Genomic DNA, 121,896 nt, shown 5'->3' with positions numbered 1-121,896 from the left:
TTCTGGACTTTTTTTTTATCTGGGTTTTGTGTGGTTTTTAGACAAAAGATCGGTACATCTACATAAGGACACGCTTGTATTTTTTTTTTCTCTTATATTTATATATAATCCGCTATGGTTCACTTTCACAGTTTGTGCTACAACATCACACAGGAGAAGGGTGGGGTGTTGATGGGCGGGGTGGAGAAAAGAGACTCTTATAAGGTCGAGTAGCTGAACGACACCGGCATCCTGAGATGTTGGCGGACACCAGGTAAAAGGTGAGAGGGCCCTGCTCCAGAGAAGAAAGCAGCTGGAACACAGGAAATAGAGAACATTTCAACATAAGAGTCATGTGGTTCTTGTAGGTCTTGACTTAAGTAAAGTGCAAGGTCTCAGCACAAAGCTCACAGTGATTTAATTCTTGTCTTGCTTACACCACAGGATGACATGTTGACTACAAAGTGGTGATTCTGGTAAAGAACTAGTTCCACCACTCCATGAACACTCAAAATGGCCCCTTAAACAGCAGTGATGAGCTGCTAATGACCCACTACATCCTCAATAACTCTGAGACTATTCAATTAAATGCTAAGTGGGCAAGAAAGTGCCTTCTACTTAATTTTTGTCTAGTTGAAAAGTAGCCAGATGGGAACAACTGAACCTCTATGTAGATCTTATTTAAGAAAAGGACATCCAGGAGTAGGAAGCTCATACTCATACTGTTATTTGAACATTTCACAACTGTCAAAAGAGAAAAAGTTGGAAACACAGGTCACCAGCTCCATCTGCAGGGACTATACTTGGTGGCAGAGAAGCACTTTTGCAAAGGCTATTTAATTTCAAGTCTCCAAACAAATCATTAGGATCTGTAAATTCAACATAAATAAATAAAAACAAAAAAATGAAATAGTCTGATTCCAAAATCAAATCAAATCTCTGTCATCAGCAGAAATTAGCTATTCGATCCTTCTGTCCATCAAATATTGCATATGCCATATGGCAGCTAGAGAGCACAACCACCACAAAGTGAATGTATCAAAGTCTGCCAGAAGTTGTTGTTGTACTTATTGTGCTATATATATACTGTATGTGCTGTTCTGAGCTCCCACCTGGGGCGTTATAAGAAGTCCTTGAGGTCGAGTTCTGCCAGAGGGTCCTTGGGCTTCTTGGGACTCTGGCTTGCAGGTCCTGGAGAAAGCTGTGAAACAAGAAAAAATCAGACCTTCATGATGAACTGACCTGACAGACTAACACATTTACACAATTACTTTGCTGCACTGCTGCAGGCTTCAGTGTGTGTGTGGTCTGTTACCGGTGCTCCGGGTGCAGCGGCTCCAGGTGCAGCTCCAGCCACCCCCGTGAAGGGAGGCCTCATCATGGGATGTCCCATCATTGGCTGCCCCATCATGGGTTGCATCATGGGAGCTCCAGGCCCTCCTGCTGGAGGCTGGTACAACAGGGAGAACACAGTAGAAAGGTTAAACAGATTAATCAGCAACAACCTTTATGATTATCTATCTATCTTATATTTGAAATATGACATATGAATGAAATTCAGCTCACCATGCCAAAGCCAGGCTGTGCACTCATTGGTGGCACCATGGCTCCACCAGGTGGAGCTGTTCCTGGTGCCCCAGGAGCTCCAGGGGTTGCACCAGCCTAGAAGGACAGACAATGGTCACATCAGCACAAATTGAATGTTTTTTAAAACCTTCATCATAAATCCCACAGCTTGTGGGAGCTCTGAATGTGTTTGCATCATGGACGCATTTATGAATGGTGAGAAATTTTGTTTGTGACCTATTCATCTTTGTTGTTTTTGATGTCTAGAGAGATGAAAATGTATGTTGACAGCTGCATCTTGTAAGTTTGAGGCAGGAGGAACAGTTCTTAGCTCCACTTGCAGAAATAAAACTGTTTTTGGATGAAGTGTGATCTCATGCTGGGGGAGTTCATGCTGTTCTTACCATGGGGGCTCCTGGTGTAGCCCAGCTTGTGGGGGCTACCTGTGGCATCCAGTTGGCGCCTCCTGTCAGTTTCTTTTCACTCTGTGGATCCCTAGAGGAGATCACACACAGGATGTACCTCAGACTGTTCAAATTTCAGGTCTCTTATTGACATTTGTCCAACTAAGACTTAAATCTTGCTCCCCAGAAATCCTAATGAAACCCAACTGCTCCTTTAAAGTTGACATTTTGACTGTAGAAAACGTCCAAATAGCTTAGGAAGACTCACTAATTTTTCTGGCTATGATTTATTAAAAACAAACTCAAAAATGAGCTCAGAACAACATTTAGGAGAAGTGCAAAATAGTAAGTGAGCAAAGTAAGCAGCAGCTTATAATAATAAAAAATAATAAAATCTTTTGCAACAACCTGTGTTTTGAAGACCTTCTTTTATTTTCAAAAACTCCTCTGATCTCATTTCCTTTTTTCAGAAATCTATAAACATTTCAGCTCCAGGAACGAGGAACCAGACATCCACATTTACACAAGCAGCATGCATTTAAAGAATTCATATATATAAACACACACTTACTTTTTCTTTACTCCAAGATCTGAATCAGAGAAAAGAAAGAAGAACAAGTTAATTTTCTATTATCTATTATACTGTAGATTCTCATATAACATATTGAGCTGAAAATCCGATGTCTACCTCCAACCAGGTTGGCCAGTGACGAGTCCAGATCTCCTCCAATGGTTTTGGTGGGAGGTGGGGTGGCGGGGGGAGCAGCTGCAATGCCTCCCGCTGCAACTGGAGTTCCCATGCTGCCAGCTGTGCTTCCAGCAGTGCTGCCCCCAGTGCTTTGGGGCGTTACGGCGGGCATCAGCAAGTCGCCTAATCCATCAAACACTTGGGGAGAGGGTGGGAATGGCGGGACATCAGAGAAACAACACAGATTACAAACCTACAAATCCCTGATCCAGTCATAACACAGACAGAGGGCAGATGTGAGACCAGACGATACGGTGAGGGGGACAATCCAGCTGTGACATCATCGGTAGTCACCTGTGCATTGCATGCACCATGTACGACTTTAAAAATATATTTGAGCATTCAAGGGGACACAGCTACAGCAACTGCACTAACTGGGCTAGTTGCTCAGCCAGTTTACATAGTCACATCTCAGGATCTTAAACACCGGCTGATTTTGGAATAAAGCACTGGTTTTGAACCAGGTGTCATCAAGGCCAAAGTGTAAACATGTATAAATGATCAATTTGAATTGTTTAAGAGGCTTCATGGGGAACACACCAGCCACAACGCCACTCAACATGCTGACGTTCAGACCCATGAGTACTCAATAGAGATTACTACGTTATTACATGAGTGCTCAGTGCACATGGGTCAGACCAAACCCATCTTCAAACTTGTCCTTCATTTTGATCTTAGCTGCACACATCTGTCCACCAACTGAAAGACAGACAGGCATATAAATACCTGCCTCTCTGGTTGTTCCCGCCACAGTAGGTGTCTGCAGGACCACATTTTGCAACGACACAAACATACACAGTTGCTAACTATGAGCTGATTAGCAGAACTTTCAGCCTCTAACCAGTATTAACTGTGACAGTATCATAAACATATTTAAAGCAAATCTTTCATGTTTCTGACCTCTAGGTCATAAAGTCTTAGTAACAGGTGCTTTGGATAAAATTCTCTTAACTTGAAAAGAAAAAAGAATCTTAATAAAGAGAGTCCATCACTTCAGCTCACTTTATTTAGACAATGTTTCAGTCCTTAGACATTCATCAAACATGGTGTAATATGGACCTGATGTCCCCAGAGGGCTCCGATGTATAATATGAATTGATATCCTATAATATTGGCATATTGATTATCTATGTTTACATAGATACAACAGTGCTTTCACAACAATGTGATGCTATAAAATGGGCTACTTGGAAACGTAAGTCAGACTCAGGCCTTGATGGCATGTGGTTACTATAACAGCTACTGTTCTAAAAGACTGAAGAAAATGATGCGTCGTACAAACATCAACAACAGTAAGTTGCGTCTCGTGCAGGAGTCAAACGAAGGATATTTTGCAACATGCAAAATAGAAACATCCTTAAAACACGCAGGACGGGAGACTTGCCCAAACTGCACATGCTGCAATGAACTGCGCTGTTGAACTCACCAATTATATATTAGAAGAAGCAAACAATGACCCAGCAGAGTGGAGGGGAGCGGGGGGGTGGGTGAACAGGGGTGAAAAAGGAATCAGTCAAAAAAAAAAATCAAGCAGTACAGTAAAGGTGTGAAGCAGAAAGAAAGAGTGAAAAAAGAGGAGAGAGGTTGTGAATGAACAGGAGGTGGAGAAAGCACAGCATTTGTGAAAAGAGGACAAGAAAAGAGAGAAAGAGAAAGAAAAATCATTGCGAGAGAGGGAGCGGTGCTGAGGAGTTAAGCAGTCAGCAGAGACAACAGTGTTATGTCAGGAGGACAGTGACAGCAGCACATATCAGTGTGTCATTCATGCAGTAGTCAGTCTCTCAGCAGGAAGAGACAGCTAGGTCCATTGTTAAGGTAGAACAGTTTTAATGAAGCAGATCAGATTAATGCACATCAAGCAGAAGACCTGTGCAAATATGAACAGAAGATGTTTTGAAATTGTCTAATATTTCACATTTCACAAGGCATGACAATGAAACAGATTCCTAAAATGAAACAGAAAGAGGAAAAGAGATCTGCTCTTATAGCAAATTACGTTCCACTTACTTGAAGCATCGAAGCCACCAGAGGGCGCCGGTGTGGTGGTTGCAGGCTCTGGTACTGCTGCAACTGCAGCAGGTACCGGTGGTGTTGGAGAAGGCAGGGAGCCCAGAGCGTCAAAGCCCGACTCCAGGAGGTCATTCTGCACCGGAGCTGAAGCTGGAGCTGGAGCCAAGGCAGCCAGAGCTGTGGCAGCGGTGGGGGCCAGGGTGGGGGACATCAGGCCTGAGGGATGTGGCAGACAGGAAACATTAGGTAAGAAGGATGGACGTAGCACTGTGTCATGTCAGAATCAAACTAATTCAATGACAAACACGCATTAAATATGATTTCTGACGCAACAGATGGCATATGAGACATCTTAAAAGCAAAATGAAATTTTGGTTTTCTGTCTGGGGGAAAGGCTGATCACTGCAGCAGCAAACAGTAGCAGCACAGAGCACTGAGAAAGAGGAGGTAATACAACAAATTACTCAAACAGCTATAACACTAGATCCTGTTAAAAATCATAAACCATAAGCAAACCACAGCATGACAAGAAAAGAGACACATCTACATGATGAGTCACATGTTCAGTGGAAGGATCAGTGTCAGATTAAGATAATAAATAATGAAACAAATGTGAGAACAAATGAGAAAAATATTACAACAAAAGGAGTATATACATCAGTGGTGGGTGGTGACTGAGTACATTTATTTCCTGTAAGTATTTGTCCTCTACCTGAGTCATCTGAGTTATGAACTTTATATTACTTACACTTCTACTTCCCAGTTTTTCAGTATTTACTCTACAGTTATTTGACAGCTAACTTTTCAGTTAAAGATTTTACATTAAAAACTTGTAGGACTATAAAATACAATACACTGTTAAAGACTTGTGACCTCTTACAAAAAAGCAGGGTCTAGTTGCCCATTGTCACATTTCAGATGTCTGAGCGAATTCCCCTCTGAACTTCTCAGATGATTTCACTTTAATAAGGGAAAACACGAGGCTCAAAGAGGAGAAATTATCCAAAAAAGTAGAGTACAGTATAAACAAGTCCAGCAAATGAATGAAGTCATCATGACTAACAGGTCTGAAGCACATGAGGCTCCACAATCAATTTCTTTTTATAATGAAAGCACATTCACAACTGCTAACATGCAAGCAGCAAATGTCATATTATGTAAGGTACAAAGATGAAACCAAAACGATAAGAACAGAGATGCTTTTATGATTTTCTCATCATCTCTTGGCCATAAAACAGTGAGAAAAATGAGATTTGGCTATGACATCATTCAGAGGTTGTGGTGGACCAACATTACATTTCATTTCATTTCATCAACATTTCCAAATTAGTCTAAAGCCATTTTGGAAGTATTGTGTAATGAATTCAAACAGTCCTGCCAAGTCTGTCATTATTAATCTGACAAATGCATTTCCATCATTACTTACTGCATAATTTCTTAATCAGCAAAAAACATTTGCAACAGTTATTTGCCAACATAAAAACTTTTTGCAGGCTGCCGACAGTCTATCAAAGTTTGCTCGTCCATCCAGCCTTTCTAATTTAACCATGATTTGCGTAGGATACTTTGATGTAACTCTAAAAAAGTGACAGTCAGGGGAGTCTCACCTCCCAGCAGGTCGTCTCCGGGGCCTCCAGGAGCAGAGCTCTGCGTTTCCTCCACAGGGCTGCCGAACGAATCTGCAGGGCCATTCAGTTATCCACAACGCAGCATGGAGAGCAGAAAGGGGTGAGAGGTCAGCCCTGGACCACACACTGAGACATGGTGGGGGGGGGGTGGGTAGGGTAGAGGCAGTGAGACAGATCGCACTGACTACCTTGATAAATGTACAGACCTGGAATATCTTCATACAGCAAAAAATAAGTGGGAAAATCTTAAGTGAAGTGAGGGAACTCCGAACTTTAGACAAAGAATGAATTCCTGTCATGACGGGACTATGGCAGCATTTCCATTTTGTTATTGTGACCTGGTCTTTTGTTGACTGCAAAAAACTCTTGTCTTCTACATGTCGCTTTATTTGTCTTGGAGTAGAATTTGGTACAAATTGTGTGTTTCAAATTTCAAAGGATACCATACAGGAATTGTTGTGATATAAGAACACACTGCTAGCATGGCTAAAAAAAGAAGAAGAAAAGATTCACACCCCTGCTTTTAGTTCAGTGGAGCAGCTAAATGTTGAGTATTACATAAACTGAACAGAACTAAAAAAACACAATAGAGACACACACAGACAAAGGGTGTAATATTTTTGGGAATGTAACTATAGTCTACTGCCAGCTACTGTCTGTTCTGTCCCTATGATCTGTCTGCAGTATTTTTTAAAACAATCTATCACTACATCTAAACAGAATCAGCCTCATTGGTGCAAATAGTCATCTGAGAACTTACTGTAACAACTCAGCAATGATAAAAATACCCGGAAGGAAGAGAAAAGTTCAATTATAAAATGCACAAACATACATATTGTATACAGCATAAGTTGTGTGAAAGAAGTGGGTGTGTGTGAGGTACAGTACCCAGCAGGTCAATGACTGGCGCCGGCTCTGCTTTGGGTGGAGATGAGGCTTCTGGGGCTGGAACTGAAGCAGGAGGAGCAGCGGCTGGAGTTGGAGATGTAAACGAGTCTAAGCAGAGAGACGGGGTGGAGGCAGAAGCAGGAAGGGATTAAATTACTCTCAAATCTGAATGACTGCATTTGTCAGTGACAGCTTTATTTCCAAGCGGAGAATGCTCTGCTCATGCACTGTTATTATGCCTGGTCTTAAAGGCTACAGCAGGCATGCAGAGAAGAAGCAGAGGGAGGAGGGGGCAAGCATCCCAGCATCTTAACTGTGTATCCCCATCCTTGAAGCGTGCGTAATTTGGAAGTATAGGACTGGTGTGCATGTGCATGCAGACACCAGTACCATGCATAAACTTCATCTTAAGTTGAGATTGACGTCTGGCTGCACTCTTCTTGAAAAAAAAGGAAGGGAAACAGTGATGCAGTAAAGGTAAAGCAGCTTAACTCACCCGTTACAATGTCTCCAGCCGGAGCCGGCTCGGGCAAGGGAGAGGGCCCGCGTGAAACAGCAGGAAGGTCTAATTTACCAATGCAAGCGAGAGGCGGAATACGAGAAAGAAGGAAACCGTGGAGGTCGGGGAGCAAAGAAAAGCATTAGCGTGGCAGGTAGAAAGACACAGCGTAGATAGAAAGCAGCCACAATGACAATCCAAGACTGAACGAGAGGGAACATGCACAGTTCTCATACCACTATGGGGGACAAACCAAGACGTGTGAGGAAAAAAAAACAGTTGACAGAGGAGTGGACGCATGGAAACCAGAGGAGGTGAAAGAGGTTCCACACAGAGAAATGGATATCAGCTCCTGTACCTGCACCAAAAAGGTCTACGCTAGGAGTGGTAGCAGCTTTGGATTCTGTGGTGGGGCTTTGCTCAGGCATAGAATCAAACATATCTAAGAACAAGGACACACAATCATATGTACATTCAGAGTTTAAGTCCAGTGCATACAGAATGATGAGTTAAGAAGAGAGATGAGGGAGAGCAGAGAGAGCATATATTTTGATTATTAATCGGGTAAGTTGCTGTGTATCAGTTCAGTGCAATGCAAAATGAAACAGTGCAAAAGTTAAAAGGGAATATTGCCAAATTTCAGCATGATGATAACACAACACTTTTCTATCTGCATCAGTCAATCTGAACCAAAGTGGTGGACTGACTGTGGCAAATTCCGTCTGTTCCACATCATAGGAATAGCTTATATCCACCCATCCGTGCACACTTATTCTTTGCAGGGTCATGGTGGGGTTGGATCCCATCCCAGCTTTCATTAGGCAGCTTTAAATGGGCAATTTGGATTCACTAATTCATCTAACCTACATGCCTTCTTCTGGACAGCAGGAGCAAACCTGAACACCCAGAAAAATAAAACACCTATAGACTACCTGAGTTTTGAAATTGAGCTATATTCCCTTTTAACCAAAGTGCATACGCTACAATAGAGCATTCTCAGCTGTCAGTATCTAATACACTGGTCACAAGCAGGAGAAGAAACCAAATTTCTTCCCTCTATGTTCTGGCAAACTATTTGTTAGTATTCGGTCAATAATCAAAACATGTTGAGCCTCCTCTGATAATAAAAAGAGAGAAATATCCATATCTGTCCCTTGAGATGAAATTAACAGTTTTCAGAGCTTTTGGTGCCCAAACGATGGCTAATTAACAGATTAGCCTTTAAAGCAGCAGACACTGTGGATTTTAGCGTGAGATTTTGTTTCCAAATTATTTCTGTTATGCAGAGGAGGTCAAGATGCTTGATTAACTTGTTAAGGGTCTGGTCTGTATCTGAAGGAAAGGCATCATGGAAAATAGAAAAACAAATCTGAAATGTAGGGTCTGGGCAAGTTGTTATCATAGGCACTAACATCATCATCATCATCATCATCATCACTAGCAAGAGCAACACAGTCATCATCATCATAACCTTCACCATTATCATCATCATCAGTGTCATAATGCAGGGCAATGCAGTGAGAGGCATAATGAGAGCGAGAGGACTTTACCACCAAAGATATCTAGAGTCGGGGCGGCTGCAGACTCTGTGGTGGTGGTGTCGGTGGTGGTTGTGGTGGTAGTGGTGGTAGTGGAAGAAGGGGTGGGGGCAGCGGGGGCAGCGATGGGGGCGATGATGGTCGGCGCCTCACTAGAGGTGGGAGGGGTGATGGCGGCAGCGGCCCCCGTGTCGGCGGGCCTCATAGCGAACAGGTCCAGCTCTGGAGCAATGTCCGCACTCCCCTCTGTTGTAGCGAAGGGGTCTTCAGGAAGAGCAGCAGGGAGGTGGTGTTGAGTGTTAAGGGGGGAGGGGGGGGGGGGGGGGGTTGTATGATAACAGCAGAAGGGAAGGGGATGGTGGGTGGATGAGGAAAGGGGGAATGAGGGTTTGTTACAACAACAAACACTGTAAAAAGCATATTTGTGAGGCAAGATGCCCCTAAAACTCCAGACCAGGGTTAGGTACAAAGAAAATAAACCATGCACACGGTCACTCATTAACTTCAGAGCTGCATTCACAAGCTACAAAAGACAGTGGGGAACAATTCCTCAGTAACTAATCACTAACTGTATTGATAGTCAGTGACTGTAGTCACCCAAATCATCCCATCAGGACAGAAGACTGTGAGCCTCTTAGCTTAATGCTACATGCTGAGAAGTCAGCACTCTAACATGCTCACAGTTAATATGCTAACATACTGATGTTTGGCACATGATGTTTATTTCACGATCTTCATTTAACCTATTTGCATGCTAACATTGGCATGTAGGCGACACTAGGGGCCTATATTCTCATAACTGAAAAGCTAAGGTGACCAATGGGAAATGTTTTCCTTTTACACAGACTGATAGGAAGTCGCAGAATAAAGTTAATGCCAGAGCATGTTACATAAATGTAAATATGCTCCTGTTTCTGTTAATGCTGCAAAGTAGAGCTCCTAAAATGTACTGTTAAGGAATAAAGATTTATTTGAAAAGCATAATTTGTGAAAAAGCATGGACACTACATGGGTTGCTCCATTCATGTCCAGCTGTTTATAGTAGGCCAAAAAGAGAAAGTAAAAGGATTTTTATTAAAGAAAAGAAAAAGAAAAAAACTTAAACGATGATTAGTATAATCATCATCATCAGGTAGTATCAGGGTTAGTGCTATCAAAACAAATGCTGTTCATTCCTGGGTTACAGTATAATAAATAGCTGTGCTGTGCTTTTTACTGCAGTATTCACGGGGTGAATATTAGGAGGAGAAGAGTAGTCAAGATGATGGAGGAGAGGGTCCATGACTGGGGGCATTATAGCAGGATTTGGGATGAGACAGTAGGCCCTGAGGGCACGTTTGTTCTACTGTCTCCTATGGAAGCAGAAGCAGCTTTAATATAATAAAAGCAACAACAGCTTTCACATTCACACACATACACACATCCAGACATTTGCAGACACACACCCACACTTGCACAAAAAGCTGTTTGGTCACCCACCAGATCCACCAAATGCATCAGCAGCAGGGCCAGCGGCCACGGCAGCAGGACCGTCTCCTGGGGAAGGTGCAAACGCATCTAGGGTATTGCAGACGAAAACAGCCGGAACGCAAACACAAACCATAACATCCGGGCCAACACACCGACAGACACATGGATGTAAAGAACAGAGGATGAGTAAACAGATGGAATGGACAGGAAACAAAAATGAGAGGTCAGCATCAGGATAAAGCAGAGAATACAAGAAATATGCAGCCCGGTCACTGTGGTGATTGATCTGATTGAACCATCAGTCACATGATGAGATTTGGAAGGCTGCATAATGCTGCATTCAGTGAGTGCACTGTCTGTGCGGGCTTGTGAAATGAGGCAAGTTGTCACAAGTTACTTGTACTCTGTGACAAGAGGGAAAATGTCAAGTTCAGGGATGGACAAGGAAAAGTGTCCTTGAAATAAATTCAGTTGGCTCCTTTCAGCCGATATTTGATGCTTATCAAACATTAGGGCTCAGGTTAATATTGAAAAGCCAACATATCAGTAAATAAAATCCAGCTACTCATCATCTTGACACACTTATGAAACCGTTAGTAAGCCATTAGGGAGAAAATCATTAATGGTGACAAAAAAAAAAGCAACAAATCCCAAAACTACGAGTCATAGCAGAAGATTAATTACATTGTGGTGGATCTGCTGAGGCGCACATGATTATGAGGAAACACTAATCGATGTTTAGAACACATTAATGTCCAAGCACATTCAATTTTTTGTGACACCTGTGCAGCTCTGAATAAACCAGAGAAAAGCAAGTAATCCACTACACTGGCTCGTATTTTTGGGATGTGCCACAAATGGTAAATGTTTTGCTCTGTGCTCAGTGCAAAACAGGGGGTGTGAAAGCTTGACATTATGTCAGCACATTAGTGTGCATGGTTGTAACAAACCAGGATGTAAAAACATTAGAAAAAGGTGAGGGTAGAAAACCGTTACATCTGAGTCACAGCACTACACGTCAAATTTTTGGAAAAATATCAACTCGGAGATCTTTGAAAAACCCACAGTGCTCACTGCTGTTCATTTACATACTTGTTTCTAGCAGGTTTTTCAGGTTTCTATGTTCTAAGTTTTCACGTGACTTCTAAAAACAGACTTTTTGTGGTTTTAGGATGTAGCACTCCTCATGAATATATTAGCTATTGATATTAGCTAGAAAAATCTTCTATATACCAAAAAGTCTTTCATATACCAACTTTACACCAGAGGAAACCCATCAGTAAATCGCTAAATGATGAAAGGCTTGTTGCAGACAAGCAGGCAGGCCGCCATGCCATGTGCCCTGGTCTACATCCTACCCCTCAACCTCACTGACCTCCGAAAAGGTCGATGTCAGTAGCTGAGGTGGTGGCAGGAGCTGAGACAGGCAGAGAGGTGGGCACTGGTGTGGCCGTAGTGGCAGTGGTAGCGGCGGCAGCGGCTGTGGGTGTGGCAGCTGTAGGGGCAGCAGCAGCTGCAGCATCAGCATCAGCAGACTCTCCCTCCGCCAGGAGAGCTTCAGAGGCTCCATCAGTGGCAGCCGGAGTGGCTATGCGCATAAAACCCAAAATCCAAATGCCACGACCCAGTCACAACCCCAAGAAGAGAGAAACAGGAGGAGGAAAAAGGGAGGAAGGAGGAAGACGGCAGAGTCAAAGTGACTGAAAAATGAAAAAATACAGACTTGGTGTGTGTGTGTGTGTAAGAGATTACCAGGGAGGACTTGGGTGCTAAAGGTGAAAATATATTTGTTTTCTACACAAATACAGCCTGACATACAGACGACAGAGAACGTCAGGTAGAAAGCCAAGTTGTACAGTGAGAAATCAAATGCCTACAGGCATTTCTGGTATTCAGTGCTGTCAACAGAATACTCACCCTCAGCCAAGAGATCTGTACAACAGATGGACAGAAAGAGACAGGTGAGAGAGAATGAGTGACGGCATGGACATAAGCAGTATAACTTTTAAGTATAGGGAAACTCTAATTCAAAAATCTTTCATTTACAAGCTGCCAACATTATAAAAAACAGACATACACCAATGGTACAGTCCAACAGAGCTAAAAAATCTAATATAATTTAGGAATAAAAAGGTCACAGTTGGACTCTGGCCATGTTCAGGTTATCAGTGGAGATGGATATTTCAGAGGTTAAATCTGTCACTGCATATTTACAATGTAATGCATTGCATTGTGGGATTGTTAGCAGAACTTGTTTCATTCCATAGAGGACTTTTTCAGGGCACGATATAGTGAATAAATTCACTCACTCCAAATTCAGACGCTCAAATAAAATGGTGGATAGTAAATATAGTGCACTACATAGTAAACAGAGAGCGCCTTCAGCCATGTACACTTCTTTCTGCTGACAATCCCACAATGCAATGTGCTGCATTTTATAAATGCAAAAAATGACACCTGCATCAGTGATGATGCAAAATGATGAGGATCAGAAAGTGTTTACTACAGAGTAAACCACTGAGCGTCCATTACAGAGGAAGTAGTGTGTGAGTGAATGAGGGATGTTTCAGACACAGCAAATCACTGATAAAGAAGAAAGTTCTCACCACCCCATCCGGTCATGGAGGAAGTCGCTGCAGCGCCCCCTGCTGATGAGGAGGAAATTGGGTCTAGATCCAGCAAGAACCCATCATCCAGGGCACTGAACACAGAGGAAGAAAGAGAGAGTATGTGTTGACAGCAGGGAATCCATTTCTAAACCTTTGTAATATTGTTGAATGACTCTTACTTGCTGGTAGTGGTAGTGGGGGCTGGGGCGGTGGGGGTGACAGAGGGTGGAGGAGGTTTGGCAGGCGGCCCGGGGCGAGCAGGGGGCCCGCCGGCGGCGGCAGGAGGCGCGGGTTTGGCCGGTGCAGCAGCAGCAGCTGGTGAGCTGTTGTTGGCTGTCGCGTCCTGCCCGCAGAGAAAGACCCCCGTTAATGTGATGACCAACACGGTTATGTAAACAGCTTTTTAACACATGAATTCACAATGAATCACTACCTGTCTGTAGCAGAAACTGTTAGAAATGTAAATGGTATATTTTTAACTTCACCTTTAGCAGTTTCTTGAACTGCTGTATAGATTATTTTAAGTATTTTTCAGGGCTATATATATGTAAAGACTCCTATCATTACCATTAGATTATGAATATCATGAAACACAGCTTACCTTAGTGGGCGACCTGCAAAAACAGTGATAGCACATGAGTTAAAGAGCTTAATGATGTACTTGCTGAAACATAATGGCTGTTACTGAGATGGGAGGCAAAGTGACAGCTTAAGTATCACTTTGGTGTTTTCAGGCAGGCAGCATTTCAAAGCAATTCCATTTAGTAAACATCTGCAATTAATGGATCCATGCTGTACTGCTGAGTAACAGCCTCTTGGCCCCAGCTCCACTTCAATCCACTTTCAAGTTTTCTTTTTCACATTATAGACAGAAAGTAAAAGCTGAGTGTGTTTGAATGGCATGCCTCTAAAGCTTTGTAAATGTCACAGCTGACTGTAAGATGATGACAAAGACAAATATGTTAGTAATGTCACAAAACATGTATGTCACATAACTTGTACAGGAAAAAAAAAACTTAAACAGTGTGAGTTTGCTATAGAAGTGTATCTCGAACAAGGTTTTAGCATCCAACAGTAACAACGTCTGTGGCTTGTTCAGATATCATTCTATAGGATCACTGAAAACTGCAGACTCAAATGAATCAAACGAATTAAAACAGTTACTACAAAGGATGGTAAATTAGTATTTCTAGGTCCAGTTCCCACTGACAGAGAATACTTACTTATCCTCTCTGAGTTGGGTAAAGACAGAAGAAATGACGTGTTAGAAAAATAGCAGATAATAATAAGGCAATAGAGCAGACAGTGCCACTAATTTAACACAGGCTCCAGAGAAAGAGCAAAACCACTGCTAAAAAATACCAGACATACTCTGATGCATGCTGGACACCCAAATCATACACACATGGCTTTAAGCATGACAAAAAAAAACCATAACACTGTGCGACTGCAGGCTTACTGAAGCTTTGGCTCTGTGCTACTCCTGGTAAATGATTACAACACAACACAGAGTGCTGATATATTTGACTACTTACGGCTTCTTCCCCTCCAGAGTGTTGAGGTGGGTCTCCAGGGACTCCAAAAGACTTTCCGGGGCCTGCAGAATGATACACAGAGGCTACTACAACAGGGACCCTTACTGTTATCAGCACCAGCTCAAACACATGGGTATGTTTGGAGAGGAAGGCAATACTGATCACACCCCAGGGACCCACAGAGCAATACAGTGGACAAAGCAGTTAAAAAGAAATGTTTGTATGGTATCTCAAACAAGACTTTCAAAAGACACCCTGCATCATAAAAGAAGAGAGATGTCAACCAAAGTGTCCTGTTTTATCTCACAGGATAAATACTATTAAACCGTGGTAGGGAAGAGGCTGTCTAATATCCTGATTGTTCCTCTGAGTTCATGCGTCCCTCCCCGATACACCGATAATCATCTCCCTTGCGCAGTTTTTCAGAATAATCTCATCAACACTGACAACACACTGTCCTCTGATTCATCCATCCATCTATGATGGACATCAGCTTACAGGCAATATCAATAACATGCCTAGAAAAGAGCTGCTGTGTGTGAACCTCAACATTTTTTGAGCACTGATCAAAATGTGTGTAGAGTTTCCAAAATTATCATTACTAACCCTTAACCCTTGTATATTGTACAAACAATATTGTTTGACCAGATATTCCCTATTTTAGGTGATGCCTGTTGATTTCATACCATTGTGTTAAGGCATAAAAGAACAATTGCAATCATTACAAAACATTTCTCAACTACTTAATTATATTTTGTTGGGAGTTGTTAGTATACTTTGATCATTTGCATAATTAAATTTGTTACACAGGAAATGGAAAACGAAAAAAGAGGGGGATAAAGCAGGATACAAAAACAACAACTGACAATAAAACAACAACAGAAAAATGACAGAAAAAAGGTTTAATCTTCATGCAATAGAGAGAACAGAACAATGTTCCAGCCAGCCACGATGCAAAGCTGCATGCTCAACCGGGCTAAATGGGACATTATCACCTCCCAACATGCAGCTAAAAGGGTAGCACTGTAATATCCAGCAGAGGCTTATTAAGGGAGGTCAAAGCTAATTCAGCCAATTAAATAAGTCACTTATTCACTTTCCTTAATTCCCTGCTCCATTTCCTGGATCTATCCATTTAAAGCTGTCTAGACTACTATCCCTAAAACTTTGAGAGACCAACAAGGTAGAGAGGCAGATAATATTTTTGTCTTGGCACTGAGATGGACCGCATTTATCATCCAGGGGACTTTACAATGTCTGTCCTCGCCACCAAGAATAAAGAGGGTTGTTCTGCAGACTAAGGACAGTTCTAACAGCCTCCAGGCATATGTCTGAAAGATTATCTGTTATGAATGACACTGCCGTCATTTGCAGATTACTTTCTACAACTACACACTGTTGTAGAAAATAGCTTGCAAGTGTACACGAGTGATGACATAACAACACAGCTGCAGAGTCAGTCAGATGGTAATATTATTCTTTCTTGTTCTTGCTGATGTAATACCTCCTGGAAGGGATGAGAGCAGAAATTGGTGGCTGACACCGAGATTGTGACCAGATTCAGATCTGAGAGACTGACATAGTTTGCTGTTGCTGTGGACGCATAAATCAAATTTTATCACCCATACAGTTTTTCATTTTCAAAGGTAGGGCCTCTAAGCTCTGTAGGCTGGGCTGTAAAGATCAATCAAGCCAACCACCTAATTTATAGCACAGTATAAAAATAGTGGCATATTTTAAATAAGGTCACCAGGCTAACACAACTTTCTTTTATTAAAAACAGGAATCAGGAATAGTTGAGTCAGTTTTTCTATGAGATTAAAGACACTGATGCTAACCCAAAACACTGCAAAATGGGTTGAGTTTCATGATAGCCAAACCCTTTTGAAAGGTATGAAGAGTATTTTGAACTGAGATTTATAAGACTAAATTTAAAACTGAAAAAAATTCATCACTAAAGAGTTTGATTCAGCAAGCAATCGGGTACAAATACTTGTTTTTACATTTAGTATTCTATACAGATTAAACAGGCAACCTTAATTTGTTAATTAGTGAGCTTTATAGGTACTGGTAGCTGGATTTATTTAAACTTCAGACAAAGCGAGGCTACCTCTTTTCCCATTTCCAGTATTTAAGGTAAGCTAAGTGAAGTGGTTGCTGATTCAAGCTCCATATATTAATCTTCTTAGCTAACTCGTAACAAGAAATCCAATAAGCATGTTTCCAATAATGCTGAAAAATATCTACATATACATACAGACAGCTTAGCTTTGACTCAACCTAGTGTGCATCTCTGAAAGACTTTAACTAAAACTGCTGGTTCTGAAGATCTAACATCCAACCTCCATTTCCAAATACTATAGTATATATGATTAGTATTTCAAATACGAATTCGAATACAAATCAAGTCTCACACATTACAGTCTGTTCAGTTTAGCACAGTGTGGATCTGTTTTATACCATTAGCTCTACAGTGACCTAACAAGCCTGAGTTTAATCAGACAGCACAACAGCATGCTCATCATGCAAGTCATCCATACTGCCCTGTGTGAAAAGAAAAACCTCAGCTGAAGAGTTTCCACAACACAACAGTTTATAGCCCTGGGACTGATTCAGGAACCACTTCTGTTGGTCTCACCCCAAAAATCAGGAATCAGAAAAATCAAAAATAATATTTCCAGTGAACTGTTATGGAAACTCTGCAGCACAATTCCAGGATAACAGTCTGCTTTGCAGTCTCCTTTAAACGCTTGTTGAACTAAAACTATGTTTAGTTCAAGAGTTTTAGCAGCGGAAACAGCCACCTGATCAGCAGCATTGCTCAGCATATCACAGCTTATCCAATCGGCTCTTCCAGTCACATCATCCCACTTCATCAGAGCGCCTGATGTCTGTCTGCTGGGTGTGCACTCGCTGTGCAGTGTGCTTCAATTCTGTGCACTCAAAGAGAGTTCAAATGTTGACCTTCCCTAAGCTGTTTGCTCCCCAAAGCTAGCTCTGTGCACTACTCACTACTCACACTCTCAGCCTGAATGATCAATCTGCATCTCTGGAAGTGAAAAGAGAAGGGGGGCACAGGGGCTGTCAATCACCAAAGAACCACAGCTCACAGGTTGCGCGGAGGTCGGCAGTGCACATGGGGTACAGTGGGATGTGCCTCCTCGTTAAAGAGGGGACATAGTGTAGTTGTTTGTGAACGTCTGATTATAATTAAAGGGGAGAAATCATGGTGAACACAGCAGGAGAAAAAATAGGAAGTAGCCTTAGACATTCACATGACATGCAGTACAGTTGGAAAAAAACACAGTACTGACATGCTCTGTTAGTATGTGGCCTAAAAAAAACTTCACAGGTATAATAATAATAGGCGAGGAAAGGATAAAACCTTAGTCAGTCTTACCTGAGTGAGTTCAGGTATATCATTTTTGTCGATTCCCACTTGCTGTAGAAGAAAACATTTTATGGTTATTAAGCAGCACAAGATTAAGCTGATATTCAGTGATATGATGTACTCTGTAGGCTACCTCAGCAATTTTGAAGAACTCAGAAACCCGAGTCATTCGTGTCAGGAATCTCTTGTAGATCTCCAGCCCATCTTTACACTGGCTTCTCTTCATCTGGAAAAATTTTTCTAGACAAAAGAGATCATAAAATGTGCCTTTATCATCATATAGATAAAGGATAAGTCTGGTTTCTTTTCTTTGTTAAAATGCATAAAAAGACCAAAACCAACAATGAATCAATCCTACTAACAAGTACTGCCAGTGTAGCCACAGCCTGATATATCTTATTCGTCTGTGCAGATATTCGCTGTGTCCAAGAGCTATTAAGAACACATCACCGAGGCAAACCCTTCCACTGGACGATATGTTCCTTCATTACTGTGAACCTAGGCACCATAGTTTATTTTGAGAGGATCCCACATACACTGTTCTATTGCCGTAAATACTCACTAGCGCATCACATCCACAACTAAAAATAGTCCCCGGCAAATGAACGATTTGAGTAACTTTTACTCGTTTAACATGTTGACAGGTTAAGCAAGTCAGAGAGTATTGAAATATGGACAAACATGTGAAAGGAGTGACTCTTTACCTAGCAGGTTAATGATGCCATCATTGTAGCAGGCATATAACTTGATCAGATCCTTGAAGAGTAGGAGAAAGCAGGCATTTATCACTCCGTTGTTCAGCTCCTGTGGATGCACCTTTGGACACAAAGAAAAACCAAGAGGCACAGTGCAATTAACATTTTTATGAAATGAAAAAGACAATAACATTTCACCAAAGGCAGAGAGTGTTACAAGTTTATATTAACGCAATGTATAAAGAATAGGCTAGTTTCTGTGCTCTCAGTGGTATATTGGCCAAGCCCTGCTATTGAAGGTATAACAAATAGAGAATTTTATGTCTGAGGAATAAGGAGGTTGAACTCTACACCCCTGATGTGTATGCTTTGTTTCATTTATAAAGGACCACACATCGTTAACTTCGACCCTCTGAGAATGTTTCTATGGGGCTGTGATGACTATATGTCATCATGGATTCTGCTACAGCACTGAGCCGTTTATCCCTCAGCAAATTTAGTAACCTTGCAAAGTGACTTTGCTCCTTATTAGTTAGTGTCACTCACGTCAAAATCCAGCAGTGCATCGATCTGGCTCTGCAGGGTGGGCATTCCCTTCAACAGCTTCTCTACTGACATGGTCCTCATCACTCCCTCAGCTCTGAGACGGAGGGGGGACAGAGAAGGAAAGAGATAAAGAATGAGAACATTTTTAAGCCTGCAAAGGATCACAACATGAAACCCCCTAAAATAAATAGGAACAGCCCAGTCTGAATGGTCTGCAATGAATCCAGCACTGAGATAGAGTCAGACTCACATACTGTCTGTCTGTCAACACACATGAATACCTGTGTCTGCACTTGTCACACATATAGCATCCACCAACGTGTCTGATCTCTATTCTGTAGTCTGCGTCTGTATTTTTCAGTGCCAGCTTGTGTAGCCAAAGGGACCTTGTGTCTGCCAGCTAAACAGAGCTGTCCACTCTCTGAGCATGAGTAATAACCCACTCTGCATTCTCTGCACCCAGTTCACGTCAGTAAAGCCATGCACTTGGCCTAAGGCCACGCTCAAGGTAACCAAGTTCATCCCACGCATGTATGTGACCCCTGTGGGATGTTTGTTATTGTATTTAATATGGAGGGCAAGTTAGAGGTGGGCATGTTCTAGCACCAGATAAAATAACAAAGTATTTTTCAATAATAATGGTGAAATGATCATGCAGCTGGGCAGTGTTGTGAGAAGTGAGAACCAGTACCCTTTCTTGACTCGGCCAAAGTCAAAAGCCATCTGTCTGTAGGCGAAGGCCTTCTCATTCAGATAGCGGCTGTAGCGTCTGATAAATGTGGACATATCATAGCCTGAGGAAGACACACAAAAACACATGTAAACAGGGTATTAGTAGGCTCTTAAAAGGTAAAAAAAAAACAAAAAAAAAAACAACCTTACACCTGTGACAAATACGTGGGTGATAAAACAATTATTAGCGCATTAATCTCAGTCTTAAAAGGAAGAGTTCACCATTTTTGGTAACTATGCATGCTCCAGCTTATCTGGACAATGTATGCTAAATGTGAGGTTAGAGCGAGGACTATTGTAATAGCAAGGATGACTTTAATAAGGATGTGTACTTTCTTCAATATGGAGTAAAAGTTTCTAAGCACTATGTGTCCATGCACAGATTACTACATCAGTGTTTAATGTCATCCTTATTCCAATTTAACAGAGAATTTAAGATCTCTAAAAAATGGACAATTTAGCTTTCTAAAGTCTGCAGACATTCTGGTCTTCCCTTAGTAAACAAAATATCCATAGCAACAGGATGTGAATTCAGTGTTTATCACTGTGGGAAACTACATTAATTTCCATGGAGATGTGTTTAATTGAGGGGAACAGGGATTAGGAGAGCTGGAACTGAGGAGTGGATGGAAGAGTGGTCAAGTTGGTTCTAACATTCAAGCTCGTCTAAACTGCTTAAAACCATTTGGTAAATATCTTACATTTAAGAGTGGAACACCAAAATAAAGGAGTGAAAGAATGAGCAAATTAAAGATCTGTATCGATGCATTGGGGCTGAAAATGCTGGAGAGCTGGTTTCATCATACACAGGAAGGAAAGAGGCCTCACGCACCATGGGAGCCAGTTTTGTCCAGGAAGTTGCTGAGGTTGAACAAGGTGTTTCTAGATGCGAGGAACTGCAGGAATCTCTGTGGGAGAGGATAAACACACAGGGTTTACTTCTCTTCCAGGCACTAAAAGAAAAATGGCTGGGGTAAAAAAAAAAACAGCTGAAGTTAGTTTGGATTCTTAATAATCTTCGGATTCTTTTGGCTATGGCCATGAAAGGGCTTGTTAACTGGTAAGTAGTTGTGCATGAAAGCATGGTTTTTAGATTTAATTTAGTAAAAAACTCTATGAAACATCTTCAGTGATCACAAGAGATCACTGAATTAATAATAAACAGAAGTGAGGGGGAAACATTTTTATTTGTTGCTATTAATAAATGATGGTTACTAAATGATGGTTAATAAATGATGGACAACTAAAGGAATAGTTGTCCATTTTAGGGAATACACTTATTCCCTTTCTTGCAAAGAGTTAAATCAGAATGAGAATAATCTTTATTGTCATTGCAGAACACAAGTAATACAGTGCAACAAGATTTAGTTTCAGCTCAATTTAAAATAAATGATAAGATTGATATCACTCCTCTATCTGTATGGTAAATCTGAAGCTAGGAGTCAGCAGGCAGTTAGCATAGCTTAGCATAAAGACTGCTAATCCAACTAGCTGCCGGCAGCTGCTGTCAGGTACTTCTAATGTGGCACATAATGCAAATTAGCTTATTTCACAAAATGTGAGAGCACACCTTTAAACATCACACAGTTATAAATAAAAACACCCTGTCTTATTATATTTTTATTATAATTATCAAAGAGGCTGCTGCACAGGAATATTTTTAAAAAGAGGCTTATTTGATGTTCACAGCTATCTCAGAGGAGCTGTTCAGCACCTTGCACAAAAAATGTGAAACTGTCTGTAGCAGAGAATGGAATTAATATAAGAGGTGTGACTCTATACTGGTTGTTTTCTTTATTGATTAGAGAGAGATCCAGCTTTAAAGGAGCAATGCTACAGCCTTGATGAGGGGGAGGGTGTGAATATGAATTAGACACATGGAGAGCACCAGGAAATAGAGCATAATAAAGAACAAATAGGCTCCCTCTGCAGCCCTGCACGAAAAAGCTTACTCCAGTGATACACATGTACAAACACAACACACAAACACACACACACACTGCTAATGCTTATTTAGTAGCTCCACTTACACAAAGCAGAGCACAATAAAGTGAGGGGAAGTTAGGAATGAAAAATCCTCCCTTGAGAACCAGTGAGACATACATTACCTCTGCTCCTCCAATTTCCTTCTCACTTTCATTCTCTCTCCAGGTCAAATCTGTATTCAGTCTATCATCACTGGGACACTACGATAACCCCGGCTATGATAAACACATCTCAGGAGACAAGGTACGTACTGTATATATATAATATTGTCTTGTCAAACATAATCTCATGGCTCACATACATTTATAGCACTGTGTGTGTGTGTGTGTGTGTGTGTGTGTGTGAAGGGCCGGAGTATTCCATTGTGGCCCAATTGCGGTAACATAAGTACAATTGGCCTTTCCCCCTGACACCTGCTGTAACGGCTGCAAAGGTTAATGCTATTATCCTCATATCACTAAATGTCTGCCAGCCCTCTTTTCTGCTTTCTGTTCAATGCATGCAGGCATATAGGCAACCCCCACAGGGAATAAGGAAAAGGGAAAAGCAGGTGCGGAAAGCGATCTCACAGTATCTCTCTCCATCAGTCATAATGTATTCTCTCTTGCTCTCTCTTGTTGAATATTTCTGAAAACTTTCTCCTCTCCCCCTGCATTGCTGTATCAATATACCGCCCTCGCCTTTGTGTCATTTACAATTCAGAGGCAGCTCGGGCAATTTGATGGGCAGTAAAACAGCATCTGTTTATCTGTCCGGGCTATCCCTTGTTGCCCATTTGGAGCCTTTGCCTTTCTTCAGCTGTCAGGACATAAATGGGGTCAGGAGGTCAGGACCAGCAAACAGAAGGACAGTCCCCTTACTGATTCCATGGTGGCTTTTGAGCTAAATTTAGAAACCAAAAGTGGAACTTGAATGGGATTTTTTTTTGGTGTCTGATATTAGAACAGAGAAGACCGTAAAGTGAAGTAATACCATTCACTCACCAGTTCACACTCTATACAAATGTCACTAAAAACACCAAACAGCTGCCAACACAAGTATCAACAACTTAAATCCAGTCCTTCCTTTTAGTATCCTTTTGTTGCCTTATGTTTTCATAGCTGTGGTGCATTTGAACTGTGGTATTAGTGTGCTGATAAAGTATTTCCACCCTTTTGGACTTATAACATGGCTGAATGACCAGAGATCAAAATTATAGCTTGTGCTTACACCCATGAAAGGCAATCTGTGCTCCTGCTGCACTGTGTTTTTGAGCAGGTATTTGTGTGTCTACCTTGAGTCCTGTGCGGAAAGTCGAGCATTAACACCCGTCCAGCACTGCCCTACTTGATATATGACAGATTCCCGCTACAACCAGTCTCCTGCTGTCTCTACTGACGGTTGCAATCACATGATGGTGGAAAGTGGAGTTCCTAGCTCAGGGAAAGATAAATACGTACTCACTTCCCCTGAGTACATTTTCGCAGGCATTTTGGATTGTGTACAATATGTGTGTGTTCTAATCTCACCTCGTTGCCATGCACCATGAGGTGGTGTGTGGTGATCAGGGCTTTGAAAACCACCACCCAGCTGGCGTTGCCGGCCCTCTCCATCAGCGTGTCGGCCATCTGGGGGACGTTCACATTGGACTCCTGGGTGGCCTGGATCAAGTCTGAGAAGCACAGACAGAGAGAAGGAACAGGAGGTCAGATATTAGCAGGGGAGAGACTCAGGACAGGTACAGACTGTGCAAAAAGCCCTTTATTCAACACCGGCAGGGATAGTGGAAGAAGACAGACGGGTTATAAATGACAAACAGCAGTGTAATGGAGAAAATGCACTGCAGTGGTACTGAGCTGAGCTGTATTTCACAGCCATGCACTCTCGCATCCTAATCTTCACTTGTCAAAGTGTTTCCTCGAATAAGCAAATGGAATGAGATATTTTTACTTGTGCTCAATGTTAAACAACCTGTTCTAAGACACGTACTGTCGTAGAAAATCTAATTTCAACATATGGTCATTTGTGAGAAAATTCTCTTAGCAACAAACCATATTATCATTCTTGAGAACCACTTCATTGGGAGCTGGTGTGTGTCAAAAATCCAGGGTCATATTTTAGTAAACTAAAACCAGAGGTTGTTTTGCAGAGTCTCATGTCCAATAGTGTCAGTTCTTATTTTGTCAATCGAATACCCATTAGTAAGCCGCAGACTTATCTGTGTAAGCAAAATGAGTTAGTTTTTATCAACAGAATTGCCTCTGGAGGCTGCCATGTTCCATCTTAATGTAATGTTTTTAGATGAGTACTTCACATTATGCCACCATTGCCTGGTATGAGTCACGCTGGCTGCTGCTTTGTTCCTTTCTGCAGCCAGTCATTAATACCAGCACAGGCAGAGGGAGAGTGGAATATTCCACAGCAGAGACATGATTGCAATTATAATCAGACTTTCAGCCCTCCAGATCCGAGTATACCAGAAAGACAGACAGACAGACAGGCTGTTCACACCAAGGTGTTGAAAGATTGATCTCTCAGTCAACCTTCTGGTTCAGTGATAAGACCTTCTGTAAAATCAAAAATAAAAGACTGAATTTTGGACTTGGATTTGTTGGAGGCCAGAAATACCACTCCAAATCCAGTGTCGCCATTTCATCCGGATGTGTTTACTAACATGAGACAATAATATGTCTGTTAATATGTCAGTTTTTATACAGCTTGCTCTCTGCCCCCATGTGGCCAAAAAAATACTTAATACCGCTTTGATTTTAAGTACTAACATCCAAGCTATACTATGAAACTTTCCATTATTAACCCTTAAAGTTCTTAAAGTGTTAGCATGGAGCATGTAGCATGAAGTCAACAATGGTGGTGATACATACTTGCTCATATCGCACTTAAGTGAGCCACTAAATAGCCTACATTGCTAATACCCATCAAATTAAACCAGCCTGTATTTGTGCTTCCCTCCTGTTTATCAGCATCTGTCAGGCAACAGTAAAGCCTCTGTGAAGAATATCTATTCACTGGCAGATGGGAGACCTGTCCTCTATAGCTCAAGGTACATCTTCAGTGGCAGTGTGAGGAATTAGATAAGGAGGTGTGTATGCAGTGATGGACAGAGAAGCAGAGAAAACATGACCGGCATCATTTTAAAAGCCTTGATTCAGCAGAGCAGGGCAGACGCAGAGCTACTATTGAGTCCTGTGATTCATTAATAGTGTCATTTCCATGTCTGCACATTTACTGCCAGCAGACAGAGAGGCAGCTGAGAGGTGTCTATTGAATTTTCCTTCCTGGCTTATTATAGACTAAAATGCCAGCACACCTCACACCCAGTACAACTCACACATGGAGCAATCTGTCACTTGTTATAATAGCATGAAGTGATGAGTGACGGGGAGAAAAGTTTTGCTTTAAAACATCAATCACATTAAATGTTTCTAACAACTCTTAGACAGTTACAACAATGTTCATAGATTGAAGTGTTTATAAATTGCATTTTGAAGAATATAAAATATGCCAAAGCTTACTAAATGGTACTTTATACCTCATTAGTTTAATCTATACAAAAACTGAAGTGAAGAAACACCAATTCACACTTTTACTGAAGGTTACTGTACGTGCCAGACCACAGTAAGACATGCTGGAGTCCTGTTGTCACCATGAAGGAACCAGCAAAGACTCACACACCCACTGACATCATTCTGGTACTGTACAGTAAATTCTCACTGGAGCACCAAGTGTGTATTACTCCACAATTGAACATGGTTCCCAAGAAATTTAACATTTACTCCTCTTTGTGAAACTTTGCTGAGAGCTACAAAGCCCAGCTCTTTCAGAAAACTACCAAGTCTTTCTTGTGAGACATTTTTTTTAAAGGTCTATGTCTTCATTTGCAGCAAATGGTCTTGGGGCAGAGTGCCACTGCCTGGGTAGGGAAGTCAGAAAATGTTGGGAGACTAATGCTTTGCTGGTTTTGGTCTTTTCATCACCATTTTTTTTTTATTTCAAAATGGTTACAGTGTGGAACAGCCATTTTCAATCCGTCTGTGTAATTTAACTGCCATTACAATGAGAACATAAGCACTTTAGATTATAGTTTCTCTTCATCTGTCTGCATGTATATGACAATTACTTACTTATTGCATTTGAAATGCACATTTATTTCCAAAACTAAAGTCACGTGCCCAGTAGTAGGAAGAAAGGCAAATGGATGAATAATGATGCAAAATGTGTTCAAGGTCACTTTGCTTTTACATGCTACGAGTCTGCTGGCTCATTTGCTTCTTCTATCATGCTTTCATTGTGCGGTAATGATTGCTGTGCATGTCCTCTTCAGTAGTAAGGCAGTGGGCACACACACACACACACACACACACACACACACACACACACACACACACACACACACACACACACACACACACACACACACATACATGCACACAGAGAATGTGAAGGATAATCCCTACAGGGCTGATGAGTCAGCAGCCTGCATCATCCTACGCTTTTCATCTCTCCGTCTCTGTCTGTCGGTCCGTCTGTCTTGCTCTCTGCCTGTCTCTCTCTACATTTCCCACTGTGAGGGTCTGTGCTTTGCCCAGACTGTGAGACAAAATGTACAGCCCCTCCCATTTCCTGTCTACATAAGTAGCAGTCTCAAATTTACTGCAAATCGTGTCATGCCAATAAGAACCTGAGTATTCAAGAGATTATAAGAGAATTTTGTTTTATTTTCAATCAATTCTTTTTACAATTATTTATCATTATTATTTGTGCCTTTGCTTCTGCAGTGCAGTGGTTTGATGCTAAGATCTCGCTTTGTTTTGTCCATTCGGCTATGGGCATTGCTGCCCGGAAAACAGCCACCAACCACTGAGTTCTATGAATCGTGTTGATAAAATCTTTCATAAATGCCCAATTCAGATACGCACTAATTTGTCCAGCGGTGAACTTTCCATTACTTTATTCAAAGTGTGCTGCATGATGCTCTGGAAACGATTTCCACATGCAGCAGAAAAGAAAGAGAGAGACACAGAAACAGGCAGATCACAGAACACAGCCTCAATTCTGACTGAGATGCTGAACAACAATTGAGCAGGAACTCCTGACTCACCCCCCTGACCCCCCCACCCTCACTCTCAATTATTCATATGTGTGAGTGTGTGTAAGAAAGAGAGAAAGAGTGTGAGGCAGCTCGAATTGTAGCCCTTGACAAGTGCTAGCACACACAGATAATCACACTCACTAACAAATGAACTGCCTGATTGGATTAATATTCCATTTACTGTACACAGCAAATTGAGTCATATAAATATTGTTGTATTGCATCACTGCATTTAAAAAAACCTACTTTAATATGTTCCTCCAGAGCCACAGCTGATTTCACAGGCTGATCAGCGTTGTCTATGAATAGTTCACTGTAACACTGATGGACGTCCCTTTTCAAGGCCCCTAATTATGCAGATGTTTGGGAGTAATCTACAGTGTGACCTTCTGCAGACAATGGAAACAAGCTGTAACCACAACACTGACATAACATTTGGAGTGTATGTGGCAAACATCTACTATCTCTTTCACATTTTATACATTTCTTTAGCATTTGAGCAGCTACAAACGTTAATTTTCCTACTTTTGTGATAAAAGCTACGAGCCACCACTCCTCCACAAATAAAAAAACAGAAATTATTCTGCTGACAAGTTGATCTCCCCAAATGGGAACAACTGTACTACAATGATGTAGTAAAATAAACAGGATTAAAAAGTTTCAGAATATTCAGCAGTACAGAAGCAATAAGGAAACTGATAATGAATGTACCAAGTGTATCTGTATCTGTTTATCTGCATTTTACATGAAGCACGAAATGAAATCAAAATCAATCCAAATACTGAGATTGGAACAATCAGAGCACCATTGTAAAAAAAAAAAAAAAAGTAGCCACAATGATGTACTGAGCAAGTGCAGATAACCACGGAAGATGCCACATGATACCTCGCCATGATAAAAGCCTGATGGGGAAGCAGAATCAGCGAGAGCTGAGAAGCAGTGGTATTGAACCACTGAGCGTAATTGCAGTGTGAGTCTATCCAGCTGTAAGAGCATTTAGCCATCAGCTGGTGATTACTGCAACAGTCACATCTACATTTAAATCTAGAGAATCACAAACGTTCTGCAGCAGTGGTGCAGACCTCAGGCTACAGCTCCGTTTGCATTAGCACACATGCAAAAGAAATCAAAAACATGTCCGTGTCCAGGGGTCCAACACCGCACAATCCAATCATCACTTCACATTGTAAGGTAAATACAGGAGGAAAGCTGCTATATGGCAAACAAGAGATTACCATATCACATAAAACAGGAAGTGGGAGTGTTCTTAAACACACCTACAAAGTTTCAGCATTAATAGACGATTGAAGGAGAGTAAGGGTCTGACATGTTCACATGTGAAAGGAAACAGGACATCTGGAAATTGCAGTCTTCATGCTGACAGATGCAGAGTATTTAGACCATGGTCCCACTGGCTATAATTATTACCCAGTAATTAAACTTACAGTGACATGTAGATGTTAAAGCTGGTCCATGAAGCACAGTTCACAAGATTTAATATTACAAAGTCTATTGTGACTCTAACAATGTCATAGCAGCCAAACAGGAGCTGACAGTCCCTTGTGCTGTGGTCCTGGTATAACATTTGTGCTCCCCAATGACAGCATACAGAACATGTCCTTCATTTAAAGCCTGGGGAATTTTTAGATGGTACACAAGGTTATTAAAGGCATGAGGATTACATAGCCCCTACACTATTCTACTATGTTATATAAATATGCACTCAGAATACACACATGTGCACACATGCATCCTCGCCTTGCTCTATTTTACAGCCACAGCACCTGAGCCGTCACTGTGTAGCGAGCAAAAAGAAGGAGAACCGTTGGTGTAGCATGTTGACATCCTCTACAGTGTGTGTGTAAAAAGACTCCTGTCTCATAAACGGACGTAAACATGCAGTCTAAAAACATGAATCTGCACAAACACACAAACAATTACATCTGATGTTGCAACCAAACATGAATCAGCATTTTGCTTGATGAGCAAATTTTTGTACAACATGCAGCTTAGTCAAATTTTCTCTAACTGTCTCTTTAAAGCATGAATGTCTGGACTGGAAGACTGGAACTAAGGTCCCTTCACAATGTTACATCTGGAAGTTAAAATTCATCAGAACACACAGCTGTCTCAGCTGTGTCCTCAAAGGTACTGCAGCATTTCTACAGGCATGATATTTTTAACAGCAGTGAAATAGCCACAGTTTATCACTGAACCATGATAAGCTTTTAGCATTCTTTCTAACCCTTGTAGCAAAACACTGTTTTTTTTTTAAATATGTAAAGCTGTCATTATTGAAATGTTTAATTTATATAATAAAATAATCCCCTTAAAAGACTTTTAAAAAAAAAATTAAGTCACCACAAGTGTTTTATGCCTTTCATTGAGTTTATTCTTCCCCAGCACTGTTGACGTAAAAAACAAAACAAAAAAACTAATGAAAATCAAATTAAGGAGTTGCATTAGGATGTCTGAGTCACTCATTCACTGAAATAAATATGGCTGTCAGCGTGTACTCTGCAATTGCATTTCAAACTCCAGGGAGTAGGGAGCAGTGCTGTGTCGGCAGATGTCACTGAGCATGCTCTGAGTGTTCTTTTTTGTTCTTTTCCAGTGCTTTTCCTTGTTGCTGAGCTTGAAGAAATAAAATACAATGGTAATGTTTATTGTAATGAAAATATATGTATTGATTAAAAATACATAAAAGAGCACGCTATGACTCTTTGAGGAGGTACAGTGTACATCCTTTTGGTCTTTTCATGGGATCATGGGATTTACTGATAACGACAAAAGGATAAAACAACAGCAGGCTTATTCATTAACAAGCCCTCAGACCTCCACTTATCTATGTAATGTGTGTAAATATACAGTACTCTGGCTAGCTTGCAAAACACCAGTGGTCATTACAGCCTGCTGTGAGTGGAGAGGCTGGCATCTATATGATGGTTGTGTCCATTTGTCGTTGTTGGATATTGTCGTATCATCATGGAAAAATGTTTTTTTCTATGTAGCCAAAACCTGAAGTAGAGAATTTTTCTGTGCCCCAGAGCTCCACTGTTATCCAAAAACCTATAACAGGACTAAGAGCCAAGTGGTTCTCTGTGTATTGCAGTATTAGGCACAGCTGTGGTTTGCTCTAATTGCTAACCTTAGCATGTTAACATGCTGACAATGATAACGCAAACATGCAGATGTTTCAAATTACAGATGAGACTGATGTCACTGAACAGAATGTCATTAGTTTCGTAGAAATCTGGTCATAAACCAAAGTGCTCCATTCACTGAGCTCATTGTCATGTTCATGAAATCAGTCTGAGAAGACTTTTGCTTTGTGACATGGAGCATTATCCTGCTGGAAGGAGCCATTAGAAGATGGTGAACTGTGGCCACAAAGGGATGAACATGGCAGCAACAACACTCAGATAGGCTGAGGCACTCACACAATGATTGACTGGTATTAAGGCCCAAAGTGAATCAAGGAAACATCCCCCACACCCTTACACCACCACCACCAGCCTGGACTGTTGACACAGGGCAGGTTGGGTCCATGGATTCATGCTGTTGATGCCAATTTCTGACCCTACCATCTGCAGCCTCAGCAGAAATCCAGATTCATCAGACCAGGCTACGTTTTTTTTTCCAGTCTTCACTTGACCAGTTTTGGTGAGTCTGTGCCCACTGCAGCCTCAGATTTCTGTTTGTGGTCGTCTACTGTTGTAGCTTATCCATCTCAAGGTCGGACATGTTCATTCTGCTTTTCTGCTCACCACAGTTGTAAAAAGTGATTTTCTGAGTTACCGTAGTCTTTCTGTCAGCTCCAACCGGTCTGTCCATTCTCCTCTGACCTCTCTCATTAACAAGGTGTTTCTGACTGCAGAACAACCATCCTGACCAAACTCTAGAGACTGTTGTACATGAAAATCCAAGACAAGCAGCTTCAGAAATATTCAGACCAGCTCATCTGGCACCAACAATCATGCCACAGTCAAAGTCATTCTGGAGTTTGATGTGAACATTAACTGAAGCTTCTGACCTGTATCTGCATGGTTTTATGCACTGTGCTGCTGTCAGGTGATTGGCTGATTGGATAACTGCATGAATACGCAGGTGTACATAGGCACTGTATCTTATTTTAAACCAATCCCACATTCACCATGCTCACCAGCTATTTTCTGCACCAGCTAAAATTTGTATTCAACAAATCCACTATTATGACCTATTTCATTTGATTAGATCTTTGCTAAAAACTACGGCGCACTGCTGTTATAGGAAATTATTTACGTTGTTTAAAAAAATTGGAATTATGGGATTTGTAGACAGTAAGAAATTAAATAATAAGAGACTTAACCTGGGGTGTTCTTGTAGCAGCTAATGCAGGAGGCTTATATTGATCGTGATCTTCTGCTCTCACACTTTGGACTCGTGTGTGCCCCATTGACCGACACAGTGTCAGATAACTGTCACTGAATACCATATCAGGATGCCCCGCAGCGCCTGCCACACCCAACAGATACCTGACGGGGACTCCAGTTTCAAATACCATCCTCTAACACATCGATAAACGTAACTAATATCAAAGCCCAAGTGTGTGAGTACAACTGACGGCAAACTGCCAAGCATGCGTGCAGCACAGGGCATACTCGAGCAGATACGCATGCCTGCACGACACACACGCCACACACGCAACACCCTCCTCGCATTTTTCATAGATGCATTTTGACAAATGCACCAATAAATACCACTGGGGACATGCCAAAGTGGTCTCCTAGGCAACAGGCTCTCATATTTGCAGTGGCATGGAGGATTCAGTTAAATTCCTTTGAAATCATCTTCACATGCACAAACTCCCACAGCAGCAGACTGATAGGGGTCATCTAGCCAAAGCCAGATGCATGTGAGTCATACCAGGCTTAGCACAGCTAAAAGATTCAACACTGAATTCATACAAATATCCTTCATATAACCTCTCTGAGCATTTATGTTACTTTCTATACTAAAGATCTATTTATTCTAATATGTCATCTAGACTCATATTGTTGACACGGTGATTAACATAAGGACTGGTGTATTCAGTGAGGGCTTTATCTATGTAAGAGTGCAGTGTGATACAAGCCATGCTGCATGAGTGATGCCCTGTTGAGCTACACATGAATGGACCATGAAAGCACGGCGTTTATTTATAGCTCCTCTCACCCTCAAGCAACATACAAGGGGGAGAATAAAAAAATACCCAGAATGCACTGTGCCCCAGCGTAGCATAGCTTCAATGTGGTGTGGCAGCCAAACAAAGAGGAAGCCATTGGGATCCAGACACTGTGGAGGCTGGACGTGACATGTGAGGAAGAAGCTGGCATCCTGCACAATGCTACTGCTACTGCTGGTGGACACAGATAGCAATGCTGTCTTCATATGGACGCTTTGGTTTTCAGTAACATTTCACTCACTTGTTGGTGGAGTTGCGGTTTGTGTGTAGCGATCACCCTTTCTTTGTCTGCTCGGTCACGGTGGCTATTAACGCTCACACTACCGTGCTCTTCTTTATATTACCATCAAAACACTGCTGTTACAACCAGAAACAAAAAATACAAACACTTACTCTTCAGACATTCACAGGAATTGGAAGCTACAATATATTGAGTGTTTAGAGCAGCTAATAGAAATGCTCTCATAAACCTTCTACAGGTAGATTAACTGTGATGTTCTCTCATTCAGCTGCTAAGTACCAAATAGACTTTTGTTCATTGGTCTGCGGGCGAATCTCGTCCTTCCTCGCTCATCATTCAACAAAGCACCCTAACACACATTCGATAAATCTTTTCCCCCGGTGAACAGGTCTGCCTCTGCCTGCTGTGTTCACCGATCAATCTTTTTCTAATTACTCTAATTGTCTGTCCTCTTGCACGCGGCTCCCATGTCTCCTAACTACTGATGCTCTCTCAGACAAAAAACATCCTCATATCAGAGCCTATGTGAATTTTTTCCTGTATATTTATTTTGTCCTACCGAGCTCATTAGGTTTCTTATTAGATGTTCACCTCCCATGAGCCTTTGTATCTTCCCTGTTTGAATAAAAAATAGCTTGTGACTTCTGTTTTCCTTTAGGTGCAAGTTCTGCTCCAAGGGAGGAGACAGAGACAGATATCCACCCTGTATGCTGAACTAAATAATGCAGCCAAGACATTTTTTTTTTCTGGATTGCTGGAGTCTTTTTTCCTGACAGAGAAAAAAACTCTATCTGTGTGGGTGCTACAATTGGCCTGTCCATGGCCGAAGAAGCTCAGGAAGGGAGGGTGGGAGGTGGGAAAGTAACAATGGAATAAAGGAGGGAAATAATTTGTTGATACACAACCAATAAAATTAACCATTAATGTTTCACAGCACTGAATTTGGCCATATGTTTCTGAGAAATGTAGTGGTATACAGAAAAGGTCATTTCCCACTCAATATAACAAACCCATTAAAAGGCAAATTAGAGCTTGCACTTTTGTTAACATCCAAGGCCAATTTGGGCCAGTACTGCCCAACAGACATCTGATTAACTTTGACTCAAAGCATCTAAACCAAGCTCTAACCATGTAGCATCTGATGATGTTATTGGAATAAACTCCTGCGAACCGACAGAAGAGGTTAAAAACCATCAAAATAAATCCAAAAGAATTTCCTAGAGCTGCACAGCAGGTGTAGAGATGAAGAAAGCCTGAGCTCGTGAGCAACTGGATAACTGAATAATCTAAGGAGTCAAAAAACTTGAACAAAAAACGTCACTGTAGTGAAGGTCAACATTTCTCAGAAATCGACTACATGCTTCTACGACAACAAATCTGTATGAAAACTAAAATAAAAAGTTCACTAAAACCCAGCTGATCATTCACTAAATACATGTTTGCATAGGGCTAAGACTCCATATCAGAAATAAAATCCGGAAAGACTGTGAAGAGTGGTGCATTTTTCCTAGAGTCCCAAAAACCAAAAATAAAGTAACAAAGGTATAGTTTACCTATCTCTGTCTGAAGTCAAAAACCCAATGTTCCTAAAAATTTCAAGATGTCCATCATCCTCTTTGTGGCTGTAAAATGTTCACGTTGGCTAACAACAGACATAGCAACAGTAACAAAGGAGGGCTGTGCTTACTGCAAATGGTTCACTTTCTAAATTCAATAAGGACTCTAATAATATAAAATCATGATGCATTTTATTTATAATGCACTTTTCATTTAAAATCAAATCTCAAAGTGCTACAAGGTTAAAAGAGCATAAAAGCCTCTGAACTATCACTGAACAGATAAGGACAGATGTTGTCAGATACTGTTCCTTGGGTCTGAGTCTGAGGGAATGACTCCAGCAGAGCCACAGGTATTGTATAACTTTCAAAACTATTCCAAACTTTTTAATACAATCCAAATGGTCCCACAGGGTTCCTTGTATCTGGTGATTCAGTCAGTGGGGGAATACTTTTTTGTGGCATTTTTTTTTTTTTTTTGCAAAGTCATGCCCTCAGACAGAACTCAGCAGTCAGACAGTAATAAAACAGCAGGAAACCCATGCCTCCCTGCATTATTGATATACTGCTCGGGTACAGACATACAAACCCATCAGTGTTTGAACTGCTAACGCTGCTGCTGTTTACCTGCATACCAGGACAAATAACTGTTTACCTGCATCCTGTTCTGGGTAAAGCAAACCTCTGCCTTTACATTCTGCCCATCCAAGTGCACTAAATCCCCCCGCAAATACAACTGCACTGTAATGTCAGTGCTGTTATCCTCAGACTAGGAGGCTCAAGGGCATCACAACCTCCAGAGAACATCAGAGAGAGGACTGAAATGCATGGGGAGAGGTGGGAGGCATTAAAAAAAGGAGAAGCAAATCATTTCGAATCAGCTGCTCAGATTTAGAGTAGATAATGGTCTGATAACAGCTGTATGGGAGATCCTGGTCCCAGGTCATTAATCTGGACACACACTGTTAGTAGGACAGTCCACTTCCCACGCAGTGTTTGACATTAGAGAGGCATTCTGGGGCTTTCAAGGATACCCGCTGTGAGATCAGCACTGCAGTGCATGCTGAGCCCCTCTTACCAGCCTCCTTTCACATTCCTCTGTTCACCGCAGTTCACCATTAGGCAAACACTAACACTGAATCAGTATAAAGGAGAGAGGAAGAAAGAAGAGCAGAGTGGGGGGTGATGGTGTGAAGATGGAGCAGGAGAGTCTATATACAAGCATCATACAACATACAAGCATCAAGAATACAAGCATCATACACAACCTTTATTCTGACTTCTCCAGTTTTGTTTCCAGACCCCCCCCCCCCCCCCATCCCCCCACTAGTTTGTCTACCTTTAAAGCATCTCTAATAGCCATTAAAGCATCAATTTCTGATCCTTTCTTTATTTCAACTCACTGCAGTGTAACAGCAACGAGTTGTCACATAGATGTGCAAAATGTCCCACTGCTACCTGCTAAAACACCAGAATCTATTCCTAATACCCTGGATTGTAACTGTGAAGCAGCACGAAAAAAATAACTAGCAGCCGCAGCCAGCAGTCCCAATGAAGATATCCACACTGACAGTGTTGGGTCAGCAAGTGGAGGTCCTTAAAAGAATGTTATTGTGTGTCAGTTTTACTGACATTTCTCAGGAATGCCACACCTCTGCTGCTCCTGTGAAAACTGTGTTTTAACTTCAATATTTTGCACATGCTTGGAGTGAGGACAGGCTGTCTAAATACTGTTCACGAGTTCCTTCCACAGACTAACTGTTCATGGACATGACAGCCTCAGCAGAATGCGTTACTGTTGCTGGGAGACATAAAATAATTCGTACACATTTAGCTGCTTGGTACCAGAAGCAAAAACATAATCTCAAACTGGTGACAAAAAAGAGAACCTTAATATTTCTAGCCCAGGTGTTTCTGTGTTCATATTTCTGATGGCAATAGTAACTGTTTGCCAGACGTTTACAAGGGTTGGACTGTTTAGCTGTGTTATTGTTTCCAGAATTAAAGATCTAGTTTAATATTTTTGGGAGATTTGATTACTTGAGTCATATCTGTATAAAGCCAAAGCTAGCAGCCAATTAGCTGGCAGCTGGCTTTGTCAAACCACAGCCACAAATTGTTTTGACATTTTTGTACAGTTAAAAACTAAAAAAAAGATATAAAGATAAAAAGTGTTAATTAATGGTAAGATAGCTGTTCCCTCTCTCATCTTTATGCTAAGCTGAGCTAAGCTGGCTGTAGCTTCATGTCTAATGGACAGAAAGTATATTTACTATAAAAATATATAAATATGGCTGATATGCTTACATGTGCATGTGCTATTTTTTCTTAATATGACTGTCAAGTAGATCTTGTCTAAACTGGTTTAACCAGTGCACTATACTGTGCAGCTGTAGGCTGTTACAGAAATTATATGTATGAAAACACATATGACAGATAGAGATTCACAGATACTCAAAATGAAATAGCTTTGATTGGTACGAGGGATACAAAACTTTAACACTTAACATGTACACAAACACGTGAGACTTTAAAGACTATCATGACAGCCCCCACACCTCACCCTCTCCTCCCCTCCCCCTATTTCAAGAGGACTTGTCTGTCTCTCAAATGTGGTAACACAGTGATGGTGACTCATGTTGTGGTAACAGCACCATAGCAGCCAAAGGGGACTCAGCACGCTGTTTATGTTTCTCACCGCTTACCCTCCTGCCTTCTACCCCCTCACCGAACACACACACAAACACACACACGAGCACACACACACACACACACACAGAGCAGGCCATATATCCTGCGTTTGCTCTGAGCAGGGCTTAATCGCATCTCTGTGTTAGAAAAACCTGTTAATTGGAGTGACTAGATTTAGAGCAGCAGCAGAGCTGGTGATAATTATTTCAGCAAACACAGACAGAATCTCAGCCATGACGCTTAATTAGAAATAAGGTCATAATGATAAACACTAAGTTTAAATGTAATTTACATACAAAATAAGAGGAAAAGAAGAAGAAGTGAGCAAGGGAGGGAAAATTATGCCATATATTTTTGAAAACATAACCTTCAAGCTATAAAGTTGTCTTAGCTCTCCTCACAGTGGGAGGATTAAGAGGTTAGGGCAACATGAGTAGCAGTAGATAAAGATGGAGGCTATTACGAGCAGCAGGAGTGGATGAGCGTGCCTCATTTGGCAGACATTTAAACCCTGTTACCCCAGTTCTCTAGATGTCTTCCTCTGGGCAGCAGATACCCTGCATGTCCTTTGATTTACACTCGGGGCCTTTGGATTCACGCTGAGAAGCGGCTCAGTTGTTATCCTGAACAAACTACAAAAACGCTGCCTTCAAGTATACCTCATTAGCCCCTAACTCTGAGTCAGGCAGCTCAGCAGGTTTGTATAAAACATGGTGCCATTGCAAATCAGGTACCACAATGTAGCATTCCACTCACTGCCACCAATAGATCGTGTATTTACCTTTCTTGATCACATTTATAATCCTAAGATTTCTAACAGGACAGTCTGCCACATCATTAAATCACCAGATTTACAAGTATCGGTGAAAATGGTTTGCGGGTGCCATTCCTTTCTCCATCGTGAACCCCTGAGTCATGTGCCTGTCAGCGTGCCAGAGGGCCACAGCACTGCACCAACAGCTCTGAAAAAGGAATAAAATTTAAATTTAAAGGTGACACACGTACTTCTTTCACACACAAATAAATCTGCAATCAACATTACAGTGAGGCTAGAGCAGGTACTGCTCTCTGTGCCATCTTCTGCAGATGAGAGTTGTAAGTAGCAATGTCTTCAGATCATTTCTAGGAAGACTCAGGGTCTGCACCCCCTGCAATCTGATGTATTAAATGTGCTAAACAAACAAACAAACGCTGAGTTAACATTCAATGTTTCTACCAAAGTGTGTGTGTATCTTTGCGGTCCACAAGAAAAAAAAAACATTTGCAAAGATGATTTTTTTAAATATTTTGAATCCTGCATTGTTTGAAACTACATTTACTGTGCATGATAGAAACAAAACTGGGACCCACTCATAACAACACTGCCAAAAACTCCACAGGGTACCATTAATCTACAGAATGCCTTTACTTTATGGCACAAATCAGAAAGAGGGTACTGTTGTTACGACACACATTAAGCTTTCAGATTTTTGTCACAGACAAAAACCGCTAATCTTCTCTGCAATGGTTTTCTTTGTTCACTGTAATTATCCTAATGCCTTGAAAACTTCAGCCCATTCAGGCAACTGACTCACAGCTGCACCTCCTCCTCTGCACCACCCTGCTCCGATCCAAAAAAAGACACTCATCTGGATCCCCACACAAGTCCGGTGCTGAGATGTTGCCAGCGGCGTGTGGCATGCATGCACCTTTTTGTGTAAGCACATGCATGCAAACAGACACGCAGGCACACACACATTGCACACGCCACTGCAACTCTCAGATATCAGGAACCTTCTGTAAGACACACTCAGGCAATCTGTGCTACTGCCTGAGCTCTAATCTTTTAAGAGTTCAGAAAACATCCGACCGGTATCTCCGTCATCTGTCAGGCTCTTTAAATAAATGGCAAATGCGTCTCCAAATTCTTGCCGAACCTCTGGAGACACATCTCTGCTATTGTGCTATTACTGAGATCACTTCTTTTAGCCTTTACTTATCCATAATGTAAGCAGTTTGTGGCATTTTGTCACAGTCCACTATCTTGAACCCTTAGGAAACAGCCTCTAATATGCAAAAATGTAAAAGATACAACAATTACTACACTTAAAAAGAACACTACACCAATAAAAAAACATATCTGTTTATAGCTGAATCCCTGACTTTCCTAACATTTTCTATTTATGATGTCTTTGATGCCCCAAAAGGCTGCAGCACCTGATTCAGTCCCAAAGCTGTCTGATTTCTGATCTTCTCAGTATTTCTCTCTCTGTCTGGGGCTTTGGGGTCACAGCATGAGGAGCTTACTGCCCTGCTGCTCTCTGGATGTCACTTGAACTAGATCAGCTGAGCAACAGACCAATACGCATTTGGCCGCCAGTGGAACAACCTAGAAGAGATTATTTTTAGACCTTGGACACATATCTGTCGAGAAATGTCCAGCTGTAGTACTAGAATACAGTCTGATAATAGTCATTAATGCTAACAAGGGAACCAAGACGTTTGCTAACAAAAGAAGAAGGATCCTTTACTGCTCTACACATCTCCACAGGGTGAAGTCAAACAAAGGTTAATTCATGTTTTCTGCATAATATTGCTTTGACGTTGATGATCAGATTGACTAACTACATTATTTAATGGACGTCACAACCTTTAGCTCACTTTATGCAAAATTGTACGCAGTGTATGTCAATACTGATACAGAACAATGCAAGAAATCTCGGAAAAACACATTTATGGTAAGTATGACAGCTGTAATGAATAATGCTAAAGCATAATAAGGGTATTTAATGTTGCGGAGGGGCTGTGTCGAGCTCCTCTGTGTGAAACAGGACAGAACAGTGGTTGTGAAGACAGTGATGAGAGCACTATTGTTTTTCTGCAAGTGGCCACAGAGGCATTGCACAGTGTACACAGACACTGCACCAAAACCAGACATTTTTCAGTATCGCCCAAACGGCACATTGAGTAAATGTCAGTTCAGGATGAAACTGGATATAATGTCAAACAATGTCCCTGAGGCCTCTCCTCCAATGTGAAAATAATTCACCTTTCAAGCAGGGTGAACTGGTTCTTTAAGAAGCAAGAAAAACAGTCTGATCTGCTCAAACTGGAGACTTGAGTGTTCAGATGAATCTCAGGAGTTTATTCATTTACGGTTATACTGCACTGTCCTGAGCTCCTGTGTGCGTTGATATGAAGAAACTAAACAATCAACATTGTGTGCATGACACTAAACAAGTAAAAGGAGTAAGAAAAACAACAACCACTGTGGCCACAAGCAGAAGCTGCAGGATAACAGACAGCTGCTTTAAAAACATCCTCATGTTTATTTGTGACACGCTGAACTGTAGTGCAGCAGTGTCAGCAAACTAATGGCAGTTGCACAGCTGTCTGTTTTAAAGTTTGTTAATATCAACTAGCATTATCCACCATGAGCTACTGCTCGTACCAGACAAGTATAAGGTTGTAGCAGCAAAACCACAGAGTGCATGGAAAGAGTGTGTGGATGACACACTGTAAAGTTTAAGACTGTCTAGGTTGTGTGTTCGATACTTACTGTATCTGTTATTCAAATCCTTTTTCTGTGGGTGACTAGGAAAACCATATGTGAAAGAGAGGCGCTCCCACATTGACAAAGTGCTGACACACAGACATTGGGAAGTGGGTGAGCTTTCTACTTTGTTGTGCTATGATTCAACGCAACTCATCGTACAGTTTAATTTCTGAGTCTGGACACGAACCGGCTGGAGGACTGATTTCTTCCACTGGATCTGAGTTTGCCAACTTGTACTTCATTCATTAATTTCCTGAGACCAAAGAAATGTGTGGTGCTGATGGCTGACATCATGTGACACAACAGTGTATTTACGGTGTAGCCCAGTCATCTGTACAGTCACCTGTTGTTGATACAATTACAGAAAATGTGTCAAAATATAGTTATGATCTGACTGGAAAGGCCTGCAAAGTCACCAGCCACCCTTCCTTCATGTCTTCATATTGTCCCCTCTATAAATTCACCCCTTCACCTCTGTCCTTTTGTACTCATCTCCTGAGTAAAAGTTGGCTGTCATTTTTTTGTTGCCATCCAAGTCCATTCTATTGTTTCTTACAGTTCATGATGTGTGTTCCTGCTTTTCTCAGTATCATGATGTTCATCTTCACCTGCACATTTACAGATTTTACAGATTTTAGCACACTGGTACTTATAAAGCCCCTTTAATGTCTAAATATATGCTTTAAAATATGGAAATACGTTAATTTAATTTTTGCAGAGAGATTTATTTTCCATGGACGTTTTTCTTTATTATTTGTCATTGTTAGTTATGTTTTATTGTATATGAGTTCTTATTTTGTGTCAAATATTTTATTCCAAGGCCCCTTTTGTATTATTCTCTTGCAGGAGAGGAGCAGGAATGTGCCCTTGTATTTACATGGATGTTCTGCTTTAGCATTTGTCCTTGACGTCAGATAAAGTAACTGGGGGCTCTGGGGGTTTTCATTAGCCTTCTTTGGCCAGATTTTTACAGATTGATAATACAAAAAATCCTTTAAGGGTTCTTTAAAGGACCTTTGGTATTCTATAAGATTTAAATCAAGGGTGGTTGGGTTTTCCTAAGGATAGGGGGTCAGTGTAAAGCCTGGATCATAACTAAAACGTTAGTGACATGTACAGATACACAAAAGAGCTGTGCTATTTGAAATTCTCAACCCCAGATACAGAACTGTTTGAACTGAGACGATGCATTCATGTGTATACAAAAGAAACCTTTCCAGCATCCAGACACTATTTCTCTTTTAACGTTTGAAAATGGTCTGGCACCAAACCTCCATCTTTTCACTCCCTTGCTTGCACAACAATGTACACCAATAAAAAAGCAAACTGCACCATGAAAAAAAGAAAATCCACAGTGATATATGATGGGAGTGACACACACCTTTTTACGTTCTGATAAGGGATCAGATCCCAAGCAAAGGCCTGTGTGTTTAGTAGTAACAACACCACTTTTAACCTTTTCAATTATGCATTCACCAGCACGGGGGCAGCATGGGGGAGACAGCCTCCAGTCAGGAGGTAGCCTAAGGATCAGGTTTAAGGCTTTATGGCCTCCCTTTGGTTCTACACTGACGCTCATCTACACAGCACAATGGGTGAAGAAGCCCTGCTGTAATTAGGTGATAGGTTTGATTTGTTCAATTAAGGTTTAAATCAAAGTGGTGGATGCCTCATAACGTCTGTGTGTGTGTGAGAGAGTGTGTGTGTGCGTGTGTATGGTGGCTGAGTGACCCCTCCAAGCACATTAACAAGCATTGGAGGGATGGATGGGGGAGGCAACCATCATGGTACTTGGTGTGCATGGCCTAGTTGTGCCTGAGGAGGATGAATGGAGGGTCACAGTAGACAGATAGACAGATAGATAGATAGATAGATAGATAGATAGATAGGTGTTACATCTACTTACATTCCAGGTGCTTTTTCTTTGGAGCTGTCTGTTCATGTGTGGTGGCCTTACACACAGCTCGGCACACCTCGGATCCCGTCAGGCTGTACTGCGCCGCGGCGATGCGGTCCGTCAGCGTCTGACCCGACATCTTCTCTCGGTGGAGTCCAACCTCGACTGTCAGCCGTCCAATATGGTCCTACCCCCCAACCCCAACGCGGAAACGAGCGACCAGCCTCGGGTAATCCCAGCTGCTCCCGAAAACACCACAGAGACACAGAACACCAGAAAAGAAAGTGTGGCACACTTTCTACACGAATGTCATTGATTAGAGTTGTGTAACAGTGCTGGAACTGGCTGATGAGTCTCACTCAGCTGTGTTGGATCTGCATGCGTTTCTGGAACAATCATGAACTGACTTTCTCCCCTGAAGGCCAGTGTCCTCTGAAAATCAGAGCCTATGGATTAGAGGCAAAATATCCAACTGCAAAATCCTCTTCCAGGCTTTCCTTTTCTTTTGGATCAGTTTCTTACTCTTCGTGTTATTGTCCGACAGCCTCCCTGACAAAAACCGTCCTCTCCGGATGATGCTGGTCGCTGCCTCCCCCTCCTCTCTGTCTTCCTTCCTCCAGTCTCCTGGATAATCTTCACCAACACCAACACCACCACCAGTCCGACGATCCCTGTGTATCAGCGGGGCGTGCAGGGAAACATCAGGCCCTGGTTGGCATCATCATCATCCCCCACCATCCAGTGCAGCGGTTGTTCCTCCTCCTCCCCTGCTGGACGCTCCCTGAGCCTGGCCCACCGTCAGCCTGCGAGCCCCGGCGATGCGCGCTACAAACCGGGTCGTTGGATGGCGGCGTTTTCAGAGGATTTGCGTCCCCGGGTTTATTTAATTATTAATTCATTTATATTTCTCACAATGCCCCGCCCCCGTCCTCCTGTGAGTCAAGTGACGCAGTATTACCAACCCTGCTGCTGCCTCTTTCATCGCGAGAGCTGTGAGGAGCCGAGAAAGCGACGGGGGTTGTGAAGGAGACAGGAAGTGAAGGGTTAATACAGCTACTCTACAGCCAAGCTTGATGCTTGTCGTGCTGCTGCCATACTATGAAGGTCATATGAAGCGCGCTGCTTCACATGACACAATTTTCTTTGATCAAGGAGGCGAGAAAAAAGATTTAAAAACTGAAGCCGTTCAGGACGGGTCTCTGCCTTTGTCCCTGTCCATGGTGCTGATGAGATCTGCTCTGGTGTAGGTCTGATTGGACTGGTGATTCTGAGTTTAGTCACTGGTTTGTTGTTTATTTATGACATAAAATGCTGATTGTGTATTAATGCATAAATAATAATTATACATTATTATGTATAATAATATATATTCTGGTTAAAAAGTACTTTTTTCTATGGTTTCACAAGTACATACTGTTGACAGTACTTCTTTACTCAAGTGAAATTTCATACTTGTAGTGGAGAATTTTCACACTGTTGTACTGCTGTTTTCACTCATGTAAATGATCTCAATACAACCACTGGACATCATAGGGTAATTCAGTCATACCACCATGTGTCAAAAAAACTCTGAACTGTCCCCTAATGCAGAGTAGATCAGAACCTGAGGCCCAGTTTGTCTTTAAGTAGCTTGCACAAACAGCCTAGTTACAATTTTACATCACACACACACACACACACACACAGAAAACACCCTTCCAATGAGAGGAAAAGTCATTGGTAAGTTTGTGACATTTCAGCGATGCAATGCATTTTAAATGTTATGAAGAGAGTGACGCAGCCCATGTAACCCTCCCATTAGAAATCTTTATTTATTAAGTCACATCGATATGGAATGGCACAGCATCTTCACTTTGTCCCAAAGGACTCACATGAAATGTTAAAAGTCAGTCATCAAAGCTGCTCCATATATACAAATAATTAAAATTAAATACAATAGCCTTTGAAAAGTAAAATAATCGTTATAAATACAAAAAAATGTACAAACTATTTTTCCCCATTTGTATTCCCTTGATCTTTAATGTACAGGTTGAGGTTTTTCACTAGTGTTGATCAGTTAATGTTAATCCCCACGTTCCTCTCCTTGCTGCGTCCTCACGTCTTGATAAGTCCCTCTAGAAAGTCTTTTTCCACCATCTCTTCGATGTTCTGCCGAGCTCGACTCCAAAACACTTTCTGGCTCTCCAGTTTGTGGCCCTCCTTGTGACCACGGAAGGAGGAGTCTGCGGGGTTGTGGGCGTAGAAGGGCCCTGAGCGGCTGCTGGCCTTGCTGTTGAACACCTGGCTGAGCAGGTTGAAGAAGGGCAGCAGTTGCTCCATGCTGCGGATCACGTACAGTGTCAGCATTAGGTGACCTGGCTCCCAGGACAGGGTTCGGGTGGAGCAGTCCTCCTCTGGGTTTTTCTGAGGGAGGGGAAAAAAGATAAGAAATTACTGAAGTAGAAAAATGAACGTGTCATTCTGCAGGTGGAAGAAACTGCAGCATGAATGAAATGGGCCCTGACATAAAAAAAATAAATAAATAAAAATGGTGAAGTCCTTTAATGAACGTTTTCCCTGCACATACTCTTTGTAAGAGGGAGTCATTTGTCTCCATCACTTAATAACCTCGTGAAGACAGAGGGAAGATGAGATACCTTGGCTCGTTTCCTCAGCAGCTTGGCCAGTCGGACCACGTAGGGCTTAAACTCCCTCTGGTGAGTCCCCTGACGTCTCACTTCCAAACCTGAATCATCTGAGGCTTCTGGGATGAAGGCCCAGCGGTACCTATGATGAGGCAGAACCCACTCAGACATAACACTATTTTGATCTATATAACAAGCCACCAAAGCATGAAAGGAGCGACATCCAAACATCCTATTCACGTGTCCATTTAAATGCAGTCCACATAAAGAGATTGGGCATTTTTCCATTTAAAGCTGTCTTCACATAATGGTGCCTGCTGTATTCATCTAAATAAAGACTGGCACACACACAGAATTTCCACTTTTAACAAATTATGTCTGGTACTGATTCCCTGACCGGGTCCTATCACATGCAAAGCCTATTATGACCGGTGCTTTTTTGTACTCACATCTGGAACTGAGGCAGGCTCTCAGGAGGCAGAGCCAAGGCCAGATCCAGGAGCTTGCAGGCAGATAGATAGAGGTTGAGCCAGCGCTGGCTGTTGTAGGAGGTGGAGAAGCCGTTCCCTCCAGAATAGGTGGTCTCCAACCCAGCCACAGACGGCCCTGACGTCCTGGAGATGGACAGGAGAGGGATAAATCGTTAAATGAACACAGGAAGAAGTCATGCTGACGTTCGTGTGCTGCTGCCGTCCGGTTTGCAATATCAGCAGATACCTTGATATGTCTTCATCTGCTGTTAGCTCCTGCTCCATCAGTAGAAACACCTGAACCTACAGGAAAACAGTAGCAGAGTGTGTGAATGAGTGTGTGTGTGTGTGTGTGTGGGCAGATCAGTACCTCTAGAAGACTGGAATAAAGAAAGACATGAAGGTAAGTGAGAGACTGCAGTCAGTGACATCCAGTGCTCACCAGTTCAGTGATCATGGTGGGCCACAGGGAGGTGAGGTGTTGAGGGGACATACGCAGCAGCAGCACTCTGAAGAACAGGAACACCTGAGCATGGAGGATGGGCACCTGAGGAAGACGCAGGCTCTCCACCAGACGCTCTGAACACACACACACACACACACACACACACACATTTAAGTACCTGCTCAATGAACGTGGTAAAGCATGGAGGTTAAAAAACACCTTCACAAGCTTCATCTGTTATACAGGGTCTGTAGCAGCCATATTGGAGATCTTCAGCACTTGTCAACCCCTGTCTCCAAAGCAAAGGTGTTAATAGCTGCTCCGCGTCTCTGAGTTCAGTGTTCACCTTGTATGTCTGGCAGGTATTTCTGGTACTGGTCCACTTCGCTGCTGTAGATGGTGAAGGCCAGGCGTTTGAGCAGCATGGCCCTCTGTTCCAGCTCAGCGTCTCTGTTGGTGAACAGACTCAGAGAGCTGCTCTGGGCTACAGCCACCCGGGCTGGACAGGGAAACACACACACACACAGACACACACACACACAGTCTTTATTAGTCTATGTGTCACTTTTTAACCCTAACAGGCCTTAACTACGTCACATTAGCATATTTTTCACAGCTAAATGGGTGACAGATTTAATTGGAGTGGAAATGTAAGTGCTTGTTTTGATCAAGACACTTTGCAGGGTGCAGCTTTAATTCTGCCTGAGATGAAACATGAAAAGGGTAAAACACTCTGCCAGTGTCAGGAAAACACGATCCAGTAAATGGACTGTAACCAGACCCAGCGCTAACATCTACACTCACTTATAAATTAAATTCTACTAAAGAATCATAAGGCTTACTCATGAGGTCTCTGAATGTGGTCTTGTCATGAGTCATCAGGTGGTCAATGATGGCTCTCCAGCTGAAAAACGAGAGAAATGATGTTAGACTAACAGTTCATAAACATACAGAGACAAATTAACCCACACAGCCCCCTTATATCTGGCATTAACATGTGCCGTTAGTGTGCCATAAGTTATGTTGACCAGAACTTTAAGTAAAATGTTTTAACACTTTGACTTCCTCCTCTGCTGCCTCTGAAGTTTATTTATTTTTTCAGCAAGGGACAGACTGCTGAGACAGTCAATCTGTTTGAAGGGATCTAATGGACATAGTATTTCTTTCAAGTTGCAAAAATATGGCCTAGTTTTTTAGAAGAAGAAATTATAGCAGGGATAATCACCGTCTTCTCATTTTGTGCTGAACTACTTCTTTAACAATTTGTTTCTGCTTTTATTCTGTAGGATCTTAAGTGTTTCTTTTTTCCCTCCATCTCAGTGTAATCAATTAGCCTGTAAGTTAACACAATCTGTAAAAGTGGTCACCCACACACACACACACACACACACACACAGTCCAGTTCCCTCTCCTACTCACTGACTGACGCAGGAGGAGTCCATCTGGAAGAAGGTGTGGTCCATGAAGAGGTCGAAGGCCTCCTTCTTCCAGGCACGGCGGGTGTACTGGTACCCACTTAGGCTGCTTAATAGTTGGATGCAGGCCCGGTAGCTGGGGGCGTTGTGCGCACTGCCAGAAGAAACAGGAAACTTTACGCTTTCATATTCAAAACATGCGTGTGATCAGCTACGACTCATTTTCACACTTGGAAGTTCACTGCACTTCATCTTCCTTAGCACCAGGAAAAGACTCAATCTTCTCATTCTCTTGACATCTTGACATACCATCATTCTCTTGACAACTTTTTAACTTTATTAAGTGAAAAAAAAAAAAAACAAAACTCTGGGATTAATTAGCCTCCAAACACAAACATACACAAAAAGTCAGTGGATATCTCAGTGATAACAAAGCTTGTTCACACCTGTGGTTGCGGAGGTAGGGCACTACATAGTGCATGATATTAACCAGCAGTGGGATCACCCTCTCCTTCTCGTCACTGTAGAACACCATGTCCAACAGATGAGCCAGCACCTAACAAATAAATTCAGCATTCCTTGTGTCAGTCTTCCCCCATGTGCTTTCAGTAAACATGGCAACACTGATTGATGTTCTTCCAAAATATAAATATATTATATAATAAGAAATAAGGCATCAATCTCTAAATATTGAGCTACTTTGAAAAATTACATCTACGCACCATATTACTGCACAAACCAATGTATATCACTGCAACATATATTGATATATTACCACAAATAAACCCACAAATTGAAAAAGCTGCAAAAAACGGTGAAGCACGAGCAGAATCTGCATAATTAGCTCTACAGTTGTCCAGCTCAGCTCATTCACAGCACACAACACTAAACCCAGCAGACTGACTGTTTAGCTTACTAACAATGATTTACGTTTGAGGTGGGGAGGTGGTCGTAAATCAGCCAGGGAGCTCGGCTGGAGCGTACTGTGTGTCGTTAGTGTACTGCAGGGCTGTGCCTGAGAGCAACAGGCCAAAACAATGCTGGTAAATGTGAGTGAGAGCAGCTTGAGACACGATCAAGATGAACAGTGGAAATAAGTGGTCGTGCCGTAAACTGATGGCCTGAGAAACAACAGTAGTGCAGGGAGGGTTGAGCTGAATCACAGAGACATGAGTGTTTTACCTCAGCCAACAGTGTGAGGGCGTGAACGCTGTACACTGATGGAGTGAAGCTGGAGGCCTCCATCACTGTGAGCATTAAATCTACAAAACAACACATACCAAACATTAACAGCAGCTACACAGCAGAAACAATATTAATACAGCCATGCTGAAGCATGCAGACTATCTGCAAAATATATTCACACCCAACATGCTTTTGTAGTGAGCATGAAGCCTCTAAGTGCTCTGGTTTGACCCCTCGCACATTGTTCCAGTGCCTCATATTCAGATTAATTCCTACACTTGATTTAGCTGGATTACATTAATCCCTGACATTAAAATACACCTCTGCTATAAACACAAAAATGACCGCTCCCTTACCAAAATACAGACTGCCCTGAACACAAACACAAAAACCTAACTACTTTACAGTCACAGTCAATCAGCTGATCAGGAGAGAGACCTCACTGGCAAATCAACAACAATTTTAGTTGGACCCTGCTGTATTTACTGTATGTGTAGAATGGATGTAAAATGCATTCACGTCTGTCAACATTTACAGCTGACCTCGGTTATATGAGGTACATTTAAACTTGAATTTTTATCTTTGTACCATATCTGATTACACTGTTTGCACTCAGAAAGCTCTCCTAAGTATTAATACAACGTGGAATGGGATAAGGAACAAGACACAGTGCCTAAATAGATACAGCCTTCACTGTCCAGCTCTCCAATACAATTTATGAATGTAAGCAACACACCTTCTACATCAGCTTCCAGGCTGGTTCCATCCACAACTATCTGAGGAGAAGCCTTCACCTCCAGGTTTCTCCTCAGCCACGTGGTTTGCTCTAGAGAGGAGCCTGCAATTGTCCCGATGGCCTCCACTACTTTATGGGTCACGTCCTGATTACACAAAGAGTACTCAGTTACATTAGTGAGGAGTCATGTCCGGTCAGGTAAGCTTCTTGTAATTCATTCTATAATCCTGTGTGACTGTAGAGCATGAAACTAAAGCAATACTTCAACATGTCATTAAGATGACATAAAAACTGCACAGTAACATGGCAAATAAAAAGGAAAATATATATAATCTTATTACAAGATGGAAAGCAAACAATTTAAGAATTGAACTGGAGTCTGTGGTGAAAGTAATTACCTGCAGCTCCCTCTGGTCCTTCTTGCTCTCCAGATTAGGATTCTTTAAAATGAACTCATTCAGAACTCTAGAGAAACGAAAGACAAATGGAGACTCATGTTAAATAAGTTCAAATATATGAGGTGTAGTCTCTGCAAACCGACCTATTCAACCCCAGAATGAGACAGTTAACTGTGAGTTACCCACTAACATCCACAAATTGACTAATTTAAGCATAACTGTACAAACTGACTCCAGGAGGTTGTGAGAATATAAGGAGAATATAAGAAGGAAGAGAAACCAACCCCAGTATGAGAAACTGTCCGGGGGCAGGCAGGCCTAACTGTACAGAGTCCTTCAGCAGAGCCAGCAGAGACGGCCAGCTGTCAACTAAACTGGACACAGGAATCCTAGAACAAAAACAGGGCACAATCAAGTACAAAAAATAAACTGTTTATTAATTAAATGAGTTAAATGAGTTAAAAGACTCTGCACAAATGTGACTTTATGAAAGTCAGATGGATTAAAACAATAATAAGTTAAATAACAAAGATAAATCCAGCATATACTGATGTTGGGAAGCAGTGGACTCACCTCTGGACATAGGCATAGAAGAACTGCAGCATGCAGACTTCCAAAGAGAGGTGCTTCTGTAGGTAAAGTGAGGAAATATAATGAATGACCACAAACAATGTGACACTAAAAGACTTCAAGGAAATGAAAGTAAAAAAACTATGAAAATAAAAATCACAATACTCCCACAATTAACATATATTTAATATTACAAGCCTCGCTCTTCCCCTGTTCCTGTTTTAGAAATATATACATTTATGATAAAATGAAGTGTGATCCCATTCTTTCATTTTAACTAAGAAATTAAATACTTCCAGCTCTGCAGTGCTCGACTTTTGCAGAGGACTCAGATGATGGGGATGAAACCATTCCAGCTACAGTAAGTATCAATACAGTTACAGTACAGCTGACATCAGCAAAAACAGGAATACAAACCTTGTCCTTTGCAATGGCAGGTGGCTGTTTGAGAACCTCTTTGACCGTCTGCATGACCGTCTCAGTGCGCATGGCGCTCACTGAACGAACCAGCTCAACCAGCAGCAGCTGTTCTTCACTGGCTAGTGGTATCACCTGAAGGACATAAGGACATTTAAATTTCCCACTTTTACAAACATTGCACTTTAACACACAAGCAGAAGTGACTACACTAAAAGAAAAGTTCTAAAAAGTCTGATTTAAATAGTGGTGAACACTGAAAGGGCAGACTTAAAAAAAAAAACTCACCTTATTTCTGACCGGAGTCTTGACCTGTTTCCTCTCATTCCAAACATAAGCGATTGCTGCCATGAAGTGAGCACCGTGGTTCATGGAGATTGGACCCAGAAGTTCTAAAATTTGCTGACGGAGGTTCTGTAGAACAGATTTCAGCAAGGACCTTGGGTAAGCCTTCAACAGCTGATCACTTATTGTGCAAATAATTTGTCAGATAACATAATAATTAATGTTGTGCTGCTCTGAAGTAGTGTGCCCACTGCATCTAAGATGCTTAAACTGCAAAATATGAGAGTCAGTTGCAAAAGTAAGTTAGGTACACTGTACACTGTAGGTTCACCGTATTATCTCAGTGAAAATTACATTACCAGCCCACCTCCGGAAAAACTAATTCCATCTGGGCAAGGCTAATAACTATTGGAGGAAAATAACAGAGCTGTAATTGTTGAAAAAAGTCCTTTACTGTCAGTAATGAGATTCTGTTCTTACTGTTGAGACCAGTAATCCAAGTATTGTGTATGGAGTTATTAGCCTAGGCTGCCCACATGTTTAGGTTAGCTCTGGGGCAGTTTTGTGGTTTGATGTTCACCACACACCACCGTCTTCTGACCTCTGCTATGTGCTGCTGACATTTTAATTATGCCCTAAAAATAAATTTGACTTCATCACATGTGTTATTTGATTTTTGGGGGGTGAAAAGAGGCAAAGACAATCTTATAATCACAGACACCTCCTCTCATTCCTCTTGTTTGTTCAGTCAGACAGTGTCCTCACTTGACTATCAGGCAATAGTCGAATCACTGGGGCTGTTTTATTCAACTAGATCGGCTAAATCTGCATTATAATCCATAATTAGGTCTTTGCTGGAAAAAGTCGTGTTGCCTGGTGTACCTTGGTGGAGCCCAGGTTGATGTTGGAAGTGGAGGCAGCAGAGGCAGCGGCTGGCTTGTCGGAGTTGTCAGCCTGGTGGAGGACACTCCACAGCAAGGTGACGGATGACATGATGGTATGAAGGATGGACAGGATACCTGAACGAGCCTCAGCCAGGTGCTTCTGGTCAACACTCACTTGTAACTGAGAGGCATAAAATGTAATAAACAAAACCATCAAGTTAAAAACTGCTGCAATAATTTGGTGCACAGCGCCCTCACCTGGTGGTACTGGGAAGTGGGATCCAGCAGGCAGTAATGGATGATGGCTGTTATTCCCTCCAGCACTGTCAGAATCAGGTCAGGAGGGATGCAGAGAGCCATCCACTGGGGTCTGGAAGACGGAGGGAGAACATGCAGCTTAATCAATGCATATTTTTGAATTGATGTTTTTTAACATATCAAGATAAAATTTGGAATGTGAATTATACATAGTCTGTGTATTAGAAAGATGGATGATGTATAAAAGACCTATTGTAGCCGATGGTCAAGGGTGCCATCTGGTGACCAAAGATTTTCCGTGTCATTTTATTGCATTGCACTGTACTGTACTAGCATAATGATGTGTCATATCAATATGGTCCATGTAGATGTTAATACCTGGTGTCAGTTATCCCGGTCTCATAACGGTACTGATGAAGAAGGTTGTCCAGGTTCCTGCACAGCTGTAGAGTGACGGAGGCCACCACCCTTCTCAACACCCTCCCCATGTATGGCAGGGTGGCTGTTATGAGCCCGATCCACTGGGGGTGCATCTTACACGCGTGGTGCTGATGAAGCGCCCTAATCACTGCACACAGGAACATACCCTGCGCTGTGATAGGCTGTCCATGGAGGTATTGAAGCGAAGTCATTGGCTGCTGAGGGTTGACATGCTCCACTTCTCCGCCGAGAATCTCAAACCCTGCCCCAGGACCACCTCCCGTCCCTCCACCTCCTGCACCTCCTCCCACAGGTCCTCCTTCTCCTCCTTCATCAGCTGGCACCAGGACTCTGTGCTCAAGCACAACAAGGCTCTGCAATAGTCTTAACAACTGCGACTGGACCGCACTACAGCTGTCAATCTGGTCCTCTGACAGGTTGATCACACTGTCCTCGGAAAGTCCCTCCTCCACTGTGGCCATGTTGACACCTGCCACCCGCTGCTCATGCCATTTCTGGGCGCTGAATATGGAGGAGAGCAGGCAATGGAGAACCACCTTTTGAACTTTGCACTTAGAGAGGACATCACTGATGAAACTAGCAAAGCCCTTAGCTGAGCCACCTGTGACTTTGGCTAGCTCGCTAAAGAGGAGAGCTAAGACCTCCACACTGGTCAGCTGCATGGCTCGGTTCCCTGCCAGGTCCTGAGGGCCTGCTGCCAGGTGGGCAGAGTAATAGCTTCTTAGGTAATAGAGACAAAGCGAGATGATGATCTCCAGGTACATGGCGCTGCGAAATGAGTGGGAGTGGGAGTCTTGGGGGATGGGGCAGTAGAAGTCTTTGCCCATGACTGAGACCCTGTGACGCGCTAGGAGGTTTTGGAGCAAAGAGAGCTGTGGAGTGTAGGTGTTGTTGATGCTGGTGGTGGAGATGGCACTTACAAACCCTGAGGGAGCAGCTTTCAGCATGGCTGCGATGGCTGACAGGGCGTGGAGCGCCCGGGAGGAGTCGTACAGCTGGAGGTAGAGCAGGACATGCTGGTAGAGAGGATGGATGTTAAACCGAGGTAGGGCAGAGGATGATCTGCGACCTGTGACATTGACACCACCAGCAGTCCCTCCAGGACCCCCGCTGGGTGAGCCAGTGTCACTCTCAATCTCTGATACCTCACCTTCCCCACAGCTGTACCAGTTCTCTAGATCCAGACTGTCTCCAAAGAAAATGCTGGGTGGTCGCAGTTTCTCAGCTTGATTTGCTGCCTTTCTCTGCCTCTCCTCCTCTTTCCTCTTGGTCTTTTTGATCTTAGGCTTTGCCCCTGGAGATTTGTCTGCCAGCCTCTCCATGATCTTCCCCTTAAGGCTGAGCTGGGTGCTGCTATGGCTACGTTTACGGGCCTGAGGGTCGTCCACCCTGAGGTTGTGGTCCGGGGTGGCTGGGTCAGAACTGTCTGGCAACGTGACGATGGAAGGAGATGAACTATGACGAGTGATGCCCTCTTTGTGTTGCTCCTCTGCAGATATATCAGCAGGTGTGACGGAGAAGAACTCCAGCGTACCTCCAGCCAGCATCTCTGGCAGGGTCTGGTGGTTGGAGCTGGGGGGAGGACAAGAGTCAAGACGGGGACCAGTTGAGGTATCTGAGGAAGTGCTGTCTGTGTCTGTCTGTGGCCAGTTTTCAGGTGGAGATGAGACTTCAAGAGATCCCTCCTCTACTAAACTCAGAACCCTGTCTATTAGCTCTTTGATAACAGAGGACACAACCTCTTCTATAGAGTCATCAGACATGTCATCTGAGGAAACAGGCTGCTGGTCTGAGCCATTGACTATGTTGCTGACACCCTCTGGTTCCTCAAAGCTGCCATTTTCCACTGTTGATGAATGCGAGCCACTGGACTCTGAGCTCTGGCGCTCCCCCTGCTGGTCAGCAGGTTGATATTCACCAGCTAGTTGTAAGTTCTCACTGCTCAGGCTCAGTAAGGACAGGCTGTCGCTCAGCGGGTTGACAGTCAGACAGAATGGCTCCATGTCGCTCATCGCCAGGCCTCGGAGCTCCTCTTGTGTAATCCTCTCCCCGTGCACCTGACTATAGTCTAATGAAAGAAAGAAAGAGGAAAAAAGTTTAAAAGTTCACATGAAAAATTTGTTCTTATAAAAAAAGAAAGAAACAGGGAATATTGAAGGATAATCCACAAAAAAAAAGCAGAGTTAACTGCTCACTGTCTGAGAAGCCAGAATCCCTGGTGTAGATGGGTTCTGATGGCTCCTGTTCAGGTGGTTCAGGAAAGACGTGGGCCCAGTGCCGCTGGGCTTGTACCCTCTGAATGGACACTCTGTGGGTCTTGGGGTGGAGCAAAAGGAGGAGAAGTGGCTCAAGGACGCGAGCAATGTCATGTCTCTGAAGGACCTGGTTTAGCCAAGCCCGACCAACAGCACTGGTACATGGGTCCCAATAACTCAAACTGTCTAGCATGATGAAAAGAGATCTGTCGGACCAAGAGAAAAGAGGTAGAGAGAGAAGAGAGAAGGACAAAGGAAATGAAAAGGACAATGAGTCACAGGAAAGACATGATGCAAAGTATAAGTGTATCGAGGGAGGTCTCTTCAAATGAATTAAGCACCATTTCCATGTTGTCAGCAGATCCTGACCCACCTGTCAAATGTGCGACTAAAAGGAGAGGACTTGGTGATGTTCAAATCTCGCGTCAAATGCCACAGCACGGAGAACTTCACGTGGGCCTCCAACCGAATTCTCTGAAAGAAAACCTCAGCGTCAGTATGGATTTAATGGTGTGTGTGCTTCTGTTTGGTGTGTTTGTAGATATCACCTGAAAGGTCATGTGTACAGTTGTGCTGACCTTGTCTCTGTGCATGAGTTGCTGGCTGATGACGTCCTCACAGATGCTGGAGGAAGGCACCAGGTTGTGGAGCTGGTAGAAGAGCTCCACGCTGCGCTGATGGTGCTGAGGTGTTCCTTCACTCAACTGGTCCCACAAGATCAAAGCCACGCTCTGAGCAAAAGATTAGAGATTAGAAAAAAAAAACATGAAAAAAATGAAGATCAACACCAATAGTTCCACTATAACCTGAAAAAAAGATCTCTACCTTGAAGAAGTCTGTCTTGTCAGCGATGTACTTTAGGATTCCCTGAGTGAGCGGTGGCCTGATGACGACAGCTACTCGACCCTGGCTGGGGCTCATGGTCTGGGTGGACTCTGTGTTGTCACAAGATGCCACGCTCTCAGCGGTCACCATGGCAACTGACTGGGTGAGTCCCACTAGATCCATGAGCAGGGAGATGGCCACGCCCTGCAGGCTGAAGTCGCTGGCCAGGCAGCAGGCGTCCATCAGTGTCTGCAGCCACTCTGGCAGACGGACCTGCTCACTGTCTGTATGGATGTATGAGGTATATACACAATCTTTTACTCAGACTTTTAATGTCTTAAAAAATATAAATGTCCATAAACTATCTTTGTCTTCAAATGTCTTTAAATATTCAAGTGCTGGCCACAGCAACAGCATGCAAGTACTGTGCTGGAAGTACTTGCTAAATGAAAGAGGTGTCTTTCATTTAAAATTGAATTTTAATTTTTCTTTAAAATTTGTGGTGCTTACCCAGCTGCTCTTCCTGTGTGGGTGAGGACTTGAGGTTACCCTCTGCAATGTAGACAGGGAAACTGGAGCACTCCAGGAAGAGCTGGCAGGCAGCAGTGAAGGCAGCAACACACTCCCTCTGGATCAACTCCGATTCTGAGCTCTCAGTATGATCACAGTGCTGGGAGCCCTCGGAAACCAAGGGCCCCGACTGCATGGCCTCATCTCTTTCACCCTCAGGTCTGTCCATCCGCCCAGGGGTAATATATAGGGTGATGAGTCGGGAGAGAAACTGCTGGAAGTGCACAAGGCAGCACTGCATGACTGGTTTGTCCAGAGGCTTGGTCTGAGATGGGCCTGAGGAGCGACGACCTGTTTTGACCGCTGGGTGGGGATGGGGGATTCGTTCTGTTTCCTCTGGGCCATCTCCCTGGTACTGGACAAAGTCTGTGAAGCCACTTTCTGAGGAGCGACTGCTGGAAGGATTTTCCCCATCCTCAAATACCTCCCCATTGCCAGGGAGCTCCAGAGTGGCAGGGGCAGCCTGCAGGAAGAGAGAGGCAAACAGGTGATGAAGGACGTTCAGCAAAGAGTGATGAAAACACAAGAGAGAGGGTGTGTTTTCCTATCCTGAAAATACCGCAGGCCAGGAAATGTCTAAGTGCAGATTATGTATATTCCCACAGATCATTTGACACCATGATACGCTATTGATCTTTCTTTAGCAAATCACTTTACAAATATGAACTTAGTTCTTGGTTTGCCCAAAAACAAAGAGCTATACAGTGAAGTACTAACACAGTAACAATAACAAACATAATGTAAAAAAGATATAAAGATAGAGCACAATGCAGAGCATGTGCTTTATTAAAATGGAAGTGTTTGATGATTCAAATTCAAGGCAGTAGTTTTTATCAGATGGAAAAGTTTATTTTTGATATAGAAGTTAAACTGTACCTTTCTATGTATATGGCAATAGAACAGTTGGGCAAAATTACAGTGTCTAATATAAGACATATCAATTTGACAACTGCCAGAGTTGTTTCATACTATACTGTTTAAAACCACTGCAGGCAATGTTGTAAATCAATGAGCAGAATTGCTCTATGAAGAACCCTGAATCATCAAGTATTTAATTCTGATGAAAAATAAAATATCAATTTAAATTTTAATCTATAATTTTTTTTTAAACTTCCAGAAAACATAAGATATATCAACATATACTGAAACTGAAATAAATAAAATACAGATACCTGGACATAAGACTTTATCCATATCTCATACACTTATTCTGTACACCAAACTACTGGAGTTGTAATAATGCAAACCATAACCTTTCACAGCATTGTGTTCTGCCCACTGGTCATTTTATAGTGAGGCTCTATACACAGCTGTTGGGCCTGAACCCAGAGGACTAAGTGTAGACTGAATGTCCACCAAACTCACATTCTGCTGCAGACAGGCTGACAGACCCACAAGTTCATTTGACTCTTTGTCACAGTCAGCCTTTGGGGGTCTAAGGGCTTTGTGTGATACATTTTGATCGAGACAGCATGCACGTTCTGGAGCCTGGACTCAGATGGCATGTTAGCCAGCACGTTCTCTATATGCCCCCCAAGGTGGGGGGTGGGGACGTTATAGCATTCAGTGGATGTATGTGGGATGTTTTCCACTCTGATGCATACAGCACACCCAGGAGGCATCACAGGATAGTCTCTCCCTCTTCTTCCTTAGAGAGAAAATGCGACCTGGGCTCAGCTGTTGGTTAACCATCTTGTGTCTTTCTACTTGTCCTCTCCTCTGGCCCTCATGGGCCTACGTCAATCCATTTAACCCCTCCAGTCATGGGACTGAGTGACTAAACTTTTAATCATGCCTCAGTGAGCTCTCAAACACTTAATCAACCAGGTTACTGGACAGGGACCAGGAGGACCAGGACATCCAAACGAATCACTCGCTCTGAAAAAGTCTTCAAATGCCTTGTGCCGAGGGATTGTGGGATAGCAGGGCCACCCAGCCAACTGCAGCACAGGGCAGGAGGCTGGCAGATGGAAACAAGAGCCGGAAGGGCCCCTGTTCAGGGACCAGAGGACACCATCAGAACCTGAACAGGGTTTCTGGGCAATAACTTGTAGAGGAAGTGGGTCAAGTAGATCAAACTGGGATTTGCTCTGACTGGGGCAGCAACTGGGTTTATGTTTTTATCAAAAGACTTTTAAAGGATCAGAGACAGAACAGAATATACACTGGCAATGTTTTTCAAAGTCAGAGGTTGGCACAGCAGTGGCACTGCTATTGTTTTGGTGCTTGTGAACAATTTTAATTTCTAACTAACCACTAAAGCGAACAGATACTCTGATCTTATCATGGTTAAACTTGTTAGAAAAAAAGTGATATCCAACACTTCTCAACCAATTTCTTTTTCTGATGGAAAAGAGCACTGTCATTTCATTTTTAGGGAATATGTTAATCTTTTTCCTCACCCGTTTGTCCTCCTTGTCTTTGCTCTTATCCCTCACTGAGTTTGAGGGGTTGCCGGTGGAGTTAGAGTGGCCCTGAGCCTGAGAGCCCGAGGGCAGGGCCAGAGGGGACACCAGCGGTGGTTGCACTTTGCTGAGGATCTTGGAGCAGAGACGGAGGCAGTGGGTGAGCTCCCCGAGGCCCAGGGCCTGCAGATGGCAGGTCAAAGCTGCCACCATGCGCAACAGCAGCTGAGGAAGATGCTCTGTCTGGATCTCTATGTAAGTCTCCTGGAAATTTTGGAGAAAACAGATGCAAAGTGAGGAACTGAAGGCACAATTACTGGGTATCCGGAGGGAAGGGAACCTGCAGTGAGGGAACTTATGAGGATTCTGCTGTACTCTTAAAAATGATTCATGTGTTACAGTTTGCTTGTTTAAAAGTTATCAAATACACATTCAAATCTAGAATTATCTTCAGTCAAACAAATACTATTATTTAATAAGCCTAAGGAATAAAATGTTCTGCTGTCAGACACTATGTGAAACCATTTATCCAAAGACATCTTTCTCATCGTCTGTATGTTGGCTGTTTAACTTAAAAACATAATCCTATATCCTAAATGAAGGCTCCACACTCTTAGATACAATTTAAATATTTAATGATGATTTTATCATTAAATATATTAGACCTATGGACCTAAATGTGGCGGAGCCTCCTTTTCTCCATATTTGATTTTTATGGCCTTCTTGCACCTTAGCATTCTGTGGTGAGTATGGACAGCTTCTCATGAGTTTTTTTTTTACTCAGCAAGCACAACACATTTTTATGAAACAAAAAAAAAGAGCAAAAATAACATCCAAATGAAAAAAAAGCATTTAATCGTGGAGTAAATTAAAATTCTCATATTTCTTACAAATATGTGAGCAATGCAATAGCATATAACTGCACGCATGCTTAACAGAAAGCACATACACACTGGGCAGAGATTTCATTTTCACAAGATCCACACCAAACAGCCAAGGATAAGTTTTCACCACATGTAATGACTGTTATATTTCGACCTCTCCCTTGGGATCATGTTCATTTTTGGTATTAAAATATGACAATAAGTCAGTCATTCTGAAATGATCACTCAAAGCAGGGCAGGAACAAAGACGGCCTGAGGGATGTTGGCAGGACGTTGCAGAAATGTTATCGTAGCCTCAGTGAAGCAGGATGAGGTGAAAAAGCAGGAAAGAGCAGTACTTTACCTGGCAGATTACCCTCATGCTTCTAGTAGGCTTCAAGGAGAAAGAGCAGATAGTTTCAACAGACAGGAGCAAGCAGAGCACAGGCCACAACACTTTGTTTGCAGAAATACAAACACACACACATACAGTTTCCCTCTCTCGCTCACGAGCTCACAGAACACAAGGTTCTTTCTCTCTCTCTCTCTCTCTCTCTCACACACACACACACACACACACAAGCATTTAAAGAGGGTAATAGAAGACTGGAGGATTTCCAAACGATTCAGATTGGAAATACTGTATAGACAAGCATATTTCCAGAGGATGCAAACAACATTTTTGGCAGGGAAACTAAACACACAGGTGTTCTGAACCTGTGTGGGGATTGCAAATACTGTATATACACACAGACAAGGAACAGATGGGAGGCACACACCCACCCTCGGGAAGGGAATTACATCCCAAAACTGGACCCAGAAATGGAGCGGGACGACAAATCTGACAATGTGAAGGCCAAATTTCAAACGGGCATCAAAGTTGTTTGTCGGGAACATATTGGATTTAAGAAGGAGGTGTGTGAGCCAAGAGGGAGTGAGAGAAAAGGAAAAGAGATAAAAAGCCCAAGCAGGGGTGGGAGACGGGGGACAAGAGAGAAGACAAAATATGTGGTGAGGAGGCACCAAAACAAAGAGGGAATTTTTGAGAAAATAAAAATCTATAAAGGAAGGGAGGTGGAAACATGAAAAGATGAGAAGAAAGAATGAGCAATGGCAGAGACAGATAAGGACAAAAATGAACAGCAAGAATGCAGCACTGAAAAGACAACAAAGTACAGAGAGAATGAAAAGAGTGAAAACAGCAATATAAAAGTGTGAAAGAGAAAAAGAACGCACAAAAGAAATATGTATATTGATTTAAGGAAAGTCACTGTAGAGTGAAAGTAAAGACAGGAAGGAAGAAAAAGATGCAGAAAGAAAGAATAAGGCAGAAAAGGAAAACTTAAGACAGAAAGGCAGCAAGAAAGAAACAAAGAAAAATGAACAAATTAAAAGAAAGTCTCACCAAGGAAACAATGTCCAATAGGAAATCGACCAGCTGACAGAACTCCACCAATGAGAGCTCAGGAGGATCTAAGTTCCCAGAATGCCGCTGTGCACGTGTGCTGCTGTTCACCGTCCTCCTGCAAAATAGGCATATTTTAGTTTACTGTATTTTTGAAGTATTTCAAAGTATGATGGTTAGCTTCAGTGTTTTCGATTTTACAAATGATTCAAATGTGTAGCTCCATGCTGTTTGATGTTAAAATTTGGGTCCTAGTGTGGGCACAGTGATATTGGGAAAAGTATCTTGGCACACATCAGGCCCCTGGTACCAGCTGAACATTGCTCCACAGCATATTAAAACAAGAGCAGCAGACCAGCAGCATCCCTTCTCCTCTTTCCGATGAGGAACCCCCCCCCACCCCCCCCCCCCCCCCCCCCGACCCCCCCCCCCCCAGGATAATGAACAGCTCCAAAAATATCACAGCAGTTTTAGTGTTCCCCAAACTTTGATGTCTGATATTTAGATCTCAACACATAATGTTCCTGATACTAGTTAGGCGTGCCTCATAAACTGCATACACATTACACACACAGACCTGCAGCATTCCTCAAACCAGCGAGCGATGTAGTCCCACATGTAGTAAGGCTCAAACGAGTTGAACAGGAGATTGGCTGTTTTAATTAGTTCTGCCGTCTTCTTGTTCTCTCGTAGTTTGCTAAGGAAGAAGCAAAAATTTGTTTCATATCAAAACAACACAGTTAACAGTTACACATTCCTAAGTTATTTATCAAGGCAACATTTACAAAAATTACAAATAAAATAAAAAAATCGGACTCTCCATCATTCCATATGTCATGATTGTGTATTTCACAAAAAAAATTCTGACTCTTTGTCAGCATTTGTCATTACATAATTGCAATTAGTTTTATATTTCTGTGTTATTTTCTTTAACACACAGTATTATACTTATATTTGTTCTGTTTTACCAATATTTTTCTTTGGTGATGCAACTACCAAACCTTAAATACAGGTTTTATTTAATTTGTATCCTGTATAACATCTACAAAGCCCTAATGGGGAGGTGGTGGACTGGACTGACCTGCTGAGGTGTGTGTGGTCTTTGCTGAATGGACTCTGGTTTTGGAGGTCTAACTCTGTTCGGCACTGTGTGTGCAAAGTCCGAAACACCTCAATCAAAACATCCTCTAGGATTGCTGGACCTGTAGAGAGGCACATGTAGACAGCAGGGATGACATCCACGGTGGATGAATACATGATAAATTCAGTTTAAGTGACAGGCTGCCTGAGCAATAGGTGTTACAATCCACATATTTACAGCACTAACTAGACAGTTGGCGTCTACATATTGACGTACCAAGCTCTGGTTTGTCCAGCAGACTGATGAGAATGCGAAATGGTTTGAGGTCGTGCATCAGGATGCTCTCCTCTTCCCCACCTCGAGCCTTGCCCTGCAAGATCCCTACCATTGCCTGAAAAAAAACAAAACACACACACACACACACACACACACACACAGACCTGTTACAGTAGAGATCATAAAATATCTGTAAACTCCAGAGCCACTTTACACACGGCTGAGGGCACATTTATTTGCTTTTGATTTTAGTTTATTCTGCTTGCTACAATATTTGGCAGAATCAATCTCATATTTGCATTGAACCCCCTTTCATTTTTTTCTTTTGCGTGTGTGTGTGTGTGTTTCTGTGTTTCACGCTTCGTCTGCCACGTAAAGGGCTGAGGCCTGGAACAGAAGGTCTCTGTAGTACCAACATTCTCCCAGTGGAGGGAGCTCCAGTAACTGTCTCAGAGCAGATGGCAGAGGAGCAAACAAAAAACATAACAAAAACAAAAAAAAAGTACTTTCAAAAACCAAACTTCCCCTCCCTGTCGCTCTGTGTGCTCTCTATTCCAGCCCCTGGAGTACCAAAGCTTATCACATGACAGGAGGGCTGGAGCTGTTGTGAGCGTGACAGGACAGATTACACAAGTGTGTCTGTGTGTGCGTAAAGGTCTGTGGGAGACCTGAGAGCTGTCTTCAAAGGATAGGCTGTTGGGAATAGGAGAAGAGAGCAGGACATATATGCAAACCAAAGAGAGGATGTGGGAGGTGTGAGGGGCCAGATCTGCCAAATTTAGGGCGATCCCCCACCAACAGGAACATTTCCCGACCCCACACCTATACGTGTCTTATCTCAAGAGACACATATGAAACATTTTTACATTTTTGACCTATATTTGCAATTAGGCTGAAAGCTCACCTGGACCAGCATGTCCTTTGAGAAGGTGTTGAAGTAGTGGCTAGCGTGCTCCTCTGGGTTGCTCTGGCGAGTGCTGCGGGGGCCTATTATCACCCCATTGTTATCAAAGCCTTCAAAAGACAAAGACGAACAGTCATAATTGCATTAAAGCTCAGATGTACATCCAGCACATTCGAGCACGAGGCAAAAAGCAAAGCACTTTCTCAGAGTGGAGCAAATGGATATTTAATCTTTATTGAGTTAAACTCTATGCATCTTGCAGTTAATCCTCTTCTTATTTCTTCTTTGTGAACTTCTAATAGCTGCTGCCAGCATCACTCACATTTCAGCCATGGTACAGTAAAGTATGTCTGGTTCACACTACTGAAGCGTAACCAGTTTCAGATAAAAGATAATATATTCCATTAATTGGGGTAATAAAAACCCTCTTAACTGGCCTAGAATCTGGCCTGCAACTGGCACTGGAATCACACTGTACTCTGCATCTTAACTTAGGAATCCACCTTCACTCTGTAATTTGTTCCTTATCAATTCTGGTAATATAGAAATTTGAGATATTCCACTGTTGCAATCATTGCAAGTTGTTTTGGCGAAGCTTGATACATTCGGTACATCCATTCAGACACTTACCAGCATGATCATCCGCAGTGAGTTGCAAACAAGAGAAAATACAGTAAGATAATGACCACAGCATACACAAGCCTACTGTTTGTTCCACAGCAGCAAAGCATCCATATACTCAATGTGTATGCAAATAACAGAACAATGTGTGTGTAAAGGTTTATATGTCACAGTTTCCACCATGGCCTGTGTAAAGCGTCAATAACTCATCAAGTCAGAATGGTTTCATGAAATATATATATTTATGCTTCTTCCTGCTCGATTAGGCCAAAGTGGTGAACAATTTAGTTTCTGCAACAGGATAATATGGGGAATGTGTTTATTCTTATATTCTAACTCTCACACATCTACAGATGATATTTCTCTTATCTTCTCATTACCTGTGTAATTCTACAATATTCTACAAATTACATGATGAGTGGGAACTCTGATACTGTATATCTGAGTGTCAGTACTGTGTCTGTGTGTGTATTTCGCACCCAGTAGCCAGGCATAGAGTCTGCGGTTGAGGGACATGTCTCTTCTCAAAACCACATGCAAAGCTGCTGACAGGATCCGGATCATGTCAGGGCGAGTCGCCTGAACAACAACAGAACAGACCAGAACATCTGTGACTGTCACGCTGTGCCCCTTCACACATATACATACACACACAAGCTGAATCCTACCTATAAGACAGACATACGCACACACCCCGTCATTATATTTCACTTATGTTACTTAGTCCTGTAATTTTAGCCAGACATCACACCCAGCTTTCCTCACCTGGCTCATGTGGAAGGGGAAGCAGAAGAGGATCAGGTCCAGGGTGCTCCTCTGCACCAACACGCTAGAGTCCTGGACTGAGGTACTGACCGCCTCCACCTGGTGAGAACAGAAAGAAACAATTACTACACAACATTATACAACATTACTGCTGATCCAGCAACTGATACTACTGATACTGATGCAGATACAGCAACAAACATCTGATATATTTTCATTCATCTTGCTGTTGCTAGCCCTTTGCAGTCAAACTGCTCCTTTTTCTTTTTCTGTGTAAATTAACATTTCAACACATTCTTTTCCAACATTGCATCTAGTCATTAATACATAATAATACTGGATGAAAACACTGCACTGCTGCTTAAGAAACCAAATCACCGTAAAATCAGCAATAATAAAATGATGGCAACTTATTGTTGTCTTCAAGGGATACTGAGTGACAGTCTTTCATGTACCATGAGCTCGATGTCACTGCCTATGACATAGAGCTGGTCCTCCATGGACAGCTTGCGATTAAGGTGTAGCAGAACAAAGGACACCCCCGGGAGACGCACAGCAGGGCTGGTCAGGATGCTGCCCCACAAGGCACTGTAGAAGGCCGACTGCTCCACAGCCGCAGCCACCTTCTCCAACAGGGTGTTGGTTCTATGACAAACACAAGCAGGACACAGTGAATATGCTTATTAAAAGCACACCTGCCTGTACCACCCACTACACTGTGACTGCAAACTGATGCAGGCCACAAAGCAGTGAAAACACTTGTTTAAAGCAGCAATAGACTGCTCCACATGTCGTTGGCAGATTGATCAACAGTATGTCTCTGCTCTGTCCAGTGAAGGCAGTTAGTACTCCCTCATACATTGGTCTACACAACCACACAATCTCATTTAGAGTTTCCTGCTTGACATGCTGGCCTCCTGTGGGTTTACAGAATCATATTTATTGTATTTACTGAGCTGTAGCAGTAGTTGTATTAGTGGTAGAATTAATCAGTTCAGTGGCAGATGTTATTGCTCTTGGTTTACATGCTGTTTGTAAGGTTTTATTTCCTCAGTGTGACAGCAAACTATCGTTTAAATCATACACAGCCATGGATTTATGATTCGTCATTTAGTGTCTGTGAGCTTTCTCTGAAGAGAAGCACTCACTGCTGTTTATGAGACCATTTCAATCTCACTGTGAGGCTTCAAATTGCCATCTCCAATAACTGAGTTGGAATTATTGCCAGTATCTGTCTCTAATACTGAATGTAATTTGGGCAAATAAGGTGAATGTCTGAAATCTCAGTTTGAATAGAAGGGACATAATGGTAATACACACAATAACACAGGTGATGTTAAACAATCATAGAGATCTAAATGTCCTCAGTGTGGAAACTGAATTATTTAAACACTAAACAGCATTAACAGTAGGTGGTAGAAAAAGTGCAATGTTGAGCTCTGCACGAAAGCAAAATCAACTCAGAGAAACTGTACACATACAGTTTTAATACGCAGGTGCTCAAACATCTGTACTGTAGCATCTGTGGTTCTCAATGAAATGACAAAATGACAGATTACATGTTCATCACTAAGACAGGCATTTTCCAAGTCAGACTTTCTAATGTCATGCCACGAAAAACACCTGTGCTTTTCCTTATGCTGCAGTGCTCCTCTAGGCCAATTATGCCACTGCAGCACCCTCTAGGGCACGTGAGTGTAACTGTGTCAACACTGATGACTAATTTACAACAGTATGGAATATCTGAGATATTATTCACAACTACATAACAAACCACCAAAAAGTAAAATGAAAAAAAATCATGCACTACTGCTAATTAGTTATTTTACCCAAGTGCTAGACTACAGATGTTTTTCAGAGAACAGAGTTTGGACAGAGACAGAGGTCTTCATTTTGAAATATTAATCTTGCAATGACTCATATATCTCATGTATCATTCATACAATCAGCAATCAATTCTTTTCCCCATAATGCTGTAAAATGTCTTCTCCTAATGGCTTGTTCTAATGCCTGCATGTACGCATTAAAATCTTTCCAAGTAGTTCTTTTTTTCTATTTCTTCTCTTCTTACCTGTCGTAGTACTCAGAGCCCTCCTCCAAACCAGGAAGCACTCCAGTCAGTAAACCCTGTAGGCCTGGTTTCAGAGTCTTCCCCAGAGGCAAGTAGTAGGTCTCATAGAGCCCCAGCAGCACAGGCTTCACAGACATGGCGGCATTGGAGAGTAAAGGGAAGAGCCCAGAGCTGCAGGGATAAAGAAGATAAGGCTCATGTTTAAGATCTGATACTAGTAGAAAACTTTGTATTGGGAAAATTTACTGGCCCCACTGCATGGTAACACAATATTACCTGTAAAGAAAGAGGTCTTTGGCAAGCCTCTTGGGGCCAATGATCTTGAAGATGATCTCATAAGTCTCCAAGGCCTTGCGGTGGACCCCGCTGGGCAGGGCAGGGTGGAGGCATTGGGCCAGCCGTTTGCCTATTGTCAGCTTCTTGGGAACCACTTGGTATTTTGCATTGTTCTGCAAAACCTGAGACAGGGTGTTAAACATGGTTAATCGGAGCCACGCACAGGTGGTGCAGTATGGGCCAAGCTGTGGCCTGTCTGATCCTTACCTTGTTGAGCTTGCCCAGTGCAGAGATGAGATCTGCCCACTCACTGGAGTATTCAAAGTTCTTGAGGGCTTTGTCCACTGCTGCCACATAGTTCCTGTACTTGGAGTCACTGAGCAGCTCCACTTCCTCTGCATTCATTCTCCTGGGTGGTTAATATGCTAATGTAAAACACCAGGCACACATATATACATCACACCTGCAACAAGGAAAACAAAAGAAAAGAAGAAGAGAGGAAGTTGAGACCCATCAAAAAAACAGATATCATAATTTAAAGCGTAGTCATCTTCATGTTTGACTATGAAGTAAAAAGCCTGAGCTGATCAATCAGCAATCTTTGTTCCATTATCTGCCAGGGTGTAGCTGAAGTCATTTTAATGGACTGAGTCATATAAATCAGGAGCAGGAGCAAAGTCTGACAGGAGCAGCCATTACTATCTTTGTTTCGTGTGTTTGGGAATGAAGTAAGATAGCCGACATGCTGAATCATAAAATGACCTCCAAGAAAAAGATTGACGAAGAGGAGTCGTCATCAGCTTTCACACAATGCCGCTGCTGTCATGCCTACAATGCAACTGTGCAGGAAAACATTTATCTTAAAGGAATGGCGTTCCAGACGACAGATTTCTGCAGCTGGTGAACAAGAGAGGAATGAGTCTGTTTGGGATTTCACATGACAAGGCAGTCCTAACAGCCTCACCATGAAATGGGCTCTTGTTGACAGGCAGTTGTTTTGCTAAGTCCATGAGGCTGACAGGCAGCTATGTGAGCTTCACTCCCGGGGCCACACAGTATCATCCAGGCTGTGAAGTTTCCATTAAAACTGTAAACGTTGTTTGGTTAACTCCGTTTACTTCTCTTTTATGTGAAGTTTCAAAGGTAGGCTCTTAGTAACCCTAATAATGTACACACCTAATACAACATGCCTTATGACCTGTAATGAGTCAGTTCTAAGAATATTGCTGAGCAAACCTAATAATATTTATCGCTGCTTACCATTGATTATTGTTTGTCATTTTGCAAACAAAAGTGCCAACCATACACTGTTTCCAGTTTCTCAAACGTAAGGATTTCATACTTTGTTTGTCACATATGACAATAAACTAAATATATATTTGTGTTTTGGACTGTTGGTCAAATAAAACAGGCAATCTGGATACATCATCTTGAGCTGTGGGACATTATAACAAATATTTCTCATTGTTTTCTAAAAAAAAAAGAAAAATTGGTAGATTGATCCTGATTTTGCAGTGTAAAAATAAACTTCAGGCTTTTCTAAAGTACTTCAAATACATCTTTAGCATGTGTGCACTGCAATGACATGATACAGATTTTTCTAAACCAGCCGTCTCTCCCTCAGTGTGAGCTGTATTTCTGAACTGGAGCAACCAAGTGACAACTAATTTTGAAACAAATCTCAGTTGTGTAACTTCTTACTAAAGCTCGCAAATAGTTTCAGTGGAACAGCAGATGTTAGCCCAATCAAATATTACAACATGATGAGCTTTTTAGATTATGAGTGTCAAAGTCAAAAAGGGCTCCAAGAGATTTAGAAAAGGAAAGTGACACTTTCTTAGTGAGCTTTGCTCTCTGAGGAAGGTATCAGGCTTTTTCATGGCAGACATTTTGACTTGTCTGAGCAGGAGAAGTGGAACTAACATCATTAACGAAACCTCAGTACAAGTTCACAGGAAACCATATCACCTAGCCATTACTAATCACTGTTATTACTCACAACAGTGCTTTTCCTGCTGTGATATGTCAAAATGTCGGCGGTAAACGGGGTCTTAGCAGATAGAAAGATACCTGAACTACATGGCATGACTACTTACACTTTGACTTAGGCAGTGGTGTAGTTGAAAACTCAGGTAAATATAAGGTTGTTTGTAAGACACCAGCTTGTGACTGTTTGTAAACAGACTTGAGTAAAGCTGTCAGAGTCAACAACATTGTAAGGTGGAGCAGATCCACACACCTGCGTCTGTACAGCAGCCGCTGCGTACGTTATGTTAACAGTGGTGAAAAATAAAGCTACATATGACAAAATATATATATATATATATAATATAAAAAGCACCTTTGGCGGAGGAATATTCTCAAAATATTCATATACGCGTTGTTGCCATTACAGCTTGAGTGGGAGAGAGCTAACTGTTACAGTAACGCTACGGCTAACAGCTACCTTGCCCCTCGCTAGGGGATTCAGCTTCAGCTAACGTTAACGTACATTACATGTTATAAGTTCAGGCCGATAGTGAAGCTTACCGTTATAGGATACAGGCCAGCAGCTGTCATTCATTCATGTGCCCGGCTGGACGAGTGAAAACGGCTGACAATGTCAATAATATGACTAGCGAGCTTGCTAACGTTAGTAGCAGGTTGTTAAAATGATGGAGATTCAGGGCCCGGCTCTGATGTCACCCGTTCATACAAGTCAGGTCCCTTGACAAGAAGGCTTTGGAAGCGGACAGCAGGTAATTATATCCTACATATTCTTGTCTCTCATAGTGCTGTCCCGCTGTGTGTACATAAACAGTGATGAGCGCATCATTAGCTTGTGGTGCCAGAGATACAAAGCGAGACGATTGACAGCTCCCAGACTGCACTGCAGATTAGCTGTACGTCCAACCACAGCGTCCAACTGCTCTTCCGCATGGACGTCTTCCGCCTCTCAGTGCTGTGAAGTCACCCACAGTTACATCGACATGTGTCGGAAATTGTGCGCCTTGTCTTCAAAATAAAAGCTGAATGTTTTGAAGAGATACTAAATTGCACATTGTAATACATTTTGTCAAAATGTATTACAATTTTGTCAAATTACATTAACCAATAACAACAATCTTTGTTATTATTAACAACTGCTCAGATAGCTTGCATAATTTAAGTTATCAACCAAGGTCTTTCTAATTGTGTTGACTTGTTTAACTGATTAAACCTGTGATTTTCATTGTATGACATCTGAATGTGTGACTTGTTTTAGCAGAAAACATGTATTCTGATATCTTTCATTTCATTTGGACCCTCAGATGTTAGAGCCGAAATCTATTCTTATCTATTGTTTTAATTGTGCTCACATGGTGCATATTCCTAAACAATTGGAATATTAAATAGAAATAGTATATAACCTTAAAGTAAGACATATAATGTCCACTATAAGGTTTACTGTTTGTAGACCTGTGTGGGGAAAATGCAAGGACATGCACAACATGAAAAAAAGGATGGTGTGACTTTATTACTTTGAAATGTCTGACCGGGTGTTGATTTCTTACTATGATATACTTGACACCGGTGATATTGTCACGCTGCAGAGAGGCGCCAGCATCTGGATTCATCTAACTAAATCAGACAAATATGCCTTTATGTTAATTTCACTTTGAGTGAGTTACTGTCCAAAGTCACCCAGACAAACCGCGTTTGAATAAGTGGATGATTTCTTTCTCAGTCTTTCTGAACATTGTGTAAACAGAATGGCAGGCTTGGAGATCCCAACCAAAACACATGGAGTTGGAGTCTTCATAGAGCTGAGGAAAAGGCTTCAGACTGGGCTCGTTATTGCCGGGTAACTATTTTAATCGATAACTGGTTAAACAGTTTGAGTCAAGTGACGTTGCTGTTTGTATTGGCAAGTTTACAATGCAAGCTATGTTAGCTAAGCGCATTAGCTTAGCCCAGTAAATGTGAGCTGATGCTGCAGTCGTAAAACACACGTTTCTGTTGATTCGGTGACATTAAAAACTCCACCTTTCAACTTTAGTTTGAGTCTCGCCACTTTGTTCTATGGCATTTCATTGTATTGTACGTGCTGTGGTCATTTACTCCAAACTATATAAAAAATATGTACTTTTTATTCCACTACATTTATTTGACAGCCATAGTAACTTTTCAGATTAATCTCCTACACTCAAAACATCAGATCAAGTCATAAAATATCATGCAACATTATAGATTAAACCATCCAACAGAACATTTTATGTATGTATTGTAAGTATTAAATTTGCTTCACCTTGACAGACTATAATATTGAAGTACAGCTACACAATTTCTATTATTAGCTTGTAATATAATGATATAACCCTGATAGGGGTAATTCTCTTTGTTGGTAATGCTTAATATACTTTTGCTGGGCGTCATGTTGATGTGTTGTTTCAGAAGGCAGGGAGTCCTGATGGGACTACCACGTGCACATTAAATCCAGCAAAAAGCACTTTACCTGGGTCACATAACAACCAGAAACTGGAGTTCATCCAGTGTCTCCCAGCTTCACACAGTATAGCCTGGGTATCATATTGTAATTGCTAATGAAATATAATTTGAGAGAATTATGCCATGAAACCAGAAAGCTAATAGTGTTGTAAGTTTGTACTCATCAATAGTGTATTTTCTGTTTTTATTATTGTAAAGCCGACTGTAAACTTGTATTTGAAAAAATATATATTTTTAATACATCATTATCATCCTTTAAATGACCTTACATGTACGGTATAATATACACCAAAAATCCTAGATAGACTTTGATAAGGGACACCTCTTCTCGCTGTAAGTGGATGTAGTACACCTACAACAACACTAGATGGGGCAATGAGATTTATCATGCAGTGAAATGAACCATGGTCCTCTACTCTCACAATGCACTGAATTTAGTGGAGGACAGACTCTGTACCCAACTGCACAGTGGGAGATATCTTATTTTAAGATTATTCAACTGAATATTATATTCATTATATATAGTATAGGGCTGAAAATTATGTGACGACTAGGAGAACGTAAGTTAAATATTTCTCAGAAAAAGGGATGAAAAAAAAAAACAGCAACCACCATTCAGGGTAGGACTGTACAGGACTGTCAGTGTAAATGTAATAAAAACCTCTGAAGTACTCCCCTATAACCAGAGGAGCTGCTCAGCCTGCATCCAGTTTATTTTCTGTTGAAAACTCAACTTGTGGCCTCCATGAATTCAGTCATTATTCAGTACTTCCTTTAGCTGAGACAGCATCACCCAGCAGCAGGCAGAGGTGGTATTAATGATTGTAGTGGTATTATTTATAAGAGTTCTTTACTCTATTAAGCTCAGTTCTGCAGGGAGTGGTGTGACAGTCACTGGACTCGTTTCTATAATGCTGTCTCCACTCAGAGTATCTGACCTGAAAAACAACACGTTTTGTTCTGCAAACAAGGGTCATTCATTAATCACTGTACCGTATGAGACTCTGACTAATTAAAGATTCTCCTGAATCCATTTGTCTTGGACAGGGAACAAATTCATTTGTACAATATGATTTGATGTTGCCAGATTTTGGGGACATTGGCTTGTTGGTTCATTTATTGTACATTTAGTACAAAGAACAGAGACTATAAAATCACTAAGATCATTAAGTGGATAGACAGAAAACAATCTTTTTTGATAACTGATGAATAATTTCAGTAGTTTTCTAAGCTGAAATGTTAAACATTCACAGATTGCAGATTAAATCTGCCATATGTAATTAAATGAATATCTTTAGTTTAAAAAATTAAAAAATAAAAAGAAGATTTGAAGAAGTCGGGCTCTGGGAAATTGTGATGTACATTTTTCACTATTTCTGACATTTTATAGACCAATTATAAAACAATATTAGTTGCAGTCCTAGGTTAATCTTAGTAAATTGCTGTAGAGCTACTGTGGAGCAGTGCAGTAAAGGATGATGATGATGGTGCCATCCCATAACAGCTTATCTTGCAACCAGGCCATAAATCTTGTATTTATTACGTTAAACCTTTGTGTGTAAAGCCTCTGCTCCTATCTGCTTTACAGGAAAGATGTAGCCAGAAGCCCTGCTGATGTGGTTGTGACAGGCGGAGATTCATCCCTCCACATTCGGACTCTGCGAGGCGAGCTGACCCTGACCTTACCGGCAGGAGTCACCATGGAGCAGGGATCCTGCATTCCAACACCCGCGGGAGAATCCAGTGAAGAGGAGCTGCATTACAGGCTGCGCATTAATGTTGAGCGAAGCTCAGTTGAAGGTAACGTCCAGGGTGAATGTGGAAACACATCCAGACACGTGTAAGGCCCCACTGCTTTGCTAGACTCCTCTGTACCAAGGCAAGAACAAAGTCTTTTGGTAGCTATTTAGGGCTTACTGTCTATTCTGAATTAATTGGACTGAGTCACTTGGTCATTTGAGACAGCGAAGGTGTAAATTTTGCTCTCAGGATACTCACCGGCCCACAAGCAACTGATCATCAGAGTCAAGAAAATACTCCCTTTTAAGTTTTGAATTGATCTCATCTCATCAAAAGTGCGCCTCAGAGTCATTACATAATATCCCCAAACTCCATCTTTTTAGCATTTCCTGAGATTTTTCTTGTGGCTCCCGGCGTAAGACGAGAGTTATAGCTAAGGACAGTCATTGACAAATACAATCAAAGTCAGACTGATTGCCCGCTCCCTTGCCAAGCCACCTTCTCCACCCAGTATTTTATTGATTTTGTGCTCTGTAGTACAAGGTTACCACCCTTTCACCAAATCTGGCTCATTTATTTGTTTGCCTTTGGCCCTCCACAGAGGCCTCTGACAGCGTGATGGAGACTCTCCGGGCGAAAGAGACTTATTGCTTCTACTGCCAGGGCTGCATGACCAGACTGCTCGAGGACAGGTGAGGAGGAGACGGACGGGGAAGAGCATCAGTGGAAATGGGTTTTTATTTACACCCTCCTCCACAGGAAGAGGAGCAAGTGTTTATTGATGGTGTGACCCAGTGGTAGAAGTGATAGGCTGAGAAAGAAAAATTGATGGATGGAGCCGGAGCTGACTGACTGGGTTAGAGTTATAGAGTCGGTGTGACGTAAAGGTCTGCGCTACCTATTAAAAAACAATTGTGTTTCTTACCTTGAGGTGGTTGAGCTGGACAGTGGTATTGTTCTTATTGCCTTTAGCTTGTAGCTTTCTCTGGTCAGCAATGTGACATGCTGAAAATTGCAATAGCTGCATTACCGAGACCCTTGCCCTCTGGCTATGTTCCTCAGCAATAACCCACCCAAAGTTGCCAAAAACTTTCTTTCCACAGGGTCTAGGAGAGGTAGAGGTGTCAGGAGGAGAGCTCACAGCAAGGCGAAAAAGTTCTAATTTTAACAGCATAATGCCTCATTGTGCTTTGTAACAATATGTTCCATGTTGTTGCTGCTCTGAGGTATTAATAATAGCACTGACTGCAACCATCACAAGGTGCCCTCTACACAGATTTTCTTTGTATAGCCTGAAACATACACTCAGTTGACAGAGTCTTGAATTGTATTACATTATACTGACAGGTTTTCCTATTTATATGTCCACTCCATTTATATCAATGACGGTAGGCTAAATAAGAGAAACACCTCTCTGTCTAATGCAGTTGAATCAACAGTTTAAACACAAACTGAACAGTGTAACCTTCACAAAGGGAGGGTGTACTGCAGGACTGTTGTATTTTGGTGTATATAAGAATTAGACTACTGTGTGTAGTAAGTGCTCAGTTCTAGCAAGCTTTTTTGAATATCTTTCAGCCCATTGTTTTGGTTTTAGGGCCCACGCTCTTATCAACCCCATTTCCAGTAGCAGGAAGCTGTTTTCATCAAAAAAAAGCTCTGATAAACCCACTGTACACTACCGTCCCAGCATCAAACAACAGAAAGACAAGTTGGCATCTAGCTGGTGAAGCACAATGGAGCGTTTAGTGGCTAAAGAGCCACCAAATGCTAAAAGGAGTTAGAGGAAACCAAGGCAGGGCTAAAAGGAGAGTAAATACTGGACCAAAACATGACTTCAAATGAACGTTAATGTTGCTTTATAATTGCTGGGTGTAAAAACGTAACCGTTTTACTAATAGTTTAACAAAAAAAAACTTTAAAATGAATCTCTTATGTGCATTTTAAGGAGCTAATGAGTAAACATTTAGATATTTTTGTATGACCTGTTCACCTCATTCTCTGGTTTGATTTGAATTCCTTTTTTGTCTGATTTTTCTCCTTTTAGGTTTTGACCTTCTCTGATCCTCAGAGAACTCTGTGCTTATTGAGAGATAAAAGCTCCCACTGCAGCAAGAACCAATTAATTCAATTTCCACATGGAGAATGAAAGAAGGAAAACCTGTAACAGCTTTTTCTTTTTTTTTTCTCTCCTTCAGAGTGTTTAAGCGAGTTCTTCCTCTCCCTAATGGAAACTGGAACGCCATTGTGGACGACTGGTGTTGCCACCCTGATCCGTTCGCTAACAAGAAGTTGCTGCCCAGAGCAGAGGATTGTTTACTGGGCGACACCTTCCTCCTTCTAGCCAGAGATGACAGCTGTGATCAGGCTCTCACAGAGGAAGTGAGCCCTGTTGGCTCAGAGGACAGTCAAGATCCAAAGGTGAGGGACATGCACAGGAAAGCGATGGTTTGTTGCTTTAGCGGGAAGACAAATCCTCTTTGTCAACAGCGTTTCAGGATCTGCACCCTTTATGGAATTCCTAGAAAATTAAGAGTATTTGAGAGACAAAAAAAGTCTGAAGGAAAGTGGAAGAATTATAGCAGGAAAACTCTTACTGTAGTGATGGAGGATGTGGTGGTGGCACTAAATGGTCAATAAAATATATATTTAAAACACAAAGATTGGATTTATAGTCATGTCATCATGAAATACACTCACCCAGACAGACACTCAATCCTTAGACAGCTGCATCAGTGAAGTCAAACTTTTTTCTATTAGTCATTCTCAGCACGAGCGGCACTCTGTGCATGACTGAAGCTAAGAGAAATAGAAAGAGCAGGAGAACAAATGACAATCTGCTCACCTTATATGCCGCTCCTCCTCTCATGCCTTCCACCCTGGTTACAGAGGCTATTGAAAAAGCTACCAGTTAAAAACATGTGTGTGTGTTTTCTGGTTTTTACCTTTGTTCCATACAGAAACTCTGCCGTCGACTGGCGCTTGTCTCCTGTAAAAGCTGCTCTTCAGTGCTGGGAGAGGCTGTTGCACCAGGTACATATCATTCAAACAGATTTTCACCGATAAACATTTCATTTTCAGTTGCGTGTCTGAGCCTTTTTCTGTTGTATCTCACAGGGACGCTGAAACTGTACATCACACAGGTGGTGGTGGAGCTGGCAGTGGGAGACAGAAAGCCAGAAGCTTCACTTCACAGGCAGGTTTTTAATCCAAGCTTCTAGTGGTGATAATTAGGAAACTGTAGCTGTTAAACCAAACTGTTTTAGAGGAAAATAAATAAAGTGTGGCTGTTACACACCAGAGATGTAGGAGAGAAAATGAAGTCACACACAGTCTTTCTAGGTTAATCATTGTGGCTGTATTTTTGTCCTTCACAATAAAATCAGCACCGGGACTGTTAATCAGTTCTGCTTCATTTGTATGTCAGTCTCACCCAATATCTGACACAGCACTGATTGGATTGTGCTGAAACTTTGGGGAAATATCAACACTGTGTTCAAGCTTTTTCAAAAATAATCACACTCTTACAATTTTAGCTCTAAATCAAACATTTTAATAACCGCATTTCCCTTTGTGCAAGTTTGAATAATTTAAAGATTTTGCACGAGCGTAGAGTGTTTCACGATGTTTGATTTCTTTTTAATCAGTTTTAAAAAACACATTTCACTGTGCATGAACTTAATGACGAGCTGCATTATTTGACTCCAGATGCCATCTTCAAAATTTGTCTTGCACATACGCATAACCATAAAAAGTAACATAACTTTATCATGGAGGCGTTTGAAAAGAGAGGAAGGCATGAAAACTGTGTCATTTTGCCAAAAGTCGCTGTACCATAATTCTGTTGGTAATAAGGTTAAATGACTGAACAATAATATGCACTATGAAGACAAAATTTGTAAATGATTTAACGTCGTCTCTTTTGGACAGATCTCTCTTCTTGGAAAGGACAGTAGCAGTCAGACTGTTGGAGCTGTCTAACTCACTGAGCACCTTCCACTTCTCCGTCCAAACTCCTGATGGAAAAGCCTTTTTATTGGTAACAGAAAAACATAAAAAGTGACGTTTCAGTAAAAAATAGACTCAGATAGCGATATAAAAAGCTGATTGACTGTGATTTGTTAGAGTTGTTGAGCCAGGCTTTTAGCCTCTTTAAAATCAGCTACACATGGATTATTACAAGTGGCTCTTTGGAAAACAACAGTAACACACCACTGCAACAAAAAGAGATTGCAATTGTCCAGTACATTTTTTTTCTTAGGGAGTATCCTGAGGACAGAATTGGCAGGATTTAAACTGCGGGACATTAAAACTCAGGATAGAAACTATATAATCGATCTCGTGTGAATTTAGACCAAAATGGACAAAGTTCTTTGGTTTTATATATATATATAATCAATGACCCTGCATCATATCAGAGGTGGATGACACGCTGTTTAGCCCTAGTCCCACACTCTCCACTGCTGTATGAGAAAAAAAATAATGTGTTTCTTTTTGTCTGACTTTCATCATCACTTTTAAAAACAATGTTCATAAAATTGGGATAAATTGTGAAATCTTAAAGCGACAAAACAATGTTAAATATGTGTATTGAGCTTCCTCGAGCAGAACATGAGGGTCAGTAAAAGGCCCAGATTATTACTCTGACCCCAGTCAGCTTGCGTAGGTGCATGGAGTTTATGTAATGGAGCGTGATTCCTCGCCCATGTGACGCCGAGCAAGTGTATCTCAAGTGTTAACCGACCTGTCTGCTCCTCCTGCAGCTCTGGCTGCTGAACAGCGACTCCATCGTAGCGTCAGTCCCAGAGACGTGTGTCCAGGGTGAGAGGTCTATCAGTTCTCCCGCTCTTCACAGTCCATCAACCAGAGCTGCCAGAGCCCTGAAACTCCTCTACGTCGTCTGCTCCGACACAGGCGTCCAACAGAGAGAGTAAGGAAAGACACTCAACCGCATCCTCCTCCACCGCTCCAAGCTCTCCATCATCTCTCTCCCCCCACCACCCTTTAAGCTTTGTTTTCCTCTTCTTAATCTTATCCTTTCATCTTTCCCACGCACACTCTCAATCACAAGCTGTCTCGAATGATGAAAGACCACTTTGTTGGCGAACAGATTTTGGGTCTTAATAGAACACTTCGTGCTCAGGGGTCCCCTCTCAGACGTAATTGTCTGTTACTCTGCAAATGAGATTGCCATCAAAGGTGTTTATCGTCTCAGAAGTTGTCGGATGCATGAACCACGCTCGTGATTGTTGCACATGCAAGGGATGTTTTGACTGGAGAGAGGCTGTGTACCTTGCTGCGATGCATTAGAGAGGTGTAGGTGGATGTGCTGCATGTGGTTCTCCGTGCTCAGTACAGCAGTACCCCACTGGAAGAGCCTTCCACCCTCATTATTTTCAACTGAATCAGCACTCAGTGTTTTTCCCTCCTCCTCCTCCTCCTCCTCCTCCCTGCAGCCAGATAGAGTGAAGGCAGAACAGGGAAGTTTTGTTGTTTCTACCATACTGACAGGCCCACCGGCTGACTGATGGAGAAAGGGTAATTGGAGGCAAAAATCACATGAAAGCGGAGAAGCTTGTCTTCTCAGTCAAAGCCGTAAGAGTCCATTTGAATTACATGATAAACTGTGTGAGCTGAGCGATGCGTGGAAAACAGTGTGAAGTTGCTGGTGCAACATTATCCATTGGAGATGGAATAAAAAAACGTCTTTTGCCATTGGTGTCTATTAGAAAAACTATGTAATGGTGGCACTGTTTCTAGACCATCTCAGACACATCTTTGATATAACTGTATAGCAATTTCTTGTTACTTAACTGTCGATAGACATTTATTCAAATACCGATGTATTTGAAACAAGCAAATATCAGATGATATATCGTCCTTGCTAATTTATGTTTAAACCTACATTAAATTGATCCCTGATTCCTCATCTATCAGAAAACAGACTTCACATTAGCGTCTTAGCTTTAAGGTGCTTCACATTTTAGCAGGTGCTTTTTTTTTTTTTTTTTTTTTTAAATTTCACCTTCTTGTGTCATTTCTCTCTTAAAGCTAAATGCTGGTGTTACTCACGCCTCCATTTCCCCCTACACAATTTACTATTCATCCTTCATCACTCATCTCTGACACTTTTAAATTAAATGTTATGCCTGGGGAGCTGAACTCCCAGGACGATGGCCCTCTTATTCAGGATACAGTCGGTTGCAGTCGACTGCAGCCAGAAGTTGCAAGCACGTGTTGTTAAAACTGCCAATAATTGGCTGCAGAATCAGTGAGCCAATGCCTAAGTGGATTACGCTTGTCACTACTGGCAGTGACTTGATTATGAGTTGAGTGGAAGTTGCAGGCGCCATCACAGTCCGGTACAATGGGAAACAGGAGGCCTCATAGATATGGAAATTGAGCCTAATGGAAATTATATGGGAAACTTTGTTTCCATAGAATTAATTCTAATATGTGATCAATCAAATCCTTCCGTAGACGACATTAACTACATGACCATGCACCAAGAATTGTGGTGTAGATTGGTTTGTGTGAATATGTACACATCATATCTTGATTAGATTTGCTAAGTAAACAGCTTAGCCAGACCTTAAGACCTGAGTTGTTGAGTGGCTAATAGCAAGTTTTCCGTGCATGTAAACAATGCTAAAGCAGTTATGTTTCTTTAGTGTGATGTCTTCAGTAGAGCTGCCAAAACTTCGAGAAGACTTTTCCCTCTCAGGAACTGCACAGATGGCTAAATGTCACCCAAACAAACTGGATCAGCACCACACACTGACAGAGCATCAATCTTTCTTCTCTCAACCACTCCTCCTCTTCTCTTTTCAGTCGCCTCTTCTTTTAGTCCCCGTGCAGACCATCATGCTCACAGATTGATGCCACGCATACATCAATCCACTTTTCTGGATCCTCAGTTATCCAGTTCAGTTTGCACTTTAAAACTACTTAATTAAAAAAAAAAATGGCAGGGCGAATGCTTCATCATGAGATTTACAGCAGCTATTTCTGGGCATCATCTTGATTGCGTCATTCTCTGTCAGTCACTATAAATCACTCATACTCTGTGTACGTGTGTGTTTTCAGCATCGTAACTAGTTGGGAGGTCAGTGCCATTGGACATCCTGTGGTGCTGCCGCTGAAGGTATGTGAGGAGCTGCTGCAAGTGATAGAAGACAGCAACTCTACACTTCCTGCGTCAATGCGTTGCATGAGGTCCTATAAGGTGAGACAGGCTCTATGCACTATGATGGACAACGGATGATGACTAAGGCATGTTGATTCTAGGCATAGACGAATATGTTTTGATTATTTCTAAAATGCTTACCCCGAAACTGCAACACAAGCCGCTGAAAGTCTTCTAATTCATCTTCACCTTTCGTAAAAAGCTGTATTAGCAGCACAACAGTAACACTTTTAGCTGACAGCAATCAATTATTTCACACGCTTCTTACTTACAGCACCTTGGTTTTCCATTATTCACCAGAGCTTGACAGCGTTTTTAGCCCACCTTAATTAATTTCATGATTCAGAGCTTTCAGTTACCAGCTTCGCTTTAGGGATTATGTGGATCAAATGTAAGGTTTTGCTTTTGTCAGCCTTATTCTAGCTTCTATGCACCTGTAATTGTGCAAAATGTGTATATTTAGCCCAAGCTGCCGAGGAAGAGACTTGACTGGAAAATAGGAGGTGTTAACTTTGCTGACAACTCTATTCTCCAAGCTGTTTTAAACATAGTGACAGGGGTAATTAGCACCATTATCCTCCACTTCCTGCTCAGAAAGTTTAGGAAGTGACTGCTACCAGTTTTCTGTCTGCTAAAAAACAATAAAAAATAATAAACAGCGAGCGGATCTTTGAGCAGAAAGATCAGTCTGTCAACCTAGACAGGGGTGTTCAGTTGAAGGCCTTCCTTGCAATGAAAAAATAACATATTAGAGATGTCCAGAGCCAGTCCTGAGGACTGGAATTGGCACGTTTCCAGGTATATTTTAATGGACTGCTGTTGGCTACGATAATGCAGATCAAAATCTGACCCTGTTACCTTACTGTGGTATGTTTGGTCCTCTTCAGCCTGCCGGCGTAATTAACTTTGTTTGGCTTGTCAAATCTGCTCATAACAGTTGCCACCTCAGCTAGAAATGAGCCTGCTTTTGTCTAACTCTGTCTACAGTCCCACAGGCCCATTGTTTGAAATAATTTGGAGTGGTAAACCTGCCACCATTATCATCAGAAACAGCCTGTGTACCGTGGAAATTGAAAGCTTAACATAGCAGCAGGAATTGTAGCAACAGTAACTGAGGAAGACGCAGGTTAGTGAGCGGTCAGTTATACCAAGGCTTCACAGATGGTTTGATAATAATGTTCTGATGTTCCTCCTCTAACTTTACATATTGCCACAAAAAGCTAAAGCAGCTAAAGCAGGCTCTACCTGGCCTGTGGAAAGGGTGTGAGTTTATAATTGCTCTTGCCATACGGCTAAGTTACCTGCCTTTACGCCTACGGCAAAATCCAATCTGTGCAATGAATGAGAATGATAAAACTTCCTAAACTCATATAATGTCAGAGTAAACTGAGACTGTATTATTATTTAACTTCCATCTGTGGTCTGTCTTGTTGGATTAACACAATTTCAAAGTTGAAACTGAGCATTATGTCCTCATAAAGGAAATGGAATTAGGAATAAAGGGTTCATTTCCACCAGATTGCTATTGCTAATTATCTGTTGTTATTATAAAGTGCTTTCTGTAGCTTCACTCTCTTGTTTCTCTTACACATTGTGGTCAGATGATGAGGTAACAACATGACAAGCAGCAGACAGGGGGTTAAATAAGGCACTGAAATGGAGAAGGCTACAGATAGAGCGACCCAGACATAGGACACAGTATCCTGTCTGGCGGGTACCGCAGTATAAAGAGTGTGATAAATTGACACACTTGAACACTTCCTGATAGTAGAAGCCTGTTGTGCTATAGGCAGCAGAGGAGGGGAAGGTAATGTGATCGTATGACCAGCTAGAGTTACCGGAGATGATCTGAGAGCGTCTGAGACTTTGTGTTTTAAGCACTGTTTGGAAAACACTCCGGCACCCAGAGTGTCACGGGGGGGGGGGGGGGGGGGACCAGCATGCAGCGGGACGGCAGTCTGGAGACTTATAATGAGTTACATCTGCTGGAGATGACGAAATGAAGATATGTGAGAAGAAGTGGAACAAAGAGGAAGGGAGTTGTGAGCTGTGGTTCTCCTACTGATGGCTGTTGACGGCTCAAGTGAGCAAAAGTCAGTCCCTCCTGAGAGGAGCAAGGATGTTATGGATAACCGTAAGTCGCAGCGGCTCGTAGAGGAGCCAAAGCACACACCTCCCAAATCTCAACAACGCATCCAGCATCAAGGATGTTGATTTTTGAAAGAAAGAGTAAACACACTTCATGCGAGTATAACAGAAAGAAACTGACCTCTGTGCGTAGGAACTCCAGCTTTACTGTACTTCTCACAGTTGTGCACAGTTGTAGTCTAAAACTGCAATGAAAGAATAAAGGGGTGTGGCCTGTATAACTGGGTTGAGTGAGGGATTCGTTGTCTAAACATCTGACTCTGGCACTGCTCATGTAAGCAATACTGGACTTTTTTCACCGCAGGAACTTTGACTCACAACTGGAATAACATTAACAATGGTTTGTTTCCATTTAAATGTCCTAGTAGACTATTTCAGTAAAACTGAACTGAAACTCTGCATACAGTCGGAAATACAATAAAAGAATAGAATTAAATAATGAAATTACTGACAGCTGTGTTCCATTTAGCTGCTACACTTTCAGGGCCGTGGTATAGTGTGTGCTGGCTCACTGTCATGACTTACAGGGACACTTAAATAGACTGGAGCCATCATGCTGCTAAGTCAAAACGTCTGCCATGGAAAAAAAGCCAGGAAGAGGCCAGAATCTCACTAAGTGGCCAATACACTTTTTTTCTTATTAGTGCCTTAAATGAGCTCCAGCTCCAACTATCACAGCACAATGACACAGCTTTGCAGCTGTGATGAACTGGGTGTGTGTGTGTTTTTTTTAGTTTGATTTCAGTCTCTGTGAGTAGATCAAAGCCTGCACCATAACCCAGCCTGTTATTATGCCGCATGTGGAATGTCTAGTTTTGTCTGTGCTGCTGTGTTTCCCGCCCTCCATCCCTGGGCCTGCCAGTGTAATGGGGTGTAAAGTAGTTCCCGCTCCAAGTGTCACTCTTGAGCGTGAGAACAGACAAGCCCCCCCCCCACTCCAGCTCACCTCATTAATCTCCTCCTCGCTCCCACAGAGACGACATGTACGTCAGACAGGAGCTGATCCAAAAAGTGATCCAGCGTTTTACAGTGAAGTACTGATCATACATTGCCTCAGCCTTTCCTCAGTCCAAGCAGCGTTGCACCAGGAACGACTGCACTTTGCCGAAATGAATTACTTCTGTTCTGCGTCAGTGTTGGTGAATGATGGTGAATGATACATTTAAAATAGATCTTTAGTGTACGAGGGATAAATACTACATTGGTTATGTATTGGATGGTTTGGTCAAGTTTGCATTCTCACCCCTACCACCTTGAGCGGAAGCTGGACTTTTCAACTACCCATTGCCAACAGTTTATCCTCTATTAGCTAATTGTTTATTTATTCATTACCTTTAGCTGACTGTTTCAACTTCTGTGCTAGCTTGCTAAATAGGTTTTAGACACTTCTCACTTACACGTCTTAGTTTACAGAAGCCAACTGGAAGAAGGCTTGATAAGTTACAACATTAAAATATGTCGTACAGCAGGTAAGAGACTGCTCCTCATTAATCATTTGTGCACTCAACAACTGTGTAACATCATTCACTCTAATAATAACTTGATGACAGCTCCATTTACTGACTGCTTGAGGTAGTGTAGTGGTGGTGCAGTGTTGAACTCTCAACATCTTGAAGGTAGTAATCTGTTCATGTGTCCCCGATTCAGAACCAATTGTTGTGGTTCCTTTTTTTAAAATTTGGATCACGTCCTCGGGGTGGGGTGGACGCACGCCCAAGGATGATAATAGAACGCATCATTATATAGGTCAGTGGCTCAGTTCATTTTGGCAGGACTGTATCCTTGTCTGTCTCTCGTATCTGCCTGAACTGCAGGAGACTCCTTTGAGTTTAATATTCTGTGGAGCAGCAGCAGCGTGTTTCTTTCGTCATGTTCTACTTTTCCACACCTCTTTCTCTCTTTCTCCTCACGTCTGAAGAAATATACTGTGTGCCGCTTGCCAGATTTGGAGTGCTATGATAACAGAGCCCCTGGCACCAAGCATCAAAGAGTGTGTGTTTGCTCAAAAGACTTCCTCACACCAGCCTCTTGTCATTGTCTCAGTACCTTTAATACCCAGACGTTAACCCCTCCTCTGTAAAGTCCCTTTAACTAAAGAGCTGTTGTGTAGAGATGGAAAATAAAACTACCAAATGTAATCGCTTGATGCAGCTAGATGTATTATTTTCAAGGTTTTTGCAGTGGTATTTTATTTTTCACTGTGCTAAAGCTCAAAGAATTCCATTGAGATCAAAAGAACCGTAACACCCTCAAGCATATTATCATCATCAAGTGTTCTGGGCAGACCTACTGTCAGCATCCCCGCCAGTTTAAAGACCTTCATGTAAATTTAACACTGTCGAACAAAAACTATCTGAGAACCTTTTATTGTGTGGCTTCTCATAATATAAACAATTGATTCCAAAAAAAAAAAAGTACTCACCAGGAGCAAGTGGAAAATAGTGAGTCTTCTGATCATATGTTAGTTGTTTCCATGACTCATCTTATCAGCTGGGCCTTCAGCCAGCTGGCGTGGAGCTCAGAGTTCACCGGTGATGTTGCACAGTTTGGGAACCACCACTTAGTCCAGAATTAGCCCTGCCAGTAACTTACCTTACCATCCATATGTGGGCAATTACTGAGATAAGCCAGACGACTCATTTTGACAGATATTCTGGATTTGCTTCTTTTCTTTGAAGCCGAAGAACAATCTAGTGTCAGCAACAGTGCAACTCCACAGGAGGTGTTTTGGGTTTTCTGCCTTGCTCAACGGTAGCTTGTCAAGGGAGAGGAGAGCATGCACGCTTTCTGCTCCTTCATTTTCCCACCTTGACCCAGCAACCCTTTCACCACAAGCCAGCTTCTTTCCTCCATCTGATTGCTGTGGTTCCTTATCACTCTTTGTCTTCTTTATCTGGGACTCAGAGTTGTTTTAGCCACAGCTCCCCTCTAGATGCCGTTTGTTATCATTTGTATGAATTACCATTGATGCGCTCGAGTGGTGAGCAGACATTGGCATGGGAACGGAGAAGACAGGGCCTTGAGTGAGGCAAATGCCCTCATCCATCATTCCAATATAGAGCCCTCAGTGGAGCGCAGCCATTGTCTGCAGCAGGCAAACACCCAGGAATAGCAGATGGAGGAAGAGAGAGAGAGAGGGAGGATAGAGCTGAGCTGATTTATTTTCTGGGCTTTGTTTATGTGAATGTGTGTTTTTGAAGTTGATTAAAACTCTACCACCTGTGGTTTATTTTTTTCGTTGTTTGAAGACGTTAATTGCAGATAATGTGTCGCTGTGCCTATCTGCAGACCGTTGAGATCCGGTGCATCTGTGCTTTGGGAAGCAGAAATCCTCACTGTACAGTACAGACTGGAGTTTAAAAAAGAAAAAAGTTTAATTATTTTTATTTCATTGTCATGTGTCGCAAGTGTCCACATAGATTTTTAACTCTTCTTAACTTTTGTCTGTTGTTCTTAGGTAACGTACCTGAGACTCTGAGGTCAGAGGTCAGAAGCCAGGAGGTCATGGCCGCACTTGTCACTCTTGGTAGAGAATTCAAGAGGACAGCTGACGGTGGAACCTCGGTGATCATGTACATGTGTTCGTACATGTTACATCCTGCACAGATTTCCTGTAAAGTATGAGAGTGGAGATTACAGCAGGAGAGAATGCAGCAGGCCTGGAAATAGCCTGTTCAGATGTGTAGCTGTGGTTTCTGGTTGATTCAGTCAGCACATTTTTTCCGGGTTGCTTAATGTTAACACATATCCACTAAACGCAAAAGTGGAAGAGAATGACAACATCGAAATAGTTTTTCATAGAACAGATAGTTTATTTGTAGTTGTTTGATTGTTTTTAATCCTAATGTATAATTATACAGGGTGCATCATAATGATTGCAAAGCCTGTATATGTACACTGTATGTTTATCCATTTCTAAACTTTATCTTGTATTTTTCTTACCATTCTCAACATAAACAGATTAAAGTGTTGTATTTTTGAAAGGATCACCTCTTCCTTTCCTTTTTCTAGCTACTGCAGAGCACTGCTTGTTGATATGTGGGACATTGTTCTTGAGTTGGCTCTTGATGAAAGCTTATTATAGAGCCACTTCAGCCCCAGGGTACAACAGTGCATCCTCCACTTGAGCGTAATTACAGCTTGTGGAGCTAGGTGATTTTTGTCTAGTTGTGGGTTTATTTGGGAGAGCGTGTCAATGATTGATGGTATTTATGTAACATGCATGGTAGCGGGAATCATTGTGAAATGGTATTGTTAAACTCATAAATTTTGAAATGTTAGACAGTCTTCACTCTCTGGAGTTCATCATGATTTGGGGGGGGTCAAGTAGTTCTTACATCATGTCAGATGGGGAGCACCTCAGCTACATTGGCATATTAACAACTGTTGGATGTACTGCCATGAAATTTCACACATTCCTGGTTCCCAGATGATGGAACATAAAGACCTGATTCTCCCTATGGGGCCACCATGACGATGACGTTCTGAGAGAAATGTCTCCATAACTGTCAAATGGATTGCCATGAAATTTGCTACAGATATTCACGGTTGAGTTCTATTAATTTAGGTGAGCGGCTGACTTTTTATTTAGTGCCACCATGAGGTTAAAGTGTTCACTTACACACTTACACATTTCTCAATATCTATCAGATGCACTGGCACAAAGTTTTGTACAAACATTCATAGTTCCCAGATGATGTATCTTCCTGACTCCTAGTGACCCTCTGACTTTTCCAATAATTCCACCAGGTCTTGTAATTTGGTACAGACGGCCATGACTTTGGTGATCTCAAGTCTCACAGATTGTAGACTCTTTATCTTGTTTCTCTGCAAGATTATAAAATTAAATAGTTTAATAATTTTCTATAAATATTTTTAAACATTTTATGTTGTGTGGATCAGTGTAACATTTGGAAGCTTTGGCTTTTTTCTGTAAACAAAGATGAGACAGTTTTAACTGCGTTAACCAGCAAAACTGCCTGCAGAGCTCAGCCAATTTAGTAAACAGAAATGATCTATTACTGAGCATCACTGGAGCTTATGATGCCCACACCTCTTCTTCATGGCATCCGGTCTCTGTAGGTTATCTCTGACCAGCAATGCAGCATAATATCTGACTGAATGTCTATTTTTACAGGCTCTTAGTAAGGACGAGGGCACTATTTTTTTCTGCTTCTGACTGCATGCCTGGATCTGCTGAATGCTGATGCGGCAAGTGACAATTACTTTTAAAAATACAAAGAAGTATTGTGCCCACTGAGGCAGCAAAGCAGAGAGTGAATTGGCTAATTAAATACATCTAACACTGAACCGTCAAGGGGTTCTCATTTCCTTACTGCCCTTTCTCCACAAGTGCAAATGAAGTAGGCTCTAAATAACCCATTTGTTTCAAGCCCGCTGAGCAGAAGGAGCTGCTCCACATTACTGGCTGCCGCTGTTTTGAACACACCGACAGACACAGTCACCCAGAAGCCTCGAGGAGTCGCAGGCACTCTTTGTCTTTCTCCCCTTGATGATAGACAATGGAAGTGTCAAATTAAAAGTTTTTTGGCCAGTACACCACCGTCTGTTGACACTGCGCAGCTCATTAGCCTTTTCAGACAGTTATCTCATGAAAAATATCAGTCTGAACAAAGGTCTGCTCCTTAGTAATTACTTGTCCATGGTAGAGGACAGTTTTTGCTTGCTCTTCTTTCACGTGTGCTGCTGGTGTACAGATGATACTCAGCAGGCAGCATGAATGGGAATAGACTTGAATAGAGAATGTTGTGCATTCTTCCAGAGAGCCCATAAGAGCTTTAGGATCACACTGCATCTTTAGACAGATATTACTGTCATGTAATTTATTTTACCGCTGACTCTGATGGTTTTCATGTTTGAGAATTAAAACTATCAATAAACACTGGTTTGGCCACTCCAGTTTCATAAGTGAAATACCACAGCAGTGATTCAACCTGAAGAGCCAACCTTAACTTAAAGTGAAAGATATTTTTGGTAGTGTTGGTAGGGAGCTTATTAAAGCATTTTATAAAACCAAACTAAGAATCATGCTCACATGTGTTTTGTGGGTGCTGCTGGTGTTCACCATCTCAAAAGGTAACATATGCTATGCTAATTAGCCTTAAACACAAAGCACAACCGAAGCTCATAGAACTATGATTATTTTTGTAGGTATTTGGTCACAAATTAAAGCATCAACCTCTCAGTGGTGTTTGAGGACAAGTCAGGGGATTACCGAAACCATCACAATTCAGCATCTAAGAGCTATGGATGACTGTACTGAATTTCACAGCAATCCATCTGGTTGATATTAATATTTTTATTTTTTTATTTCATTAACATTTTACTGGATGACTGTCTTTCACCTGCTGGTGGTGCTAGGTGAAATGTCAGGGATCACCAAAGTTATTTGGATTCAGATTTCTGGGCACCCTGAATACCTGTACCAAAATGGCATGGCAATCCATTCAAAAGTTGTTGAGACATTTCACTAAAAAATAAACATGTCAGCCTTATGGTTGCTCTGGACAAGAATTCAGAGCATCACCAAAGTGATTAGGATTTATCCTCTGGGAATTTTTAATGTTTGTCAGTAAATGCATCCAATAGTTTTTGAAACACAGCACAAATAAAATAAGGATGTCAACCCCTTGGTGGTGGTAGAGGAGGAGTCAGGGGATTTCCAAAGTCAGTGGGCTCCACCCTCTAGAAACTGTGAATGTCTGTCATGATAATCCATCCAATAGTTATTGACATGTTTGGTAACGGAGCTAAGCAGCTACTGTGGCTCAAAATCTCACCATAAAAAAATGAAATATAATGCTGTCAAGAAGAAATATATTTAAGTTCCTAGAAAGTCGTTATCTTGGAGAGTTGAAGTTTTCACCTGACAGTAAATATGTTATTGCGTTACTGTAAATTGCACCTGGCATGGCAGGTATACAATATGACAAACAACCTGTCTGTCCTCCAGTACTGAGACTGGCACTAAACAGTGGAGCTTAATGCATCTCTTCACACAGAACTACCTGCTTTCTCAATGACTTCTATCCTATTGGAGATAAATGTCCATTAAAAGCACACATGACATAACACATATGGAGTGATCAAGTCTCCGAATGCCACAGTGTGAATTTCAAATTGGATTTTCCAGGCCTATGCCTTTGCTAATGTCTTTGATATTATTTTCAGATTAAGCGAGACAACGATGTGTGAGATTACAAAGTGGCCACTGTAGAAAGAAAGAGATCCTTTTGGGAGAGGTCAAGCCATAAAGCTTGTCTCATCTCTGAGAGGAAATGAGGCATTAGATTGAGTTCCCGTTTTAGTCACCCAATCCTAATGGGTCATCTATCCTGAGAGTCTTGGAGTTCTCAGAAAGAGGGATCACAGAATCTTTGGTCTTTTCTTGTTTTACTGAGTCACTCTGAAGGTGAAAAACAAAAGCAAACATTATGATAAACTTTCCATAGTTTTCAGAGTTTTTATTGCACAGGTGTTTTGGTCTGTTCCTGGATTTCAGAATACTGCACTATGACCCCACCCTAGATCATCCAATTTTTCCTTTTACTGTTTCTGTTTCATTCATTGCTTTTGTACTTGATCTGCCAAACACTTCCAATAAATGGCTGAGTTTCAGAATGAAAATATATTACCTTCCAAGATGGCCCTGTATGACTCTTCATCATAAAACTTTATCGTACAAACTATTGTTGTTAGACTTGAAGTTCCATGCAGAGAAGCTGAACTTTTTGGTTGAAAGCGTTTCTTATTGTCCCCTGGAGATAAATCCTAATGATTTTCTGATGCCATGAATTTTTCAAGTAGCTTGCACATGGGGTTGACATTTTTCTTTTTGTGAAATGCCTTGAAACTATTGGATGGATTACCATAAAACTTCATACAGACTTTCATGGTGCCCAGAGGACGAATACTATGGCAATCAACTCAGGGTGAAATATCTCAACAAAGATGGATTGGCACAAGATTAAGCATGAGCATTCATGGTTCCCAGACGATGAATTCTAACCATTTTAATTTGTCCAACACTTTGGTTTCTGGACATTACCATCAGCTGCAGCTATACTTTGTGTTAAGTGCTAATTATGTTAATATGCTAACCCACTATGATGGCGGCATGTTAGCAGAGTCTTTGTGAGCATGTTAGAATGCTGACGTTAGCATTTAGCTTAAAACACTGCTGTGTTCCAGTAAGTACAGCATCAAAGAGCTGTAGACTCTTAGTCTCGTTTCAGTGTCATCTAAATTCCAAAGTCATACTGTCTTCCCCTCTAGTCTCCCCCTCTGTCCCCATACCTTTAACACCCATCCCGCCCCCCATCCCACACACTCAAACCTCAGTCTTTCTCTCCCTTTGCAACTCTACCATCTTGGCATTCTAACAAGGCCGTGGGGCATATCAGTGGGGCCTTCGGGGCCTCATTAGTTTGTCCATTGGCCTCAACAATTCTCAGTGGCAACCTTAGAGCAAACCCATGCCAAGCCTTCGAGCAGGCACAGGCCATGGAGTCAACCTGCTCTTGGGGAAGAATGACAGAGCTGCCTCAGAGCGCACAAGAGAGCAAAAAAAACAACTCAAAACAGACATGCAGAAACCAGTTTTGGAGATTTTACTGCTTGTGACAGTGCAATGACAGACAGAAAACTGCTTACTGTCATAAGGGGCAAGTCCATGTGAGAACAAAACTTGTCAAATGTATCAGCAATATTTCTGTTGTTTAGATTGCAAAACACACATCAGCTTTTGATTTTCACTCACGATATGAAACCTCATTTCTAAGTTGGGAAAGAAAGTGTCGTAGTAGTTGGCCAGACAGGCACGGACTGAGTTGAAAGCTCTGGTCTGACAGGTAGGAGACATTCTGAGCTGACAGCTGACAGGGGAGATGGAAGCCCTGCTGGAAGTGGGGTGTTGGGATGCTGTTTCTGCCGCTGCTGCAGCTTGATATCTCCTCCAGCCCGAGGGAAGATGAATCGGCTGCTGTTTCTGAGTCTGGAGACGGAGGAGCTTTTGCCTCGCTGTCGGAGGGGGTGGGGGGACAAAATGCTTATCAGCGGTTATGTTCGGTTATGCATTATGGAAAAATAAGCAGTTAAGTTTCCTGTTGCTGCTAATCCGCACTCCTGGGGGAAATACACAGTGTGTGGGCTTGCATTCTAGAAAACCTTGATTCAAATTGAACAAAATGTTTTTTACAGGTAGAAGCTGGGCATAAAATTAAAAAAAAATGTGTTCCAGTGACAAAGAAAAGAAATATGACTTTTTAAGAAGATGACAACAGCTGATGACGCAGTGCAGCACTCGGCATCAGGCAGATTACAGACTTTTGTTCCAAGACTGTGATCTTCAAACTATTTAGCAAAGACTAATCATTTAGATGTCTCCCATGAATGAGATGACAGCTATATGGACTGCTGTACTGCTGCCCCAGGGAGGATCTAAATGAGGGATGGAGAGAATTGGGAACAGGAAGAGACGGAGAGGGGGATGTTAACGACAGGGCAATCTGTCAGCACTCACGGCTAAGACAAATGGCCCAATCTACACAGACTCGTGTCGTCTCTGCATGTCTCATGGGTATATTCACGGCAGCTGTTCATATGGCTATTACCATTTTGAACATTCATATAAAGTGTATATACAAACAAATTGATCTTTCCTTGTGTTAATGTCAGGCAACGGACAAGCTGGATATTTCTTTTGTTCTGGTAGAGGTGAAATAGTTCTTAACAATGGTGCATTGTGATAAATCTGTGTCACATAATTCAGACTTACAGCAGCTATAAGCAATGTGTTGGAAATGCCCAGGTCACAACAAGACTAAAGGTGCGTTCAGACAGAGAATTAAGCCAATTTCTTGTGTTGATTTGCCCCATACAGCCAAGGTACCACCAACCATGTATTTTGGAGGGTGCTCAGCCTCTGACTGATCTAAAATCTCATCAGAAACTCCTGTTCTGTAATTTTACCCCAGTCTCTCTTTTTCCCCACACGTTTCTCTATGTTTATGCAGCAGATTCATAAAGCCCCGGGATAAGTGCAAATTTTTTCGCTCAAGTTGAAACATTTTCCACTAAGGCAATCATGTCTTTGCCTCAGTTCACGCTGCCACTTGGCAATATTGCTCCCACTTACTTCCTTCCATTGACTATGTATGCAATCATGCCACTTCTACAACTGGCTTTGCATTCTGTCTGAACACACCATAACAGAGACATGTTGAGCTAAATGCTAACGCCACTATGCCATACTGCTCACAATGACAATACTAACATGCTAAAATTTTGCTCCAACAGTGTTTCCATATTCAGGATCCTAATAAAGCATGTTAACTTACTAATATTTGCTAATAAGCACATGAAGTATAGCTGAGGCTGATGGGAATGACATCAGTTTTGTAGATATTTGATCAAAAATCAAATTGGACAAATTTAAATTTTTGACCTGATGATGACTCTAGATTAAAAGTCAGTTGTCCTGAAGGGGACCTGAATGTCTGTATGAAATCTACTGGCAATCCATCCAGTAGTTGCACAACACAAGTTTTCCCCACAAGTTTCCCCCTCGACAAGTTTTCCCCACAAATTTAAAATCCAGTGGATAAGATTGGAGCTTCCATCTCTCCACATTTCTGGAACACAAAAACACTGTATCCAGGGAGCAAGAAAAGAGAAGAGGGCACAAAATTGCTCAGCACATTTCTCTCCTGTCCTCCCCCTCTCTTTCTCCAGGAGTTTCAGCTGATTGTAGCCTAAAGATAACGAGGCCTTCTGTTTGTGTAGCAGATCTAACCTCGAGAACCCTGCAGCAACACATCCTTCACATGATAAACCCAAGAAAAGTGGAAACCTGGAACCAAAGCGAATAATAGGCAGAGACACATTCCCACTGGCCAACCAGGACGGTGTCCACGGTTTCTGTGTGCCTGCGTGCCAGTTTGTGTGTTACCCATTGCCTCTTGCCAAAGAGAAGCCTTTTGTCTGTTCCAATATATTTCCATGAGTCTATCTTTAGATAGGATTCAAGACCAAGTCCAGTTTTCTGAATGGTTCCAGGACTGTGCACATTATGAGTCTCTGAGGCTTTAGTGTTTTGAGGTGCAAGAGTCCCATTTCCTAGAGCTGCTCCCAAATTATAGTTCTGTCTGCATGCGGGTCTCCTAGGCAGCTCGTTCTATTAGACAGAAGCCTTTATTCAGTGGAGGGTTTATTGCTGAGACAGAACAAAGACCCCTGCTATCCCACAGAGGCGTCAGGTGGAGGGAGGACGTTTTGACAAGCTGAGAGCATCATCTCATCAACTTTCTTGTCAAAGTGCCCCTTTCCTCTTCTACTGCAGTGTATTCATTTCTACAGCTCAGAGGATAAAAATGACTATAATAACTTTTTCTTTACATGCATTTCCTTGTCCTCTTCTTCAGTACCTTAATTGTACTGGGGTGGTGAGAGAAGTCTCAGCAATGGATATTTAAAACCTCAGGAGATCAAACTGAAACTAATGAAATAACTACAAACTACTGGGGTAATAGGGAAAACTTTTTTTGTGGTTTGGATTTCCTGACCCTTTTGTAAAGGCTTGAGTCATAGTTAAACATGGAAATTTCCATCCGTCTCAGAATCAGAACCACCCTAACTTTCCTATGAGCAAAATCTCATCTCCTTGTTTCTTGTTTCACCTCCTTCAAGTAATCCCTCAATCATGGGATGAAACTGTTCCTGTCACAGGGCATGTCTTTGGATTGTTTTTGTGCAATTTTACAAAAAATCCAGAAACAAAGCTGTGGTATTCAGGTGTTAAAACTTCAGTGTTGGGCCTGCTTGTCTCCACTGCTTCTCATCTGTAACAGAGCCCATCCTCACGGTGCTAGCGGCTGTGGATCTGGCATTGTTTTGATTTTAATAGTTTCCATAACAAAGTTAAAAAATTATTCATTTCAATTTGCTGAAGGCTACTTGTGTTGTACTGTGCTGCACTATGCTGTGCTGAACATAGAGAATGAATCATGGTTACGACATGCAGTGTCTGATTTCATTTTTTGCAGAGCAAAGACAGGGGGAGAGACATGCAGTTGTTTTACAATGACTTAAAATTACCATACAGTAGTTTTGACTGTCACTAATTATAGCACCATACTGTGGCATTTGCATAGTTTTGTAAAATTATAATTTTAACACATTGAAGAAATGTTTTTCACCCACAAAGAATTGTGTAGAGTGGAAACACAGAATCATTTCATATGGAAATAGTTTAGTTTGATGACTAGGATTCAGTTACAAACATGCATTTTTTTTCCTTAGTTTAATCTTGACCAAAACTTGCTCAGTCTTAAAGAGGCACCCGCCTCATTTTACATGTCAAAACCAATCTACTAGTTGTGGGGGGTCCTATTCAGCCTGTGAAAAGAGTTTTATAATGTCCTCTGTGGCTCTAATGCAGCTGTGTCAAGTCTGAGAAATGAACCCAGATGATGGTGGTTATCTACAATATCTTATGTCCCTTTACATAAACTGCTATTGTCAAGCTGTTGTCTCTCCCAGATATTGGTAGAAACACAGAGGTACTACAGAGTGCGGTAATGAGACCGAAGCCTGTTTTACAAATTGCCATTGGTGTGGACTTTGAAAGACAAAGGCATTTAAAATAACCAGAAGGAGTTGCCTAACGGCATGACTGCACAGGAGATGTAACATCAATAACATGATAGCAAAGCATAGCAGCAGCCTCTCTGCTTCACCTGTGTTTACACAGCATGCATTCAGACACAGTACTGAGTGTTAAACACCTACATTTTGGCAGTAGTCAGAGCCCGATACACAATCACTGTTGTGTATCGGGCTGTAATTCACATGTAAAATGGAAGAAATACGCCTCAGGTTGCATTTACACTTGTAAAGCTTGTAAAGTGAACCAGCTGGACTGATTAAAATAGAAGTGGATCTCTTCCATCTCACATGCGTGAGAATGGTGGCTGAAAAAACATGTGAGCCGACTTCATGCTTTTTCTCTACTTGTGCTACATTTACAGTGTATTTTAAAATAACAACTGTCTCCATTATTGCCACTCACTTTAACTGACCTTTAAACTTGAAAAATTGTTGAAAAAAGTTTGTGTTTGCAGTTTATGTCTTCAACACATAATCAGCTGTTTTGGAGTTTAATTCTATAAAACATTTCAGAGGAGCAGGCTGAAACCATGCGTAAAGCGTAGCTTTTGTGTGTCAGTCTTGCAGCTCTCTGTTGTTTTCATACCACTAAATGATGCCTCTCAGGGCTGTCGGCGTCTCGAGCAGTGGATGTTATTACAGCAGACTTTTTCCTCTGATCTTCTTCTGTCTCTGCTTGTTATCCAATAGCTCCTTCATGACTTGAACAGCTCCATCATCACAGTACTGAGTTGCCGTAGAAGAGTGCAGCAGGCCCTGAAGACTGAGCTTGTGTCACTCATGTTATTGTGTGTCACAAAGTGGCGGCGCTGATAGGATGCAATGTGTACACCTCATCAACAGTTTTTGTGAAAACGCTGCTCCTGCTGAAGGAGGGTGACTAACTGGCCAGTAGGGACGATGATGTGATTACAGTGTGTGTGCATGCACGGCCGATCTGTTGTCATTAACATTTTACACTCCTCTTTGTAACATCAGTGTACCACAGCATTATTGCCTGCGGCCCTGACCTGCCTGCAACCCTGCCAACCTTGTTCAGGATCACTGCTGATGAGAGTGGGATGTTTGAAAACTCTGCTAATGGGCACAACGAGGAGGAAGCGTTTCATTTTTCCACAGCAGCTGTCTGCTTGACTTTGTACACCCTCTCACACATGCACATACACACCTTTTTAGTCTCTCCCTCACTAATTAAAGTTGGAGCTTACCTGATGTCTGTGAAGGTAAATTAGCTCGCAATCTGCAGGACTTTATTTTCAAAAAGTTTATTTACAAAGCATATTTCAAAACAACCAAATAGTAAGTATTGCAATGCCATCATTATATATAAACACCACAGGCAATATTGGAACCAGTTTACAATTTTAATTGTAAACTAGTATGTGTGTGTGTGTGTGTATTACACACATCAATCGTGATATAGTAGCCTTAGAATTTTTAAACAAGTTGATGATGTCTCCACTTGACTGTAGAGGAACAAGTAGATTCTTAAACACAAGAAGCAATGCCATCATTTACAAATTACACAGAAAAATCCCAGCTTCAGAATTTTACTTGCATAAAAGTATAAAGATAATATGAGCAAAATGTACCAAAGTATTAAGTGATATCCCAGAGGCCCAGTGTTAGGGAAGCATACTATGCAGGTGTCTACAGTACACTTCTTTCATGGTTGGGGATCTTTGTTGCATGTCACACCACTTTTTTCAGTATTGTTGTCACCGTCTCCTCACCTCTCTGCCAATCACACGTCTTCTGCCTCTTGAACTAAGCTCTCTATTACTTTAGTTAGCTTAACCATATGCTACCTACCTTACGTGGTAGGTGGGATTGAGAACTGGGTTTATTTCTCAGTCACTGTTTATTGCAGCGTGTGTTGCATGTTAGCTGGTCTCCTCAGCCACTGTTTGAATCTAAGTTAAGCCTTGTTAAGTTAAGGCTTAAAAGCTACAGAGGTTTAGATACATTTTTATTGTTTTAAATTATGTGGCAATGACTTATGATAATGGGAAAACAGTTTTGTATCTCAAGATTGAGCGAAAAGTACACTGTAACCTCAAAGTAACTGAGGTTAAGCCCACATTAGTAACCACGCACAGTTTTACAGTACATTCATTGCATGCAAATGCAGAGGCCAAAAATCAAAATGGGTTTGAGACAGCCAAGAAATTGTTATCAGATGACTGTAGGTCTAGTGGGTCACACAACAGCAGCAAACTGAGAGAGACCTGACTGGAACAGAGCAGACATTAACATTAACCCAGTGCTCACCTCATTTCTTCAATCTGCATATTCTCCATCAAATCAAAGAGATGTTTGTGGAGGAACAATGCCCTGCAGACATAATTTCAGAACTTTTTCTACACGGGCTGTGATCCAGATATTTCTGATTTACAAGGATTCGTCTCAAATAAATGATTCTTTGGCAAACGGTGTCTCTGAGGGCTAACATAAAATAGAAGCTGGGAAAAAGATAAAGGGAAAGAGAAAGTATCAGGAGAAATAGCACATTTTGTCTCAGTTCATCCATCCCAAAGCCTAAGAATGCAGAGACTTCACCACATACTTTACTGGTTACTGAAGTCACACCTATTTTGGCTGCCTTCTGATGGACCCCTAAACCACAGGGCCAGTTGTCAGATCAAGTTTTCCGTTCATGTTTATCCCCACATTGTTAAGGGGATTTGCGAGAGAGAGCATGATAGATTAATCCCTCTTGAGCTGAACTTTTTGTATACTCCAGTGAATTGCAAGAATTTGGTTTTACCAGGAAGAATTGGGTTTTCAAGTCAAAATGCCAAACCACTAAGAAAAGTCTTAACCTGGTGTTTCATCTTACAGAGAAAGTATGGAATATGTGAGCCTGTGAGTAGAGTGGACAGCACCTCACAAAGGCTAATTGACTTTTTATCCTTCTCATCTCGTATTGGCTCGTGTACAGAAGAGTAACTGGAGAGATCCTAATTGCCCAAAGCGTTGGCTTGTGGACGGTAATACAGGTATCGTGAAGTACTATCTGATATCTACATATGAAGCTCATGTTACACAGCACTTTAGGAATATTGCATTTCATCTGTTGAGGGGCTGTCTGTGCCTGGATCTGAAGCCTATTTCATTATTCTCCAGCGCTGCTGCCAGACTGCTTTGCTAGCATGGAGACTCGTCTCATTTCATACAGAGAATAGAAAATGACAAGATGGAGAGCAAAGGGGCGGAACGACGCACTTGACAACTGGGGGCCGAGATTGTAACTGGAGAAATGTGAATGTAAGTATTTCCACATTCACTGAGGCTCCCAGGAGAGACTCCTTCTCAGGTATTGGATATTATACACACATATGGAAAGCTAACAGTGTATGGAGCCAGGAAGCTGACAAATACAGTAAAAAGTTGTCAGAGAAGTCATATTATAATGGGACAGATCAACAAATAGCTGCTATTGAAGAGACTCTGCAGTCATGCTACAGCAGTATGCAGTACACAGTATATGGATTTTAAATTAATAAAACTGGACATTTAGTGGACTGTGGTGGTGCTGATCTGGGAAAAAAAGGAAATAGATGAATTATTAAATGTTTGCCAGATCCAAAGAATAGGTACAACGAAGGAGCTGAAACAAACAAAATGAGCATCTAGATGAGTAAAATAAATAAAATTTTAATTTATTGGTCTTCTAACCGACTGATTGGAAGCTAAAGAAAGTGTCTAAAGCTTTGTATTTCTATTCACACACCATTATCAGTATTATTATTATTATTTATTTATTTTTTAATATAACTGAACACATTTTTTTCTTCATACATACTTCATTGTGTCAGATGAGCACCCTATTAAAAGGTGGGGTTATGTAGTTTCAGTGTTGCTCCTCCTGATACCTCCCATGGGACAGAATAACCCAGAATAAACATAGTGTAAGATCAGCTGTAACACAGTTGCAAAGAGAGGAAGAAAATGTATTTCTAGACTAAATATACATGTGAAAGACCAGGGAGATGCAGGTTATATGACCTGGCTGCTTTGTGTAAAGATCTGTGAAAAATTGGATCATTCTTAGCACCTTAACAAATTCCTACCTCCACTGGAAGTGATATAACCTGAGGAGTTGAAGCAGTGTCCACTTAAACACCTCTTATACCGACAGATTAATGGCAGGAGCACAGCTTTCATATTCTGTGTGTACCTTGTTACTGTGTTTCTACAATGCATTCTAATTTGGAGGACAAAAACTACACGTTTTTGAAAAGGGGTTTTGCACCGCATGACCTTGTAAAAACATTGCAGAACGGTGTGATCGAGTTTCTCCTGGCTGTCTCCGCTCCCAGTGCCTCGCTGCAGTGTTGCTGAGGTCATTACTCACTGTGGCACCCTCCACTGATGTACATCATATTACCAAGCGTTTAATATTGTTCCCTGCTGACCACATGGCCTCGCAAGACAACCACCAAGAGAGCTACCCGGCTGTACTAAATACATCATCAAGATTGTTAAAATGCTTCCCTTAGCAAATCCCTCTTGTGGCTGTGCTTCTACTGGAAAACTTTTTAATTTTGCTTTGCAACTTTGGTTTGACATTCTGGGTGATTAGTTATTGATCATCATCTCTGAAGCACTTTGAGGGAAAAAAGCACACACTATGAAATCAAAATGTTTTTTAGATTTTACCTCCTGAGGGGCAAAGTGCTCAGAACTCAATTTGATAAACAACGATGGGCTACAGTCTATCATAAATTCTTTCCTACTCCCGTTGTCTTCAGGTTTTTTATTTCTCACACTTCACAAAACACAATTGCAAAGAAAGTGCACACAGAGAACAGAAAGTAACCAAGATTTCTGACCTGGGGTTACTGTATTTCTCAATGAATGGATTTCTCTGGATTAGCTTGGCTTATGAGGACTGGAAACAGGGGGAAGCTTCTAGCCAGGTTATCTGCACCTTTTAAGATCATTAATTACTTGGTAAATCACAAAAAAACAAAGTGTAATTAAAGCTGCAAGCAGCGATGACGGGCCCTCGCACCCCTTGCGACCCGCGGGAGTCGCAGCCGGCGCAGCCAAGAGTACCAGAGTCCTCCTATGTCCTCTCCTCTTCTCCCCAGTACACGTCATATTACAAACAGGTTATTTCCTGTTACCAGCAGGGGGCGCCACGAGTAAGGCGGGAGTTTGACATATGGAGCCGTTCAGGGCAGAGCCCTCATCATGCTCATAAAGTTTGAAGATGTTTGGATAAAGTATGTGGACGTGAGAGCCATTCAAAATGTCATGGCAAATTCACCAAACGCCACCTAACTTTGGCGGGCCACAGAGGCCACGCCCTTTAACTTAGAGAAAACTCTGTTATAACTTTTGATCATCATGGTCTTGAGGTGAGGTCCACCAGATATGAAGTCGATCGGGTGAAATCCCTAGCACGAGTTCATCCGCATACCAATGGTGGAAAGCACTCAAATTTGGCCGCCAAAAACAAAATGGCCGACTTCCTGCTAGGTTGAGGTCATGGTGTCAAGAGACTTTTTTGTGCGTCCCGAAGTGTTCTTTATGTGTACTGATTTTCATCTTCGTATTCCAAAAAAACCCATATGGAGAGGGGTATTTTAAATCTTCAAGGGGGCGCCGTTGAGCCATTTTGCCCCGCCCAATTACAAAATCCCCATCAGAGTCTAGGACCAGCTCCCACGAACGTGTGTATGAATTTTTAGGATCATAGGAGGTGGTTAAGGTCATTACAAATCCAAACGTAATTTCACGGCGAGGGATCGTCAGTTGCCGCGCCGCCACACAGATGCCATTGCACCCAGCTTCACGGCCTTTATAATGTAGCTTCACCAAGTAGTTGGGAAGGTTGTAGAGCAGAAACCAAGCCGATGGTGTCAACTATTAAGGAGCAGTACACTTCAGAGTAAAAATAGGTCATTTCCTGTTACCAGCAGGGGACGCCACGAGTAAGGCGGGAGTTTGACATATGGAGGCGTTCAGGGCAGAGCCCTGATCATGCTCATAAAGTTTGAAGATGTTTGGATAAAGTATGTGGACGTGAGAGCCATTCAAAATGTCATGGCAAATTCACCAAACGCCACCAAACTTTGGCGGGCCACAGAGGCCACGCCCTTTAACTTAGAGAAAACTCTGTTATAACTTTTGATCATCATGGTCTTGAGGTGAGGTCCACCAGATATGAAGTTGATCGGGTGAAATCCCTAGCACGAGTTCGTCCGCATACCAATGGTGGAAAGCACTCGAATTTGGCCGCCAAAAACAAAATGGCTGACTTCCTGCTGGGTTGAGGTCATGGTGTCAAGAGACTTTTTTGTGCGTCCCGAAGTGTTCTTTATGTGTACTGATTTTCATCTTTGTATTCCAAAAAAACCCATATGGAGAGGGGTATTTTAAATCTTCAAGGGGGCGCTGTTGAGCCATTTTGCCCCGCCCAATTACAAAAACCCCATCAGAGTCAAGGACCAGCCCCCAAGAACGTGTGTATGAATTTTTATGATCATAGGAGGTGGTTAAGGTCATTACAAATCCAAACGTAATTTCACGGCGAGGGATCGTCAGTTGCCGCGCCGCCACACAGATGCCATTGCACCCAGCTTCGCGGCCTTTATAATGTAGCTTCACCAAGTAGTTGGGAAGGTTGTAGAGCAGAAACGAAGCTGATGGTGTCAACTATTAAGGAGCAGTACACTTCAGAGTAAAAATAGGTCATTTCCTGTTACCAGCAGGGGACGCCACGAGTAAGGCGGGAGTTTGACATATGGAGGCGTTCAGGGCAGAGCCCTGATCATGCTCATAAAGTTTGAAGATGTTTGGATAAAGTATGTGGACGTGAGAGCCATTCAAAATGTCATGGCAAATTCACCAAACGCCACCAAACTTTGGCGGGCCACAGAGGCCACGCCCTTTAACTTAGAGAAAACTCTGTGATAACTTTTGATCATCATGGTCTTGAGGTGAGGTCCACCAAATATGAAGTGGATCGGGTGAAATCCCTAGCACGAGTTCGTCCGCATACCAATGGTGTAATTCGCCAAAATCGCCAACTTCCGACCACAATGGCGGACTTCCTGTTGGGTTGAGGTCATGGTGTCAAGAGACTTTTTGGTGTGTCTCGGTATGATCAACATGTGTACCAATTTTCATGCACCTATGACAAACTAAGCCCAATGGGAGGGGGGTTTTGAAAATTTCAAGGGGGCGCTGCGGAGCCATTTTGCCCCCCCCATTTACAACGACCACAAAATATCAAATTTTTCACCAGACCTGATGAGTGTGCAAAATTTCAGGCGTTTTAGAGCATGGGAAGGGGTTGAAAAATGCAGTTGTTTGGGAGGAATAATAATAATAATAATAATAATAATAATAATTAAAGCTGCAAGCAGCGATGACGGGCCCTCGCAAACCTTGCGACCCGCGGGAGTCGCAGCCGGCACAGCCATGAGTACCAGAGTCCTCCTATGTCCTCTCCTCTTCTCCCCAGTGCACTTCATAGAACAAATAGGTTATTTCCTGTTACCAGCAGGGGGCGCCACGAGTAAGGCGGGAGTTTGACATATGGAGGCGTTCAGGGCAGAGCCCTCATCATGCTCATGAAGTTTGAAGATGTTTGGATAAAGTATGTGGATGTGAGAGCCATTCAAAATGTCATGGCAAATTCACCAAACGCCACCGAACTTTGGCGAGCCACAGAGGCCACGCCCTTTAACTTAGAGAAAAGTCTGTTATAACTTTTGATCATCATGGTCTTGAGGTGAGGTCCACCAGATATGAAGTTGATTGGGTGAAATCCCTAGCACGAGTTCATCCGCATACCAATGGTGGAAAGCACTCAAATTTGGCCGCCAAAAATAAAATGGCTGACTTCCTGCTGGGTTGAGGTCATGGTGTCAAGAGACTTTTTTGTGCGTCCCGAAGTATTCTTTATGTGTACTGATTTTCATCTTTGTATTCCAAAAAAACCCATATGGAGAGGGGTATTTTAAATATTCAAGGGGGCGCCGTTGAGCCATTTTGCCCCGCCCAATTACAAAAACCCCATCAGAGTCTAGGACCAGCCCCCAAGAACGTGTGTATGAATTTTTAGGATCATAGGAGGTGGTTAAGGTCATTACAAATCCAAACGTAATTTCACGGCGAGGGATCGTCAGTTGCCGCGCCGCCACACAGATGCCATTGCACCCAGCTTCACGGCCTTTATAATGTAGCTTCACCAAGTAGTTGGGAAGGTTGTAGAGCAGAAACCAAGCCGATGGTGTCAACTATTAAGGAGCAGTACACTTCAGAGTAAAAATAGGTCATTTCCTGTTACCAGCAGGGGACGCCACGAGTAAGGCGGGAGTTTGACATATGGAGGCGTTCAGGGCAGAGCCCTGATCATGCTCATAAAGTTTGAAGATGTTTGGATAAAGTATGTGGACGTGAGAGCCATTCAAAATGTCATGGCAAATTCACCAAACGCCACCAAACTTTGGCGGGCCACAGAGGCCACGCCCTTTAACTTAGAGAAAACTCTGTGATAACTTTTGATCATCATGGTCTTGAGGTGAGGTCCACCAAATATGAAGTGGGTCGGGTGAAATCCCTAGCACGAGTTCGTCCGCATACCAATGGTGCAATTCGCCAAAATGGCCAACTTCCGACCACAATGGCGGACTTCCTGTTGGGTTGAGGTCATGGTGTCAAGAGACTTTTTGGTGTGTCTCGGTATGATCAACATGTGTACCAATTTTCATGCACCTATGACAAACTAAGCCCAATGGGAGGGGGGTTTTGAAAATTTCAAGGGGGCGCTGCAGAGCCATTTTGCCCCCCCCATTTACAACGACCACAAAATATCAAATTTTTCACCAGACCTGATGAGTGTGCAAAATTTCAGGCGTTTTAGAGCATGGGAAGGGGTTGAAAAATGCAGTTGTTTGGGAGGACAAATAATAATAATAATAATTAAAGCTGCAAGCAGCGATGACGGGCCCTCGCACCCCTTGCGACCCGCGGGAGTCGCAGCCAGCGCAGCCAAGTACCAGAGTCATCCTATGTCCTCTCCTCTTCTCCCCAGTACACGTCATAGTACAAACAGGTTATTTCCTGTTACCAGCAGGGGGCGCCACGAGTAAGGCGGGAGTTTGACATATGGAGCCGTTCAGGGCAGAGCCCTCATCATGCTCATAAAGTTTGAAGATGTTTGGATAAAGTATGTGGACGTGAGAGCCATTCAAAATGTCATGGCAAATTCACCAAACGCCACCGAACTTTGGCGAGCCACAGAGGCCACGCCCTTTAACTTAGAGAAAAGTCTCTTATAACTTTTGATCATCATGGTCTTGAGGTGAGGTCCACCAGATATGAAGTTGATCGGGTGAAATCCCTAGCACGAGTTCATCCGCATACCAATGGTGGAAAGCACTCAAATTTGGCCGCCAAAAACAAAATGGCTGACTTCCTGCTGGGTTGAGGTCATGGTGTCAAGAGACTTTTTTGTGCGTTCCGAAGTGTTCTTTATGTGTACCGATTTTCATCTTTGTATTCCAAAAAAACCCATATGGAGAGGGGTATTTTAAATCTTCAAGGGGGCGCCGTTGAGCCATTTCGCCCCGCCCAATTACAAAAACCCCATCAGAGTCTAGGACCAGTCCCCAAGAACGTGTGTATGAATTTTTAGGATCATAGGAGGTGGTTAAGGTCATTACAAATCCAAACGTAATTTCACGGCGAGGGATCGTCAGTTGCCGCGCCGCCACACAGATGCCATTGCACCCAGCTTCACGGCCTTTATAATGTAGCTTCACCAAGTAGTTGGGAAGGTTGTAGAGCAGAAACGGAGCCGATGGTGTCAACTATTAAGGAGCAGTACACTTCAGAGTAAAAATAGGTCATTTCCTGTTACCAGCAGGGGACGCCACGAGTAAGGCGGGAGTTTGACATATGGAGGCGTTCAGGGCAGAGCCCTGATCATGCTCATAAAGTTTGAAGATGTTTGGATAAAGTATGTGGACGTGAGAGCCATTCAAAATGTCATGGCAAATTCACCAAACGCCACCAAACTTTGGCGGGCCACAGAGGCCACGCCCTTTAACTTAGAGAAACCTCTGTTATAACTTTTGATCATCATGGTCTTGAGGTGAGGTCCACCAAATATGAAGTGGATCAGGTGAAATCCCTAGCACGAGTTCGTCCGCATACCAATGGTGTAATTCGCCAAAATCGCCAACTTCCGACCACAATGGCGGACTTCCTGTTGGGTTGAGGTCATGGTGTCAAGAGACTTTTTGGTGTGTCTCGGTATGATCAACATGTGTACCAATTTTCATGCACCTATGACAAACTAAGCCCAATGGGAGGGGGGTTTTGAAAATTTCAAGGGGGCGCTGCAGAGCCATTTTGCCCCCCCCATTTACAACGACCACAAAATATCAAATTTTTCACCAGACCTGATGAGTGTGCAAAATTTCAGGCGTTTTAGAGCATGGGAAGGGGTTGAAAAATGCAGTTGTTTGGGAGGACAAATAATAATAATAATAATAATTAAAGCTGCAAGCAGCGATGACGGGCCCTCGCACCCCTTGCGACCCGCGGGAGTCGCAGCCGGCACAGCCATGAGTACCAGTGTCCTCCTATGTCCTCTACTCTTCTCCCCAGTACACTTCATAGTACAAACAGGTTATTTCCTGTTACCAGCAGGGGGCGCCACGAGTAAGGCGGGAGTTTGACATATGGAGCTGTTCAGGGCAGAGCCCTCATCATGCTCATAAAGTTTGAAGATGTTTGGATAAAGTATGTGGACGTGAGAGCCATTCAAAATGTCATGGCAAATTCACCAAACGCCACCGAACTTTGGCGAGCCACAGAGGCCACGCCCTTTAACTTAGAGAAAAGTCTGTTATAACTTTTGATCATCATGGTCTTGAGGTGAGGTCCACCAGATATGAAGTTGATCGGGTGAAATCCCTAGCACGAGTTCATCCGCATACCAATGGTGGAAAGCACTCAAATTTGGCCGCCAAAAACAAAATGGCCGACTTCCTGCTGGGTTGAGGTCATGGTGTCAAGAGACTTTTTTGTGCGTCCCGAAGTGTTCTTTATGTGTACTGATTTTCATCTTCGTATTCCAAAAAAACCCATATGGAGAGGGGTATTTTAAATCTTCAAGGGGGCGCCGTTGAGCCATTTTGCCCCGCCCAAATACAAAAACCCGATCAGAGTCTAGGACCAGCCCCCAAGAACGTGTGTATGAATTTTTAGGATCATAGGAGGTGGTTAAGGTCATTACAAATCCAAACGTAATTTCACGGCGAGGGATCGTCAGTTGCCGCGCCGCCACACAGATGCCATTGCACCCAGCTTCACGGCCTTTATAATGTAGCTTCACCAAGTAGTTGGGAAGGTTGTAGAGCAGAAACGAAGCCGATGGTGTCAACTATTAAGGAGCAGTACACTTCAGAGTAAAAATAGGTCATTTCCTGTTACCAGCAGGGGACGCCACGAGTAAGGCGGGAGTTTGACATATGGAGGCGTTCAGGGCAGAGCCTTCATCATGCTCATAAAGTTTGAAGATGTTTGGATAAAGTATGTGGACGTGAGAGCCATTCAAAATGTCATGGCAAATTCACCAAACGCCACCAAACTTTGGCGGGCCGCAGAGGCCACGCCCTTTAACTTAGAGAAAAGTCTGTTATAACTTTTGATCATCATGGTCTTGAGGTGAGGTCCACCAAATATGAAGTGGATCAGGTGAAATCCCTAGCACGAGTTCGTCCGCATACCAATGGTGTAATTCGCCAAAATCGCCAACTTCCGACCACAATGGCGGACTTCCTGTTGGGTTGAGGTCATGGTGTCAAGAGACTTTTTGGTGTGTCTCGGTATGATCAACATGTGTACCAATTTTCATGCACCTATGACAAACTAAGCCCAATGGGAGGGGGGTTTTGAAAATTTCAAGGGGGCGCTGCGGAGCCATTTTGCCCCCCCCATTTACAACGACCACAAAATATCAAATTTTTCACCAGACCTGATGACTGTGCAAAATTTCAGGCGTTTTAGAGCATGGGAAGGGGTTGAAAAATGCAGTTGTTTGGGAGGACAAATAATAATAATAATAATAATAATAATAATAATAATTAAAGCTGCAAGCAGCGATGACGGGCCCTCGCACCCCTTGCGACCCGCGGGAGTCGCAGCCGGCGCAGCCAAGAGTACCAGAGTCCTCCTATGCCCTCTCCTCTTCTCCCCAGTACACGTCATAGTACAAACAGGTTATTTCCTGTTACCAGCAGGGGGCGCCACGAGTAAGGCGGGAGTTTGACATATGGAGGCGTTCAGGGCAGAGCCCTCATCATGCTCATGAAGTTTGACGATGTTTGGATAAAGTATGTGGATGTGAGAGCCATTCAAAATGTCATGGCAAATTCACCAAACGCCATCGAACTTTGGCGAGCCACAGAGGCCACGCCCTTTAACTTAGAGAAAAGTCTCTTATAACTTTTGATCATCATGGTCTTGAGGTGAGGTCCACCAGATATGAAGTTGATCGGGTGAAATCCCTAGCACGAGTTCATCCACATACCAATGGTGGAAAGCACTCAAATTTGGCCGCCAAAAACAAAATGGCCGACTTCCTGCTGGGTTGAGGTCATGGTGGCAAGAGACTTTTTTGTGCGTCTGGAAGTGTTCTTTATGTGTACCGATTTTCATCTTCGTACTCCAAAAAAACCCATATGGAGAGGGGTATTTTAAATTTTCAAGGGGGCGCCGTTGAGCCATTTTGCCCCGCCCAATTATAAAAGCTCCATCAGAGTCTAGGACCAGCCCCCAAGAACGTGTGTATGAATTTTTAGGATCATAGGAGGTGGTTAAGGTCATTACAAATCCAAACGTAATTTCACGGCGAGGGATCGTCAGTTGCCGCGCCGCCACACAGATGCCATTGCACCCAGCTTCACGGCCTTTATAATGTAGCTTCACCAAGTAGTTGGGAAGGTTGTAGAGCAGAAACCAAGCCGATGGTGTCAACTATTAAGGAGCAGTATACTTCAGAGTAAAAATAGGTCATTTCCTGTTACCAGCAGGGGACGCCACGAGTAAGGCGGGAGTTTGACATATGGAGGCGTTCAGGGCAGAGCCCTCATCACGCTCATAAAGTTTGAAGATGTTTGGATAAAGTATGTGGACGTGAGAGCCATTCAAAATGTCATGGAAAATTCACCAAACGCCATCAAACTTTGGCGGGCCACAGAGGCCACGCCCTTTAACTTAGAGAAAACTCTGTGATAACTTTTGATCATCATGGTCTTGAGGTGAGGTCCACCAAATATGAAGTGGATCAGGTGAAATCCCTAGCACGAGTTCGTCCGCATACCAATGGTGTAATTCGCCAAAATCGCCAACTTCCGACCACAATGGCGGACTTCCTGTTGGGTTGAGGTCATGGTGTCAAGAGACTTTTTGGTGTGTCTCGGTATGATCAACATGTGTACCAATTTTCATGCACCTATGACAAACTAAGCCCAATGGGAGGGGGGTTTTGAAAATTTCAAGGGGGCGCTGCGGAGCCATTTTCCCCCCCCCATTTACAAGGACCACAAAATATCAAATTTTTCACCAGACCTGATGAGTGTGCAAAATTTCAGGCGTTTTAGAGCATGGGAAGGGGTTGAAAAATGCAGTTGTTTGGGAGGAATAATAATAATAATAATAATAATTAAAGCTGCAAGCAGCGATGACGGGCCCTCGCACCCCTTGCGACCCAGCGGAGTCGGAGCCGGCGCAGCCAAGAGTACCAGAGTCCCCCTATGTCCTCTCCTCTTCTCCCCAGTACACGTCATAGTACAAACAGGTTATTTCCTGTTACCAGCAGGGGGCGCCACGAGTAAGGCGGGAGTTTGACATATGGAGCTGTTCAGGGCAGAGCCCTCATCGTGCTCATAAAGTTTGAAGATGTTTGGATAAAGTATGTGGACGTGAGAGCCATTCAAAATGTCATGGCAAATTCACCAAACGCCATCGAACTTTGGCGAGCCACAGAGGCCACGCCCTTTAACTTAGAGAAAAGTCTCTTATAACTTTTGATCATCATGGTCTTGAGGTGAGGTCCACCAGATATGAAGTTGATCGGATGAAATCCCTAGTACGAGTTCATCCGCATACCAATGGTGGAAAGCACTCAAATTTGGCCGCCAAAAACAAAATGGCTGACTTCCTGCTGGGTTGAGGTCATGGTGTCAAGAGACTTTTTTGTGCGTCCCGAAGTGTTCTTTATGTGTACTGATTTTCATCTTTGTATTCCAAAAAAACCCATATGGAGAGGGGTATTTTAAATCTTCAAGGGGGCGCCGTTGAGCCATTTTGCCCCGCCCAATTACAAAAACCCCATCAGAGTCTAGGACCAGCCCCCAAGAACGTGTGTATGAATTTTTAGGATCATAGGAGGTGGTTAAGGTCATTACAAATCCAAACGTAATTTCACGGCGAGGGATCGTCAGTTGCCGCGCCGCCACACAGATGCCATTGCACCCAGCTTCACGGCCTTTATAATGTAGCTTCACCAAGTAGTTGGGAAGGTTGTAGAGCAGAAACAAAGCCGATGGTGTCAACTATTAAGGAGCAGTACACTTCAGAGTAAAAATAGGTCATTTCCTGTTACCAGCAGGGGACGCCACGAGTAAGGCGGGAGTTTGACATATGGAGGCGTTCAGGGCAGAGCCCTGATCATGCTCATAAAGTTTGAAGATGTTTGGATAAAGTATGTGGACGTGAGAGCCATTCAAAATGTCATGGCAAATTCACCAAACGCCACCAAACTTTGGCGGGCCGCAGCGGCCACGCCCTTTAACTTAGAGAAAACTCTGTGATAACTTTTGATCATCATGGTCTTGAGGTGAGGTCCACCAAATATGAAGTGGATCGGGTGAAATCCCTAGCACGAGTTCGTCCGCATACCAATGGTGTAATTCGCCAAAATCGCCAACTTCCGACCACAATGTCGGACTTCCTGTTGGGTTGAGGTCATGGTGTCAAGAGACTTTTTGGTGTGTCTCGGTATAATCGACATGTGTACCAATTTTCATGCACCTATGACAAACTAAGCCCAATGGGAGGGGGGTTTTGAAAATTTCAAGGGGGCGCTGTGGAGCCATTTTGCCCCCCCCATTTACAACGACCACAAAATATCAAATTTTTCACCAGACCTGATGACTGTGCAAAATTTCAGGCGTTTTAGAGCATGGGAAGGGGTTGAAAAATGCAGTTGTTTGGGAGGACAAATAATAATAATAATAATAATAATAATAATAATAAACATTAGAATTACAATAGGGCCTTCGCACCACTCGGTGCTCGGGCCCTAATAATAATAAACATTAGAATTACAATAGGGCCTTCGCACCACTCGGTGCTCGGGCCCTAATTAAAGCTGCAAGCAGCGATGACGGGCCCTCGCACCCCTTGCGACCCGCGGGAGTCGCAGCCAGCGCAGCCAAGTACCAGAGTCATCCTATGTCCTCTCCTCTTCTCCCCAGTACACGTCATAGTACAAACAGGTTATTTCCTGTTACCAGCAGGGGGCGCCACGAGTAAGGCGGGAGTTTGACATATGGAGCCGTTCAGGGCAGAGCCCTCATCATGCTCATAAAGTTTGAAGATGTTTGGATAAAGTATGTGGACGTGAGAGCCATTCAAAATGTCATGGCAAATTCACCAAACGCCACCGAACTTTGGCGAGCCACAGAGGCCACGCCCTTTAACTTAGAGAAAAGTCTCTTATAACTTTTGATCATCATGGTCTTGAGGTGAGGTCCACCAGATATGAAGTTGATCGGGTGAAATCCCTAGCACGAGTTCATCCGCATACCAATGGTGGAAAGCACTCAAATTTGGCCGCCAAAAACAAAATGGCTGACTTCCTGCTGGGTTGAGGTCATGGTGTCAAGAGACTTTTTTGTGCGTTCCGAAGTGTTCTTTATGTGTACCGATTTTCATCTTTGTATTCCAAAAAAACCCATATGGAGAGGGGTATTTTAAATCTTCAAGGGGGCGCCGTTGAGCCATTTCGCCCCGCCCAATTACAAAAACCCCATCAGAGTCTAGGACCAGTCCCCAAGAACGTGTGTATGAATTTTTAGGATCATAGGAGGTGGTTAAGGTCATTACAAATCCAAACGTAATTTCACGGCGAGGGATCGTCAGTTGCCGCGCCGCCACACAGATGCCATTGCACCCAGCTTCACGGCCTTTATAATGTAGCTTCACCAAGTAGTTGGGAAGGTTGTAGAGCAGAAACGGAGCCGATGGTGTCAACTATTAAGGAGCAGTACACTTCAGAGTAAAAATAGGTCATTTCCTGTTACCAGCAGGGGACGCCACGAGTAAGGCGGGAGTTTGACATATGGAGGCGTTCAGGGCAGAGCCCTGATCATGCTCATAAAGTTTGAAGATGTTTGGATAAAGTATGTGGACGTGAGAGCCATTCAAAATGTCATGGCAAATTCACCAAACGCCACCAAACTTTGGCGGGCCACAGAGGCCACGCCCTTTAACTTAGAGAAACCTCTGTTATAACTTTTGATCATCATGGTCTTGAGGTGAGGTCCACCAAATATGAAGTGGATCAGGTGAAATCCCTAGCACGAGTTCGTCCGCATACCAATGGTGTAATTCGCCAAAATCGCCAACTTCCGACCACAATGGCGGACTTCCTGTTGGGTTGAGGTCATGGTGTCAAGAGACTTTTTGGTGTGTCTCGGTATGATCAACATGTGTACCAATTTTCATGCACCTATGACAAACTAAGCCCAATGGGAGGGGGGTTTTGAAAATTTCAAGGGGGCGCTGCAGAGCCATTTTGCCCCCCCCATTTACAACGACCACAAAATATCAAATTTTTCACCAGACCTGATGAGTGTGCAAAATTTCAGGCGTTTTAGAGCATGGGAAGGGGTTGAAAAATGCAGTTGTTTGGGAGGACAAATAATAATAATAATAATTAAAGCTGCAAGCAGCGATGACGGGCCCTCGCACCCCTTGCGACCCGCCGGAGTCGCAGCCGGCGCAGCCAAGTACCAGAGTCCCCCTATGTCCTCTCCTCTTCTCCCCAGTACACGTCATAGTATAAACAGGTCATTTCCTGTTACCAGCAGGGGGCGCCACGAGTAAGGCGGGAGTTTGACATATGGAGCCGTTCAGGGCAGAGCCCTCATCATGCTCATAAACTTTGGAGATGTTTGGATAAAGTATGTGGACGTGAGAGCCATTCAAAATGTCATGGCAAATTCACCAAACGCCACCGAACTTTGGCGAGCCACAGAGGCCACGCCCTTTAACTTAGAGAAAAGTCTCTTATAACTTTTGATCATCATGGTCTTGAGGTGAGGTCCACCAGATATGAAGTTGATCGGGTGAAATCCCTAGCACGAGTTCATCCGCATACCAATGGTGGAAAGCACTCAAATTTGGCCGCCAAAAACAAAATGGCTGACTTCCTGCTGGGTTGAGGTCATGGTGTCAAGAGACTTTTTTGTGCGTTCCGAAGTGTTCTTTATGTGTACCGATTTTCATCTTTGTATTCCAAAAAAACCCATATGGAGAGGGGTATTTTAAATCTTCAAGGGGGCGCCGTTGAGCCATTTTGCCCCGCCCAATTACAAAAACCCCATCAGAGTCTAGGACCAGCCCCCAAGAACGTGTGTATGAATTTTTAGGATCATAGGAGGTGGTTAAGGTCATTACAAATCCAAACGTAATTTCACGGCGAGGGATCGTCAGTTGCCGCGCCGCCATACAGATGCCATTGCACCCAGCTTCACGGCCTTTATAATGTAGCTTCACCAAGTAGTTGGGAAGGTTGTAGAGCAGAAACCAAGCCGATGGTGTCAACTATTAAGGAGCAGTACACTTCAGAGTAAAAATAGGTCATTTCCTGTTACCAGCAGGGGACGCCACGAGTAAGGCGGGAGTTTGACATATGGGGGCGTTCAGGGCAGAGCCCTGATCATGCTCATAAAGTTTGAAGATGTTTGGATAAAGTATGTGGACGTGAGAGCCAGTCAAAATGTCATGGCAAATTCACCAAACGCCACCAAACTTTGGCGGGCCACAGAGGCCACGCCCTTTAACTTAGAGAAAACTCTGTGATAACTTTTGATCATCATGGTCTTGAGGTGAGGTCCACCAAATATGAAGTGGATCGGGTGAAATCCCTAGCACGAGTTCGTCCGCATACCAATGGTGTAATTCGCCAAAATGGCCAACTTCCGACCACAATGGCGGACTTCCTGTTGGGTTGAGGTCATGGTGTCAAGAGACTTTTTGGTGTGTCTCGGTATGATCAACATGTGTACCAATTTTCATGCACCTATGACAAACTAAGCCCAATGGGAGGGGGGTTTTGAAAATTTCAAGGGGGCGCTGCAGAGCCATTTTGCCCCCCCCATTTACAACGACCACAAAATATCAAATTTTTCACCAGACCTGATGAGTGTGCAAAATTTCAGGCGTTTTAGAGCATGGGAAGGGGTTGAAAAATGCAGTTGTTTGGGAGGAATAATAATAATAATAATAATAATAATAATAATAATAATAATAAACATTACAAAAACAATAGGGCCTTCGCACCACTCGGTGCTCGGGCCCTAATTAAAGCTGCAAGCAGCGATGACGGGCCCTCGCACCCCTTGCGACCCGCCGGAGTCGCAGCCGGCGCAGCTAAGTACCAGAGTCCCCCTATGTCCTCTCCTCTTCTCCTCAGTACACGTCATAGTACAAACAGGTTATTTCCTGTTACCAGCAGGGGGCGCCACGAGTAAGGCGGGAGTTTGACATATGGAGCCGTTCAGGGCAGAGCCCTGATCATGCTCATAAAGTTTGAAGATGTTTGGATAAAGTATGTGGACGTGAGAGCCATTCAAAATGTCATGGCAAATTCACCAAACGCCACCGAACTTTGGCGAGCCACAGAGGCCACACCCTTTAACTTAGAGAAAAGTCTGTTATAACTTTTGATCATCATGGTCTTGAAGTGAGGTCCACCAGATATGAAGTGGATCGGGTGAAATCCCTAGCACGAGTTCATCCGCATACCAATGGTGGAAAGCACTCAAATTTGGCCGCCAAGAACAAAATGGCTGACTTCCTGCTGGGTTGAGGTCATGGTGTCAAGAGACTTTTTTGTGCGGCCCGAAGTGTTCTTTATGTGTACTGATTTTCATCTTTGTATTCCAAAAAAACCCATATGGAGAGGGGTATTTTAAATGTTCAAGGGGGCGCCGTTGAGCCATTTTGCCCCGCCCAATTACAAAAACCCCATCAGAGTCTAGGACCAGCCCCCAAGAACGTGTGTATGAATTTTTAGGATCATAGGAGGTGGTTAAGGTCATTACAAATCCAAACGTAATTTCACGGCGAGGGATCGACAGTTGCCGCGCCGCCACACAGATGCCATTGCACCCAGCTTCACGGCCTTTATAAGGTAGCTTCACCAAGTAGTTGGGAAGGTTGTAGAGCAGAAACGGAGCCGATGGTGTCAACTATTAAGGAGCAGTACACTTCAGAGTAAAAATAGGTCATTTCCTGTTACCAGCAGGGGACGCCACGAGTAAGGCGGGAGTTTGACATATGGAGGCGTTCAGGGCAGAGCCCTGATCATGCTCATAAAGTTTGAAGATGTTTGGATAAAGTATGTGGACGTGAGAGCCATTCAAAATGTCATGGCAAATTCACCAAACGCCACCAAACTTTGGCGGGCCACAGAGGCCACGCCCTTTAACTTAGAGAAAACTCTGTTATAACTTTTGATCATCATGGTCTTGAGGTGAGGTCCACCAAATATGAAGTGGATCAGGTGAAATGCCTAGCACGAGTTCGTCCGCATACCAATGGTGTAATTCGCCAAAATGGTCAACTTCTGACCACAATGGCGGACTTCCTGTTGGGTTGAGGTCATGGTGTCAAGAGACTTTTTGGTGTGTCTCGGTATGATCAACATGTGTACCAATTTTCGTGCACCTATGACAAACTAAGCCCAATGGGAGGGGGGTTTTGAAAATTTCAAGGGGGCGCTGCAGAGCCATTTTGCCCCCCCCCATTTACAACGACCACAAAATATCAAATTTTTCACCAGACCTGATGAGTGTGCAAAATTTCAGGCGTTTTAGAGCATGGGAAGGGGTTGAAAAATGCAGTTGTTTAGGAGGACAAATAATAATAATAATAATTAAAGCTGCAAGCAGCGATGACGGGCCCTCGCACCCCTTGCGACCCGCCGGAGTCGCAGCCGGCGCAGCCAAGTACCAGAGTCCCCCTATGTCCTCTCCTCTTCTCCCCAGTACACGTCATAGTACAAACAGGTTATTTCCTGTTACCAGCAGGGGGCGCCACGAGTAAGGCGGGAGTTTGACATATGGAGCCGTTCAGGGCAGAGCCCTCATCATGCTCATAAAGTTTGAAGATGTTTGGATAAAGTATGTGGATGTGAGAGCCGTTCAAAATGTCATGGCAAATTCACCAAACGCCACCGAACTTTGGCGAGCCACAGAGGCCACGCCCTTTGACTTAGAGAAAAGTCTGTTATAACTTTTGATCATCATGGTCTTGAGGTGAGGTCCACCAGATATGAAGTTGATCGGGTGAAATCCCTAGCACGAGTTCATCCGCATACCAATGGTGGAAAGCACTCAAATTTGGCCGCCAAAAACAAAATGGCCAACTTCCTGCTGGGTTGAGGTCATGGTGTCAAGAGACTTTTTTGTGCGTCTGGAAGTGTTCTTTATGTGTACCGATTTTGATCTTCGTACTCCAAAAAAACCCATATGGAGAGGGGTATTTTACATTTTCAAGGGGGCGCCGTTGAGCCACCTTGCCCTGCCCAATTGCAAAAACCCCATCAGAGTCTAGGACCAGCGCCCAAGAACGTGTGTATGAATTTTTATGATCATAGGAGGTGGTTAAGGTCATTACAAATCCAAACGTAATTTCACGGCGATGGATCGTCAGTTGCCGCGCCGCCACACAGATGCCATTGCACCCAGCTTCACGGCCTTTATAATGTAGCTTCACCAAGTAGTTGGGAAGGTTGTAGAGCAGAAACCAAGCCGATGGTGTCAACTATTAAGGAGCAGTATACTTCAGAGTAAAAATAGGTCATTTCCTGTTACCAGCAGGGGACGCCACGAGTAAGGCGGGACTTTGACATATGGAGGCGTTCAGGGCAGAGCCCTGATCATGCTCATAAAGTTTGAAGATGTTTGGATAAAGTATGTGGACGTGAGAGCCATTCAAAATGTCATGGAAAATTCACCAAACGCCATCAAACTTTGGCGGGCCACAGAGGCCACGCCCTTTAACTTAGAGAAAACTCTGTGATAACTTTTGATCATCATGGTCTTGAGGTGAGGTCCACCAAATATGAAGTGGATCGGGTGAAATCCCTAGCACGAGTTCGTCCGCATACCAATGGTGTAATTCGCCAAAATCGCCAACTTCCGACCACAATGGCGGTCTTCCTGTTGGGTTGAGGTCATGGTGTCAAGAGACTTTTTGGTGTGTCTTGGTATGATCAACATGTGTACCAATTTTCATGCACCTATGACAAACTAAGCCCAATGGGAGGGGGGTTTTGAAAATTTCAAGGGGGCGCTGCGGAGCCATTTTGCCCCCCCCATTTACAAGGACCACAAAATATCAAATTTTTCACCAGACCTGATGAGTGTGCAAGATTTCAGGCGTTTTAGAGCATGGGAAGGGGTTGAAAAATGCAGTTGTTTGGGAGGACAAATAATAATAATAATTAAAGCTGCAAGCAGCGATGACGGGCCCTCGCACCCCTTGCGACCCGCGGGAGTCGCAGCCGGCACAGCCATGAGTACCAGAGTCCTCCTATGTCCTCTCCTCTTCTCCCCAGTACACTTCATAGTACAAACAGGTTATTTCCTGTTACCAGCAGGGGGCGCCACGAGTAAGGCGGGCGTTTGACATATGGAGGCGTTCAGGGCAGAGCCCTCATCATGCTCATGAAGTTTGAAGATGTTTGGATAAAGTATGTGGATGTGAGAGCCATTCAAAATGTCATGGCAAATTCACCAAACGCCACCAAACTTTGGCGGGCCACAGAGGCCACACCCTGTAACTTAGAGAAAACTCTGTGATAACTTTTGATCATCATGGTCTTGAGGTGAGGTCCACCAGATATGAAGCTGATCGGGTGAAATCCCTAGCACGAGTTCATCCGCATACCAATGGTAGAAAGCATTCAAATTTGGCCGCCAAAAACAAAATGGCTGACTTCCTGCTGGGTTGAGGTCATGGTGTCAAGAGACTTTTTTGTGCATCCCGAAGTGTTCTTTATGTGTACTGATTTTCATCTTCGTATTCCAAAAAAACCCATATGGAGAGGGGTATTTTAAATCTTCAAGGGGGCGCCGTTGAGCCATTTTGCCCCGCCCAATTACAAAAACCCCATCAGAGTCTAGGGCCAGCCCCCAAGAACGTGTGTATGAATTTTTAGGATCATAGGAGGTGGTTAAGGTCATTACAAATCCAAACGTAATTTCACGGCGAGGGATCGTCAGTTGCCGCGCCGCCACACAGATGCCATTGCACCCAGCTTCACGGCCTTTATAATGTAGCTTCACCAAGTAGTTGGGAAGGTTGTAGAGCAGAAACCAAGCCGATGGTGTCAACTATTAAGGAGCAGTACACTTCAGAGTAAACATAGGTCATTTCCTGTTACCAGCAGGGGACGCCACGAGTAAGGCGGGACTTTGACATATGGAGGCGTTCAGGGCAGAGCCCTGATCATGCTCATAAAGTTTGAAGATGTTTGGATAAAGTATGTGGACGTGAGAGCCATTCAAAATGTCATGGAAAATTCACCAAACGCCACCAAACTTTGGCGGGCCACAGAGGCCACGCCCTTTAACTTAGAGAAAACTCTGTGATAACTTTTGATCATCATGGTCTTGAGGTGAAGTCCACCAAATATGAAGTGGATCAGGTGAAATCCCTAGCACGAGTTCGTCCGCATACCAATGGTGTAATTCGCCAAAATCGCCAACTTCCGACCACAATGGCGGACTTCCTGTTGGGTTGAGGTCATGGTGTCAAGAGACTTTTTGGTGTGTCTCGGTATGATCAACATGTGTACCAATTTTCATGCACCTATGACAAACTAAGCCCAATGGGAGGGGGGTTTTGAAAATTTCAAGGGGGCGCTGCGGAGCCATTTTGCCCCCCCCATTTACAAGGACCACAAAATATCAAATTTTTCACCAGACCTGATGAGTGTGCAAAATTTCAGGCGTTTTAGAGCATGGGAAGGGGTTGAAAAATGCAGTTGTTTGGGAGGAATAATAATAATAATAATAATAATTAAAGCTGCAAGCAGCGATGACGGGCCCTCGCACCCCTTGCGACCCGCGGGAGTCGCAGCCGGCGCAGCCAAGAGTACCAGAGTCCTCCTATGTCCTCTCCTCTTCTCCCCAGTACACGTCATAGTACAAACAGGTTATTTCCTGTTACCAGCAGGGGGCGCCACGAGTAAGGCGGGAGTTTGACATATGGAGCCGTTCAGGGCAGAGCCCTCATCATGCTCATGAAGTTTGAAGATGTTTGGATAAAGTATGTGGACGTGAGAGCCATTCAAAATGTCATGGCAAATTCACCAAACGCCACCGAACTTTGGCGAGCCACAGAGGCCACGCCCTTTAACTTAGAGAAAAGCCTTTGATAACTTTTGATCATCATGGTCTTGAGGTGAGGTCCACCAGATATGAAGTTGATCGGGTGAAATCCCTAGCACGAGTTCGTCCGCATACCAATGGTGGAAAGCACTGAAATTTGGCCGCCAAAAACAAAATGGCCGACTACCTGCTAGGTTGAGGTCATGGTGTCAAGAGACTTTTTTGTGCGTCAGGAAGTGTTCTTTATGTGTACCGATTTTCATCTTCGTACTCCAAAAAAACCCATATGGAGAGGGGTATTTTAAATCTTCAAGGGGGCGCCGTTGAGCCATTTTGCCCCGCCCAATTACAAAAACCCCATCAGAGTCTAGGACCAGCCCCCAAGAACGTGTGTATGAATTTTTAGGATCATAGGAGGTGGTTAAGGTCATTACAAATCCAAACGTAATTTCACGGCGAGGGATCGTCAGTTGCCGCGCCGCCACACAGATGCCATTGCACCCAGCTTCACGGCCTTTATAATGTAGCTTCACCAAGTAGTTGGGAAGGTTGTAGAGCAGAAACCAAGCCGATGGTGTCAACTATTAAGGAGCAGTACACTTCAGAGTAAAAATAGGTCATTTCCTGTTACCAGCAGGGGACGCCACGAGTAAGGCGGGAGTTTGACATATGGAGGCGTTCAGGGCAGAGCCCTGATCAAGCTCATGAAGTTTGAAGATGTTTGGATAAAGTATGTGGACGTGAGAGCCATTCAAAATGTCATGGCAAATTCACCAAACGCCACCAAACTTTGGCGGGCCACAGAGGCCACGCCCTTTAACTTAGAGAAAAGCCTTTGATAACTTTTGATCATCATAGTCTTGAGGTGAGGTCCACCAAATATGAAGTGGATCAGGTGAAATCCCTAGCACGAGTTCGTCCGCATACCAATGGTGTATTTCGCCAAAATCGCCAACTTCCGACCACAATGGCGGACTTCCTGTTGGGTTGAGGTCATGGTGTCAAGAGACTTTTTGGTGTGTCTCGGTATGATCAACATGTGTACCAATTTTCATGCACCTATGACAAACTAAGCCCAATGGGAGGGGGGTTTTGAAAATTTCAAGGGGGCGCTGCGGAGCCATTTGGCCCCCCCCATTTACAACGACCACAAAATATCAAATTTTTCACCAGACCTGATGAGTGTGCAAAATTTCAGGCGTTTTAGAGCATGGGAAGGGGTTGAAAAATGCAGTTGTTTGGGAGGAATAATAATAATAATAATAATAATAATAAACATTAGAAAAACAATAGGGCCTTCGCACCACTCGGTGCTCGGGCCCTAATAATAATAATAATAATAATAAACATTAGAAAAACAATAGGGCCTTCGCACCACTCGGTGCTCGGGCCCTAATAAACATTAGAATTACAATAGGGCCTTCGCACCACTCGGTGCTCGGGCCCTAATAATAATAATAATAATAAACATTAGAATTACAATAGGGCCTTCGCACCACTCGGTGCTCGGGCCCTAATAATAATAATAATAATAAACATTAGAATTACAATAGGGCCTTCGCACCACTCGGTGCTCGGGCCCTAATAATAATAATAATAATTAAAGCTGCAAGCAGCGATGACGGGCCCTCGCACCCCTTGCGACCCGCGGGAGTCGCAGCCGGCGTAGCCAAGAGTACCAGAGTCCTCCTATGTCCTCTCCTCTTCTCCCCAGTACACGTCATAGTACAAACACGTTATTTCCTGTTACCAGCAGGGGGCGCCACGAGTAAGGCGGGAGTTTGACATATGGAGGCGTTCAGGGCAGAGCCCTCATCATGCTCATGAAGTTTGAAGATGTTTGGATAAAGTATGTGGATGTGAGAGCCATTCAAAATGTCATGGCAAATTCACCAAACGCCATCGAACTTTGGCGAGCCACAGAGGCCACGCCCTTTAACTTAGAGAAAACTCTGTTATAACTTTTGATCATCATGGTCTTGAGGTGAGGTCCACCAGATATGAAGTTGATCGGGTGAAATCCCTGGCACGAGTTCATCCGCATACCAATGGTGGAAAGCACTCAAATTTGGCCGCCAAAAACAAAATGGCTGACTTCCTGCTGGGTTGAGGTCATGGTGTCAAGAGACTTTTTTGTGCGTCCCGAAGTGTTCTTTATGTGTACCGATTTTCATCTTCGTATTCCAAAAAAACCCATATGGAGAGGGGTATTTTAAATCTTCAAGGGGGCGCCGTTGAGCCATTGTGCCCCGCCCAATTACAAAAACCCCATCAGAGTCTAGGACCAGCCCCCAAGAACGTGTGTATGAATTTTTATGATCATAGGAAGTGGTTAAGGTCATTACAAATCCAAACGTAATTTCACGGCGAGGGATCGTCAGTTGCCGCGCCGCCACACAGATGCCATTGCACCCAGCTTCACGGCCTTTATAATGTAGCTTCACCAAGTAGTTGGGAAGGTTGTAGAGCAGAAACCAAGCCGATGGTGTCAACTATTAAGGAGCAGTACACTTCAGAGTAAAAATAGGTCATTTCCTGTTACCAGCAGGGGACGCCACGAGTAAGGTGGGAGTTTGACATATGGAGGCGTTCAGGGCAGAGTCCTGATCATGCTCATAAAGTTTGAAGATGTTTGGATAAAGTATGTGGACGTGAGAGCCATTCAAAATGTCATGGAAAATTCACCAAACGCCACCAAACTTTGGCGGGCCACAGAGGCCACGCCCTTTAACTTAGAGAAAAGTCTGTTATAACTTTTGATCATCATGGTCTTGAGGTGAGGTCCACCAAATATGAAGTGGATCAGGTGAAATCCCTAGCACGAGTTCGTCCGCATACCAATGGTGTAATTCGCCAAAATCGCCAACTTCCGACCACAATGGCGGACTTCCTGTTGGGTTGAGGTCATGGTGTCAAGAGACTTTTTGGTGTGTCTCGGTATGATCAACATGTGTACCAATTTTCATGCACCTATGACAAACTAAGCCCAATGGGAGGGGGGTTTTGAAAATTTCAAGGGGGCGCTGCAGAGCCATTTTGCCCCCCCCATTTACAAGGACCACAAAATATCAAATTTTTCACCAGACCTGATGAGTGTGCAAAATTTCAGGCGTTTTAGAGCATGGGAAGG

The 121,896-nt window shown here is 42.8% G+C and overlaps 3 protein-coding genes across 4 annotated transcripts; 1 reads left to right on the top strand and 2 right to left on the bottom strand.

Moving 5' to 3' along the window:
• Nucleotides 1–203: 203 nt before the first annotated feature.
• snap91a (synaptosome associated protein 91a) lies at nucleotides 204–42,575 on the bottom strand. The gene is made up of 29 exons (XM_041044669.1): nucleotides 42,446–42,575; nucleotides 23,733–23,875; nucleotides 21,071–21,146; nucleotides 20,198–20,300; nucleotides 19,507–19,600; nucleotides 18,970–19,081; nucleotides 18,399–18,505; nucleotides 18,275–18,316; nucleotides 14,875–14,936; nucleotides 14,563–14,571; nucleotides 13,941–13,953; nucleotides 13,519–13,682; nucleotides 13,337–13,431; nucleotides 12,648–12,662; nucleotides 12,106–12,318; nucleotides 10,740–10,817; nucleotides 9,273–9,524; nucleotides 8,081–8,164; nucleotides 7,720–7,788; nucleotides 7,224–7,331; nucleotides 6,315–6,386; nucleotides 4,705–4,923; nucleotides 2,638–2,835; nucleotides 2,521–2,539; nucleotides 1,950–2,040; nucleotides 1,546–1,641; nucleotides 1,295–1,429; nucleotides 1,092–1,180; nucleotides 204–292 (listed from the first exon to the last, which is right to left on the bottom strand). Exons 1-28 carry the CDS (start codon nucleotides 42,573–42,575, stop codon nucleotides 1,100–1,102), a joined length of 2,880 nt encoding a protein of 959 aa, XP_040900603.1. The 3' UTR covers nucleotides 204–292; nucleotides 1,092–1,099.
• A 1,653-nt stretch (nucleotides 42,576–44,228) lies between these two features.
• dop1a (DOP1 leucine zipper like protein A) lies at nucleotides 44,229–69,762 on the bottom strand. 2 transcript variants are annotated; one of them, XM_041044063.1, is made up of 37 exons: nucleotides 69,411–69,762; nucleotides 67,149–67,344; nucleotides 66,882–67,063; nucleotides 66,606–66,776; nucleotides 64,990–65,179; nucleotides 64,535–64,633; nucleotides 64,249–64,348; nucleotides 63,149–63,258; nucleotides 62,245–62,359; nucleotides 61,969–62,089; nucleotides 61,465–61,584; nucleotides 60,888–61,005; nucleotides 58,617–58,883; nucleotides 56,155–56,677; nucleotides 55,645–55,928; nucleotides 55,398–55,550; nucleotides 55,193–55,293; nucleotides 54,760–55,025; nucleotides 52,502–54,632; nucleotides 52,124–52,235; nucleotides 51,864–52,046; nucleotides 50,985–51,110; nucleotides 50,697–50,831; nucleotides 50,283–50,338; nucleotides 49,994–50,098; nucleotides 49,710–49,776; nucleotides 49,312–49,456; nucleotides 48,573–48,652; nucleotides 47,837–47,946; nucleotides 47,395–47,544; nucleotides 46,818–46,879; nucleotides 46,322–46,474; nucleotides 45,973–46,109; nucleotides 45,778–45,833; nucleotides 45,510–45,674; nucleotides 45,073–45,202; nucleotides 44,229–44,839 (listed from the first exon to the last, which is right to left on the bottom strand). In XM_041044063.1, exons 2-37 carry the CDS (start codon nucleotides 67,284–67,286, stop codon nucleotides 44,531–44,533), a joined length of 7,470 nt encoding a protein of 2,489 aa, XP_040899997.1. In that variant the 5' UTR covers nucleotides 67,287–67,344; nucleotides 69,411–69,762; the 3' UTR covers nucleotides 44,229–44,530. The 2 variants fall into 2 exon arrangements, with proteins under 2 accessions (XP_040899997.1, XP_040899998.1); XM_041044064.1 differs by having other exon boundaries at nucleotides 63,149–63,231.
• Nucleotides 69,763–70,439: 677 nt separating this feature from the next.
• ube3d (ubiquitin protein ligase E3D) lies at nucleotides 70,440–86,408 on the top strand. The gene is made up of 10 exons (XM_041043468.1): nucleotides 70,440–70,704; nucleotides 72,937–73,148; nucleotides 73,690–73,780; nucleotides 75,287–75,509; nucleotides 76,049–76,121; nucleotides 76,206–76,284; nucleotides 77,019–77,127; nucleotides 77,852–78,018; nucleotides 80,175–80,313; nucleotides 85,880–86,408. The coding sequence occupies exons 1-10, from the start codon at nucleotides 70,613–70,615 to the stop codon at nucleotides 85,898–85,900; spliced, it is 1,206 nt and encodes a 401-aa protein (XP_040899402.1). The 5' UTR covers nucleotides 70,440–70,612; the 3' UTR covers nucleotides 85,901–86,408.
• Nucleotides 86,409–121,896: the final 35,488 nt, after the last annotated feature.

This window comes from Toxotes jaculatrix, chromosome 8, assembly GCF_017976425.1.
Source record: "Toxotes jaculatrix isolate fToxJac2 chromosome 8, fToxJac2.pri, whole genome shotgun sequence".
In the NCBI taxonomy this organism is placed as follows: Eukaryota; Metazoa; Chordata; class Actinopteri; family Toxotidae; genus Toxotes; species Toxotes jaculatrix.
Note: the sequence above shows the minus strand (reverse complement) of the source record. Positions and strands in the feature narration are given on the sequence as shown.

What these genes read in the sequence shown, in the direction of transcription:
- snap91a (XM_041044669.1), bottom strand. Translation starts at nt 42,575, where the DNA reads ATGTCGGGTCAGACGCTGACGGACCGCATCGCCGCGGCGCAGTACAGC. An exon ending in TGGCATCATTAACCTGCTAG is followed by an intron (nt 18,506 to 18,969) that starts GTAAAGAGTCAC and finishes TCTTTTGTCTAG; the next exon opens with AAAAATTTTTCCAGATGAAG. An exon ending in GGCTGGAGACATTGTAACGG is followed by an intron (nt 7,332 to 7,719) that starts GTGAGTTAAGCT and finishes CTCTCTGCTTAG; the next exon opens with ACTCGTTTACATCTCCAACT.
- dop1a (XM_041044063.1), bottom strand. Translation starts at nt 67,286, where the DNA reads ATGAATGCAGAGGAAGTGGAGCTGCTCAGTGACTCCAAGTACAGGAAC. An exon ending in TCCCCTTCCACATGAGCCAG is followed by an intron (nt 64,349 to 64,534) that starts GTGAGGAAAGCT and finishes GTTGTTGTTCAG; the next exon opens with GCGACTCGCCCTGACATGAT. An exon ending in GCTGGACAAACCAGAGCTTG is followed by an intron (nt 62,090 to 62,244) that starts GTACGTCAATAT and finishes GCCTCTCTACAG; the next exon opens with GTCCAGCAATCCTAGAGGAT.
- ube3d (XM_041043468.1), top strand. Translation starts at nt 70,613, where the DNA reads ATGGCAGGCTTGGAGATCCCAACCAAAACACATGGAGTTGGAGTCTTC. An exon ending in GGGAGAGGCTGTTGCACCAG is followed by an intron (nt 76,122 to 76,205) that starts GTACATATCATT and finishes TGTATCTCACAG; the next exon opens with GGACGCTGAAACTGTACATC. An exon ending in GTTGCATGAGGTCCTATAAG is followed by an intron (nt 80,314 to 85,879) that starts GTGAGACAGGCT and finishes TGTTGTTCTTAG; the next exon opens with GTAACGTACCTGAGACTCTG.